We start from the raw sequence: 144179 nt of genomic DNA on the forward strand, positions 1-144179 counted from the left end.
CTACTTAAACCTAACTAACATAAGGACATCACACAACACCCAGTCATCACGAGGCACAGAAAATCCCTGACACCGCCGGGAATCGAACCCGGGAACCCCGGCGCGGGACAAGTTCTTTCCACCCTTCATATACACTCCTGGAAATTGAAATAAGAACACCGTGAATTCATTGTCCCAGGAAGGGGAAACTTTATTGACACATTCCTGGGGTCAGATACATCACATGATCACACTGACAGAACCACAGGCACATAGACACAGGCAACAGAGCATGCACAATGTCGGCACTAGTGCAGTGTATATCCACCTTTCGCAGCAATGCAGGCTGCTATTCTCCCATCGAGACGATCGTAGAGATGCTGGATGTAGTCCTGTGGAACGGCTTGCCATGCCATTTCCACCTGGCGCCTCAGTTGGACCAGCGTTCGTGCTGGACGTGCAGACCGCGTGAGACGACGCTTCATCCAGTCCCAAACATGCTCAATGGGGGACAGATCCGGAGATCTTGCTGGCCAGGGTAGTTGACTTACACCTTCTAGAGCACGTTGGGTGGCACGGGATACATGCGGACGTGCATTGTCCTGTTGGAACAGCAAGTTCCCTTGCCGGTCTAGGAATGGTAGAACGATGGGTTCGATGACGGTTTGAATGTACCGTGCACTATTCAGTGTCCCCTCGACGATCACCAGTGGTGTACGGCCAGTGTAGGAGATCGCTCCCCACACCATGATGCCGGGTGTTGGCCCTGTGTGCCTTGGTCGTATGCAGTCCTGATTGTGGCGCTCACCTGCACGGCGCCAAACACGCATACGACCATCATTGGCACCAAGGCAGAAGCGACTCTCATCGCTGAAGACGACACGTCTCCATTCGTCCCTCCATTCACGCCTGTCGCGACACCACTGGAGGCGGGCTGCACGATGTTGGGGCGTGAGCGGAAGACGGCCTAACGGTGTGCGGGACCGTAGCCCAGCTTCATGGAGACGGTTGCGAATGGTCCTCGCCGATACCCCAGGAGCAACAGTGTCCCTAATTTGCTGGGAAGTGGCGGTGCGGTCCCCTACGGCACTGCGTAGGATCCTACGGTCTTGGCGTGCATCCGTGCGTCGCTGCGGTCCGGTCCCAGGTCGACGGGCACGTGCACCTTCCGCCGACCACTGGTGACAACATCGATGTACTGTGGAGACCTCACGCCCCACGTGTTGAGCAATTCGGCGGTACGTCCACCCGGTCTCCCGCATGCCCACTATACGCCCTCGCTCAGAGTCCGTCAACTGCACATACGGTTCACGTCCACGCTGTCGCGGCATGCTACCAGTGTTAAAGACTGCGATGGAGCTCCGTATGCCACGGCAAACTGGCTGACACTGACGGCGGCGGTGCACAAATGCTGCGCAGCTAGCGCCATTCGACGGCCAACACCGCGGTTCCTGGTGTGTCCGCTGTGCCGTGCGTGTGATCATTGCTTGTACAGCCCTCTCGCAGTGTCCGGAGCAAGTATGGTGGGTCTGACACACCGGTGTCAATGTGTTCTTTTTTCCATTTCCAGGAGTGTATTATAAGTCGAGATGCGCAAGGTCTGATACCCATTGTGGGAGGTTGATGAAGCCCCAGCAGCAGTACCAAGGTCCAGATTGCATCGCCAGGCACAAGATTAGATTTAAAATCAAGCATGTAATAATATAATCACTATAATTAATGTTGTTATTAACAAATATATATTTGAATATAAACTTCTGGGTGGTTATAGTTTCAGCAGTGCAACACGCCATTGATCTGGTAGTAGCGAAACTGCTGGACGGAGACATCTACATACCGCTGGCCCCACCCCGTAGCAGTAGCCCGCAGATGGGATTCCTGATTAATTGGACCTGGTGTCAATCAACTATACCGCACAGCCATAGCCGCGGCGGCATCTACTGCAACAGCCGCTGTTGCAGCTATCTCAGCTCACAGAGCCATAGGCATGCACTCCACCACGTGTGCTACTGTTCGCCAGCACATGTAACGTTACTGCATGTGGATCTAGACGAGGAAATGAGGGCCTATACCGGAAAATGACTTTGCTGTGGTGAGTGAAGTAGGAAATGACCAACGCGTCAATACCAGAGTTCAATGTTTATCATAAGAATGGGAATATATGTGCAGTATGATGAGTATGATGCATCCCATAAATCTATTTGCATTCAGATCTTAGGACTTCAAGTCTCGATAATTGATATATAAAAGGCCAGACGTGAATGTAGTGCATACCTAAAAACTTTCAAGTTTTCTGAAATTAGACGACCTGTATTGTGCATTAACGATCGCAACAGAAGGACTGGGCCACTAGCAGCCATATGTGAGAGCGGTTTACTATTTTTTTTTTTTTTTTTTTTTTTTTAGCACTTTTTATTCCTTCTCCTAAGGGGAGAAGGCGGGCTGTTTTAGGGCTTGTCTGTTTGCCCTTTATCAGCCATAGGGTACATTTTTATTTTATTTATTTCCATTTTTCTTGTATATCTGATTACATGCTATTATCTTATATTGAGAATCCTTAATTTTACGTTTTTTTTTTTTTTTTTGGTGTATATAAAATGAGAGGATATAGATTGATTTTGTTATGTATTAACTGAACATGTTTAGCAATATGACTAACTTAATAAAACTAATTGTTTACTTAATTTAATTTAGTTTATAATTGGATTAGTTTATAACTGGAAGTGACACATTATTCTAATGGGGGATTTATTTTTAACAGCGTTTACATTGTTTTTCCCTGTGTGATACTTCTTTGTGATGGAGTATGTTGTTTTAGATGATATATTCTAGCTTAGTCTATTCTTAATACTAATGTTTACATGTTCTCCTTTCCTGTTTTGTAGTACTTGGAGCTGGTTGCTACAATGTTTTTTGCCTTATTCTAGTTTTACATATTCTCCTTTCCCTTTGTTGGTACTTGGAGTTGGTTTTTTTTTTTGTTAACAATAGTTCTTATCTTGTCTATGGTTTCCTTAATGTTATTGTGTTTTATTCTATGGGGTGTGTTGTGTGTTGAGTGTGAGGGGCTGTCGTGGTGCACTAGGTCATTGTCGCTGTGCTATTGTCTTTTGTCTAGGTGGAGTGGGGTGGTTTCGCCTTCTGTCAGTTGTGTCATTGTGGGTGCTAAGTCGGGGAACTCAGTTGTTGTATTTTGTGCTACTGTACGCGCCGGGTAAATGTATTTCTTTTTTGGGCGTCTTGCTGTGCGTGGCTTGGTCGTCAGAATGTCTTCCATGTCGGGTCGTTTGTGTAGGATGTGTGAGCCGTATCTTGCTCTGAGTTTTGTCAGTCTTGTTTGTAGAGGGGTTATTTCTGTCGCCTCGTATACTTCGTCGCTAGGGGTGCGGCATGGTAGCTTTGCTATGCTGCGTAGTAGTCGGCGTTCTGTCGAGTACAGTCTGTTTGCTACTGTCTTTGGTATTCCGCCTAGTGGTGCAGCGGCGTATTCGTATATTGGTCGTATGTATGTCTTGTATGTGTGTATAGCTGTCCTGGTGGAGCAGCCATACAGTCGTCCTTGTACTTGTCGGATTAACTGTTGTCGTTTCCTCGTTTTGTTGAGCAGGTATTGCAGGTGGGCTTGGTAGTTGAGGTGTTTGTCTAGGTAGACACCGAGGTATCTCGCCTTGTCAGTCAGTTGTAGGGGTTCGTTCCATAGTCGGAGTGTTATGTCTTCTTGTTTTTGCTGTCGTTTTTCTGTCAGGTTGCGGTGTTGGAATAGGACTAGTTGTGTTTTAGTCGGGTTGGGTCGGATTCTCCATTTAGTCATCCATGTCTCTAGTTTGGTCAGGTATTTTGCTGCTTTTTTTGTATTACGTCTGTCCTGAGTCCTGTGCACCAATATGCAGTGTCATCTGCATATAGGGCGATCTTTTCGTGTTGGTCTGTTGGGGTCGGTATGTCGTGTGTGTATAGCGCGTACAGTAGTGGGGATGATATTGCACCTTGTGGGACTCCCGCCTCTGGGGTGAATGGTTCAGAGGTGGCGTCTTGCACATGTACTCTGCTGTGTCGTCCGGTTATTTGAGTTTTTACTAGGCGTACAAATTTCGGTGGGATGCCGAGTTTGAGCAGTTTGAACAGGAGCCCATTGTGCCATAGACGGTCGAAGGCGCGCTCGATGTCGAGAAATATGGTTAGCGTACAGTGCGATCTGTTGAAGCCCTGGGTGATGTCGCATGTCAGTTTCAGAAGTGGGTCTGTGGTGGAGTGGTTGGGGCGGAAGCCGGCTTGGAGTAGGGGGAGTAGTTGTTTGTTGTCCACATATTTTCTTAGTCTGTCGGTCAGTATACGTTCATAAGTTTTTCCTATAACGTCCAGTAGTGAAATAGGTCGGTAGGAGAGGGGGTCCGTTCGTGGCTTGTCGGGTTTGGGGATCATTATGGTCTTACTTGTCTTCCATGCAGTCGGGATTGTTTCTGTCGTTAGGCAGTAGTTGAACATCAGTGAGAGGATTGGGATTAAGGCAGGGAGGGGGGCGTTCTGCAGGTGGATACGTTTGATGTTGTTTTGTCCTGGGGCTGAGTTTCGTCCGGTCCGTATTGCGTTGGTGATTTCAGCGTCTGTTATAGGTTTGGTCAGTTCGGAGGTGTCTTCTGTTTCTGCTGTAGGACTTGTTAGTAGGTCGGGGAGTTGGTTCTCTACGTGTCGGTAGAAGTCGTTGTCGAACTTGGCGTCTGTTGGGAAGGAGTGGATGGTTCGGAGGGCGTTCTGGAATGTGTCTGCTTGTGTTTTAGGGTCTGTGATTGGTTCGTCGTCTACTATTAGTGTCTGGTTGGGGGGTTTCTTTTGTCCAGTCAGCGTCTTGAATTTGTTCCAGAATTTTCTGCCTTCTTTGTAGTTGAGTTGGCGGCAGGTGTCGTCCCACTCTTTTTGTTTGTGCTGGGAGATTATGCGTTTCGCTTGCGCGTTTAGTCGGTTCCACTGTCGTCTTAGGTCTGGGTTATTCGTGCGTCTAATTTCGCGCTGTAGTTGCCTTTTCCGCCTTAGGATCGCTAGCGCCTCCGCCGGAATGGTGGGCCTCCAGTTCTCTATTGTCTTTTGTGGGATTGCCTCGTCTATTGCTGTTGCGAAGGTGGTTTCTAGTCGTTCGTTTAGGTGTTCCAGGTCGGCGTTGTCTGTCAGGGTAGTTGGCAGTGCTAGTTCGTCTTGTATAATGGTTTGGAATTTCCTCCAGTCGGCTTTTGCGTATAGGCGGATGTTGCGTTGTGTGGGGTGAGGCGGTGGTGGGTTTATAGCAGTTGTGGCGAATATGATGGGGAGATGGTCGCTGGTTATGGGGTCACCTAGGAAGGGATTAGATAGGTTATTGGTTAGGATCGGGCTATGGAGGATATGGTCTGGGGTGGAGGAGCCGCGATGTCCGATGAATGTTGGTTGGTCGAGTGCAAGTCTGGATATCGGGTCGGTTGTTAGTATGTCAAAGAGTGCTCGTCCATTGTCGTTCGTTGCTGTGCAGCCTAGCTGTGTGTGGCGTGCATTCAGGTCGGTCAGCAGGATGAATTTGTTGTAGGTCGTCATCAAGTACTGCAAGAAGTCTAGTGGGATGGGGTGTCCGGGTGGGTTGTACAAACATGCGACTGTCAGCTTACATCTTTGTTGTGTCCTGATTTGCACCACGACAGCTTCTGTATCCTGTAATTGTTGCGGGAGGGGCATCTCTTTAACTGGGATGTTGCTATCTGTGTATATTGCTACGCCCCCCCTGCCGTCGGGTCTGTTTTTGGAATGGCAGGTGTATCTGCTTAGTTTGCAGTGTTGTTATGGGCGTAGCCATGTTTCGGCCACGCCAAGGATGTGTATCTTATGTTGATGCATGCTGTGCATAAGTGCATGTTTCCTATTGCGCAGCCCTTGGACATTCACAAACATGATGTTTGCGCTGTCATTCTCTGTCAGTCCCGCCATCGCGCTTTTGTCGTTGTAGCTGGGGGGGGGGGGGGGGGAGTTGTTTACGTCGTATCTGTAATATCTGTAATTGTGACGTGGACCCTGTTGTTGCTTTGTGTCACTTCCAGATCTTTGTTTAGAAGTTGTCTGATGGTCTGTCGCAAGACAGTCTTAATCTCGTGTTTTCTGTCTTGGAAGACGTTGAGCAGGACGGTAGTGAGTGTGCGGATGAAGTCTTCCTTCATGACCGCCTCTTCTTTCAGTTCTGCTGTTGTTTGGGGGCGTGGGGCAGGTTCGTCAATCGTTTTTATGACGGCTTGTGCATAAGTGTTGACTGCTTCTTTCGGTCGGCTCTGGCATTTCAGTGATAGTGCCGAGTGGCTCTCTCCGCAGTTCGCGCATTTTGTGTTATGTGGAGGCGCGTTACACCTTGAGAGCGTGTGTTCGCCGCTGCACTGTGGGCATTTGGGCTTGGCCACGCAGCCGTGCGTTTTGTGGTCGAATGACAAACATCGACCGCATTGCGCTGGCTGGGGGGGCAGTAGGTTCGATGGTTCTACCGCTCGTACCTTGTAGTCAATCCTAACACCATCGTTTAACATTCTGTCGATGGTGTCAGGATCGTGAGTCAGTACTCGAAACTTCATCGTTGGCCCACCAGTTTCGCGGGAGGTAATTCTCCAGGTTTTGTGGACCTTCAATCCCTGCTCGATAAGCTGTTGTTTTACTTCTTCCTCATCCACCTCTTGCTCTACACCTTTGATTACTGCGCTAAGGGAGGGTTTGTTCAATTGCCTTCGTTGTAGTGGTTCCCTGGGTGGGAGCAGTTGCACTTTAACTGCTGGGGAGAGGTGGTTGCGGAAGAAGGTTTGCAGGGTTGGCGCAGCTTCCTCGGACGCGTATTTTATTATTGTGGAGAGGCCTCTCCTGACATTGATATTTACAATGTTTGCCTTCATATTTGTGCTAGCGAATTGTTTGAAGGTAGTTGCGATTGTGTTCTGTGTGGTTTCTCGTGGTAAGCTGAATATTTCATAGGTGGACACCCTAGGTCTTCGTGGCGGCGTGCTGCAGTAAGAGCTCGGTGAGGTACCTCTCGATGATGGGGACCGGCTCCTCTGTTCCCGCTGGGCACATGGTATGTCGTCTGGGGATGCTGGGCTGATGGTAGCGGGGTTGGGGGGGTCACCAGTCGGTCTTCCAGTCATCTCGGATCGGTTTGGATTTTGATGTTGCGCTGGCGTGCTGTCAGTTCGGTAGTCCAAGTACTTGGGCATGTGTGTGGCCGCACTTGGGGCGCTGAGTTCCCGCTTGGTTGGCACCTTGCTTTGACGCCTGAAGGTATCCACGGGAGTGGTCAGCCCTATCTACTCGTGCGCGGGTTACGGAGCAGTGCTGCCGGCCCTGGCACGGATTTGTCCCTATAGAGGGGGGGCAGAGATGCTCTGCCGTGCAGCACTATGTAGTGATTGGAACTGTGGCTTTATCGCCTTAGATTCGTTTCGCTGCCATGACGAAACGGTATCCGACACTTTTGCTTTTTTGATTTAAACGACAATTGCTTTTCTGGAGGTAAACGACGATTGCTTTTCTGGAGGTTACCGTTTTAGCGGCAACAGCTATCGTTGGTTCCCCGCCTATCTACGATGTTTGGACGCTTCGGCTCGTCCGCTTGCCGCTGCTGCCATTGTCCTGTGGTGGAGGGTAGCGGTAGCTGGTGGCCCCCTCAGCGCTCTGCTACGATGACCTGCACGCTCCGGCTGCCACGGCTCGAATGAGTTTGTAGACTATTTGAGGCAAATAGTCCTACAGTGAATCAAGAGGAGCAGCGTATAATTTCCTACATACCTGCTATACCAAGAATCGGTTAAGACTGTTGAGGGTGAACCCACAGAGGGAGTTCCCACGTAGGTAATGCCGCCTACTGGCCTGAATTCCACACAGGCCGATCTTATGGTCTACATACGGCTACTATTTTCAAAATTTTGTGCTTCCATATCGCAATGGAACTGTATGCAGAAATAATAAAGAAATAAGGATCTGCCGGCCTTGGTGGCCGAGAGGTTCTAGGCACGTCAGTCCGGAACCGCGCAACTGCTACGGTCGCAGGTTCGAATCCTGCCTCGGGCATGGATGTGTGTGATGTCCTTAGGTTAATTAGGTTTAAGTAGTTCTAAGTTCTAGGGGATAATGACCTCCGATGTTAAGTCCCATAGTGCTCAGAGCCATTTGAACATTTTGAAATAAGGGTCTGTTTCCTATAGCGTTGTTTCTTTAATGCACAGTACTCCACCTTCCTTGTCCTATTGAACTATATTACCAGTGTGTGTGTGATATCATAGTGCAAATGTGTAGAAAGGACGATGTTGGTATAACTAACGCCATAATGACCTGTTAGCGACGTCACTGCGATTTTACCGATTTCCGACCAAAGATACTGTATGCATGAGAAATACTACACGGCGAAATTTAAACAAACGATGCCAAGCCACCACTACATTGCTAGAATGTGCGATGTCATAGTTTAAGTCATAAGACGAGTTCACTGTTGGACGTCAGAGCCAAATTCAGATGCATTCAACCAAAAATACATTATTAATAACAATAGCACACTGTTAGAAGTACACACCTAGATAACGAGGAGCTTCCCTTTGCATTTACCAGGGGTCGAATAAGTTAGTTGAGATGCTGGCAGGGTGTGTAACTCCTCGAGCGACCGCGGCTGTCACCGAATCCCTGCCCATGAACGACAGAGCTCCAAGCGACTACCCTACACTAATCCAGACACTCTCGACAGAAATGGTACGGAAGTCTGAATTATTTAAACAATGTATCTGTGAAATCGTCTGTAGTATGCTGGCTGGTGCTAAAGGCACTGCTATGAAAATCATGCGTTAAGGGAGTGAACGTTCCCCACATCAAACGAATCATAACTCGCAGACACCTACACGTTCGCCAGCGGAAACCTGTTCGCGAATCTTCAGATAAAAATTGCTACCAGTCAGGCACCAGGTACTCTCCTCTCCTGCTCCTTCCTCTCTGGACCAATAAGAAATAAACTCCACCTCCTATTCCAGTCATTCAGTTTCTAATACTGGAGCCCATACCTGGGTGGCACCTGTCTTCTTCTGTTCACCATAGGGAGCTGATCATTATGAAATAACAGCAACAGCAGGTATCTGCCAGTGCTCCCAGGTGGAATGATGACACTTTTTTTGTGATATCAGTCTTCTGACTGGTTTGATGTGTCCCACCACGAATTTCTCTCCTGTGCCAATCCCTTCATCTCAGAGTAGCATTGCAACCTACTGTACGTCCACAAATATTTGCTGCTTGTATTTCAAGCTGTGTTTTGCCCTACAGTTTTACCCTCTACATTTTTCTCTAGTACCTCGGAAGCTATTATATGATGTCTTAGCAGATGCCCTATCATCCTGTCCCTTCTTCTTATCACTTTTTACGTACACTCCTGTACGTGCCGATTCTGTCGAGAACATCCTCATTCCCTACCATATCACGTGACATAATTTTCAACATTTTCTGTTGTACCACATCTCAAATTCTTCGATTCACTGCTGTTCCGGTTTCCTTGCAGTCTGTGTTTCACTACCATACATGTCTGTGCTATAGACGTACATTTTCAGGAATTTCTTCATTTATACCTCAAATTAAGGCCTATCTTTGATACTAGTGAACATCTGTTGGCCTGAAACGCCCTTTTTGCCAATGCTATTCTGTTTCTTACGTCCTCCTTGCTCCATTCCCCATTCGTTACTTTGCTGCCTAGCTTGCTGAATTCCTTAACTGCATCTACATCGTGATCACCAATTCTGATGTTGAATTTCTCGGTATTCTCATTTCTGCTCGTTTTTACATTCTGAATACACGTAATGGGAAATAAACTCTCCCATTGTTGTCTACATAGTTCCGTGTAGTCAGCGCGTACACAACTTTCCCACTAGGGCGTGCTCCGCTAAGCACAACAGCGCAGGCGCAGTGCTCGTCCGTCTCCGCACTACGAGATGGCGCTGCCACAGAGACAGACCAGCTTCTGCTTCCGCCGATCCGCATATTAATATGTAATGCAGCCAATGAGATTGCTGCTAACGTAGAACTTTTTCTCCTCGCGGATTACACTCGCGCAGTGATGCATAAACGCACGAGGTATTATAACGAGTGTACAGACCTCCGATAAGTCAGTCTGCATTTGTCTGCACCAGTCTGGACCAGTCTGCAGTAGTCTGTACCAGTCTGTACGAGTTCTACATTTGTCTGTACCAGTCTATAGTCAAGTTTCAGTCTGCGCCTAATAATATTACCATATTCCTGTACATAGCCATGAAGATAAATGTATAGGCACTTTTGTCAAGTATCAGAGGTATATGTGAGAATAAGATTAACGTACCAATACCAAAGGAACTTCAGATTGTCAATTGTAAATAGAGTCGAGAACCAAAGTTAAGTAATTTTTATGCTTGTTATTATTTTAATAAATGTGTGTGAAAATTAATCAAGTTCTGTTTAAAGTTGGTCACCGTCAATCTGCTACTCTAAGCATTCCAGTGGCATTTCTATCGTCTGACCTAACGGCAGATGATAAACACGCCACGATAAGACCACGAGACATATTTCTGACACTTGCCTACTTCGTTGGAGCCACGTGTCAAATAATCTGATGGTGTGCGTACTGAAGGTCTTACAGCACGCACACCAGACCCATTATTATTAGAGACTGTCTGACATTGCTAAGAGACTCTTAAGAAATTCTAGTAGTAGAGCTACCAGTCGTTGTGTGTCCTTCACACTGGGTTACGTTAAATTGGGTTTCCTTCAAACTTACGCAGCAGTGGCGCAGTACAACGAACCGCTATATCCCCCACATTACACGGGAAGTATACTGGGCAAGATACGCCAGGGTTCCTAGTCAGAATAAAAATATACATAACTTGTACCATACACGATCCTGCCATCTGATTTGCCACCTGAATTGGAATGCGCTCAGTAAATTAAATGTGAAATATTTCTCATTACAAAGCCAAAATCTCGCAGAGACATTAGAGAGCTGCAGAGATCGAGCTCCGTCAGTCGAGAAGCCAATTCTCCAAAGGTCTCAGTCACAATTAACTTTCCACCAACCTAATTCAAATTGCGATATCTGATAGCAGTAGAATCACCACTAATTCTTCTCGATTCTTGCTACGACGGCAAGACGTCAGATAGCTCAAGAGATGTTATCGGAAAGGCGCTGAGGGAATAAATGAAACATCTTGCACAGGAGAAGCAACTGCACAGCCTTCGAGTCCGGACATGGGCTGACAGTGTCAGTTTACGTCCTTCGTAAACTGATAAATGGAGGGAATCACCGACCTGTGTGTGTGTCGCTGGCAGTAATGGGCAAGCGTGTCCTTCCCCCGGATTCTATCATGACGTATAGAGAAAGAGGCGATGTGTAGGCGTTAAAGGAAAGTTATCAGAGAAGCACTGCCGACGTTGTTTGAAATAGTGGGAAGCTGGTGCAACATAAGGTTTGTAGTGTGTCACCTGTTAAAAACGCTCTGCAGCCAGCAAATGCAGACACAGAAAACGTTCTACAAGAATCTCTTATTATTCATCTCTGTAAATACTGAGAATAATTCCAATGACAACATACTGATATGTTTGTGGAAATTAACTGCCTAGCAGGAACTTATTACGTAGATTGCACTAAGAAATAAACGTTCAACGATAATGGGGCATTAAATTTGCGTTTTGTTATGTGTGCAGTGGTGAATTATGATCGACGTATCACAAGACAGATTCTCATACAGCATCCTGGAAAGAAGGAAAAACGATGCTTATAATTTTTAAAAAGATGTTGTCAACTCATATGCTTTGTAGGGTTGATGCCACATTTCATAGCAGTGAACGTATTATTGCTTATTGATGTGCTGTAACACACCCTTTACTAAGCAGAATACTGCTCTCAATACAATAACGTAATGCGGGAATTTTAACCGGTAGCTTCAATGATTCAAAATACAGTATTAAGTGAACTTAATTTGTACAACGTATATTTAGTGTAAGGTAAGAGAAATTAGGACTCGTGCTGGTAAACATTTCCTCCCTAGCTCACTTTTTGTGGGTGGAGCATATTGGTGATCCAATAAAATTTAGGGAGTGACATCGTACTAGCGTAATCCTCTTACTGAAAGTGCATTACAAGCATGTTTCCCAGTCTTGGTTCTACAGAAAGTAACATGGAATCCGAATCGATTCCAGGTATCTCGCAGAGGAATTTCGAATTCTACCATTTGATTGTCTACAAAATGGCACCCAGTATCACTGTTTTGCGTAATCGATTTCCACGTAAAGACTTTAGGCACACATGCATAGTTTTATAAACCATTATAGTTCCTGTCATTTTTAAGCAGAGTATCGAGGGACAGATCCTGTTACTACCGAATAATCAATTGATGGTACAGTCTTTCACAACGTGTATACATCCAATTAAAATTTAACATTTATGTATTCTAAATTTAGAAGAGACAATGGGGAAGACGTCATGATAACAACTCACATAAGCTAGTATTACATCACGGTAGACAAGATTGCAGAACGGTCTGAAGACTACATATACGAATGGTGTTTGACACAAATTGCCTCCTTTATGTATCAGGATGGTATAATTCGTTTTATATATCTGCCTGGCAAGACAGTCAGACCAGCTGGAGATGTACAGTTATCCTTTGCATTCTCAAATTTACTATTACTCAAATTTTACATAATCTTAACCGTAGCAAAAACCTCTGCGAAAGTATAATACCTGCACTGATTTGCTTATACCGAATGGAAATTCATCCGAGTTCGAATCTCGGTCCGCCACACAGTTTTAATCTGCCAGGAAGTTTCATATCAGTGCACACTCCGATGCAGAGTAAAAATCTCATTATGAAAAATTGTTTGTTGTGGATCCAACATGCACTATATGTAGCAACGTTGTTGGAGACAGATCCATCTGTGCAAGGCCTGGGATAATTGTTGAGGTGGGTCCTAATATGGGCACTATTTCTCAGATTATGTTCGATATGAATGCACCCGTCCACCTGGGACCCCATCCGAAAAATGGCTCCACCTGGATTAGATACATGATTGCGAAAGTTGCCACCCCTGCCCCCTTGCCCCATGCCAACTGCCCACCACCCCTTATCTTTTCAGTGACCTTGATCTTACACCCACTGTATGTCATAATCTCATTGTCATCCTGCTGACCAACACATGTTTCCATGTCGACCGCACGATATATTAAGGGGGATTTGAGTAGGAGTGGAATCATTGAGGGTGTGTCCTCGATTAATGGAAACACGTATCTGGGTCGATCTGTCTATATGAGGCGTCATCCAGGCGAACGACTGATCGAAACAAACCAAGTGCTATGAAAGTAGATCAGTGAGGACTATACTATGCTGTGGAGGATATTCATATTTGCTTCTAAGGGACCTGTGATAATTATCAAAAGCATCAAGACAGCTGTGGACTATACGAGCGTCATTGCCTACCATCCGCATCTCTTCGTGCGTAATGTCTACCCAGAGAGCGATTGTCACTGCAGTTAGACTGTCTGTAGGCGTGTAGGCCTTTGGTACTTCGTAACTCCAGAGAGCTACGAAGGACTTGTCGAATCCATGCCACGGAGAAATGCTACTGTATGGTCACAATGATTTGAGCCATCAATGGATTTACAGCAAAATCTTAGAAAGATATATACAGAACTATACAGAAGTATTGCTCATAGTATACAGTGTCCTCCAATTCGTTTATCAACAGGTTACTCTATCAAAGAAGTAAATGGAACCCAAAACAAGTGTATGTCTGAAAGTACTGAGTGAAGGGGACTCTAGCTATTGTTTAGACCATTAAATGATTCACTTCACCATATGTGCTATATTATTCTTCCTCCAATCAGGATGTGCAACATTTATGTTGACATCATTCGCCAAGAAAACGCTTTGAATTAGTTTGGTACAACGTACTAATTATGCCACTAGCATAGCAGTATGAGAGGGTGATCGAGCATACCCGATTCTGGAGATATTACCGTTAATCGGCCACCCGACACCACAACCATTGTTATTACCTCTTTAGTGACAGCTATACAAGAATTTGCCTCCGTCCAGCGCTAAGCTCTAAACTTTCCTTCCTTCCATTGCAACCATATACATACGCGATACGTTACGCTGCTTGAATATCAAGTAGAAGGAACTGCCGATAATTTTCTGGTAGTTTTTTGTTACTATTTTAAAGTGTTGATTATAATCGTTATAAGATTATATTGAATATATTTTTACAGAATGATCTCAGTGATGATGTGTTCATGTTCTGCGTCCATGGATTCTACATATACCCCTGTCACGTTAAAAGCAGAGAGGTTTTTACGGCCGAAACAGGAGAGGTCACTCTGCATGTATCTTGCCTGATGCTGGTATGTGTCACCCGGTTTACTGCGCCCTGCAAATCGTTAAAACGTTGAAAACGCACGTCAGTCAGATACTTCCATAAAAAAGAAGTGAAAAAATCGGACGTCTGGGTACAATGGAACTTGCAGAGCGTAATATTTTTTCTGGCTCTCATATTAGAAGAACAAAAGCAGATATGACAGACAGATGGATGTGAAATGGTCCGACAGGGAATAAAAACTGAAAATTCTTGCATTGTACGTCTTACCCTCCACTCTGTTATGAAAAGTTGACTTCTGAATATCTGAAGAACGATATGTCTTTAGAAAACTACATTTTCGCATCATGACAGTTACGAGAGCGGAAAATAATGTAAATCAACTATGAAAATGCATTTTCCTGTGAAATCCAGTCGTTAAAAGTAGTGACACACGACACTTATGAGATGAGTGGTTTAAATAAACTGATACACAAATAACGCGATACAGTCCATATCCGCCACTGTTTAATTATTTCCGCTATATCTGTCAACAGTCACTCCATCACCGGCCGGCCGGAATGACCGAGCTGTTCTAGGCGCTACAGTCTGGAACCACGCGACCGCTACGGTCGCAGGTTCGAATCCTGCCTTCGGCATGGATGTGTGTGGTGTCCTTAGGTAAGTTAGGTTTAAGTAATTCTAAGTTCTAGGGGACTGATGACCTCAGAAGTTAAATCCCATAGTGCTCAGAGCCATATGAACCATTCCATCACCATATCATCAGGAGTTTTATTTTATTTACATCTGTTGTTGCACTTGTGTTAGACGTAGATGAGGGAATAATATCATCTGTCGATTTCTACTGGCAATAAAACATTAATTACAGTATCGAAAGGTGTCTCACACGTTTGCACATGTATAGGGGAAACATGAGCAATAAATGACAGAAAAGTAAGAATTCCTGGATAGTGCCACAGCGCATGAAACACACGGTCTGTAATAGAAAGCGAATCACCCACAAGACATGATGAGATGTCAAAGTAACCCGGTACACGTACTTATCGTAGGTATGACTGTAAATAACTGGATATCTTTCTGGGTGGGACCCGCCTTGAGCAGATACAAGCTTATATGTTGTTTCACCCGGATATTCAGAAAACCATCGCGCTATGAAAGAGAGTGAGAGAAGGTACGATTCAGTTATCTGTCTATACCTCTCCCCCAAGGAACCACCCACATTAAACCGTTCGCAACACAGGTAATAAGCGCTAATAGGGACCCAGCAATCGATCAATGGGTGTGAGTAACCGTATTGTTATCTTAATTATGCACATGTGAGACTAGGTAAGAATTAAAATCAATGATCCGATAAATTCCTCAGTTTATTAGCCCAAAATCATTTCCATAAACACGTTATCAAGAAATTCAATAAAAGTTACTCCAGATGTATCGACAATAGTAATAAAGACGTAGACGATAAGATTGGTTGGCCAAACTCAGGTTGGGAAACATGTGATGGTTAATTTCAGCTGTCTAAGATATAAAATTTCAATTGACTCGGTAACAGTGATTGCACTATGCTTGAAACATAACTAAAGTTGTTGTGCTGTTGTGTCAGCTTCAGTGACCAGATAGAAATTAATCGTGAAATTATTGACCTCCAGTTTTCCCGAAAATCTCACCGTCGTTGGAGTAAGAATGCGGGAGCTGCCGATGGCTCGATAAATGTTCTTGTTTGCACGCCACTGATGTATCGTCCAGACGTCTGAGCGTCCTGACCGAAGAGCGTCCCAACTGCTTGGGGAATCGAAACGTCTGTAAAGAGTGTAAAAAGCGCAGTGACTCTGCTCCAAACAGAGGCTGAAATGTCCTCTCTGCAAGTAGAGGCTGAGGTCACCGTACTCAGACCAGAAACCGAAGTGTCGAAAAAGTGCAGAGTCAGTCAGTTGGGAGGACGTTCCCCAACATTTTTGTTTCGCCAATCAGAAAATTAAGGAGAGGCCACTATAGGAAAAATGACGTGGCCCTCTAAATCAAGTGTACTCATACCCATCTTCGAGAAACTTCTTGCGTGTCTCTCGGCTTCGCTTTCGACGCCGCCAACCAGCAACGCATCTATACTTAGCGGGAGATCGTCAGGTGAAACCCTGTGCGTTCACGCTGGTTTCCATGGCATCCAGTCCAGCCTCCAGAGGGCCTCGCAGTAACCATCCGGATGGAGCAGAAGATAGCAAAATGGGCTGCTCCAGACATGCACCTCTTACTGCATTCACCATAACTTCGACAGCAAATAGAAAAATTGTAACTTCCAGCCACGCGAGTATTTCTGTCCGTGAGGAGAGCCAGTTCCGTTTTCATCAGCCAGCGACTGATGTACCATCACCGTTTGGACATCGCCTCGGATAGGACGCTGCCTTTGCCACCTCGGCAGGTGCTCTCCCGCGACCTGTGATCCGAGCCTTCGTTTTCAGCACCATGGGCAAGTCATGATGTTCACGAGATAGAACTTTAAATGCGTACTTTCTTTGGAGATGGACTTTGCTTGGTCAAGAAAAAGTAATCTACGCTCCCAAGAACTATTTTCGCTTCGTTGTAGATCAATTGTTTGTGATTAACTTCTTCTCATTACTAAGAAGAATTTCTGGAGAACACTTGTTACCTTCTGTTCTTCTGCATCGGAAACTGCAGATTGTTTGTGTTTGAAGGTTACTTGTTCTAATAAACAAAGTTTAATTATATCTACTTGTGATCTTGTGGAAGTATTCGGTGTGAGAAATACTTCAGTTGGCGACGAGGTATTTCAAAGGCTTTCAGGTGACTCCCCAGGTAGTGCTGTTGTGTCGGCTTTCGTCATGTTAACTGCTAACGAACCGGTTAACATTACTCACCTGGTCATCGTTCTCCGGCAGTGTATGTAGCGCACCAAAGAACGGGTTCTGGAGAGACTCGCGGCGCTTCCGCGAAACGCCTCGACCAGACCCTCTCCTCAATCCTCATCTTCCGGTCGCCGCCAGCGCCGTTCCTTGAGTTCAGCTGCAACGTGGAACCTTGGTCCTGTTACATAGCGCGGATAGAGCAACATGTCGTCGTACTTGGACTAACAGGTGACACACAACAGCGCGCTGTCTCCTAGCAAATTCTGACCCTGGCATCTATTTGTTGATCGAGCTACTATATCCAGACTCTGTCAAGGGCTCTCTTTCCTATGCAGTGATGAAATCTATTATCGTGGACTATTTTGTATCTCAAGTCCCGTAGCAGCCGTGCGCTACAAGTTTTTTCTTTGTCACAGATTGCCCAGTGAGTCCTACGAGAAATGGATCACGCACCTGCAGGGACCGTAAAGTGACTGTCGGTTCCAGTGCGCAAACGCTCAGTGCAAACACTCCTGAGTCTCTGCAGTGGTGCGGGACATGGTGCTAGTAGATTACCCAGAAGAGGCTCTCCGCCTAGATCTTCTCAAGCCTGAAGATTCTTCGCTAGGCTCTTATCTCTCCATCATTCTGGCAGCTGAGCAGTCTCGGCACTCGTCTGCAACTCTGCAGGATGTGGCGTTGGTGTTCACCTTCTAACAACCCTACCACAACGAAGGTCAAAAATTAATTGTTATTGTAATGTTGCTCACGCTGCTAAATATTGCATTTTCGGGCAACAACAAAGCTATATAATGTGGCAGGTGTCATTAGAGCACAGTTAATAAAGTCATTTCTTGAAATAATGGATAAACTAGGCACTCATCTGTTCGTGTTTTCCACGCTGGTCTCGTTGTGAACCCATGGTTCAATTGTCGAAAATCTGGGTAAAGATGATTCCAAGCTCGGATGTAAAGAGGCCTAGGTGTTATTCTGCGATATTCAAAAGTTTTATAGATGTGTTTCGTAAACCATTCTTGAAGATTAAACTTTTGCAAGTTAGAACAATGGTGACGTAAAAAAATTAATCAGCACTCCGAATTTAAATTACACTTCTTTTTTATTACTTTTGTTGCAATAACACGTAACTCGTTCCAAAACATCACTTCAGAATATAAAACATACTTGAAAATATCTTCCTCACTGTTAAAGTTCACATTTCATAAACTGACTGCAATTTGCGTCTTTTTAACATGACGACCAAAGCTTGACAATCTAATAACCGCTTATGCGCCAAAAAATCAGAGTTACAAGTACGTCAATGATCATAGTGAGAAAAGAAAGAATACACATAAGAATAATATCATTGGAATATATACATATCGATGTATCGAAGTACCTCTACATTAATGAAATCAAATCTGATTGTTGTCGCAGAAATATGTTAACTATTTTACAGAAACACAGTAGAATATTGCTGGTATCGAGAGGTTGAGGTGAGGTGCCGTAATGGTTACGTAATTGAAGTACCATTTCTTTTTTTTTTTTTTTTTTTTTTGTCATCAGTCTACTGACTGGTTTGATGCGGCCCGCTACGAATTCCTTTCCTGTGCTAACCTCTTCATCTCAGAGTAGCACTTGCAACCTACGTCCTCAATTATTTGCTTGACGTATTCCAATCTCTGTCTTCCTCTAGGAGTTTTTGCCCTCTATAGCTCCCTCTAGTACCATGGAAGTCATTCCCTCATGTCTTAGCAGATGTTCTATCATCGTGTCCCTTCTCCTTATCAGTGTTTTCCACATATTCCTTTCCTCTCCGATTCTGCGTAAAACCTCCTCATTCCTTACCTTATCAGTCCACCTAATTTTCAACATTCGTCTATAGCACCACATCTCAAATGCTTCGATTCTCTTCTGTTCCGGTTTTCCCACAGTCCATGTTTCACTACCATACAATCCTGTACTCCAGACGTACATCCTCAGAAATTTCTTCCTCAAATTAAGGCCGGTATTTGATATTAGTAGACTTCTCTTGGCCATAAATGCCTTTTTGCCATAGCGAGTCTGCTTTTGATGTCCTCCTCGCTCCGTCCGTCATTGGTTATTTTACTGCCTAGGCAGCAGAATTCCTTAACTTCATTGACTTCGTGACCATCAATCCTGATGTTAAGTTTCTCGCTGTTCTCGTTTCTACTACTTCTCATTACCTTCGTCTTTCTCCGATTTACTCTCAAACCATACTGTGTACTCATTAGACTGTTCATTCCGTTCAGCAGATCATTTAATTCTTCTTCACTTTCACTCAGGATAGCAATGTCATCAGCGAATCGTTTCATTGATATCCTTTCACCTTGTATTTTAATTCCACTCATGAACCTTTCTTTTATTTCCATCATTGCTTCCTCGATGTACAGATTGAACAGTGGGGGCGAAAGGCTACAGCCTTGTCTTACACCCTGCTTAATACGAGCACTTCGTTCTTGATCGTCCACTCTTATTATTCCCTCTTGGTTGTTGTATATGACCCGTCTGCCCCTATAGCTTACCCCTACTTTTTTCAGTTTCTCGAACAGCTTGCACCATTTTATATTGTCGAACGCTTTTTCCAGGTCGACAAATCCTATGAAAGTGTCTTGATTTTTCTTTAGCCTTGCTTCCATTATTAGCCGTAACGTCAGAATTGCCTCTCTCGTACCTTTACTTTTCCTAAAGCCAAACTGATCTTCACCTAACGCATTCTCAATTTTCTTTTCCATTCTTCTGTATATTATTCTTGTAAGCAGCCTCGATGCATGAGCTGTTAAGCTGATTGTGCGATAATTCTCGCACTTGTCAGCTCTTGCCGTCTTCGGAATTGTGTGGATGATGCTTTTACGAAAGTCAGATGGTATATCGCCAGACTCATATATTCTACACACCAACGTGAATAGTCGTTTTGTTGCCACTTCCCCCAATGATTTAAGAAAATCCGATGGAATGTTATCTATCCCTTCTGCCTTATTTGACCGTAAGTCCTCCAAAGCTCTTTTAAATTCCGATTCTAATACTGGATCCCCTATCTCTTCTAAATCGACTCCTGTTTCTTCTTCTATCACATCAGACAAATCTTTACCCTCATAGAGGCTTTCAATGTACTCTGCATTTAACAGTGGAATTCCCGTTGCACTCTTAATGTTACCACCGTTGCTTTTAATGTCACCAAAGGTTGTTTTGACCTTCCTGTATGCTGAGTCTGACCTTCCGACAATCATACCTTTTTCGATGTCTTCACATTTTTCCTGCAGCCATTTCGTCTTAGCTTCCCCGCAATTCCTATTTATTTCATTTCTCAGCGACCTGTATTTCTGTATTCCTGATTTTCCCGGAACATGTTTGTACTTCCTCCTTTCATCAATCAACTGAAGTATTTATTCTGTTACCCATGGTTTCTTCGCAGCTACCTTCTTTGTACCTATGTTTTTCTTCCCAACTTCTGTGATGGCCCTTTTTAGAGATGTCCATTCCTCTTCAACTGTACTGCCTACTGCGCTATTCTTTATTGCTGTATCTATAGCGTTAGAGAACTTCAACCGTATCTCGTCATTCCTTAGTACTTCCGTATCCCACTTCTTTGCGTATTGATTCTTCCTGACTAATGTCTTCAACTTCAGCCAACTCTTCATCACTATTATATTGCGATCTGAGTCTATATCTGCTCCTGGGTACGCCTTACAATCCAGTATCTGATTTCGGAATCTCTGTCTGACCATGATGTAATCTAATTGAAATCTTCCCGTATCTCCCGGCCTTTTCCAAGTATACCGCCTCCTCTTGTGATTCTTGAACAGGGTATTCGCTATTACTAGATGAAACTTGTTACAGAACTCAATTAGTCTTTCTCCTCTATCATTCCTTGTCCCAAGCCCATATTCTCCTGTAACCTTTTCTTCTACTCCTTCCCCTACAACTGCATTCCAGTCGCCCATGACTATTAGATTTTCGTCCTCCTTTACATACTGCATTACCCTTTCAATATCCTCATACACTTTCATCTTCAGCTTGCGACGTCGGCATGTATACCTGAACTATCGTTGTCGGTGTTGGTCTGCTGTCGATTCTGATTAGAACAACCCGGTCACTGAACTGTTCACAGTAACACACCCTCTGCCCTACCTTCCTATTCACCTGTTATACCATCTTCTGCTGCTGTTGATATTACCCCATACTCATCTGACCAGAAATCCTTGTCTCCCTTCCACTTCACTTCACTGACCCCTACTATATCTAGATTGAGCCTTTACATTTCCCTTTTCAGATTTTCTAGTTTCCCTACCACGTTCAAGCTTCTGACATTCCACGCCCCGACTCGTAGAACGTTATCCTTTCGTAGATTATTCAATCTTTTTCTCATGGTAACCTCGCCCTTGGCAGTCCCCTCCCAGAGGGGAAGTACCATTAGAATCTCCCAAACCTCTCGAGGGGAACCCTCCTCCTCCTTCTCTATCCATCTGGGAAGGTCCAGCAGGGTAAGCGCCGCCCACACTAACTGCCCTCATGTGGTCAGTACCTCATTAGCCACCAACGGAAACAGTGTCAGTACGGCGTGCAATGCGCACCGCCTGCGTCAAATCGAGCCGTAAGGTGGAGGTGTGCCCTCCTCCCACACCCTGTCCGTCGGCTGGGCAGTCGCAGACGCTTCAGAATCCGACATTTCTGGTGCGGAGGTCGCACTGCCATACGTTTGCTTTGTCCAATACGTCTTTCTGTACTCGAACAGGTCAGTGTCACTCCTGGTGTTGATGGACAGCAACCCAGTCCGGCTACAAATTGGCACGGGTTCTTCTGCTGCTGTAACTGACTGACAGATTTATCAAGCAGTTGGGACTCAGTCTCTTCAAAAACTCGACGCCCACTCTGCAGCTTTAGTAACGATCTAATATCTACCTCAGGAGCCTTCTCTGCCCATGTCCAGTATGGTGGCACAGCCGCGCGATTGGCCGCGCGGTTAGAGGCGACAAGTCACGAATTGCATGGCCCCTCCAGCTAGAGGTTCGTGTCCTCCCTCAGGCATGGGCGTGTGTGTGTGTGTTCTTAGCATAACTTAGTTTAAGTTAGTTTAAGTAGTATGTAAGTCTAGGGTCCGATGACCTCAGCAATTTGGTCCCCTAGCCCCTAGGAATTCACACACATTAGAACCTTTTTTTTTTTTTTTTCGGTGCCACATCGATCAAAGGTTGTGTTGTGGTAGAAATAGTTCTGGGAGCTTCCACTCTACTTCGTCTTCAACTCTTCAGCGCCCTAGGATTGGAGATTCATTATTACGACTCCTCAGTGAGCCAGTTGGCAGCCTGCTCCTACGCTTCTGTCTTGTTTACCAAGTATCCTGCTATTTTGTTAGTGCACTCATCTGGGGTTTTGCGGCTGATATTACCCTCCTCCCTACTGCCATATCTAAGTTCCGTAAATCTCACGCGGTCCCGTTTGCCCTCAGGATGTAGAATAAAAAGAGTCGAAGCCTACTGCTGTGATGATTTGTAACATGTTTTGCTTAAGTCGGAAGATCGTCATTTTTTATTCTCTTTCCATTAAACAACCTTAAAAATGCTTTTTACTATCTGTGCAAATATAAATTCCAGGTTTTTGGAAAGTATTATTAAAAACACAAATTTATACATGAACATATATAATCATACAGTAAACTGCCGTTTTCTTGTTGTTCAGTAGAAATAAAATAAAAGAAAAAGCACTGATAACGCTGTACTTCAGGAAAATATATCTGGGTGAAAGAAAAAAGAGATCGTGTTTGCTCAAGGTTAATCTTACCCAAAAACAATTTTATTTGTTAGTAAACACGGACACAAGTGCTTCAACCTCTAGGTGAAGAATTAGAGTTGCTGTTCCTGTGACCGATAGAACGACCACGAGAATATATTTGCGTTGTTATGAGATCTGGTAACGTATGTAATGGGTATCAACAGTGTCAGATCTAGAGTGATGAACATAAACAGTAAGGATCAAGCGCTTACTCCTGCGGTGAAGCGTCATCCGTAACTGACACAGTTTGAAAAAGGCCTAGCTGTGAGCTTCTTTAATGTTGGATAGTCAAATTGTTCAGCATACAGTTTTGTGACGCATTCACTTGTGACAGTGGACGGCATAGAAGCGTGAGGGCAGGATCCGGTCGATATCCGGCCACCACAAGGGAAACGCTATGTATTGTGGATCCCCACATAAACTGTTCCACACGAGAACATGTAACGGAGTTCCTACTACATTCAGAGTCATCCCGCATCACTGGTTGAATACTAGCTTCAGCTGGAATAGGAAAATAGCGTCCCATGCGCATGGCGCTGTTAACACCGCAACTCAAACGGACTGGCTGGAAAGCATGGATAGCTGATGAACGACGTATGACTGAATCGTGATTCCGCACTTTCCTGCACTACCATCGTCTGCCAGCACAGTAGAAACCTGGGGAGAAGTACTTATCTTCCACGGTTTTGCAGAGGCATAGCTGTGCTACTCCTGGCTTCATACCCTGAAGCGTCAAAGAAAGTAGTATAGGCATGCGTATTCAAATACAGGCAGAATACGGTGCTGCGGTCGCCTATGTAAGACAACAAGTGTTTCGCGCAGACCTTAGATTGGTTACTGCTGCTACAATGGCAGGTTATCAAGCTTTAAGTGAGTTTGAACTTGGTGTTAATAGTCGGCGCACAAGCGATGGGACACAGGCTCTCCGAGGTAGCAGTGAACTGGGGATCTTGCTGTACGACCATTTCACGAGTGTATCATATCAGGAATGTGCTATAACATCAAGTCTCCGACATTTCTGCGGCCGGAAATAGATCATCAGAGATGGGACAATCGACGACTATAGAGAATCCTTCAACGTGACAGAAGTGCCACCCTTCCGCTAATTCTTGCAGATTTCAATGCTGGTCCATCAACAAGTGTCAGCGTGTGAACCATTCAACGAAACATCATTGATATGGGCTTTCGGAACTAAAGGCCCACTCGTGTACCCTTGATGACTGCATGACACAAAGCTTTACACCTCGCCTGGGCTCGTCAACACCGACATTTGACTGTTGATGACTGAAAACATGTTCCTGGTCGGACAAGTCTCGTTTCAAATTGTACAGAGGTAATGCACTTGTAAGGGTATGGCGACAACCTCATGAATCCGTGGAACGTGTCAGCAGGGGACTGTTTAAGCTGGTGGAGGCTCTATAATGGTGTGGGTTCAATTGGCTCTGAGCACTATGGGACTTAACTTCGGAGGTCATCAGTCCCCTAGAACTTATGGCTACTTCTACCTATCTAACCTAAGGACATCACACACCTCCATGCCCGAGGCAGGATTCGAAACTACGACCGTAGCGGTCGCGCGGTTCCAGACTGTAGCGCCTAGAACCGCTCGGCCACCCCGGCCGGCATAATTGTGTAGGGCGTGGGCAGGTGAAGTGATGTGGGACGCCTGATACGTTTACACTCGACAGGTGACGCGTACGTAAGCATTCTGTGTTATCACCTGCATCCATTCATGTCCCTTGTCCATTCCGACAGACTTAAGCAATTCTGAGCGGATCCAAACCGCTGTTTAGGCCTTAGAGTTCCCCAGTGTCAGATTGCCGATAACATATTCAAAGGTGAAGCCTGAGGATAGATTTCACATCACCTTTCTAGTGAACCCTTCACCCTTGACCAATTAAGTGCTTTGGTTTCTAGCGTTCAGGGACTTGACTACGCTGATAATCAGCGGCTTAAATCATCTTTTGTTTGTTTTGGAACTAATGACTGTTTTCGTTGACGGCAGGTGGGGCATTTTGTTTGAGAGTGTCCGTCCAATTGAGCGAAAGGGGAGATAGACAGCTGACAGTGTCGGAAGTTGGGAATGGAGTTTATACCTTCATTTACTTGGCATTGTCGTGTAACTGGGGGGGGGGGGGGGCGTAGTGGGTAAGGCCTTACCGTTTGTTTATGCTCAGTTGAATCATGAGTCAGACCCCCACTCGAATTTGCTACATCCTCTACGACACGCTGATTTATAACATCCTTGTAATTTAGTAACCTGGCCATGTAGTTGTGGAATAACTTCCATGTGTTCGGCACCAGACTTAAGATGGCCAAGATCACTTATCCGGTTTTCCCATTGCAGTAGTCGTGCCAGAAGGCGAGCGAGTTGTTAGGAGTGTGAGGAGCACGGTCAAGAAATCAAAGTTCTGTCCTAAGCTGGCCAACGCAGTGGTATAATGTGACAGCGTCAGCGACCTCACCAATAGTTTCCGCTCCGACGACGAGGGGTTATCCAACCCCCGCACCCACCCATGCAATGATCGGCAATGCTTACTTTGGCAACCTGAGAGCGATCTGCTCTTTCTTGAAGTTGAGCCCTGAGCAACGCCGCGCCTCCATAATGAACTGTGGTCAGAAAATCACAAATGTATAAGTAACCAAAATTTATCTTAACTATTATGTCACTACACAAACAATCAAGGCGAAAGACGCTTGAAAATTCCCTCATCTGTCCCCCCCCCCCTCCCCCCCACGCCCCCCAGCAGTAAAAGCTACGCTGTGATTAATCAGCTTCAATGATCAAACAAAACAATAACAGTTTTAGAAACTAGACCAAGAAAACGTGGAACAGCTAGACATGGTTCAGGGAAAACATCTTCACGCTTTAGTTTACACACTTAATGTAAACAAGCATAGATTTCAGGCTAGGTGTTGCTTCTTTGATACATAATCAAAACGTGTGCGGGCCCGGGTTAGAATCCTGCCGCTGCTTACATTTTGATTAGTAATCAGCATTGGCGGCCGAAGACTTCCGGCATAAAAAGGCACCCCCGATTCTGCCAACAGTCTCGTCAAAGAGGGTGGAGGAGCGGACAGAGGTTCAGGGCACTCTCTTGTTCTAGGGGTCAGAAACTGCCCCTAAAGGCTGAACAATCAGCAATGATCAACGGCATAAGGATGCAGAAGGCAATAGAAACCACTGCATTAGAGACACGTAACGTGTATCCACAGGACATGTGGCCTGTAATTGAAGAAGTGCCATGATGATCTCTCCACTGGCAAAAGATTCCGGAATAGTCCCCCATTCGGATCTCCGGAAGGGGACTGCCAAGGGGGGGGTTACCATAAGAAAAAGATCGTATAATCAACAAAATAATAACATTCTACGAGTCTGGGCGTGGAATGTCAGAAGCTTGAATGTGGTGGGGAAACCAGAAAATCTGAAAAGGGGACTGCAAAGGCTCAGTCTAGATATAGTAGGAGTCAGTTGAGTGAAGTGGCAAGAAGTCATAGAGAAAGTGTATGAGGAAATTGAAAGGCTAATACAGTATGTAAAGGAGATGAAAATCTAATAGTCGTGGGGGACTGGAATGCAGTTGTAGGAGAATTAGTACAAGGAAAGGTTGCAGGAGAATAGGGGCTTGGGACAAGTAATGAGAGAGAAGAAAGATTGAGTTCTGTAATGAACTTCAGCTAGTACTAGCGAATATCCTGTTCAGGAATAACAAGAGGAGAAGGTATACCTGGAAAAGACCGGGTGATACGGGAAGATTTCAGTTAGATTACATCATGGTCAGACAGAGATTTCGAAATCAGATACTCGATTGCAGGGAGTAACCAGGAGCAGATACAGACAGATCACACCATAGTAGGCTAAAGATTAAGACATTAGTCAAGAATAGTCAATTCCCAAGGAAGTCGGATAGGAAAGTACTAAGGAATGACGAGATACGTTTGAAGTTCTCTAAGGCTATAGACACAGCAATAAGGAATAGCTCAATAGGCAGTACAGTTGAAGAGGAATGGACATCACTAAAAGAAAGCGATAACAGAAGCTGGGAAGGAAAACATAGGTACAAAGAAGATAACTGCTATGAAACCATGCGTTATTTCTAAAATGATTGGGGGAAGTGGCAACAAAACGACTTTACACGTTGGTGTGTAAAATTTATCAGTCTAGCGACATACCATCTGACTTTCCGAAAAACATCATCCACATAATTCCGAAGACTGCAACAGCTGACAAGTGCGAGAATTATCGCACAATTAGCTTAAGAAGTCATGCATCCAAGTTGCTAGCAAGAATAATATACAGAAGAATGGGAGAGAAAAGTGAGGATGCGCTAGATGACGATCAGTTTGGCTTTAGGAAAGGTAAGGGCACGAGAGCAATTCTGACGTTGCGGTTAATAATGGAATCAAGACTAAAGAAAAATCGAGACACCGTCATAGGATTTGGCGACGTGGAAAAAGCGCTCGACAATGAAAGAGGTGCAAGATAATCGAAATTCTGAAAAAAGTAGGGGAATCCATAAGGAGAGATTGGTCATGTGCAATATGTACAAACAGCAAAGAGGGAATATTAAGAGTGGACGACCAAGGCCGAAGTGCTCGTAACCACGGCCGAAGTGCTCGTATTAAAACCTGTGTAAGACAAGGATGTAGCCCTTTGCCCCTTCTGTTCTATCTGTACGTCGAGGAAGCAATGATGGAAATAAAAGAATTGTCCAGGAGTGGAATTAAAATTCAAGGTGAAAGGATGTCAATCATACAATTCGCTGATGACAGTGCTATCCTGAGTGAAAGGGAAGAAGAATTACGTGATCTGCTGAACGGAATGAACAGTCTAATGAGTAGAAAGTATAGATTGAGAGTAAATCGAAGAAAGACGAAGGTGATAAGAATTAGTAGAAATGTGAACAGCGAGAAACTTATCAGGACTGCTGGTCACGGGGTAGTTGAAGTTAATGAATTCTGCTACCTAGGCAGTAAAATAAGCAATGACGGACGGAGCAAGGAGGACATCAAAAGCAAACTACCAAAGGCAAGAACGGCATTCCTGGCCAAAAGAAGTCTACTAATATCGAATATTAGCCTTAATACGAGGAAGAAATTTCTGACAATGTCCGTCTGGAGTAGAGCATTGTGTGGTAGTGAAACATGGACTGTCTGAAAACTGGAACAGAAGAGAATCGAAGCACTTGAAACGTGGTGCTACAGACGAATGTTGAAAATTAGGTGGACTGATAAGGTAAGGAATGAGGAGGTTCCGCGCCGAATAGGAGAGGAAAGGAACTAGTGGAAAACACTGATAAGAAGATGGGACAGGATGATAGGACATCTGTTAAGACATGAGTGAACAACTTCCATGGTGCTAGAGGGAGCTGTAAAGGGCAAAAACTGTAGAGGAAGACCGAGATTGGAATACATCTAGCAAATAACTGAGGACGTAGGTTGCTAGTGCTACTCTGAGATGAATAGGTTGGCACAGGAGAGGAATTCGTGGTGGGCCGCATCAAACCAGTCAGAAGACTGAAGACAAAAAAATGTATAAAGCACCCAAAACTTTTTAATAATAAAATATTTCCAGTGTTTTAATTAACGAAAATGGCGTAGCATAAAGTACTGGGGAACTCGAGCGCTTGAGAAATTTTCACAATTACCCAATTAAGAAACGTTAACCACCAAAATCTACATTTTCTCTCAGTTAAAAGGCAACGGGAATTTTTTAAGGCTATTAACCATTTGAGGAAAACAACTGTTTAAGAAACACCCCCGACATATACTTTAAAGGTAAATTTCCAGTTATATATGAGCGCTTTAAATACTAAAGACTAAGTGATTTCTCCATACTTAATAAGTTTATACAATTTCTTTCAGTTAAACAAACACAGGAAAGTTCTTAAGAGAAACACAACCATTTCAGAGACACACTCAAAATACACATTCATGGCAAGCTGCTAACTTTGTATAATTGTTTTAAAATATTAAAGCTCCGGAGATTCCACCAAACGTAATAAAATCTTAAATTCCTTTCAGTTAAATAAACCATACCAGTAGTCGAGAAGTAGTTCCAATACACACGCACGGAGAGGAAAATAAGTCCAATGCGAAATAGCACAGTGCCTCTGTGGAACCACAGTCACTATAAAAGCACCGAGCTACCAGGGTCTCAAAAGTCAGTGGGCAGAAACGACGGCAAGCAACCTGACACGGCCGTATCGAACCAAAACACAAGACAGACATCACAGAAATCCAGAAGAACTGAAGAAGTGACCAACAGATGTAAAGGCTAAACCAGACAGCCGGCCAACTTAACTATGGAGAAGACAACAACTTGCACAATTGAAGGGTTGGATTAGTTATACACACCCATTTCCCCGACGATGTCAGGAAATTTGTAGAACTGAACACTTAGTGAGCCTTCAGATTAATTAAATAAATGTGAGGCAGCTGTCGCCAAGGTCACACTATCCAGGCTTATTCTTTCAGGAACTGTCGTAAGCAGACAACTAAGCGGTCACTCAGAAATTTGTAACTATGATAAAAATTCAGTTCCAGGATCGCAGCACTGAAGCCACCAAATAACAGAAGTTGAAGAACGTCACTAATCAGTGGACAAACGACCAGGCCAGATGATGATCCTCTTCAACAGAACGCGACCCCTGTGGGGCTCTTCTTTCGCCCGTTCTGGCGGTCGCGTCCTACCTCACTCTGACACTTCCATCTGGCCAGAGCCAGTCCACACGAGTGCTTTGTATCGATGACTCCATCCGCGGTGCTGCCCCTCACACGACCACCGTCACTGAATTCGAGTTACTACTTTAAGGCGAGCACCTCTTCCAGAACATCGAAGAAGCGAACAAACAAAGCACGGACAGACTCCGAGAATTCGAAGTAAATGGAGCTGCATGGCTCAGTGAAATGGGGGAAAACTAGAAAAGAGGAAAAGCGAAGCATTTCAGATGTGGTTTTACAGGAGGGTGTTGAAAATTAAGTGGGCTGATAAGATAAGAAATAAGGGCGTTCGCCAGAAAATCGGTGAGTAAAGGAATATATGAAAAACACTGACAAGAAGAAGGGACATGATGGTAGGACATCTGATAAGATGTCACCGAATAACTTCCATGGTACTAGAGGGAGTTGTAGACGATAAAAACTGTAGAGGAAAACAAATATCTGCATACACCCAGCAAACAACTGAAAACGCAGGTTGCAAGTGCTACTCTGAGACAGAAAGATTGATAAATGAGTGGAATTCGTGGTTGGCCGCATCAACCAAGTCAGAAGACTGATGACAAAAAAAAAAAAAAAAAAAAAAGTCTGTGTTACGAAAATCTAAGAGGGACGTGACAATGAAAAACAAAATCGAGCAACCAACAAAAGGAAACATTACATGTCAGAGCGTGGAATGTCAGAAGTCTGAACGTGTTAGGAAAGTTAGAAAATCCGAAAAGAGAAACAATACGTCTTGATTTAGTGTTGGTCAGTGAAGTTAAGTGGAAAGAAGGTAAAACTATTGTTCAGATGAACACAAGGTAATATCGAGAGCTGCAGAAAGTAATATAAGGAGAGTCAGATTAATTATGAATGGAAGGTAGGGCAGAGAATGAGTTTCTGTGAGCATTTCAGTGATAGGGATGTTCTCATCAGACTCGACTGCAAACCAAACCCAACAACAATAGTTCAGATACACATGCCGACGTCGCAAGCAGAAGATGAAGAGAAAGAGGAAGAATATGAGGATACTGAATGGGTAATTCAGTATGTAAAGGAAGAAGATAATCTAATAGCCGTGGAGAATTGGAATGCGGTTGTAAGGAGAGGAGTAGAGGAAAGAGTCTGGCAGAATATGGGCTTGGTAGTAGGAATGAGATGGAAGAGAGACTTAACGAGTTCTGCAGTAAATTTCTACAAGTAATAGCGAATACATTGTTCAATAATCGCAAAAGGTATGCTTGGAAAAAAATCTGGGGGCATTGTAACGTTCCAGCTGCATTATATCATGGTCAGGCAAAGACTCGGAAATCAGATATTGAATTGTATTGTTACCCAATGATGGTGAGTAGACTAAACTTTTGCAAGAACTATATGGAAGAGGCAATGTAGCAGGAAGTGGGATACTGAGATAAATAACAGACGTCTCTAAAACGAATTACCACAGATGAAGGGACAAACACAAGGAAGGTAAAGGTAAAGAATCATTAACTAACAGTAATACTACTGAAATTGATCGGGGAAAGAAGGAAGTCCAAAATTCTTCAGAGAAAGACAGGAATACAGGAACATAAATAACTTAGGAATCCTATAAACAGAAAGATCACGGAAGTCAAGGCGAAATGGTAGCTGGAAAATTGTGAAGTAATCGTAAAAGAAATGACCTTCGGAAGGACTGTTCCAGCTGATAGAAAACCAAATCGTTAAATGAAAAGCAAGTGTGGCAGCATTAAGCCTGTACTGTGAATCACCTAGAGGAGAGAGTGAATGGATGGAAAGCGTAAATTGAGTACCTATACAAGGAATTGTCTGATGACATGGTACAAAAAGAAACTGAAGCTGATATGGAAGAGATAGGGGATCCAGTATTAGTAATAGAAGGTTCATTAGGGCTGTGGAGTGTACGTGTGTGTGTGTGTGTGTGTGTGTGTGTGTGTGTGTGTGTGTGTGTGTGTAGTTGGAGCTTATAGGCACTCAACGGCGATGTTACCAACGGCTTAGAGCTATGGAAGACTTGAAATCAGATAAGGGGTAGAATCAATGAGATAGGCGACGTACCAACAGACGTTCGGAAAGATGTCATCCGCTAAATTTTAAAAAGTAGAAGAACAGGTAGCTGCAAGAACTACCGCACAATCAGTTTAAAATCTCATGCATCCACGTTGCTGACAAGAATAATTTGTAGCAGAGTGGAAAAGAAAACGGAGGATCTGTTAGATGAAGGTCAATTTGACTTCAGGAACGGTAAAGGCACCAGGAGGCAGTTCTGGTAATGGTAGCAGGACTGAAAAAAATCAAGACAAATTCATAGGATATGTCGACCTGGGAAAAGCGTCCGATAATGTCAAATAGTGCAAGATGTTCGAAATTATGAGAAAAACAGGGGTAAGTTATATAGAAATACAGTTATTATACAATATAAATACGTAAAATAACCAACTGGGTACAGTAAGACTGAAAGAACAAGAACGGTGTTGTGACTTGGCAAGACAGCCAAGCCACTAGGAGGTGAAGCCGAAAGGCACGCGTTTAAGCTCACGCAGGCTGGCGTGAGGTCTGGAACAGTTAAATGATTTGAGTCTAGTAAATAAAGTACGTAGCTGTTGGAATACTTAACTTTAATCCATAATTGGTGAACATCTGTCTGACGGTACATGCATCACAAGATAAATAGCAAATGATAATGGCGCCTTGCTAGGTCGTAGCAAATGACGTAGCTGAAGGCTATGCTAACTAACGTCTCTGCAAATGAGAGCGTAATTTGGACCGCGACCGATTTAAAGGCTACCACCTAGCAAGTGTGGTGTCTGGCGGTGACACCACATTCCTCCCCCGCAAATCGGCGTACGGTTGTGTTATAAGGCTTCCGCCCGCCGTGGGGAGGACCCCATGTTGACGTATGCGACGAGGTGGGGAGCCTAACAACAGGCGAGGTTGTGCCACCCGCACCCTGCCATTCGGTCCGAGGGGAGCTAGGAAACGCCTGAAAACCTAGTCCAGGGTGCACACCAACATGCGGTGTATGCGCCCGTAAAGAGACAGGAGGGGCCGAAGGGTCGACCTCCATCGGGGCGGGGCACCCGACGGGCGAAGACGCCATGTGGTCCGGAACGAGTAAGATGTCCATGGCGGAGGACAACGGGTCACGGGAAGCGATCGGCGGCGCGTGACCTAGGGAGGCGTCCGGCGGCTGCAGCGAAGCGTCCACTACGGACGTCGCCGGCGGGAGAACAGGCGGCGGCGGCGGCGCGTCGCCATGGGGCAAAATGAAAGGCAGCGTCGGTAACACCTGGGGCTGAGGCGAGCCAGTACATGGGTCCCCAGGGCGCTGACCGGACGGCACCGTCGCTGAAAGCAGACGGGGAGCAGCAGAACCCGTGCGACGACAGAGGCGCAGCTGATTGAGATGCCGACGCACCTCACCAGAGGCCCCCAAAACCAGATACATAGCGCGGCCGAGGCAGCGAAGAATGCGCCCTGCGAACCAACGCCGTGAACCTCGATAGTTGCTATAATAGACAACGTCGCCTGGGGCAAAAGCAGGTGTCTGCCGCTGCACAGGAACCTGATGCGGCGGATGTAGCAAAGACAGCAAGGTGCGATGAGGGCGACCGTGAAGGAACTCAGCCGGCGAGCAACCATATCGGGGCTGAGAGCGATACGAGGACAAAAAGAGCAATAACGCGTCCTCACGAGAAAGCGACTCTTCTAACTTCAACATCTGTGACTTGAAAGTCCGGACCAATCGTTCAGCGGCACCGTTTGACTGAGGCGAAAACGGCGCGGATGTCAGATGCTGAATACCATTGGCCTTGCAGAATGACTGAAATTCTGCGGACATGAATTGTGGGCCATTGTCGGAAACAATAGTCTGTGGAAGACCTTCAATGCAAAAGATAGCGGATAACGCTTGGATGGTGGCAGATGTCGTGGAAGACATCCGGACAACAAAAGGAAAATTACTGAATGAATCGACAACAACCAACCATCGAGCATTCCAGAACGGACCAGCAAAATCGATGTGTAAGCGCTGCCAAGGGGAAGTGTCTTTCGGCCATGCAAAGAATTTCCGCGGTGGTACGGATTGTTGTTCGGCACACGCCATGCAAGAAGAGCACATATGCGTAATCGCAGCATCGATTCCGAACCAAGTACAGTGCTGACGAGCAAGGTGTTTCGTTCTCACTACACCCCAATGTCCCTGGTGGAGAAGCCGTAAGACAGAGGACTGTAACGAACGTGGGACCACGACCCTGGACTGATCATTATCAGAACGCAACAGCAAAACACCACGTCGTACAAAAAGTCTCTCTTTGTGAGCAAAAAATCGGCGAACCAACGGATCCTCGATCCGCGACTTTGACAAGGGCCACTGCGTAGCAACAAAACGCAGAACGGTAGCAAGGACAGGGTCAGCAGCTGTGGCTGTAGCTACACGACGAAAATCAATCGGAAACGATTCGACCACGTCATCGGATTCCGAATCAAGGAACATGCAAGCAAGTTCGGAGAAATCGAATGCTCTATCCTCAGCAACAGCCAAACGGGACAACGTATCGGCGTTTCCGTGCTTAGCAGTGGACCGATACAAGATATCGTAGCGGTACTGCGAGAGGAAATTAGACCAGCGAATGAATTTCTGCGCTGTACGTGGAGGTACAGGCTTGTTCGGATGAAAAAGCGATGTCAAAGGTTTGTGGTCTGTGATGATGGTAAAGTGACGACCATACAAGAAATCATGAAACTTACCAACACCAAATACGAGAGCCAAAGCTTCTTTCTCGATCTGTGAATAATGTCTTTGCGCAGACGAGAGCAATTTGGACGCAAAGGCAATAGGGCGGTCGTGCGAACTATCTTTGTGCGCAAGCACAGCACCGATCCCGAAATCCGATGCATCTACCATCAACAAAAGGGTTTTCTGGGGATCGAATGGCGTAAGGCAAGTATGGGAAAGCAACGTCGATTTCAACTGGCGAAAGGCGCGTTCGCATTCCGTCGTCCAGACGAACGGAACACCTTTACGGCGTAAGCGATGAGGCGGAGCTGAAATGGAAGAGGCGTAGCGCACATAGCGATGATAATAAACTATTTATCCCAGCACACTCTGTAGCTGCTTCAAATTCTGCGGCGAAGGCAAGTCTTGTATGGCACGGAGGTGCTCTGGACTCTGATGTATGTCTTGGGCATTGAGTACAAGGCCCAGGTAGGGTAAGTCCCGAGCAAAAAACACACATTTGTCCTTCCGCAAGCGAAGACCATTTTGTCGCAAGACCTGAAATAATGTTCTGAGATTGGCTAAATGTTCTTCTTCCGTCTTTCCGGAGATCACAATATCGTCCAGATAGTTTGCTGCAGTAGGGACCGACGCACAAACAGTTTGTAGATATTGCTGAAACAATGCAGGGGCGGATGCACAAACGAATGGCAGTCGTTTGAATCGGTACAAAGCAAGATGCGTGTTAACCACCAAAACGCGCTGGGATTCTTCGTCCACCGGTATTTGCAAGTACGCATCTGCTAGGTCCAACTTCGAAAAATATTTACCCGGGCACAATTTGTCATAAAGATCTTCCGGGCGGGGTAACGGAAAAGTCGCAGTCACTAGTTGGGGATTCACTGTTGCCTTGAAGTCCACGCAAAGTCTCAATTTTCCGTAAGGCGTTTGCAAAATTACTAAGGGTGATGCCCAGAGAGAAGCCTGCACACGTTCAATTACACCTTGTGATTCCAAATAGTGTAATGTTCTTGCGACCTCATCATGCAATGCGTGGGGAACATTGCGCGCTCTGAAAAATTTCGGTTGCGCGTTTACTTTCAGTTCCAAATGTGCCTTATAGTTCGTAGCGCAGGCAAGGCCCGGGGCAAAAATGTCTGCAAATTCTTCACATAGACGAGAAACACTGGCTGAAGGCACAGTCTGGTTCACTGATAGGACGTGATTGACTACAGACAAGTTAAACAACTGAAATAAATCTAAACCAAACAAGTTCACTGCAGAAGAAGAACGAAGGACGTAAAATGACAAGTTTTGTTTGTCTTTTGTATGTTGCAAGAAGGCTGCACTGACCTAACACAGGGATCTTGTGCCCTGAATAGGTAGTTAACTTAACATTTGCGGCACGCAACAGAGATGTGCCTAGCAGTTTGTAAGTGTCTTGATTGATCAGTGAAACTGCAGCCCCGGTATCGAGCTGGAATGGTATCACTTTGCCGTTAATGTCCAAGTCCACAAAAAGTTTATTGTCCTGCTGACGACAAGAGCGACTGTCGCGTGCAACGTGAACTGACACTGGGACATGATCACTTGCGACTTGACGTGATTTCCGGCGACGTCGACGCACACTATTTGTGGGACGAGCACAGTCACTGTTAGAGAGAGTGGCACTGGGCGGAGTGGAATGAACTACATGAATTTCCATGGGCGAAGGTTCACGAGCCTGAGTATTCTTGGTTCGATTCCGATTCCGGCGCGAAGCAAAGGGCCCGGAATGGTTTGAGCAGCTTTTTCTGGCAAACACTTTGAACAGGTCTTTTTTATTACAGAAAAAGCAAAGAGCTTGGCGTGACGGGCAATTCTCACGCGAATGTCTAGTAGCACACCGCGGGCATGATTTCAATGCATTTGCTTGCCGATGTGGGACACGTGGCAGAGAGACAGGCAGCATTGGCGTGGCCGGGCGCGAGGACTGTTTACTGTTCCATGCAGCTCGCCCGGCGGGCCGGTGAATGTGACACACGGCAGGTGAAGTTTCAAATGATGCCTGAGCAAAGTCAAGCGTGTCCTGCCGATCCAATGTGTCCATCACTTGTTGAAGGGAGGGATTGACTAGTTTCAAAATCTGTTCCCTTATACGAACATCAGAAACGTTCTGTGCAATTGCATCATGTACCATAGTATCTGAATAAGGGAGTCCACATTCACACTCAAAAGCACAATCCCTAGTAAGGCCTTGCAAAGTTGCAACCCACTCTCTATTAGTCTGACCTGCCGTACGTTTGGTACGAAAGAAGGTATACCTTTTTGCAACTACATTGACCGATTCTTTGAAATATGCATCTAATGCAGACAAAATTTCGTCGTAGGACAGAGTTGCTACGTCGCGTCGGGGAAATAATTTCACTATCACACGGTATGTCTACGGCGGAAAGGAGAAAATGCTGCCGCTCATTACCTTGAATTCTGTAGGCGGCGAGATGGAATCCAAATTGACGTGACCACTCCGTCCAGCTTTCCAGTGCCGCATCAAAAGGACGAAAAGGTGGTGCAACTGCGTGTTGTGGCTGCGTGAGCGGTGGAGCGGCGGCGGCCGCATCGGTTTGCAGTGCACGTTGACCCTGGACGAGCTGTCCAAGGGCATCCAGTAGGGCCTGCGTCTGCTGATTCTGTAAGCGATAAAATTCGGACAGTACATCTGGAGATGGTGGCGAAGCCATGACACAAATAAATGTCTGTATTGGGACAAACGCGAATGGGCTTGTCGCCAATCCTCGGCGCCAATTTGTTGTGACTTGGCAAGACAGCCAAGCCACTAGGAGGTGAAGCCGAAAGGCACGCGTTTAGGCTCACACAGGCTGGCGTGAGGTCTGGAACAGTTAAAGGATTTGAGTCTAGCAAATAAAGTACGTAGCTGTTGGAATACTTAACTTTAATCCATAATTGGTGAACATCGGTCTGACAGTACATGCATCACAAGATAAATAGCAAATGATAATGGCGCCTTGCTAGGTCGTAGCAAATGACGTAGCTGAAGGCTATGCTAACTATCGTCTCGGCAAATGAGAGCGTAATTTGTCAGTGAACTGTCGCTAGCAAAGTCGGCTGTACAACTGGGGCGAGTGCTAGGACGACTCTCTAGACCTGCCGTGTGGCGGCGCTCGGTCTGCAATCACTGACAATGGCGACACGCGGGTCCGACGTATACTAACGGACCGCGGCCGATTTAAAGGCTACCACTTAGCAAGTGTGGTGTCTGGCGGTGACACCACAAACGGAGTACTCGAATTAAAACGGTTGTAAGAAACGGATGTTGTCTTTTGCCCCTAATGTTCGGTTTTATACATCGAAGAAGCAATGATGAAAATAATAGAAGGCATCATGAGTGGGAATAAAATTCAAGGTGTAAGGATATCTGTGATAAGATTCGCTAGTGATTTTTCTATGCTCAGCAGAGGTGAAGAAAAATTACAGAATCTGTTGAATGAAATTAACGATATCATGAGTACAGAATGTAGACTGAAAGTGTACAGAAAAATTACGCAAGAAATGGTGAATAGCAGGAATACGAATAGCGAGAAACTTAATATGAAAAGTTGAGGAATTCTGCTACGTTGGAAGCAAAATAACCCACGACGAAGGACATAAGGAGCAGATTAATATGTGCAAAAAGGGCGTTCCTAGCCAAAGGAATTGAGGAAGAAATTTGTGCGGGTGTACTCTTGGAGCAGAGCATTGTGTGGTAGTGCATCGTAGTTTGTTGAAAAGCGGAACACAAGAAATGCGACGCTACGGAATAATGTTGAGATTCAGGTCTACTGATGAGATAAAGAGTGTGGAATCGGCGAAGAAATAAATAAATGGAAAACATTGAAAGGAGGAAACGACAGGGCGATAGGACATACGTCAAGATCTCAGCGGATAATTTCCATGGACTAGACGGAGCTGTAGAAGGTAAAATCTGAAGGAAGAAATAAAATACATCGAACAAATAATTAACGTAAGGTGCAAATCCTACTGTGAGATGAAGAGCTTAGCGCAGGAAATGAGCTAGTGGCGGGCGCATCAGTCCACTCAAAAAGACTCCCATCCCACACACCCCCTCCCAATAAAAAAGTCTGGACTCATGTTGTTTCGTTTTCAGGCTTCATTGAAAGCACTGTTTTGCTGACTAAGGTATTAGCTGCCATCTTAATGATTCTGGGAGTATATTACTTTCTACTTCATTAATTATTCAATTAATAACACAAGAATGGAAAAATATGTAGAACACGACCTCGAAGAAGATCAGTTTGGAGTGGGGAGACACAACTGACCCTACGACTTATCGTAGAACATAGGTTGAGGAAAGGCAACCCTACGTTTATAGATTTTGTAGACAGAGAAAGCTTTTGACCATGTTGACTGAATTACACTCCTCAGAATTCTGAATGTAGCAGGTGTAACGGGCAAAGGACTTTGAAGAACAGTTCAGTGGAATGGGTAGTGTTTTGAAAGGAAGATATATGACGAACAGAAGCAAAAAAAGTGAAATGGGATGTAGTCGAATTAAGTCAGGTGATACTGAAGAAATTACATTAGGATATGAGACAGAGAAAGTAATAGATGAGACTTGCTACTTGGGCAGTAAAATAACTAATTATGGGCAAAGTAGAGAGGATATAAAATGTGGGCTGGGAATCGCAAGAAACGTATTTCTGAAGAAGAGAAATCTGTTAACTGAGAATATAAATTTATGTTTTAGATTTATGATGGCGTGGGACTTTACAACAGTGAAATACTATTTAAACTTCATTCTACATGATCTATCAGCAGTTTATCTTTCTTGCTCAATGCTACTATCTTCAAATGGTTCAAATGGCTCTAAATACTATGGGACTTAACATCTGAGGTCATCAGTCCCCTAGACTTAAAACTACTTAAACCTAACTAACCTAAGGACATCACACACATCCTAGAACGAGGCAGGATTCGAACATGTGACCGTAGTAGCAGCGTTGTTTCGGACGGAAGCGGCTAGAACTGCTCGGCCACAGCGGCCGGCTGCTACTATCTTCGACCAGACAATTAACAAGCCGAAGCGTAACGGACAGGAAAATCTTTAAAGTGCACAAGCTAAAGTCTGCTGACTGACAAAGTTAAAACTATGGCATTAAATAACATACAAATTACTTACAAAGCGTAGCCAGTTTGTTACTACAACATTTGAAGTGAACAACTTCAGTGCACATAGACAATACAACTTCTGTTAAATACATAATCTCCAAAAGACACAGGTATGTGGAACGTACTCACAAGACAATAGCATATTTCAAACTGAAGAAAATTATAACGCAGCTGCAGTAAAAAAACGTTTTAACAGCAAAAATCACGGGGAAAATGCAATGAATGTTGGACAAAGATCGTAAGAAAGTGTCGTTGGCTGTAACATCGATTACGCATACTTATCAGAGCTGCTTGTGAGATCTTAGGAGTATTTTGGAGTACAACGATTTAAGAAAGATGTAAACAGGGAGTGGCTAAACAAGCAACGTACTTAACAAACTTTATGTAAAATTAAACTAAACTCCTCCCGAACAGTCCATGAAGGCCCTACGGGACTGACCGGTCGCTGATTCATCCTGAGTTCGTAGCATCACTGGATGCGGATATGGAGGGGCATGTGGTCAGCACACCGCTCTCCCGGCCGTATATCAGTTTCCGCGGCCGGAGCCGCTACTTCTCAATAATGTAGCTCCTCAGCTTGCCTCACAAGGGCTGAGGGCACACTGCTTGCCAACAGCGCTCGGCAGCCCGTCAGCGCTTAACTTCGGTGATCTGACGGGAATCGGTAACAAACGGTATCATCAAAATGTAATCATAAAAATGAAGTGACATGTGTGGTAAAGACAATTTAAAATTAAGAAAAAATATATAAGATAACGTCGAATTAACCTAGATTAGGGTTGTGTATCTTACGTATGTGAACTTGAGAGATCTAAGTTTTTTTAATTGCATCATTCAAATGAACATGTAACGGGATCTCAAACAGTTTCATCATCACAAAGCTGCCACTGTACATACAATGAAGGAATTTGCTGTCATATTGAACTTTTAATCCTGTAAATAAACCAGTGCTTATTAGAAAACATGCTAAATCAACAGTGTCGAAATAGGAAACCTATAAAGCGATGCCTATACAAAAATGCAAAAAAAATATGTAATGAAACATCATATATTAACCTGTCATGTCTCATAAATAATTTGGGCATTTATGTAAAGAAGAATTATATAGAAAATGAAATACAGATATGGGAGGGGGAGAGCGGAGGCTGTGATAGAAATATTTAATGGTTAGGAATATATGTTATGGAAACAAAGACAAGCTTATCAAGGAATATGAAATGTATTAAAACGTAAGTGAACGAAGTGTAGCGAGGAAGAAGTCACAGATACGTAACATATAGGATGCACTTACCAAATTAATGTAGTATAAGAACATTAATTGATCATTAACAACCAACAGTGATGGCAGTAAATCAACAAAGGAATATCACAAGAAATAAGATCAGGTTGCACACATATGGCAGCATTAAGCCAAAAAAATTTTTAACAGTTGAAGAAAGCATAACAAATACTGAGGATACAATCAACTTTGACTTACTTAGCTAGCTGATTAATACTAAGGTTGTGTACATGATAGTGTATTACAATAGGCTGTGCTTGTAATAACGTTGTTAACAGCCAGTATTAAATTCAAAATTGTATGAATGTGTGTAATCATTTTTGCAATGTGTATAGGACAAATGTAAGGATGCAGAGCCTTATCTCACTAGGGGTAAGATGGATACTGCCTACAGAAAAATTAAAGAGACCTTCGGAGAAAAGAGGACGACTTGCATTAATATCAATCGCACAGATGGAAAGCCAGTACTAAGCAAAGAAGGGAAAACAGAAAGGTGGAAGGAGTATATAGAGGGAAAAGGATGTAGATGAAGATGAAATGAGAGATACGATGCTGCGTGAAGAGTATGACAGAGCACTGAAAGACCTGAGTCGAAACAAGGCCCCGGGAGTAGACAACATCCCATTAGAACTAATGACAGCCTTGGGAGAGCCAGTCCTGACAAAACTCTACCACTTGGTGAGCAAGATGTATGAGACAGGCGAAATACCCTCAGACTTCAAGATGAATATAATAATTCCAATCCCAAAGAAAGCAGGTACTGACAGACGTGAAAATTACCGAACTATCAGTTTAATAAGTCACAGCTGCAAAATAATAACGCGAATTCTTTACAGACGAATGGAAAAACTGGTAGAAGCCGACCTCGATGAAGATCAGTTTGGGTTCCGTAGAAATATTGGAACATGTGATGCAATACTGAAACTACGACTCATCTAAGAAGCTAGATTAAGAAAAGGCAAACCTACATTTCTAGCATTTGTAGACATAGAGAAAGCTTTTGACAATGTTGACTGGAATACTCTCTTCCAAATTCTGAAGTTGGCAGGGGTAAAATTCAGGGAGCGAAAGGCTATTTACAATTTGTGCAGAAACCAGATGGCAGTTATAAGAGTTGAGGGACATGAAAGGGTAGCAGTGGTTGGGAAGAGAACGAGACAGGGTTGTAGCCTCTCCCTGATGTTATTCAATCTGTATATTGAGCAAGCAGTAAAGGAAACAAAAGAAAAACTCGGAGTAGGAATCATAATCCAGGGAGAAGAAATATAAACTTTGAGGTTCGCCGATGACATTGTAATTCTGTCAGAGACAGCAAAGGACTTGGAAGAGCAGTTGAACGGAATGGACAGTGTCTTGGAAGGAGTTGGTAAGGTGAACATCAACAAAAACAAAACGGGGATAATGGAATGCAGTCGAGTTAACTCGGCTGATGCTGAGGGAATTAGATTAGGGAATGAGACACTTAAAGTAGTAAAGGAGTTTTGCTATTTGGGGAGCAAAATAACTGGTGATGGTCGAAGTAGAGAGGATATAAAATGTAGACTGGCAATGGCAAAGAAAGCGTTTCTGAAGAAGAGAAATTTGTTAACATCTAGTATTGACTTAAGTGTCAGGAAGTCGTTGCTGAAATTATTGGAATGGTGTGTAGCCATGTATGGAAGTGAGACATGGACGATAAATAGTTTAGACAAGAAGAGAATGGAAGCTATCGAAATGTGGTGCTACAGAAGAATCCTGAAGATTAGATGGGTAGATCACATAACTAATGACGAGGTACTGAATAGAATTGAGGAGAAGAGGAGTTCGTGTCACAAGTTGCCTAGAAGAAGGGATCGGTTAGTAGGACATGTTCTGAGGCATCAAGGGATCACCAATTTGGTATTGGAGGGTAGCATGGAGGTAAAAATCGTAGAGGGAGACCAAGAGATGAATACACTAAGCAGATTCAGAAGGATGTAGGTTGCAGTAGGTACTGGGAGATGAAGAAGCTTGCACAGCATAGAGTAGCATGGAGACCTGCATCAAACCAGTCCTAGGACTGAAGACCACAACAACAACTTATGTACATAAAGAAAAAATTAATTTACTTATACTAACTTTCGAAAAGGAAAGAAACAGAGGTCACAATAGGTCACAATTATAAATTTGTCTCTTATAAAATGTGTTTTTTTACACCTGCTACATACTGTATAGTTAATAATAAGCAAGTCGGGAGTGACCAATGGATAAAGGTTGGGGGGGGGGGGGTGGTCTAGAATGGGTGCTGGGGACAAAGGCGAGATTGATAGGATTGGAAGGACAAAAGGGTACATATTCTGGAGGGGTTAAAAAAGGTTTACCAAAGGAATATATTGTAAGTCACGACATCGTAAATAGAGTCGTTCGACGCTAACGAGGGCTGAGCAGTTTTTTTTTTTTTTTTTATGGGTGTGCTGCTTGGATCTGGTACTTAATTTCCATATAGATTGTTGTCCAGAGATTTTATTTTAATGCTAACAGTTAAGTGTAACACTTTTTGAAAATTAACATTAACAAGAAAAAAATTCACTAACTAAGTCACAAGAAATATACAATATGAAGAAATATGTCGTATAAAACGTATCTTAAAAGAAAAGGTTATCTACTGTGGTTGAAAACAACATCATCATCAGTTATCTGCTATATTAGCAGGTCCTTTGCCTCTCCATTTTCTGCGATCCATTGCTTCCTTCTTAAGGCTGCTGTATGTTGTACCGTCCATCATGTCATCCAGTATCTGGAATCTCTTCCTTCCTCGCTTCCTTTTCCCTTCTACATAACCTTCTAAAGCTGTTTTTATCAGTCCGTCGTTCTTTCTTAATATATGCCCAATCCAATTTCTTTTTCTTCTCTTTATTACATCTAGTAACTGCCTTTTCTCTCCCACTCTTCTCAGTACCTCTTCATTTTTTACTCTGTCCATCCAACTTATTCCTTCCATCTTCCTTCCATCTTGGCACGGCAGCTCCAGTTGGATTTGTGTATAGTGCATTCTAGGGTTGTTGATAGAAATGAAGAACACCTTACGACTTCCGAATATTTCGAATTCAGGACAGAGAATTAGAAAGAACTTTAGATTAGATTCTATTTCAGCTCAGCATAGATCAAACACTTTTTCCACGGAACTTACACTGACTCTTATTTTCATGTTAACCATATGCGGAAAACCATAATACCCACGAGGAGACGGTGAAATGGGAATAGAATTCAATCAGTTACCCGGAGATGACTGATTGAAGGGAATCGTAGATGGACATAAACCAACGCGTCGACGGTTCACCTCAAGACACAGAAGATTAACAGTGTTGTGTTTCTTTTGTGAACAGTGTTTAAATTCATTTAAAAAAAATCCATATTGTAAATATTTTTTTTTTTATTTTCCATTGTAATTCAATTAATTTTCTTTGCAAATGAGAAATACGAGGATGGTAAATCTACCCCGAGGTTTTCCTTGGTTTTCCTTTGTGGGGCTTGGCTGAATGGCTAGATTATCCGTTTGAGACATCCCAAGGCGAGTGACAGAAGCTTTGAGTGATGATGAAAAAGGTTTCTGATCACATCTCATGCCATCCTCGACAAATGAATAAAAGCAAGCATGTAAGCTATGCATATATGCTGCATCAGGAATTCAGCACAGGCTTTGTCAGCAGTATATGCACCCAAATCAATAATTTACATTTAGATAGTCATTCACTAATACCAAAATATCATAAGAAATACAGTGGACATTAATACTCTAGTGGACATTAATACAGCGTCATAAATAATCACCGATATAGTGTTGTGTGAACGCTCGTGTTTGTTTTTGCCCAAAAACGTTCGTCCACAAGAGGGGCATATATGATGTATCATGCAGCGTAACTTGCTGTGACAGTGCGAGAGAGAGACAAAGATATTGTTTATTTCTCTGTGGCGGTCAGCGCTCACATAATTATTCTTAGGATATAGAGTTCTTTTGTTCTTGTTAAGAGTAATTTTTTTAGGGGAGGAGAGCCATGCTTGTGATGTAAAAAATCGACGCCATTGCGAGTTTTGATTCACATTGTAAAATATAAGTGCATATGGAAGGAAATCAGTTAATAGAACAATAAAATATTGTTCATTTCAAGAAGGTACGTCTTATTATACACCCAGCGATGTACTGCTATTGTGATTTACTAATAAACACCAGTTGAGAACAGTTCCGACGGGAGCGTTCAGTTCTAGTGAAATAGTTCGATGTTTTCTTCGGAAAAGAAGTCATTTCATGGATCGTTCAAATCCACAATAGTAACTGGACATTTCTCAGAACTGAAAGCAATCTGATTGCTATGCAACAGAGCCCCGAAGAATATTTCTCCGTATTTTGGTTACCACTTTCAGCTCAACACGGTATCTGCAGCATCTGGAGCAGATTTCTACAACAGCGGAAGCGTGTAATCGCCATCAGTTTCACACACCGCCCTGTGTACGCTGTATGTATTTACCCACAACAGTGAACATACAGTTATTCACACAAATAGAAAGACAATACTAGGTGGTGTGGGGAAACATTTCAGTATAATGGCCCTGTAGAGCTAAACAGTAATTAGCCTAGTAAGAAAAGGAGTCGTTATAAATGTCTACCGTTAGACAGGACACGATCCTGAGACAACACTCATAGTGAACCTGCAATATAAATATGTTAGTAATTTAGTAAGTAATGTTTCATTGTGTGTATATATGTCTAGTTTTATAGAGTAACTACATTATGGTCCTTTGTATGTTTCATGCTAACTGAACGTGTGGGAGTATCTTGTGAAGAGAACGAGTGCGCCGTCCCAGCAGCCGAGCAGAAACTTCAAAAAGGCCAGAACATTTGAATTACTAGCTTTCTTGAGCATTTATGCATTGTAGTGGCCCCTCATGTAGAAATTTTCTAAGTATAAGTAGAGTTGCTATATTACTTTTACTAGAATTCCAGTATTTCGGTAGATATAGTAAGACAACATTTTATGTGTTATCTATGCACTGTTTTTGTGTCACATTGTAAAGTGTACATTAACAGCATTAGGACATTAACGTTTTTGCGTGTGTAAAAGTTTAATAGTCACTTTTGTAGGACTTATTTAGAGGAGAAACTGTCAATTGCTCATTTACGTGGTGATAACGAGATCTATGTTCAAAGCCAATAAGCAAGCACGCATCACAATGCCACAAAATGAGTTAAATAGTGTGAATGCATCGTCAACTAGTGCCACAGAATTTAATACCGCCGTAGTTAGCGATATGTCGATTACGGCTGAGCAACCAGCAATAATTAATGCGCTCATGCCGTCGACACAAACGGTTGCCAGTTCCGACATTCATATATCGAAAGAAGTCCAGAGATATGCAACCAACAAACAACATGAATTTCATCTCTGACACAGACGCGTGCGAAAACGAAATGACTGTACCGAAAATTGTGTCGGTACAATCCTCATTAAGCCCAGTGCAATCGCCAATTGCTGAGAATACCGATTTGTTATCCCAGCTGATGTCAAGTTTGACTGTCATAACACAAGGGATTAAAGCATTGGAAACCACGCAATCTAATCTTGCAACGGCACAATCCACGTTTGCAAACGACATGAATCGTAGATTACAGGCATTGGAGAGTGCGCAATTTAATTTGGCTCAGGAGCAATCTAATAAACTAAAAGAAATAAATGATAAGATTACTGAAAAATTCCAGAGTTTGGAAACAAAGCAGAGTCACTTGATTACCAGTCAGGCACAACTCATAGTTACACAAGAACAACAGTATCAGGAATTAACAAACAAATACAAAGACATCTTACGTCGTCAAGATACACTAAATCATCAAGTGCAGGAAGTTATCCATGTACAGAACACTATTGCGCAAGACGTGAATACAATTAAGCACGATAACGAGCAAGCTGTCATTGAGCTTACTCGGAGGATAGACACTCTCAGTCTCGAAGGCGAGAAACACATAGAGAAACTTTTCAGTGAACATAAGATCGCATTTTCTAAGGACATTGAAGATTGGGCGAAAGAGCAAACCGAGACAGTGCGAAATTATGTTGACAAAACCTTGAAAGAAACGGTTTCTAACGTGCAAGTTAACAACGAAGCTGCACAAGAACAACTTAAAGCAGAAGTTAAAGAGGTTAAGGAGAATATAGGAGATGAATTTCCTGCTTGGAAAGCAAAGATAGAAAATACATTAAAAGCATGCCAGCAGGGTCTAGTTAATACTAGAGGGGCACATACTACTTGCAGTTTATCAAAAGCAGACATCATTCCTGATGAAACCAGTGAAACCGAATCCATGCAACAATATCCATGTACTGGTGCATATTTACGTAATCAACCAGAAACAAATTATCGAGATTATCATTCACCGCGTAGTAGCCACCAGAATACACCTGTGACTATGAATGAAGAAAAAATGCTTAAATATCGTCAATTCCAGATATTTATTCCCGAAAGGAAGTCGATCAATCCCGTGGTATTTATCAAGCAATTTAAAGGGATATTGCCGCGAATGTGGACTGAGCAACAAAAAATTATGTACGCTGCAGGATTCATACATGGAGATGGATCGATGTGGGTGTCAGAAGCATCCGATTGGTGTCAAGATTATGACCAATTTGAACGCGCTTTCTTGCACAAATACTGGAATAAAGGTGTACAAGAAAGACTACGTAAGGAAGTTTTTGACCCACAACCTTTTTCTTTCAAAAATGGATCTTTAAGAAAGTATTTCGAGAAGTATATAAATAAAAGTAAATACTGGAATGAACCAATCCCGACGCAGGATATCATTCGAATATTAAAGGGCAAACTTCCACTTGAAGTTAAGGAAAAACTTCTACATGTGCCTGAACAACATGTGGAAGATTTTCTAGCCACATTGGATTCAATAGACATTCTGTTCGAAGAATCTCGTATGCGCTATAACCAACCAAGTTACCAACCTAACAAATACAATAGTAACAACAAACAGTATGGAAACAAACCTTTTGCACACAATTCACCAAACCCACAGGTGAATTATTTCCAGAAAAACGTGAAATTTGGTAACGAAAATCCCGACAAGTGTAATCATGACCAACAATGTGAACAAACATATAAACGGAAATGGAGGAAGAATAATAAGAAGAGGAAAGGATACTATCAAGAAGGGAATTATCAGCAAAAACGCCGATATCAGCAACCAACCCAAGAATATCACAACCAACCACAAACTTCAGGTTGGATACCAAATGATAATGCAAATGAATGGAGAAATCAACCACCAATAATAACCGACGTAACGGAGCAGACATCTACTAATAATGGACAATCGTCAAACTAAACTCGACTGTCAGAAGCCCCGACGGTGCAGTCGAGGAAGTTTTCAGGGGCGAAAATTCGAGCGTCAAATTTTTCCGGTACAATGAAGGCAGATTATTAATAGAAGAACTTCAGCAGGATATGATGGCTTGTCAAGAGGAACATATCACTGTACCTGTTGCGAAAATTCAGGCGGCGATTGAAGGCATTACTGTGCAAGTTACTTTAGATACAGGAGCAGCAGTAAATGTCATTTCTGAGAAGTTATTTCAAAGAATACTTCAGAAAGCAGATCCACCGATTTTTCCTGTTCAATGTTGTAGAATTGTGGGTCCTACTGGTCATAAGTCTTCTCAGGTTAAAGTGCAGACTCAACTCCAGTTAGATATAGGAAATGTAGCTATAAATTGCACGTTCCTTGTAATAAAAAAATTGGTTGAGGACTGTATCCTGGGTATAGATGAATTTAGAGAGAGAAATTGGCATATCGATTTTTCTCTAGGCCGTGCCAGTTTTACAACAATGGATCAGAAACATCAAGTGAACCTTCTCAGGGAATATAGTACCCATGGAAAATATTGTCATGGACGAAAGCTGCAAATAAAGTGGATACATAGCAAACCTGTAAGATATTACAAAATTAATTACTTGCAACCAGTTTTAAACCCTGAAGATATGGTATATGAAAAGGTACAAGAACCTGAATATTTGCAACAACATCAAAGAAAGCAATTATATGATCTTCTACAGGAATATCATGAAGTCTTTCAAGAAAGACCTGGTGTAATCAAGGGATACACATGCCATTTAGATGTGATACCACACCAAGTTTTCTGCCGTATTTTTTATCCAGTACCATGGCACCAACGAAAGGCAGTTGATGCGGAAATCCACCAGATGCTTGAATGGGATCTGATCGAACCTTCGACGAGTCCATACTGTAGTCCGCTTCATGTTGTCTCGAAAAAGGGAGGAAAAGTTCGTCTCGTGCTAGACGCACGGCAGATAAATAAGATTATCATGCCCGTGCGAACTCACCCGGAAAACATCGATGAGCTAATTCAAAGGTTCGAGGGGATGAAATACTTAACAAATATTGATTTGAGAAGTTCATTTTGGCAGGTGGCTCTAGACGAACCATCAAAAAAGTACACCGCATTTGTACATGCAGGTAGAAGCTATCAATTTAAGGTTTTACCTTTCGGGCTAAACGTGAGCTCAGGAGTTTTTTATAAATGCTCTAGATCATGCATTGGGACCTGCACTTCGAAGCAATTTAACTTTATTTGTGGTCGACATGCTCATAGCTACGAGCACATGGGAGGAGCACGTTGATTTATTGAGAAGAGTGTCAGAACGTTTCAAGGAAGCAGGCATAACCGCAAATCTGCAAAAGTCCCATTTTGCTCGAGATAAAATCAAATTTTTGGGTCATCTTATAAATGAAAAAGGCATCTTACCGGACTCCGAGAAACTAAAGGCAATCAAAAACTTTGCAGTTCCAACAACAAAAAGACAGTTAAAGGGCTTCCTCGGAGTTGTCTCTTTTTTCAGGCGTTTCATTCACGACCACTCTATTAATGCAGAACCGTTGTACAGCTTGTTGCGCAAAAATACTCCGTGGGTGTGGACGCAACAATGTCAGAATGCATTTGAAGCAATATAACATGCCTTAGTCAATTCACAAATATTATATCATCCGGATATGAGCCAAGAATTCGGTTTAATGGCAGATGCTTCGGAAATTGGAATAGGTTCATGCCTCTTCCAAGTAAAGATGATAGATAGGAAATCAACTTTCTGTCCAATAGCTTTTGCTAGCCGACTCTTAACTGCTTGTGAAAGAACATATACGACTACCGAAAGGGAAGCATTGGCCGTAGTCTGGTCATTTAAGAAATTTTACTATTACTTATATGGAGCGAAGACAACAGTATACTGTGACCACAAAGCGTTAAGTTTTTTGCAAACATGTAAATTATTACATCCAAGATTAGCAAGATGGACGCTCTCACTCCAAGAGTTTCAATTCGAAATTAAATACCTAAGCGGACAGGATAATTTCATCGCTGATGCACTGTCTAGAATGCCAGATGGAGATTTGTCAACTATCAACATCACCGGCAATCCGTCCGAATTTAATGTTCTTATAATGACTGATAGAATATATAGGAAACATTTTCTTGACATGTGTAAGAACATGGAAAAACTACAGAATGAAGATCCTCGTTGGCATTCAATAAAGGAAACTTCAGCAAAGCCTGGAAACGATGATCTGAAGAGACTGTACAAAGTTGAGGATGATGTCTTATTTTTCAAAGGGCATCTTGATTCAGATAATTGGAAGGTGTGTATTCCCGAGAAGAATGAGAATGACTTAATTTTGCACACGCACATCTCTTGGGGACATTTTGGAGTATTAAAGTGTGCTCGGAAGATTCAAGCACATTGCTACTTCCCAAACATTCGCAGGAAAGTGCACAGACAGTTAAGGAAATGTAAAATTTGTCAGCTAGCCAAACCAGGAAATTTTTGTGTGAAAGATTTCCTACATCCTATTATACCCACTAAACCGCTGTCAATCATTTCGGTCGACGTCTGTGGTCCTCTACCATCGTCAAGGGGAGGATGCAAATATATTGTAGCTTTTCTTGATATATTCACTAAGTATGTCAAACTTTATCCATTAAAATCAGCTACTGCTGCATCCATAGCCAAGAAGCTGGTCAAAGATTATATAGTCAAAGTAGGCAAACCAGAGGCTATTCTTTCTGACAATGGGTCAATGTTCACTGGATTTCGTTGGAGGCAAACATTAGCCAGTTGTGGTATAAAACAAATTCTAACATCAGTGTACCACCCTTCAGCGAATCCCGTGGAACGAATTTTTCGTGAATTAAACCGGTTCATGAGAACATATTGCCACAACCAGCAACCCAAATGGATCGATTATCTTCACGATTTTCAGGAAATTGTAAACAATATGCCACATACTACGACAGAATACACCCCATACGAACTGATGTTTGGAAAACAGGAACAGAATGACTGGATTCGACCAATTCCTAAAGTAGCTATTAACAAAATAGACCTACAAAATAAACACGACAATCCTTACTCAATATAATGGACAAGGCAAGAAAAAGGAAAATATATTTTGACAATCGACTTGGAAAAATAAAAACATATAAAGTGAAAGACCAAGTTTTAGTAAAAACTCATCCTAAGGCTTCACTTATACAGAACACAAAATGGCAATTATTGTATCAAGGACCATTTGTGATTACCAAAATACCCCATCCAGGAACTTATGTTTTGAAGGATGTGAAGAATGGAAAGGTGAAAGGAATGTATCCTCATCACTTGTTAAAGCAATTTCATGATGACTGAAGATTCTGAAGATTGAAAATACTATTCTTATCAAATAATATTGATTAGAGAATTTTCATTAAACCTATGAATCATACTTAGGATAGTTTCTTTTTTTTTTTGCAATTTAGTAGTTAGTTTTCCTTTTCAGGCATACTGTACGAGAGATATGCAGACATTATGTATAGGTTTTCCACTGTAAGGATAAGTTTTCTTTTCAGTATGCAGAGAACTTAGCTATAGTATGAATGATTTCTTTTAAAAAAATTTTATTTAGTAGATAGTAATTTCAATCAGGTTTCACAATGCATAATGACCATGGGTTAGTGACTCAAATGAATCTGGTCTATGGCAAGATATTTTTTCTTATGTCAACTTAACAATCTCAATGTATGTTTGTATTTGCTTTTTTACTCGCTGAGCTGAAGTCATGCTGTTCGGAAGGGGTAACCCGTTCTCAGTTTTAAAAGGACGCCTATTACTTTGTTTCAATCTTTTGTGATGAACATTGTCTTTAGAATTGTACTATTGTTGTAACATACCTGTGTATGTAAATTATGTTATATCAATTGTTGCTCGCGAAGTTACCAACTGAGCGAATGCCTTTCAGTTATAAGCCCATCAACAAGTGTTAAAGTCCATCTGAAAGATGACGAGCATAAGTTGGCACGGCAGCTCCAGTTGGATTTGTGTATAGTGCATTCTAGGGTTGTTGATAGAAATGAAGAACACCTTACGACTTCCGAATATTTCGAATTCAGGACAGAGAATTAGAAAGAACTTTAGATTAGATTCTATTTCAGCTCAGCATAGATCAAACACTTTTTCCACGGAACTTACACTGACTCTTATTTTCATGTTAACCATATGCGGAAAACCATAATACCCACGAGGAGACGGTGAAATGGGAATAGAATTCAATCAGTTACCCGGAGATGACTGATTGAAGGGAATCGTAGATGGACATAAACCAACGCGTCGACGGTTCACCTCAAGACACAGAAGATTAACAGTGTTGTGTTTCTTTTGTGAACAGTGTTTAAATTCATTTAAAAAAAATCCATATTGTAAATATTTTTTTTTTATTTTCCATTGTAATTCAATTAATTTTCTTTGCAAATGAGAAATACGAGGATGGTAAATCTACCCCGAGGTTTTCCTTGGTTTTCCTTTGTGGGGCTTGGCTGAATGGCTAGATTATCCGTTTGAGACATCCCAAGGCGAGTGACAGAAGCTTTGAGTGATGATGAAAAAGGTTTCTGATCACATCTCATGCCATCCTCGACAAATGAATAAAAGCAAGCATGTAAGCTATGCATATATGCTGCATCAGGAATTCAGCACAGGCTTTGTCAGCAGTATATGCACCCAAATCAATAATTTACATTTAGATAGTCATTCACTAATACCAAAATATCATAAGAAATACAGTGGACATTAATACTCTAGTGGACATTAATACAGCGTCATAAATAATCACCGATATAGTGTTGTGTGAACGCTCGTGTTTGTTTTTGCCCAAAAACGTTCGTCCACAAGAGGGGCATATATGATGTATCATGCAGCGTAACTTGCTGTGACAGTGCGAGAGAGAGACAAAGATATTGTTTATTTCTCTGTGGCGGTCAGCGCTCACATAATTATTCTTAGGATATAGAGTTCTTTTGTTCTTGTTAAGAGTAATTTTTTTAGGGGAGGAGAGCCATGCTTGTGATGTAAAAAATCGACGCCATTGCGAGTTTTGATTCACATTGTAAAATATAAGTGCATATGGAAGGAAATCAGTTAATAGAACAATAAAATATTGTTCATTTCAAGAAGGTACGTCTTATTATACACCCAGCGATGTACTGCTATTGTGATTTACTAATAAACACCAGTTGAGAACAGTTCCGACGGGAGCGTTCAGTTCTAGTGAAATAGTTCGATGTTTTCTTCGGAAAAGAAGTCATTTCATGGATCGTTCAAATCCACAATAGTAACTGGACATTTCTCAGAACTGAAAGCAATCTGATTGCTATGCAACAGAGCCCCGAAGAATATTTCTCCGTATTTTGGTTACCACTTTCAGCTCAACACGGTATCTGCAGCATCTGGAGCAGATTTCTACAACAGCGGAAGCGTGTAATCGCCATCAGTTTCACACACCGCCCTGTGTACGCTGTATGTATTTACCCACAACAGTGAACATACAGTTACTCACACAAATAGAAAGACAATACTAGGTGGTGTGGGGAAACATTTCAGTATAATGGCCCTGTAGAGCTAAACAGTAATTAGCCTAGTAAGAAAAGGAGTCGTTATACTATCCTGCTTCCAAGATACTTAAAATTTTGCACCTGTCCTAGTTTTTCTCCATTCAGCACAATTTTTAGTTCCTTATTTCCTCCTATTGCCAATACTTTTGTTTTATTTGTGTTAATTTTCATTCCATATTTTTTTCCGTTAGTTGCAATGGTGTCCACCAAATCCTGTAATTCTTTTTCCCCTGTGGCTAGAAGGACCATGTCATCAGCAGCAAATCTCAAGCACCCTACTCTTCTTCCTCCAATTTCTACTCCTTTGTCATCTAATGAGCATTGGTCAATCATATTTTCCATGTACAGGTTGAAAAGAGTAGGTGATAAACAGCATCCTTGTCTTACTACTTTCCCTAGTCTGATCCAGTTTGTACTTTCTCCTCTCACTTTAACTGAAACTTTTTGATTAAGGTACAATGAGTTTATAAGTCTTCTGGTTTTCCAGTCCACTCTCTTTTCCCTCATAATAGTCGCCAGCTTGTCCCAAACCACATTGTCAAATGCCTTTTCTAAATCGATGAAGCACATATATAGGTCTCTTCCTTTTTCAATAAACCTTTCTCCTAAGATTCGTAGGAGCCCTATTGCATCTGTGGTGCCCGTATTCTGTCTAAAGCCAAACTGCTCCTCGCCGAGATTCTCCTCTACTACTTTTTCAAGTCTTTTATTAATTATTCTTAACATCACTTTGGCTGCATGTGAAATGAGGCTGATTGTCCTGTGCTCGCTGCATTTCTTGGTTCCTTGTTTTTTCGGCAATGGAATCATTACTGTTGTCAAAAAGTCCTCAGGCCATTCACCACTGTCATATATTTTATTACATAACCTCAATATTTCTCTTATTCCATTGTGGTTCAAGCATTTTAGTATTTCTCCCGGTATTGTATCTGTACCTACTGCTTTGTCAATTTTCATTGGAGCAATAGCAGACTTTACTTCTTCCATTATGATGGTCGGTCCTTTCTCTTCATCACTTACACTGTTGTGTGATTCAAGTTCCAGAGTTTCTGGTTTGCTATTTGTGTCATATAGCTCTTTTATATATTCTTCCCATCTCTGGAGGACATCGTCACGATCTTTATACACTACCTCTTCGTCTTTACTCAAAATTTCCATAGTAGCACTTCCTGCTCTGTTTTGTTCCCATGTCATAGTCTTTACTCTGTTGTATAGTAAGTCGTATCTTCCTTTCCTGTCCAGTTCTTCAATTTCATCACATTCCTCTTTTAGTCATTTTTTCCTAGCCTGCTCTGTTTCTCTTCGCAGTTCGTTATTTAACCTTCGGTATATCTTTCTTGCATCTTCAGTGTTCTTGTTTTTCAATTTTCTTCTCTCCTCCATCTTGGAAATCATTTCTTGTGTGACCCATGGTTTTTTTGACCTTTTCCCTTTTACATATCCTATATTTTGCTGTCCTGCTTTAATGAATCCCTCTTTCAGCATATTCCAGTACTCGTTGGCATTATCAGGTGCTTCTTTGTCTCGTAATGTGTTTAGAAAGTCCCGAGACAGCATTTCTGTAATTTGTTCTTTGTTGGACCTTATCTTCTCTAGATCCCATTTCTTCACCATTCTCGCCTTTTTCAGTTTTTTCTTTCTTATTTCTATTTCTGCCATAAGTAAGTTGTGGTCACTATTAATATCTGCACCTGGTAATGTGTGCACCTTCTTGATTCCATTGCTGTATCTTTCTTCTACCAGTATAAAATCGATTTGGTTTCTATATTTATCCCCTGGTGAATTCCAAGTGTAGAGCCTCCTCTTATGGTTCTTGAACCATGTGTTTGCCACTATCAGCTGCCTTTCCCTGCAGAAGTCAATTAACCATTCACCTCTGTCATTTCTCTTTCCAAGACCATGACTGTCTACTATGTTTCCCTCTTTCCCTTCTCCCACAATGGCGTTCCAGTCTCCCATTACTATTTTGCAGCATTTTTTATTTTCGTCCATTATTCTCTCTATTACATTGTGCGTTTCCTCTACAATTTGGTCATCATGTTCTGAAGTTGGCATATACACCTGGACAATCAGTAAATCTTTTTGTGCTCCTTTCAGCCTTACACCAATAACCCGGTCATTTGCATAGTCTACATATTCCACACATTTAGCCAATTCCTTTGTCATAATCATTCCTACTCCATTAATTCCTTTTACTTCTCCTCCTGAGTAGTAGAATACATATTCATCTGACTGCAACTCTCCATGTCCATTCCATCTTACTTCAGCAACTCCTACGAGGTCCATATGATTCTTTTCCATCTCTCTTTTAAGGTTTTCTAGTTTTCCTGCTTGTAGCAGAGTTCTGACATTCCAGGTACCAATTCTCGTTTTGATTTTTTGCCTCCTTTCAAGTTGTCCCCCCCGGAGATCCGAATGGGGGACTATTTTACCTCCGGACACTGATTTAACATGAGAGGAAGCCATTTTTTGTGCATAAAATGGAGACTGCATTATGCAGGGAAGATAATCTGCGGTGGTATTCCGTTGCCTTCCGCAGTTCTGGAGGCCGCCCCTAACATGGGATACAGACGCCTTTTGCAGCCGCCCGCTCCGGGTCAGACGCTGCATGAGAAGTATAGGTTGGAAAATGAAAGACCCCTAGCCCTCGAAACCTAATAGCGTCAGGGTCGGAAAAGACCAAGAGCTGGCCGAGGGTGGCCAGATAGGAAAGATAAGAGTGAGGAGCCTGGCATAAGTAAGTGGAAGCAATGCCAGGACTCAGCTCGGGGCCCCGTGGTCGCCAGCCACGTATCACTAGGTGTGACTCCCTGAGGCGTTGAAAACAACACCTGGACATAATTCTGAATGAGAAAAGAAATTGGAGTGTACTTTACTAAAACTTTTGCAAACATTTTATTTTAGGAGTAACAACCTTCTGACAATACGCTATCCCTGTCCATTCTGCTCCCTCCCCCTCTTCTCTATAAACACCCCAGCCTATTTATACAAAAATCCCTGGTTTAACCTATAGACTATTCTAGTTAGCACGCAGTATGTAGCATTTTTATAAATACGTTATTGGTAAACACTGCTTTATGCAAGTACTCCTAGTTTCCCTTTTTTATCCAGATTTGTTTTTTCATGGAATATTATCTCTTAATGCATATTTCTTGCAACTTGGTTTTACTACTGTTTGTACAATTTTTTTTATTAATGATGGGATTGAAAAATTGTTAGAATTAAATGCTAGCATTGTAACAGATACTGTGTACCACCAGCTGTCTGCAACAAACCCGTCAGCCCTTGTTGTGCGTTAAACGATTTCGCTCATGATGTAAAGGCTTTTGGTACGTCCCTTCAGCACACCTTCTTCAATCCCTCCCCAATTTGTAATGCTTTTGACCTTCCTATCCTACCAACCTCTTCTTGTTCCTCATCACCTATCCTAGCCAGCCCCCACCTCTTCCATCCATTATTCTCCCAAGATTTACTTCTGACTTTAGGCCAATTTACTTTGTGAAGGCATAATTTTTATAAGCCTATTGTACTGATAATAAGCCAACCCACACTTTTCCCTTCTTTGTCTACCATCCTAAAGACACTCCAATCCACTTTTAATAACTCATGCTTAACATATTGGGCTGACAATCTTCTTGATTTTACATAGGTATGGCAGTCAATTTCAGATGTATTATTCGAATAATTAGTTGCACATTACGTTGCAGGTATGTAATATACAGCTTATAAGACACCATTCTATATATGCGACATCTCTTTCTTTGCTTTTCAAAAATTGATTTATGTGAATTAATTTTTTCTTTATGTATATATTTCTTGCAAACGTGATTACACACTTTTATAGAATTTTAAATTTAGTACTGGGTGTTGACAAATATTATGACAAGCATAGCCTATTACAGTACACTATCATGTACCACCTTCCTCTTTCTCTTGTTAGCTGCGTAAGTATGTCCAACGTTAAAGCTGATTGTATCCTTATTCTCTGTTATGGTTTCTACAACCATTAATATCTTTTTGGCTTAATGCTGCCACACGTGTGCAACCTGTTCTTATTTATTACGTTTCTCCTTTGTTGATCCAGTGCCCTCGCCGTAGGTTGTTAATGACCAATTAATGATCTTATGTGATGACAATCTAATAGATGCCTCCTGTATTTTACGGACACATTATTTCTTCCTCCCCTTCACTTCCCTCCCTTATGTTTTAACACATACCATACCCCTTGGAAACGTTATCTTTTTCACACAACAAATATTCCTAACCATTAAATATTTCAATCACAGGCCCCACCCTTCCCTCTCCTGTAACTGCATTTCATGCTGTACCTAATTTTTCCTTTTGTAAGTGTCCAGTTTATACCGTAACCTTCACATAGAATCTCTAGGCACCACATATTCAAGTTTTGTTTATGAGATATGACATGTTTTGTTGTGATGTTTTATTACACATTTTTTGATATTTGACATATAAGGCATTCCATTATAAGTTTAATATGTCTGTCAATACTACTGTTTTACTTACAGCATTTAAACATCGTTTTGATAGAAAATTCCTTCTTTGTAAGTACAGTTGTAGTTTTGTTACGGTGACACTGTTTGAGACACCGTTACGTGCTCATTTGAAAGGTGTTAAAAAAATTAGTTCCCTCGGATTAACTTAAACTTAAAGGACGATAATTCCAAGTATCCTTATTTATTTTTTATTGATTTGACTTTGAGTATTTTGTAAAGGGTTCTTCACCAGACATGCCACTTCACTGAATGCGATTGTAGGATTATACTTTAGTGATAGTTTTGTTAAGTAGATTGTTTGTTTAGCCGCTTTACTGTTTACGTCGTTGTTAAGTCGATGAAATCCAAAATAGTCACAAGAGCTCACAAGCACCTTTGGTGTGTACGCATTATTAGTTAATAGACAGGCAGTAGATGGTGTGGCGCGGAAGTATGCTCTAAGGATTGTGTTAGACAACTGTCGAGGTCGAACTCTGTGTTTTTAAAGTTCGTTGAAACTGTATTTAGTGATTAAGATTTTGCAAAGTGCTTTCAAACGGTGCCGTGGTTTATTACAAGTAACTGTCAATGAATTACTGCAAGCTTTAGTCGCTGGCTCATTAACTCACGGCAGTGATCGTTCGTAAACTGTTGACACTGGACTAGTGATTAGTTTCTTAAAGCAAATTAACAACTGAGTATTATTGTGGCATCATTTTGTAGACGCTGTGTGTTTTAATTTAAAGCTTTGTTTTAAATAAATGTAAGGCTTCTTATTGTGCTCTAGACATTCTTTATATGAAGATAGTACTGTTCTCGAAAGAACAGATACCATTGACGACCGTGCAGATTCTCTAGAATCAATGATAATTAATTGAAACCCTCAGCTGCCGACAGGTGTTGTTGATATATCTCGATGGGGACAGCTGTAAATGTGTGCCCCAACCGGGACTCGAAACCAGGATCTCCTGCTTACACGGCAGACGCCCTATCCATCCGAGCCATCGAGGGCACAGATGAATAGCGCGACTGCAGGGACTTAGACCTTGCACGCTCCCCGTGAGAGCCACATTCCCAACAGTCCACAATCTACATACGTCATGTAACTAATAGATATTTGCCTATCCACTCATTACTCGCGCACACTGAGATGACGATTCCCGTAAGAGTTCGGACAACCTGTGCGCATTCGCACAGACGAAGGTCAATGGCCGGGCAGCCATTTAACTGTATATGAAGATAGTGACTGTTCTCGAAAGAACAGATACCATTGATGACCGTGAAGCTTCTCGGTTGGCGCACACATTTTCAGCTGTCCCCATCGAGGTATATCAACAACACCTGTCGGCAGCTGAGGGTTTCAATTAATTATCAGACATTCTTCAATTAACAGCTGCTAGAATTACGTTCATTATATGTTCATTTCGATTCCGAGATCTGGGCAGGTTTTAATCCACGATAGCAGGTGACCTGTGCCTGCATAATGTGACTAACCGGGCGGGGAGGGGGGGGGGGGGGGCGCCGTGTTGAACCCGTCTCTTGTGCCGCCGTGGTTAAAGAACGCTGTGCTCGGCAAAATGGCACAATCCGAAACGGGCACTGTGGACACAGATGGCAGGGGTGAATGACGGCAACGGAGATGTGCATGGGCAACTAGACGAGTAATTATTGAACAAATGACAGCCCAGGTGAACCAAGCAGCTACCGCTAGTGTCTCCCCTCGACCCTTCAGCGAACGTTGGAAGCAGGCGCTTGGTTCATTCTTCCATGCTAACTGCTGTGCATCAGCGACGAAGGCTGGAATTTGTATGCGAATCCGCAAACAGATATATACAGAGTGGCCATAGGTGGCATTTTGAGATGAATCGTCTTCTGCTGTCCGACATATGACCACTGGCTGACGACCCTACAACAATTGTCGGACGGCCGGGGGTGGCCGAGCGGTTCTAGGCGCTACAGTCTGGAACCGCGCGACCGCTACGGTCGCAGGTTCGAATCCTGCTTCGGGCATGGATGTGTGTGATGTCCTTAGGTTAGTTAGGTTTAAGTAGTTCCAAGTTCTAGGGGACTGATGACCTCAGAAGTTAAGTCTCATAGTGCTCAGAGCCATTTGAACCATTTGAACAATTGTTGGAAGGATCCAGGCCGGAGAAGAGAGCATTATTGCCAGGGGAATGTTTTCGTGGCATTCCCTGGGTGATCTCGTCATTCTGGAAGGCACAGTTAATCAGCACAGGACAGTGAAACGTGTCGTATAGATCGCCACCAAACTCTCCGGGTTAAAATCCCATCGTGAATCTGTGGGACCACCTTACTCGGACTGTTCGCACCAGGAATCCTCAGCTGAGAAACCCAGCGGAGATAGTCATGGAACTTAAGTTGGCAAGGCTCCATACACCTGTCGCTACATACCAGGACCTCACAGACACACTTACTGCACGTTTCGCGCCACAAAAGCTCGCTATTCAGGCTTTAGACAGGTGCTCCCATTAATGTGACTGGACGAGTCTCCCTCTCTCTCTCTCTCTCTCTCTCTCTCTCTCTGTATGTGTGTGTGTGTGTGTGTGTGTGTGTGTGTGTGTGTGTGTCTGTGTTTGTGTGTGTGTGTGTCTGTGTTTGTGTGTGTGTTTGTGACATAAAGACCTACGAAAGAAACGGACATACACTGTAGAGAATATTAAACAGGGGTGCAATCATATGAGAAAAAAGGACGGATAGGTGCAGGAATAGAGAGGAAAGGTGAAAAGTAATTGGAGGAATAGAGACAGATATAGAGTGAGAGAGAGAGTGGTTGGAGAGAGACGTGAGAGGAAGAGCGACCCGCAGGCGCACGCCCTGGCACCGCTGCTGTGAGGCACCCACCACGCTCGCCGTGTTTGCTCTCGCCAAGACACACACAAACGCGCCCGCCCAACTCGGCCGCAAGTTGCAGGCTGAGTCGTAGTGTCTGCCTCTGTTCCTACGTCCGCCGTGGGCTGAGCAACGCTTTGCTCTCTTCTCGCATGCCGCTGCGAGATGTTCTTAGTACCTGTCTGAATCTGTAATCAACATCACCGCGCGTAACCGCCTAGCAGCTGAACGAAACGTATACTTACTTCCCTTCCGCTCCTCATTTTGAGGAGGGTCAGCTTAGTATGAGCATTCCACTCCTCATCTACTTACGACTTCCTTCAATAAAGTGCTCGGCTGAAAACCTTAGTAAGGGACAAGTTGGTTGTTTTACGAAACTGCAGAGTGAATTTTCAGTAAAATCTCATAAATAAGATATTTCGAGCATATCCATTGCCATTTTTTCATTCAGATAAAACGTCGTTTTAATATACTTACAGAGTAACGACATTCAAACGAATATCAAAACACATTTATTCTTAAAAATACCTCGAGGTATACTTAACATTGTTTACTTGCCAACTGAGTGCAATGCAATTGGGTTAGCATTAACTTACCACAGTTTATTTTCCGGCCTAGCTAACGAAACATTATTGTAAAACTTCTCAAAAATACAATTTCAATAAAAGTTCCGAATTCTTTCAGTTTTGCATTACCATCTTTTGAAATAATGAAGTACATAAAATCTGCAAAAAGTAATTTGTCATACTAAGGAGGTCCCTTATCATTTCTGGCATCACACTGTCAACGTAAACAATGGTAAAGGACACGTCATTGCTTACTTGCTCAAAGAAAAATTCGCGTTTACCTAGTGAGCAACCAATTTCGCTTGACATTTGCGTTCACGACCATGTTCAGGATCTTTATCTGGGTCGTAGTAATCCTCATAATCCTCACATTTGTCCACATCAACCCTGAAAAATGTTTTCCTGGCACGAAAACTGCACACGTTGCTACTACCAGAAGCCATGCTTTTGGCACTTACCACAGCTGACATGCGTTGACTAACTCACTTTTATCGACAGTTCGGAATTAGGGATAGAGCGCTAGTTCTTATTTTTCCGTGGGAGTATCAACTTATACGAGTAAAACTTCTCTTCTGGAGTATTTCTACGCGATATGAGACCCTTAAAGCGTAGGATTGACGAGGGACATCGCAAAAGTTACGAACAGAAGGGAAAGAAAAGAAAAGAAAAACAGCTCGTTTTGTACTATCACGAAAAAGGGCGAATGGTGTCACTGATATGAAAAGAGATGGATGTCGCTCATCAAGAAAAGCCGTTTTTCCTCGTCACCATTTTCAAAGCATTTCGTTGCCCAACCTACTCCAGAGATATGCCCATACTTATAAAATAACGGAAATCAGAGCCTGAACAGAAAGATTTAGTTGCACATTTGTCCACCCGCTATTCGAGGGTGGAATGGGTGAGAAACAGTTGTTTGTGAACCGCCTTCCAAACGCTTAAGTGTGAATTGAAGAGTTATCTTCTACAAGTATATCTTCAAAAGTAGTTTAAGTTATTTAACTTTATGTTGAATTTCCAATGTGAACATACACATACGTGGACCATGTGGCGTAATCTGCGCTACGTCAGCGTATTACATTGTTCCCCTATTCTTTCACAAGTGCAAATTTTGGAAAATCGGATCGGTAATCCTCTGAGTTCCTTCGAAAGAACGTATAATAGTCACTGACCTTCCGGAAGTGAACTGTGTTGTGTTTGAGGATTCAATGAAATTTATTTTTGACATGTATTTCTTGAGATACTCCGTCATTCACTGAGTTTAACCCTAGGCTTTTTCGTGTTTACTTTTATAAATCAGGAAAATAGTAGCTGTTGGAGATCAATACTCTCGAAAGATGGACGATTTACGAAAAAAATAAAGCAAACCGTAGAAATAGCCACTGTTGATATCAGTAACCTAATGAAGATGCAGTTTGCATTGTATCTGAAAGTTACAATCTGCGAGTAATGCATTTGTAACAACTCTACCAAAGTTTTATTTATTATTGTACACGTCACGTTCCGCAGGATCAAATTGAGGAGCAAATCTCCGAGGTCATGGAACATGTCAGTACATGAAATTACAACATAAAAGTAATAACAGAGAAATATAAAATGGTTATGAAGCCGACAAAGTCAATAAATTTAAATAAACACAATCAACAATACGCCAAGAATCAGTTCAATTTTTCAAGGAACTCCTCGACAGAATAGAAGGAGTGACCCGTGAGGAAACTCTTCAATTTAGATTTGAAAGCCCATGGATTACTCCTACGATTTTTGAAGTCGAGTGGTAGCTTATTGAAAATGGATGCACCAGTATATCGCACAAGAATTACGGAAGTCCGATCCAAGTGCAGCTTTGATTTCTGCCGAGTATTAACAGAGTGAAAGCTGCTTGTTCTTGAGAGTAAGCTAGTATTGTTAACAATAAATGACAGTTAGGAATATATATACTGAGAGGCCAAAGTCAAAATACCCAGACTCGCGAACAGGGGTCGACAAGAGGCTCGTGAACTTACACCACTAACTGCCCGAACCACCCGTTTCTGAGCCAAAAATATACTTTTAGAATGGGAAGAGTTACCCCAGAATATAATGCTACACTACATAAGCGAATGAAAATAACCAGACTAATTTCCGTGTCGAATGATTACTCACTTCAGATACCGTTCGAATAGTAAAAATGGCAACATTAAGTCTTTGAACAAGATCCTAAACGTGGCCTTTCCACGACAATTTACAATCCATCTGAACACCTAGAAATTTGAACTGTTCAGTTTCACTAATCATATGCCCATTCTGTGAATTTAAAACGTCAGGTTTTGTTGAATTGTCTGTGAGAAACTGTAAAAACTGAGTCTTACTGTGATTTAGCATTAGTTTATTTTCTAGAAGTCATGAACTTAGGTCATTAACTGCACTATTTGAAACTGAGGAAATGTTTCCCACAACATCTTTATGATTTATATAAATAAGGAACAGGAGTGGCCCCAACACTGATCTCTGGGGCAGCCCCCACTTGACCGTACTCCACTCAGACCCCACATCACAGCCATTCTGAACACTGTAAATAATGACCTTTTGCTGTCTGTTGCTAAGGTAAGAAGTGAATCAATTGTGAGCTACTCCTCGTATTCCGTAATGGTCCAACTTCTAGAGCAATATTTTGTGACCAACACAATGAAACGCCTTAGTTAAATCAAAAAATATGCCTAGCGTTCGAAACCGTTTGTTTAACCCATCCAGCACCTCACAGAGAAAAGTTAATATAGCATTTTCAGTTGTTAAACGACTTCTAAACCCGAACTGTACGTTTGATAGCAAATCGTGTGATATAAAATGATCAGTTAGCCTGACATACACAGCCTTTACAATAACTTTTGCAAACACTGATGGAATACAAATAGGTCTAAAATTATCTACATTATCCCTTTCTCCATTTTACACAGCGTCTTTACTACTGAGTACTTTAAACTTTCAGGAAACTGACCATTCATAACGGACAAAATTACAAATCTGGCTACATAGAGATCTGATATGTGCAGCACAGTACTTTAATATTCTGCTAGGCACTCCATCATAACCGTGAGTGTCCTTAGTCTTCAGTGATTTAATCATTGACTCAATCTCCCCCTTGCCTGTATCACACAGGAGTATTTCAGACATCAACCTCGGAAAGACATTTGCCAAGAAAGTTATATGATTCCTTTTAGAAACTAAATTTTTATTTAATTCACCAGTAATGCTCAGAAAACGATTGTTAAATACTGTACATATATCTGATTTATCAGTAACAGATTATTTTTTTTACTGCGAACTACTTTACATCATCGACCTTGTGCTGCTGACCAGATACTTCTTTCACGACTGACCATATGGTGAATTAGCTATTCCATTAACATACCACATACTCTTTTCCTTCCTAATAACATTTTTAAGTACCTTACAATACTGTTTGTAATGGGCCACTGCAACTTGATTGTGACTACTTCGAACATTTTGTTATGATTGCCGCTTTGTTCTACATGGTATCGTTGTCCCTCTCGTCAGCCACCCGGGCTGCCCTTTACTGCTAGTACCCCTTTTAGAATGGTCTAATGGAAAGCAACTCTCAAAGAGCATGAGAAATGTTTTAAGGAAAGTATTATATTATCATCTGTGTTATCAGCACTATAAACATCCTGCCACTCTTGTTCCTTGACAAGCTTTAAAAAACTCTCTATTGCTGTTGGATTAACTTTCCTACATAGTTTGTAATTGTATGTGACAGTTGTTTGAGTACAAAAGCCTTTTAGTGTAAAAATTTGTGCATCCTGGTCTGAAAGGCCATTCACACCTTTACTAACAGAATGCCCATGTAATAATGAAGACTGAATAAAAATATTGTCTATGTCTGTGCTATTGTTCCCTTGCACCCTAGTTGGATAAAAAAACATAGTCTGCATCAGATTATATGAATTTAGGAGATCTACCATCATCCTCTTTCTTGCACCATCATATACAAAATTTATATCGAAGTCATCATATATAACTAATTTCTGGTACTTCCTACAAAGTGAATGAAGAACCCTCTCTAGCTTGAGCAAAAGTGCTCTGAAGTCAGAGTTAGGGGATCTATAAACAAGAACAATTAGGAGTTCAATTTCACTAAATTCAACTACCCCTGCACAACATTCAAATATCTGTTCAATGCAGTGCCGTGATACGTCTATGCGCTCAAATTGAATACTGTTTTTTATGTACATAGCCATTTCCCAATACCTCAAGGACTCCTTGAGAAACAGCCAGCTATCCTGTATCCTGGTAAAGGAAGCCTCTGAATTGTCAAATTGTTTTGGTGGTGCTCCGACATACCAATAATTTCAGAGTCAACATCTATAAGCAATTCACTAACTTTATCTCTAATACCTCGTATATTTTGATGAAATATGCTAACTCCTTCTCTACTTGGAAACATGACGTCCTCTGAAGGTGAGCCCTTAGCTAGAGGGATTTCCTTTAAGCGGGTGTACCTATCAGCTGACTTCAGTCTAAAAAATGTGCAGCTGTAACACCAACTACTACAGGAATTCTACTGTTAAATGAAAAAAATTTCAACATAAAACCGCTGGCATACTCTAGCTTTCGTCTCACGAAAGACATGGGGCGCCAACTTAAACGGCTATACGTGATTAAAATAGAAGACAAATTTAATGTTTATAATGTAAAGAATTGTTTGGAACATTTCGATCCATTTATTAAAAACGGGACTTCCAATTTCGATTATTCGATCTGTCTTCTAGTACTTTCAGCTGAGAAATTAACTGGGATTGATTCCAGCAACAAAGAACGTAACATTGTAATAAAGAGAGAGTACAACTCTAACTATAAAACACCGTGAATAATTGGGTCAGAAGACAGGATACATATTTCAAACGAAACTAAAAATACAAAATCGATTAATGTACATTTTCATTCTGGAACTGAAGAAAGAATAGATTACTGAGAAGGAGAGAAATTCTTTAGCGCATGAAACTATTTTTACTATGGAGAAAGCCGATACGGACGCTATCTTTCAAAACAATCAAGACATAGACACGGCCTCTAGCCGCATCAATTACAACGAATTCAGCGCCTTCGAGAAGGAGACGGAGGTAGACGACTAGAATGAATTACCGAGTAATCCCATTAATACACACATCAGAAAAAGTTTAGCATCACGTCGGTTCCGAGAGAGTACAGATAAACATAAACATCATTTCCGCCCTTTTTATTGCCAATGAAAACCACACCTTGCATGTTGTACCACCATACAGCGAGAACTTCAGTGGTTGTAGTCCAGATTGCTATACACACCGGTAACTTTAACACCCAGTAGCACATCATCTTGCATTGACGTATGCCTGTATTCGTCGTGGCATACTATCCACAAGTTCAAGGCACTGTCGGTCGAGATTGTCCCACTCCTCTACGCCCTCAAAGTGGTTGACGAGTCACGTCATCCATAAACAGCCCTTTTCAATCTATCCCAGGCATGTTAGATAGGGTTCATGTCTGGATAACCCGCTGGCCAATCTAGTGGAGCGATGTCGTTATCAGAAGGAAGTCATTCACAAGATGTGCACGGTAACAATGCGAACTAGATCGAACCGCGGTGTGGACCGTCTACGCATGGTTGAACTAAAGAGAACTGGCGCCGTGTTCTTCCTTCCCGGTGGAATGACTGGAACTGATCGGCTGTAGGACCCCCTCCGTCTAATAGGCGCCGCTCATGCATGGTTGTTTACATTTATGGGAGGGTTTAGTGACATCTCTGAACAGTCAAAGGGACTGTGTCTGTGACAATATCTACAGTTAAGGTCTATCTTGAGGAGCTCTGGGAACAGGGGTGATGCAAGACTTTTTTGATGTGTGTATTTTGAAGCAACTTTCACAATGGCTCTGAGCACTATGCGACTTAACTTCTGAGGTCATCAGAACTTAGTACTAATTAAACCTAACTAACCTAAGGACATCACTTACACCCATGCCCGAGGAAGGATTCGAACCTGCGACCGTAGCGGTCGCTCGGTTGCAGACTGCAGCGCCTAGAACCGCACGGCCACTCCGGCCGGCAAGCAACTTTCACTCGTGACTGGATCAGCAACTCTCAAAATTCATATACGTGGGCCGATAAACCCTGTATTTCTTTGTGGGGGCACATATTCAAGAATTCTTCTATGTATATGTGAGGTGTGGTATATTAAGACAGCCAGTTGATAGGGCCTTTTGCATTACCTCGTTATTTTACTGGGCTCCATTGCCTAGACTTCCTTTCAAACGCAATTTCAGCGTGGTTGGAAGAGGTTCCTTTGGTTATAAGGATGATTATGTTGTTCCAGCTAGACCGGACCACAGAACATTTGTCATCATACTTACATTCTCTTGAGGCCTGATCGCCAGGTCACATTTTCGGGTCACCAATTAAAAGGCGAAGTAAATACAAGAGAATAACTGATCGTTTGCACTATGAATAGTGCTACCCACGTAAAAGAACACCAAATTGATCTCAGAAGAGGTTCCGAAAGTTTGTTGCAATCGGAGGTGTAATTTATAGAAAGTTACACTGAACTTAATCATTTTCCCTTACTTAACATTTTCTGTGACTATTGTTTCGGCTGAATTCGGTAACCAATAAAGAGAGGATGTATATTATATGAATTTTTTTCTCTTTTTCTCTCATTAATCTATATTATCATCTCCTAAAATACTTATTATTTATTCTTTAACATCCAATACAACAAAACCCCTGTGTTTCCCTAAGGCAGTAATCCCAATTTGTGCGATCTGATATCAAGGTTTTCACGATGACATACGTTGTCGTCGTTACCATTTTTGCTTAACGTTCTTCTTTTGATTACAAACAGTAATTCAATAAAAATATACTGGAAGCTGACAATGTGATGTTCTGCATGGACTAAGATTAAGATACGTGAAAACAGTTGTTCCTGTCAGCGCTACAAAAGCCGAGGCGGCTGCTGTATTGTTTATCTGGAGACCAATAAGAGCTCTCCTAACGGAGTAGCCTATCAAATTCGTTGGTTCAACACTTTTCATATGTGACTAAAACAATGTGAAAGTTACGTCTATAATAACGTGTTGTATAGATATGGTCCAGGTAAGTAGGTCACATACGGTAACACTCGCGTTTAGAGCATTTGAACAGGAAACAGGTTATTTTCAGTTTCATAATAATTCCACCAGTGTTGAGATACTCGTATTTCCTCTGCATGGATACGTGTTCCGGCTTCAGATTTCAGATTGGTTTTTGGAGGCATGACAAACGCCTTCTCTTCCAGTAGGATGAGAGTCGAGGAGAAAGTTTGTCTAGTCTTACAATAGGATGATAGTCGAGGACAGAGCTTGGTGCTATCTACCCTTAGTTCGTGACCTCTACGATTCATTCTGTTCTCAGCTATTTTGTCCTCAAAGGAAACTATTAATTATTAACTTCTTCATTCCTTTTCCTATCAGTTAGTGAACTACTCCATATTGCTCTTGGAATCTCATTTAAGATATAATCGATTTTACTGACCACGTCTCACGTCTTTACAGCAGAGTCCTTAAAGCCATAGTTTGATAGAACAAAATCAGAGTCCCCTCTCGTACTTCACCTGCCAGTGCTCATCGACTGTTTCTACACATACTGAATCTATGAAGTTTCTTTTTCACTCCATCGTCGTCATTAAAAGATATTTCACAAACTGGGTAAGTAAAACTGGGAACTTGTTGTACAGGTTGATTATCTGTTAGCATGTTAGCTCTAATGTTAGGATATTTAGCTTGCCATCCTACAACTTTTGTTTTCCTGGATGTCTGCTGGTTACAGTTTATGTTAATAACATTTAACGTATTCAGTGATGTATGTCTTCATCTTTGTGAAGAATGAATTGATCATCTCCGAGTACGATCGTATTTATAAAAGTGTTACACACTTTTATTCCGGGGTGAACATTCTTTTCTACAATATATGACCGCTTCATCTGCGTACATGCTGAAGAGTGTTGGAGAGGAGTTACAATGTTGCCACTCACCTTTACTGAAATTTGTTGTTAGTTGATATCCCACATCGAATACAGTATTTGCCCCGTTATTGGTGTTTATATTGCATACGTGAATCAGTTGTTTGGCGTATCGATTGTTTTGCGTTTAACGTCACAACTGTTTCCGGTTTACTTAATGAAGAACTTTTCCATAGTCAGCAAAGGTGAAGTAGGCTTTTAGGTTAAACTGCCTTTTCTTTAACATATATCTGAGGTCAGTTACATTATCTGCACACGAGCTACCTTTTATAAAACCACACTTTTGAGAAACACAACCGTCCTTAGTATTAACTAGGACCAATTGTCTATTTGCAGAACCATTTCGTCAAAACAGAACTCTCAAAAGTATTTCCGAACGTATGAATATCATTCTTTGTAAAGTGTGTGAGTTTTAGAAAAACTTGACAAAAGGTTCAACTGAATTCACATAAATAGGTCATTAAATTTAATGACTGTACTTGATTCATTTACTGAGATACATCGTGGACGGCAACACGGGCAGGAATAATTGCTATACAGTGTGTGTTATCTGTACGTAACACACCGATAACGTACGATCCTTTAAGAGACAGTTAAAATTAGGAAATGTTTGTAGCAGTGGGCGACCCTGGGAATCGGTAGAAGAAAATAGACAAAATATAAAATAAAGTGTGAATTTAATGAAAATCAATTGGAAGCTGTTACTTCGCGAGTAAATACCAACGTTCGATTGACGAACGTGAGTGTTACACTTTGAGTAGATAAGTCACGAGTTAGAAACGAATAGTTTAAGTTGATCATTACGTCTGCAATGGCGTGCGCGGTCACATGTTGATGCAGAGCCAGGTGCACAGTAGGACGCAGGCGGTGCACCTGCCCTGCGGCTGACCATCGCGTCCACTCTATTAGCCAACAGCACCGCGCACCAGATGAACCACGGGGAAGGACCACAAAGTGTTTGCCACTTTATATGTATGGAATTTTAGATGCTATATAACGCAGCGGCGAGTTTGGACATAGAGGTCCTGGAAAAAGCCCCCGCCACCCTCGCTGCCGGAACTGCGGAAGCACTCTGCTCCCCTTGGATGACGGTGCCTGTCCGTCCTCCAAACGGACGGGCAGGTTTATGGAATAAAAATCGGACATGTCTTTGATGTACATCGTGCTGTGTCGTTTGTTGCCCTAGATTCTAGGCAGCGCAGAAAAAAAACAAAGAAACAAAATTTACTCCTTTTCCAAAACTTAATCCTTGAAGAACACTACTACTCAAAATTTTCTTTCATGACAAAGGTCGCCCAACGTATGGCTAAGTGCAGCGTAACCATAACTGGTTCCCCTGAAGTCGCCTGTTACCTGAAATGAGACATCGACAGGAACAGTGAGAGTTATCAACATAGCCTGCGCTATTCAAGAGGACTGAACGAGAAACAGTATTGCGAAAATCATCAAAGTTGCTGAATAGCGAAGTATGCAAGGACAAAAGGCTGAATGGGGAGGAAAGGTACATAATTTGAGGTACATGACTCCGAAGGAAAAACTTCAAGCGAATATATGCACTTTTCTTAAACGTATCCGACATGCAGCTGTTTCAGAATCACGGGCGTCAGTCGCATGCCCTTCTTCACCAGCACGCGCGTGAGAATACGACGTAGCAACGTTGGGCTGCGTAATGAACGTAAACGTGTGACGCGGTGTTATTGATGACCGACTCATCGGTCCAGATGTTTTAGAAAACCACCTTAATGGAGTACAGTATCTTTATTTTCTTAAAAAACTCTTCTTTTGGCAATACTACGCCCTAATCACTTTCAGTATGAAGGAATTTCTGTAAATTCCGCACTGCCATTGCCAGAGTACCTCTTTTGTTAGGTATACGTGCTGTGTTGTGGGGCGATTGGTATGGTTAGAAAACCACTCTTCGTACGGCGCGATAGCAATGTAGGCACGTTTATTTTCCAAGATGACCGGTTTCAACAGTCTTATCTCATAGAACATGGCAGTTTTATAGCAAGTTCCATAAGGTCGGATAACGGCAGTATAATACTGTTGAAATCCGGTCATCTTGGAACAATAGAAGTGTCTACAGTCGGTCGCGGCGTACGAAGAGTGTCCATTTTCAGACCGTATGTCACTGAAACGTATCCTGGCCGCTGGATAGGTCGCCGAGTGATTATTTGTTGGACACCGAGGTCACTCGATGTTACTCCGTTAGGTCACTATGCGGCTGGCTCAAGAGCTAAGCCTACAAGCAGAGAGTGGACACAACGGAGGAACTTCTATTTCGTATTTTACGGGCGCATGTTGAAGCAAAGGGTCGTACGAATGAGCTCAGATGAGCAACACAGCAGCTGTCTACAAGAGCTGATAAATGTATTGCAGTTGACGGTGGACTTTTTGAACATCATTTGTGAGGAGATGTCCGCAAGTAAACAAATCACTGGAAGACATTGTTTCACTTACTATCACTTACGCTTGTCCTGTTCCCCATTGTTTTCATTAGTTTCCTCGGAAACTCTTAAGAACAGAACACATGTTGAATGACGTTTTTTGTTCAAAATCACTATTACTCTCACCCCTCAAAGCATGTCCCTATCATCCTAACTCACGCTGTGTAACGCCCAGTACCGTCACACTATACACATCGACGTAGCAGCCGTGGTGGACGGTATGGAAACCGGCTGTGCCGTTTCAAAGAGATGACCTCGTTATCCGCGTAACTTCATTAGGAAACGCAGTCAGAGTCCATATTTTGACCAGGAAACAACTTTATGTGAACCCGTCACTTCCCGGAAAGAAGACCGCTGCTTTAAGGGAGGATGTAACAGTTCTTAACTTTCTGTCTTCGACAAAAATCCTGTTTTTATTCACTCCTGTCGGAAGCAACATAACAGGAAACGTGACCAAAATACCGCAAACAAATGGCAACATAAGTAGCAGTATAGTCTAACAACGCTATCACAACAAAGGTCAAAAATAAATTATGATTTGTAGTGTTGCTCACGCTGCTAAATATTGCATTTTCGGGCAACAACAAAGTAATATTACAGCAGGTGTCATTAGAGCACAGTTAACAAAGTCATTTCATGAAATAATGGGTAAACTAGGCACTCATCTTTTCGTGTTTCCCACGCTGGTCTCATTGTGAACTCAAGGCTCAATCGTCGAAAATCTAGGTAGTGATGATTCCAAGCTCGAATGCAAAGAGGCCTAGGTGTTATTCTGCGATATTCAAAAGTTTTTAGATGTGTTTCATAAACCATTCTTGAAGATTAGTCAGTGTCATCGTAACTGCCGTCCGCTTCACATCTGCTGTGCAGCGAGCTACGTTAATTTAAGTATTAACTGTATTTTTCTTACTTGTCACTTCTTCTTCCGTGTGTTTCTGCTTTTAGGAATCTTTAATTGTCGAGTGCTAGTAATAGTCTTCCACAGATTTCGTGTTTGTTTTGAATACAGTCAGAGAGTCCCTTTAGTCAGCTGTAGTGCCAGTAGTGCTAGCGTTTGTTTTGAATACAGTCCAGGGACAGGTAGTGCTTATTTTCACTGTTTTCAACAAGAACTGTCTAGTAACCACATTTTAGTCAGCTATCAGCTGCCTTTAGTGAATCAGCAGTCTAGTTAAAAGTTGATTAACTCTCTACAGTAACTGATTTCTTAGGGTGGATAGGATGTGTGACTGTTGTGTACGGACGCAGGAGGAGCTGGCCACTGTTCGCGAACAGCTGAAAGTGTTGATGGCCGCGGTCAGCCGTCTTCACGCTGCTGCCTCGGAGTGTAGCGCCAGTGGGCAGGCAGTCTGGTGCGTCGCATGGTACAACCCAGGTGTTACATGCTTCACCCACTGTCCCTGTTGTCGAGACATCTTCGTGGGTACCGGGCGCGGTTGGGCCACCCTCTCCCCAAGGGGAGTGGCGGGTTCAGCGGCTTTCGTGGCGCACGAGGCGGAGGGTCAATGTGGACGCTGGCCGTGTGGCATCGCCCGCTCTGCCTGTGAGTGGACATGTGGCTGCTCCTTCAGCAAGGTCCGAGCAGGCACACGGTGGAAGGGGTTTATTAGTTATTGGGAGCTCCAACGTTAGGCGGATGATGGAGCCCCTTAGGGAAATAGCGGAAAGGTCGGGGAAGAAGGCCAGTGTTCACTCTGTCTGCTTGCCGGGGGGTCTCATCCGAGATGTGGAGGAGGCCCTGCCGACGGCGATAGAGAGCACTGGGTGCACCCGACTGCAAATTGTTGCTCATGGCGGCACCAAGGACTCCTGCCGTCTGGGTTCAGAGGTCATCCTCTGTTCGTACAGGCGGTTGGCGGAATTGGTGAAGGCGTAAAGCCTCGATCGCGGGCTGGAATCTAAGCTAACTATTTGTAGTATCGTTCCCAGAACCGATCGCGGTCCTCTGGTTTGGAGCCGAGTAGAAGACTTAAACCAGAGGCTCAGACGATTCTGCGGAGATCTGGGGTGCAAATTTCTCGACCTCCGCTAAAGAGTGGAGAAATGAAGGGTCCCCATGAATAGGTCAGGCATGCACTACACGCCGGAGGCGGCTACGAGGGTAGCGGAGTACGTGTGGAGTGCACATGTGGGTTTTTTAGGTTAGAGAATTCCCTCCCTAGGCCCGACAAGACGCCTCCTGAGACGCGGCGAGGTAGGAGTAGGCAAAATGCAACAGGGAATAACAATATTAATGTGCTAATAGTAAACTGCAGGAGCGTCTATAGAAAAGTCCCAGAACTGCTCTCGTTAATAAACGGTCACAATGCCCATATAGTACTAGGGACAGAAAGTTGGTTGAAATCAGACGTAAACAGTAATGAAATCCTAAACTCAGATTGGAATGTATACCGCAGAGACAGGCTGGACAGTGAAGGGGGAGGCGTGTTTATAGCGATAAGAACTGCAATAGTATCGAAGGAAATTGACGGAGATCTGAAATGTGAAATAATTTGGGTGAAGGTCACGGTTAAAGCAGGCTCAGACATGGTAATTGGATGTCTCTATAGACCACCTGGCTCAGCAGCTGTTGTGGCTGAGCACCAGAAGGATAACTTGGAATATATTTCGAGTAGATCTCCCCACCATGTTATAGTTCTGGGTGGAGATTTTAATTTGTCGGATATAGACTGGGAGACTCAAACGTTCTTAACGGGTGCCAGGGACAAAGAATCCAGTGAAATTTTTTAAAGTGCTTTATCTGAAAACTACCTTGGGCAGTTAAACAGAGAACCGACTCGTGGCGATAACATATTACACCTCCTGGTGACAAACAGACCCGAACTATTTGAAGCAGTTAACGCAGAACAGGGAATCAGCGATCATAAAGCGGTTACTGCATCGATGATTTCAGCCGTAAATAGAGATATTAAGAAAGGTAGAAAGATTTTTCTGTTTAGGAAAAATGACAAAAAGCAGATTACAGAGTACCTGATGACTCAACACAAAAGTTTTGTCTCAAGTACAGATAGTGTTGAGGATCAGTGGACAAAGTTCAAAACCGTCGTACAATATGCGGTAGATGAGTATGTGCCAAGCAAGATCGTAGGAGATGGAAAAGAGCCACCGTGGTACAACAACCGAGTTAGGAAACTGCTGCAGAAGCAAAGGGAACTTCACAGCAAACATAAACATAGCCAAAGCCTTGCAGACAAACAAAAATTACGCGAAGCGAAATGTCGTGTCAGAAGGGCTATGCGAGAGGCGTTTAATGAATTCGAAAGTAAAGTTCTATGTATTGACTTGGCAGAAAATCCTAAGAAATTTTGGTCTTATGTCAAAGTGGTAGGTGGATCAAAACAAAATGTCCAGACACTCTGTGACCAAAATAGTACTGAAACAGAGGATGACAGACTAAAGGCCGAAATACTAAATGTATTTTTCCAAAGCTGTTTCACAGAGGAAGACTGCACTGTAGTTCCTTCTCTAGATTGTCGCACAGATGACAAAATGGTAGATATCGAAATAGACGACAGAGGGCTAGAGAAACAATTACAATCTCTCAAAAGAGGAAAGGCCGCTGGACCTGATGGGATACCAGTTCGATTTTACACAGAGTACGCGAAGGAACTTGCCCCCCTTCTTGCAGCGGTGTACCGTAAGTCTCTAGAAGAGCGTAGCGTTCCAAAGGATCGAGAAAGGGCACAGGTCATCCCCGTTTTCAAGAAGGACGTCGCACATATGTGCAGAACTCTAGACCTATATCTCTAACGTCGACCAGTTGCAGAATTATGTTCGGTATAATGACTTTTCTGGAGACTAGAAATCTACTCTGTAGGAATCAGCATGGGTTTCGAAAAAGACGATTGTGTGAAATCCAGCTCGCGCTATTCGTCCACGAGACTCAGAGGGCCATAGACACAGGTTCCCATGTAGATGCCGTGTTTCTTGACTTCCGCAAGGCGTTCGATACAGTTCCCCACAGTCGTTTAATGAACAAAGTAAGAGCATATGGACTATCAGACCAATTGTGTGATTGGATTGAAGAGTTTCCAGATAACAGAACGCAACATGTCATTCTCAATGGAGAGAAGTCTTCCGAAGTAAGAGTGATTTCAGGTGTGCCGCAGGGGAGTTTCGTGGGACCGTTGCTATTCACAATATACGTAAATGACCTTGTGGATGACATCGGAAGTTCACTGAGGCTGTTTGCGGACGATGCTGCGGTATATCGAATGGTTGTAACAATGGAAAATTACACTGAAATGCAGGAGGATCTGCAGCGAATTGACATATGGTGCAGGGAATGGGAATTGAATCTCAATGCAGGCAAATGTAACGTGCTGCGAATACGTAGAAAGATAGATCCCTTATCATTTAGCTACAAAATAGCAGGTTAGCAACTGGAAGCAGTTAATTCCATAAATTATATGGGAGTACGCATTAGGAGTGATTTAGAATGGAATGATCATATAAAGTTGATCGTCGGTAAAGCAGATGCCAGACTAAGATTTATTGGAAGAATCCTAAGGAAATGCAATCCGAAAACAAAGGAAGTAGGTTACAGTACGCTTGTTCGCCCACTGCTTAAATACTGCTCAGCAGTGTGGGATCCGTACCAGATAGGGTTGATAGAAGAGATAGAGAAGATCCAACGGAGAGCAGCGCGCGTCGTTACAGGATCAGTTAGTAATCGCGAAAGCGTTACGGAGATGATAGATAAACTCCAGTGGAAGACTCTGCAGGAGAGACGCTCAGTAGCTCGGTACGGGCTTTTGTTGAAGTTTCGAGAACAAACCTTCACCGAAGAGTGAAGCAGTATATTGCTCCCTCCTACGTATATATCGCGAAAAGATCATGAGGATAAAATCAGAGAGATTAGAGCCCACACAGAAGCATACCGACAATCCTTCTTTCCACGAACAATACGAGAATGGAATAGAAGGGAGAACCGATAGAGGTACTCAATGTACCCTCCGCCACACACCGTCAGGTGGCTTGCGGAGTACAGATGTAGATGTAGATTAAACTTTTGCAAGTTAGCACAATGGTGATGTAAAAAAGTAATCAGCACTCCGAATTTAAGGTACACTTCTTTTTTATTACTTTTGTTGCAATGTCACGTAACTCACAAAATATCACTTCAGAATATAAAACATACTTGAAAATATCTCACTGTTGAAGTTCACATTTTATAAACTGACTACAATTTGCGTCTTTTCAACATGACGACCAAGACTTGACTCTCTAATAATCGCTTACGCGCCCAAAAATCAGAATTACAAGTACGTCAAAGATCATAGTGACAAAAGAAAGAATTCACAAAAGAATAATATCATTGCAATATAAACATATCGATGTATCAAAGTACCTCTACATTATTGAAATCAAATCTGAATATTGTCACAGAAATATGTTAATTATTCTACAGAAACACAGTAGAATATTGCTGGGATCGAGAGGTTGAGGTGAGGTGCCTTAATGATTACGTAATTCAAGTAACATTACAATAGTCTATTTTATTCCTGCAGACTTCATTCAGCAGACTGCTTGAACACAATTAGTCACTGAAATTTAGATTGCGCAAGCTCTCCATCTCTGCATAACTACAGCAACACAAACCCACTTCACGCTGCTTAATGTATTCAAGGTTTTGCTACTTTTCAATTTTTACTTCCCATAAATTACTTCCGTATCAAACTAACTTGTCCTTGATGCTACAGAATGTATCTCATAAACCTATCACTTCTTTCAGTCGAGATTTAGCACGCACTGAGGTGGCAAAAGTCATGGGATGCCTCCTAATATCTTGTCGGACATCCTTTTGCCCGGCGCAGTGCAGCGAGTCGACGTGGCGTGGACTCAACAAGTCGCTGAAAGTCACCTGCAGAAGTACTGATCCATACTGCAGCAATATGGCGAAAGTGTTGCCGGTGCAGGATTCTGTGGACGAACCTACCTCTCAATTATGTCTTATAAATGCTCGATGGAATTCTTGTCGGGCGATATGTGTGGCCAAATCATTCGTTCTATTTGTCCAGATTGTTCTTCCAACAAATAGCGGACAACTGTGGCCTGGTGATATGGCACATTGTCATCCATATAAACGTCATCGTGGTCTCCAAGTAGCTGAACATATACATTTCTTGTCAATGATCGCTTCATTTGAAACAGAGTACCCAGTCCATTCCACGTAAACACTACCCACACTATTATGGAGTCACCACCAGCTTGCACAGTGCCTTGTTGACAACTTGGGTGTATGACTTCGTGGGGTCAGCGCAATACTCGATCCGTACCATAAGCTCTCACCAACTGTAATCGGGACTCATCTGACCAGGCTACAGTTTTCCTGTCGTCTCAGTCGTCTAGGTTCCAACCGATAAGGTGACGAGCCCAGGACAGGGGCTGTAGGCGATGCCGCGCTGTTACAAAAAGCACTAGGGTCCGTCGTGTGCTGCCATACCCATTAACGCCAAATTACGCCTCGCTGTTCTAACAGATAAAGTCGCCGTACGTCCCACATTGACTTCTGCGTTTATTTCAGGCAGTATCACTTGTCTGTTAGCACCGACAACACTACGCAAATTGCCACTGCTCTAGGTCGTTAAGTGAAGGCCATCGCCGACTAAGTCGTGCCGGCCCGGTGTGGCCGAGCGGTTCTAGGCGCTTCAGTTGGAACCGCGGGACCGTTACGGTCGCAGCTCCGAATCCTGCCTCGAGCATGGAAGTGTGTGATGTCCTGAGGTTAGTTGGGTTTAAGTAGTCCTAAGTTCTAGGGGACTGCTGACCTCAAATGTTAAGTCCCATAGTGCTCAGGGTCTTTTGAACCATTTGACTAAGTTGTCCGTGGTGATAGGCACACTGGACACTGGACACTGGACACTGTGGATATAGGAATACTGAATTCCATAACGATTTCCAATACAGGATGTCCCATGCGTCTAGCTTCAACTTCCTTTCTGCGTACAAAGTGTGTTAACTTCAAGCGTGAGGCCGTAATCACGTCGGAAACTATTTCACATAAATCGCTTGAGTATGAACGTCAGTTCCGACTATGCATTGCACTTTTACATCTTGCGTTCTCGATACTACCGCCATTAGTATAAGTCCATATCGTAATCCTATGACACCTCAGTGTACAATCTCTTCTCCTCGACTAGTTCAAATGGCTCTGAGCACTATGGGACTTAACTTCTGAGGTCATCAGTCCCCTAGAACTTACAACTAATTAAACCTAACTAACCTATGGACATCATACACATCCATGCCCGAGGCAGGTTTCGAACCTGCGACCGTAGCGGTCGCGTGGTTCCAGACTGTAGCGCCTAGAATCACTCAGCCATCCCCGACTAGTATCAGTATCAGGTCATTGCTTACCATTTTACCAGTTTAACCTCCTTGTAAACACCATATTTCACAAACTTCTTTTCCCTTTTTGTCTGAAACGTTTATCGCTGAAATTTCACTTCCATAAAATGCTTCATTTCAGACAAATGCTTTCGGAAAATACTTTCTAACGCTTTAATTTCCGCTCATTGTTAAAATTTTTCTTGTTGCTACGACCAGTCGCTCGGGTGTGCAGCCAGGCATTATAGTCACCAACGCTCCAGTCAACTTCTTCTGCCCACAACAAGTGACGATCGCCGAGTTCTGCAACAAACTCATCGTAACCCCTTCACATCAGCGTCTGTCACCAAGATAACCGACCCCCGGCAACATTCTTCGTCATCCCACACACGATAGGTAGGGGTGTAGCGGAAGGGCTAGGGAATTGCCGTCTTATGCGTAGACTGCCGTTAACACTAAAATATGAAGAGCTGAATTTGGAGAGGTGCCGTCACTGGGAAGCAGGGACGGCTGCTGAGTGGCGTTGTACGGTATTTTCTTCAGAGATTAGTCGCCATCGGGCATTACACGGGATTACCATCGTTCGTTAGCATGGAAGTGACTTGGAGAGGGGTCCCATTCTTCTTATGTTCTCTAGAGCGCAGAACTGTCGTGCGTGGTCTAGGCCTGCCAGGACCATTGCTCAGCGTGTTCTGTCAAAGGATTAGATGCCCTCTGAAATAAAAAGAAATTGAGTGAATGGAGCAATGATGAACTTGACGGGTGTCAAGTGACGTCCGCCCCGAACAAATGCCACGAACAATAACATACAAAATGAGCTTAAAAAAGAGGGGTAGCGTCTTTGACTAGTGATGAAAACGTCCTAGGTCTCGGGCTCGACCACAAACACCGCTTAAATTTTTAATAAAATACGTCAGCAATGGCGCTCGGAGACTTTTGACATAATACGTCACCCTCGATCTCCCAATGACATTGTCAAAGAGAGCGCAGGATCGGATTCAGCTACAGGGTACACTCTTGCCTTTGGGGCGAGTAATTGCCCTCACAGTATATATTTTCTCTAATGTCGTTTGTTGTTACCAATATTAGCTTATTCTCAAGAGTTCAGTTAATACTAGGCAGAAATCAAATCAGCATGTGGAATGCAATTCCTTGACTTTTGTGCAGAAAGGAGTGCAGTATTCTGTTGCATCCATTTTCAATAAGCTACCAAAAGAACTCAAAAAAGCATAGCAGTATCCCAAACACTTTTAAGTCTAAACTGAAGAGTTTCCTCATGGCTCACTCCTGTTCTGTCGAGGAGCTCCTGGAAGAGCTAAAAAGTTAAGCAAATTCTACTGTTCCATTGTTGGTTTTCTTTATTTAAACTTACGACTTGTCGCCTGAATATGTTTCTTGTATTTCATTTTATCTGTTTCTACAATCGTGTTATAATTTCATGTATTGACTCGTTCCATGACCATGGAGACTTCTCCTTAATGTGGCCCCACGGAACAATAAATAAATAAATAAATAAATAAATAAAGCAGAAGAATCCGAGATGATCAACGGCATGAGGAAAGGCAAAAAAGACCACGACGTTATAGACCCATAATATGCAACCACGGGACATTTGGCCTGTAATCGGTAGTGTGTCATGATGCTCTCTCCATTGGCAATAGATTCCGGAATAGTGCCCCATTCGGATCTCCTGGAGGAGACTGACAAAGAAGACATCACCCAGTAAAAAGATTGAGTAACTAACGAAAGGGTAACAGTCTACGAGTAGAGCTGTGGAATATCAGGAATCTGAATATGGTAGGAAGGCTAGAAAATTGGCAAAGGGAAATACTAAGACTGAATCTAGATATAGTGGAAGTCAGCGAAGTGAAATGGAAAGAAGACAAGGATTTCTGGTCAGATGAGTATAGGGTAATATCAACTGCAGTGCAAAATGCTATGACGGCAGTAGGATTCACTATAAATAGAAAAGTCTGGCGGTGAGTTACTACGAATAGTTCAGTGACGGCGTTATTGTCATCAGAATTGACAATAAACCAACATTTAAGTAGTTCTAAGTTCTAGGGGACTTATGACGTAAGATGCTGAGTCCCATAGTGCTCAGAGCCATTTTTTTTGAATAAACCAATACCAACCAAAGTAGTTGAGGTATACATGCCAACGACACAAGCAGAAGATGAAGAGACAGAGAAAGTATCTGAGGATATTGAACGGGTAATTCAGTACGTAAGCAACTCATGCACTCAAGTTACTGGCAAGAATATTGTACACAAGACTAGAAAACAAAAGTGAAGATCTGTCAATGGCTATATGTCTGACTTTGGGAAAGGTAAACGCACCAGAGAGGCTGTTCTGACGTTACGGTTGGAAGAATTAAGAAAAATTAAGATACGTTTACAGGGTTTGTCGATTATTATAAATAGCGTTCGATAAGGTAAAAATTTGTAATATATTGGAAATTCTGACAAAAATAAGGGTAAGACGGATAATATATAATATGTACACGAACCAAGAGGGAACAATAAGCGTGGAAAAGCAACAACGACGCGCTCGAATTAAAAACGGTGTAAGACAGGGATTTAGTCTTTCGACCCTAATGTTCGATCTGTTCATCGAAGAAGTAGTGGCAGAAATAAAAGGAGGATTCAAATGTGAAATGAAAATTCAGGGCTAAAGGATACCAGTGATAAGATTCGCTAACGACATTGCCATCCTCAGTTAAAGTGGAGAAAAAACAGGGATCTGCTGAATGGAATGAACCGTTTAATGAATGTAGAATACGGATTGAGAGGAAATCGAAAGAAGACGAGAGTAGTGAGTAGTACTGAATGCGAGACTTAGTTCCCTTACACGACACTCCTAATTGCGGATATTACTCGTAATCCCAGCCAGGCCTTGTTGTAAATTACCCCTCTTACACACTTGACCTATTTTCCTTGATTCAGTTACTATAATTTCTCTTGGTTTGTTAAAAAGTTTTACTTGGTATAATCACAATTTCCATCTATGGAAACGAGGACACTCTGTAGATGTACTAGTTTAAAACCTTTGATCCCACGAAATTTCACTACACCACATACGTATCTCTGTATCTGATGATTGCAACAGTCGAAAATTGGTTTGTGGAATAAATATTGTACAATATTACATCGGTGTTGTGTATGTTTTCATTCACAATGTAAAAAAATGTTTTAACAAGAATCAGTGGAACAGTCAATTAATGCTATCTTCTGAGGCTTGCTAATAGAGCAGGTCTTATATGCGCGAACTATTCCATATGAAACTTTCGTGGATCTTCTTTCTCGTGTGTCTTAAAGACCTCCAAGTGACACGTCCCCACTAAACCCTCTTACCCCCCCCCCCCTCCCTCCACCCCCTCCCGCGAACCGCTCTGCACTGGTGGTAGTAAGGGAATAACATGAGTACGACTTTCATTAGTGCCATGATCATGGTCCCTCTTCTTACCGTTCTTTTTTTTTTTCTGAGTCAACGGTCTTCTGACTGGTTTGATGCGCCCCGTCACAAATTCCTCTCCTGTGCCAATCTCTTCATCTCAGAGTAGCCCTCGCAATCTGTGTCTTCAATTATTTGCAGGGTGTATTCCAGTCTCTGTCTTCCTCTACAGTTTTGCCGTCTACAGCTCCCTTAAATACCTTGTAAATCATTTCCTGAAGTCTTAGCAGATGTCCTATCATCCTGATCCTTCTTTTGTCAGTGTTTTCCACATGGTTTTCCTCTCCGATTCTGGCCAGACCCTCCCCATTCCTTACATTATCAGTCCACGTAATTTTCAACATTCGTCTGTATCACTACATCTCAAATGCTTCGACTCTCTTCTGTTCCAGTTTTCCCACGGTCTAAGTTTCACTACAAGTGGCTAGCGTTGCTGCCTCTGGATCACGGTGTCTCTGGTTCTATTCCTGACCCTGTTGGGGATTTTCTCTGCCTGTGGACTGGGTGTTTGTGTTCACCTTCATCATTTATTCTTCTTCATCATCATCATTATTCGTGACAGTGGCTAGATTGGATTGTGTAAAAATTGGGACTATCTACGGTCTCTGAAGACCGCGCAGTTGAGTGCCTCACAAACCAAACATCATCCTCCTGAAACTAAGGCCTATGATTAATACGAGTAGACTTCTCTTGCCCAGGAATGCCCTTTTCACCAGTGCTATTCTGCTTTTGATGTCCTCCTTAACCCGTCCGTTATTGGTTACTTTGCTGTCTAGATAGTAGAATTTCTTAACTTCATCTATTTCGTGACCATCAGTTCTAATGTTAAGTCTCCCGCTGTTCTCACTTCTGTAACATCTCATTACTTTCATATTTCTTCGATTTACTGTCAATCCATATTCAGTATTCAATAGACTCTTGATAGTATTGTCATAAACGAATCGTATCACTGATATCCTTTCATCATGAATTTTAATTCCATTCCTTAGCCTTCCTTTAATTTACATCATTGCTTCTTATATGTACGGATGGAAAAGTAGGGACTACATCTCTGTCTTAGATCCTTTTCAATCCGAGCACTTCGTTCTTGCTCGTCCATTCTTATTATTCCCTCTTGGCTCTTGTACATATTGCATATTATCCGTCACTCTATATAGCTTACCCCTGTTTTTCTCAGAATTCCGAACATGTTGCACCATTTTACATTGTCGAACGCTTATTGCAGATTGAAAAATCCTATGGACATGATTTCTCTTTATTCTTGCTTCCCTTATCAACCGCAACATCAGAAATGCCTCTTTGGTGCCTTTACCTTTCCTAAAGCCAAACTGATCGTCATCTGACACGTCCTCAGTTTTCTTTCCCATTCTTCTGTATATTATTCTTGCCAAATACTTGGACCCATGAGCGGCATGCTACCACTAAATTTACAATACTCCACTCCCTTCCTTATCGTGTGCGACCTTCCTTTTTTCTGATTTGCAGTTTAAATATTCTCAAGGAGTCATCTTCGTCCTGATACAATACAGTTCACATTCTGCACTTTACTATCCTGTCCCGTGCCATTAACTGGAATTTCCTCTAGATCTTCTGTCCTCAGTAATACTATCAGTCGGCTTAACATGCCAATTCGACCATCTACACTGCCTGGTGAATGCGAGACCACTCCAGAATTACTTCAGTGACAGAACTACCAGTATCTAATAGCCAACTTACTGGTCCGTTTTTAATTTCACTTCAGGCAAAATTTATTCTATACCGCTGATGTGCGAACTTGGCTCGATATCTACCGTGCTTCGTTGCATGCACAGGACGTCATCAGCTGAGATGGCGTGCGCGAAAGTAAAGTTTCCGAATTTTTATTGCAAGAACTCGCAGGAGCGCTGCAACATCTACAATAGTCCAATGCCTTGGATTCGCGGTCATCGATCATCCTCCATAGCGTCCCTACTTGGCGCGAAGCGGGATTTTCAAAGCTTAAAGAACACATCCTAGAACTTACTTTCATGGTGATGAAATGGTGCAAGTAGAGATGATACTGTGACTCTATCAACCTATTCAAACATACTACAGTGACTACATCAACAAAAAGGTCTCTCTGAGACACTTCGCTTCTGACTCCAATGCAAAAGATTGATTGTGACTATCTCATCCGGTTTTCGTCGACCGATATGCGTTTCAGTACCCGCCTAAGTGGCTTGGCGATCACCGGCCTCGAACGTATCTTGCAATTTCAGCGGCCAGTCGGTCAGATGGCTTAGCCCAAGGGACTTGAGATGGCTATTCTAAGTGTCGGCGTGTGTTTAGCGGTGCCGCAGTGAGATCACCTGTCTCCAACTTGGAGGATTTGGATTGGAGTTGCCACAAGTCTGTCAGATGTGATAGTCAGTTTCTGCAGACTACTATCTTCAGACGGTTAATCTGTTCCAATTAAAGTGTAGATTCGTGTATCCAGTACCATTTGATGATTTACTTGATACGACTGAGGTCTAGCGGTGCGAAGCAAGTTGAGGTGGGCGCAGAGTGTATACAGTTTCGTGTGCAGCGATTTGATGCCATTTACAATCTTCAGCAAGTTTGCCACTAATGATTGGCACAGCTTTTGGAACTAATCTAAGCGTATTCGAGGAGTCACTCAGCTGCTTTGATAAAAACGGGCATCACATGTGTTCGATTTACTGGCATGTTAATAGCATCATTAAAGGTGAGTGCATTAACTGAGCCAGATTCTACTAGATATAACTGTTTTAAACTTTATTTTAAAATAATTTTGTTGTTTTCCTTTTTAAAAAGTATCATTAATCATAATGTCACGATTTCTCTTTCAAGTGGTTAGAACGCATTACAAATTAACATAAAGAGTGTGCTGCACAATCAATAATTGTTACGCAAGCTGTTGCGCTCGCTATTGTGCCAATGAAGTAAAGAAAAAGTCAATAAAACAGTTCTGTGTTCTATCAGTTAGTTTTATTAGATTTATTGTAAATGCTTTAACATTTCTGCTAGAGAGTCAGAATGATTGTAGTAGTATCGATAGTTCCGATGCCACAGAGTAGGTTGGCACTACGAGAGCGGAAGATCCACCCCGACCACAGCGCCCTCTAGCCGACGCTGTGCAGCTCAACGAGCGCCGCTCTGCTTTCTGCCCAGTTCATGAAGAGCAGACGGCCTGGAAACATCGCTTCAGCTTTATTGGCTATTGAGACTGTCTTATCTGGACCATGGCTTCGCACCCACGTGCTCACCTGTACAAAGTTATGTATTCAAGTGCATAATTCGTGTTGAGCTATAGTAAAACCACTTTACTTGCGGTACCGAAAGCTTTACCTCGCCTGCTCCTACTCGTTTCCTACATTCGGCCTATGTTACACATTTCAGAAGCAGACTCACGCGCCGCCTTGCAGGCGGCATACCAAACTTTTAATAATTTTAAGCACTTGTTTTAAGGGCTTTTAGTTAGTCACATGCTGATAATTAGAGAAGATACATTAAAAAGATACCACTTTCCTTCTTGGGTAAATACTCTGTTTTCAACTGTTTGATTTACTGTCACTATTGTTTTGCTCCATGTTCGATTACTTTAATAAGGTAATTTTGTGAATATTTGAGTGTAATCTATACCCTATTTTAGTCGTATGATCAAACAGGATCTAATCGTCTGAACAGTTATATCCATGAGCAGATGTGAAGACAGAACTGGCTTCCAAACTGCTATGATTAAAGTCTTTTATAACTGCTAAACTGAATTCTACCGAGAAATTAGTCTTTCCAGTCATGCCTATTGACTTCATATTTTCAAGACAGTTTGGTCAAGTTGGTTCAACTTGCGTAAATTATTAAAGTTTAACGACCTTTGCTACTAATCGTGAAGTTTTCGAGATCAAAAATACAATTAAAATCTGTGAAATTAGTTTTAATTTAGTTTGTGTGGCCTGACACCTTCTCCTCGCTAGCAGTTTCAGATGGTAGCTTTAGGGCATGGTTGCACGAGTAAGCGGTAGGTTGTCATACCAAGAAGGACGTAAAATTGGTTGCATCGTTAATTATACTTCTACTAAAAACTGATAACCTTTCAGTGCACTTGTTTTCTTTTTAAGATTAGAGTTTCAGGCTCGGCTGTGTAGGATGGCTACATGACCGATTTTGGGTACAAGACATCTCAACAAGCAGCATTTAATATCTGAACTTAAAGTTCATGAGGAGTCATTAGAAGGCTTCGGAATGCTATTGACTGTGCACCTCGGATCACCGCGGAGGAAGTTGGTGAAGTAAATGATGTGCTCTCGGTGTGTACCGCGCTGGTTTCTGGAAAACATTGTGCAGCGTCCCACATCAGAAAACATTACATCACTTGAGTGCGTAGAGGGTATGGATGAGGAAGCAAGGTTGTCGGATTATGGTAGCCAGCTTGATACCACTGAATAATAGATCGACTGAGGTCTTAAACGCCAAATTGGATATTATCTACTCTACTGGGTAATGGTCAGCATTAAGACACGGATGTATACCATAAAAAGTTTTTGGTTGCTTGCTAGAGTAGTGATTCATGTTAGTGTTTCTCAGGTTGCTCACATTGTTATATTAGAAATGATTTATCCATTGCCTGAAGAGCAGATGTCTCGAATTGTAAGTAAAGTTATTTAGGAAGCTGAATCACTGTAGTTTTCAATCAATAAAATGATTAAAGAGATGCTTTATGAGTATTTGAGAAATGAGCTTACTAACGAAGAATATTTTAGTGTTCAGTAGCGGACAGATACTTCCGCCAACTATGTTGAGAGTATTATAATAGGTAAACCTGTTAGTTTCAGTGCTCTAATATTTCTTGTTCATGTATCTATACCACGCTACCGGTGTACCAAGTTGGCAACAGAATAGCAAGTTTCTATTCAAAGCTGATAGCGGTCGCATGGGATCTGGCGGACAATGGTGTGTACCTGCTGGGAGACACCTCCAGTGGCTCTGTACTTTAAGCGCCATCTGCCGCTGCAATTTAGGATGGTCAGTAGCAACTGCCCATCCCACCTGCGCAAGGAGCAACTCCACTATGTGTTGTTACGCAAACGACGCTTATTTTACACCATACGTCATGCTTGGAACAGCGAGTCTATTCTTGTTGACTCTATGCTTGTTGCATCATTTGTATTGAATTTTCAAGTGTTTGAAGAAATACAAGTACAGTAAATCTTCTCTTTGTTGTGTTAACTTATTCGCTAGTCATTTCTGCTCCTGCTCAGATCTCCTACGTCAACAGTTGCTGCCCCACTCTGTAGCCCACCTCTTCTTACCACTGTGTACGAAGGGCCAAATTACTGGGAGGAATTTGTTTCAGCAATAAGAAGAGGTGTAGTTTAAACAGCGCCCCCATAAGTTGATCATCTTTCTTCTCATGGTGATCTGAGAAACGAATTACTATTATTAAGGTAATTGTTTCGTTGCATTGGGTCAGACCATTTTGCTTGAAAACATGCAGGACTTAAGAAGGTGAATAATACCAGTTGATGCCACGAAGAGCCAGCTCTCTTCGATGCTACACGCGATGTAACACCGAGGTATAATAATATTAGTGGCATGATACGAAGTTCATTGATGCATGAGTACACGTTAATTACCCAAGATCCAGTTTGCACACTGTGGGATTTGGGTAGTAACTTATGTTTGAAGAATTTGGAGTGATTTTGTCATTAAACCCATTTCGCTATAATTGCTGTTCTGTAAATGGCAGGTTGTTCCTGTTCTTCGTAAATTTAGTGCTCACATTAAAATTCGTTATTTTCCATGGATCATTCAGTTTTGGGTGGTAAACGGTCTGTCTTTGGATGTCAATTTGGGCTGTGATTTTCTTGATAAATTATCTACTGGATTTTTTTAAAGAGGACATTTTGGTTGATATCAGGTCAAACATGAGATATTAATTTTGTAATCATTCTAGCTTTAGGGCTAATTATGTTAAGCTAGTGAAACGGATACTGATATTTCTCATGTAAAAAGGAAAGAAGGTAAATGCTTATTGCAGTTATTGGAGGATATTCTAACCGAGCGTTTAGAGGTTACTAATCGTCTTCAATATCAGATTCAATTAATTGGTAAAACTTCTGATTGCCATCAACCTCCTAGATTTTCATCTTCTACGATGGAGGAGGTGCGAAAGAATATCGACAAGCATTTGCTAAAAGTGGTCAACAAACCGTCAACGACTCCATATTATCACTCATGTTTCATGTTCCTAATCCGATGGTCGAAAGTTACAGATCCAGCTGAGGCTATGAGTGGCTGACTGTGGGGCATTAAACCACCAGGTAATTCCACAGTCAGGGTTCCTTCCAAATCTGCACGAAAGCTTTTTATGTGGCTTTCTGAGACACATTTTTTGACCTTGTAGACATAAACCCAGTGTTCCACCAGATCCCTCATGAAGATTCTAAATAGCTCTACCTTAACTGAATTTAACAGAGTTCCATTCAGTTTGTCCACTGGTGCAACTGTTCTCTCCAGATTATATGTTGGATAAATTTAAGTTCCTCTTTGTTTATAGATATTTTGACGATGCAGTTGTCTATAGTCAGACATAGGAGCATCTTGAGCATTTGCGTCTTGTTTTTGATAGGTTTAGGGACCTTGGGCTTGTGGTCAAGCCCAGTAAGTGGAATTCAGCCCATCCGGAGATATCATTTTTGGGAAATTTAGTTTCTGCAAGTGGGATGAACGTGTATACCGAGCTTGCTAGAGCCATTAGAGATTTACCTCCGCCTAACAGTCGCGAAGAGTTTGCACGATTCGTCAGCTGATTAATTTCTTCCAAAAGTTCATTCCTGGATTCATGTAGTTAACGGCGCCCTTGACTGTGCTTCGTCATAAAGGCGTCCTCTTTCAAGGGACGAACAGCGGTCAAGCTGCATCTGATATCTAAAATTCCCCTTAGTACAAGGATTTCAGACGGGCGCCTGTAACCTGGGTGTGGGAGCTGCTTCACTGGCGGAAGTATGATGGTGAGAACCGTCCTGTGGCATATGCAGCCAGGGCCTTATCAAATTCAACAGTTAATTGTTCTCTCTACGTGTTAGAGGCTCTGGCAGTGACCCAACATCTGGAGAAAGTTTCAGTTCTGTTTAGAGCATTGATCTTTGCTACTTGAAGCCGATAACGAGGCATTTTGTTGGGTTCTACCTAGGCTTTGTAAGACTGCTGATGTATCAAGGAGGGTGGTCGTGGTTTCAGCATTCCCTTTCACAGTTAGACATATTCGGGGTATGGCTAATAAATAATCAGTTGGTTTGTGTCACCAGCAAAATGGTTGATGATAATGAGGAGGAGGACGAACTACTGCAAGATCAAGGTGAGTGTAATTTGGTGATTAGTAAGATCTCTCAATTATTTCAGTATTTGACGAAAATTAGTGCCGTTCGCGAACAATTTACTCAGGACAGATAATTACCATTGCTTCTGGTAAGTTCGTACGCATCTCATGCCTACCCACGTAGGAGACATGCGTTACCCGTTCAAGAATTTGATCCTACACTGAGTTCAGACTGATGATAAAAAATCAAGGCTACCGTTAGATTACCGTTTACTCTCTCTCTCTGCATAATATGGGTTTGAGTAAAATCATGTTTTATTAGAATGCCTTGTTCTTAGCCCATACAAGAACCCTGTGATGACTGTAGAGGAAAATGTAATTATACCTACAGCTGGCCAGGCAGTTAAGTTCCTAACCGTGGGAGTTGGTTTACGGTGTCGCCTGGATCACGGCAGACACTGCACAAAGCCGCGCGGGATCTGCCGAGCGGTCTAGGGCACTGCAGTCAGGGACTGTGCGGCTGGTCCCGGCGGATGTTAGAGTCCTCTCTCGGGCATGGGTTTGTGTGCTTGTCTTTAGGATAATTTAGGTTAAGTAGTGTGTAAGCTTAGGGACTGATGACCTTAGCAGTTAAGTCCCATAAGATTTCACACACATTTGAACATTAATTTTAACACTGCACAAAGATATTCCACAGGACATCAAACATCGAAATTCCAGCTTCTTTAAGAGAGAATATCTTGCTCCCTGCGAGACTTCCATCAGCGCCATGGCCAAGCAACTGATTGAGAACGGGGATTCAGTTAATAAGGAAGAACTCAATTTTGCACCAACTTCCAAATCCGCACGTATCACTGACATCATCAGCACAATGAAACAGCAGAAGTACGACTTCTACCTGAAGCAGCTCGAGAGGTATGTCGGCAAACCTGTCATACTCATGAAACAAACCTGTGAAGCAAACTTCTTTTGCAAGGACAGAGCGGTCATGTGGAAACTAAAAGAAGATCCGGATATTGAGGTCTTACCTGCCGACAAAGGCAATGTAACTGCGATACTGTCTTACAAGGATTGCACTGAGAAGATGCAGAGCCTGTTAGAAGGCAGTGAGTATCGAAATATTGTCACTGATCTTACGAAGAGAACGGAGGGAACTAGTTCCATGGAGACTTTGTGGACTGCCAAAGATTTACAAAGATGGGCTGCCTTTACACGGAATAATTGATGCCTCGGCGTGCTCACTCACTAAACACCTTAATGATATATTTAGTCCTCGTGTCGGAAAATGTCTACGTCATATTCGCAACTTTGTGGATTTTTTTGGCCGCCTAACAACTTTAGCCATAGCAGTTCTGACATCCTTTTGAGCTTCGATGTTGTCTCTCTTTTGACCTGAGTGCCTTACAAGAATCTTTGGACTTAGTAGCCATAAATTTAACATAGAGAAAACCAGATTTTTAAGCATATCTTGACGTCGACATACTTTATTTTTATTGGTGGCCAGTACGAGGATGTGGAAGGAGTAGCCATGGAGAGTGCACTATCACTAGCTGTCGCCAATACGTATATGGAACATTTCGAGGGGGAAGCCTTGGAATCAGCCTATTGGGAATCTACTTGCTTCTTACAGTATGTCGACACGTTTGTCATATGGCGATATAGAAGAGATAAGCTGAATGATTTCCTCATACATCTTTATTCTGTACACCAGAACGTCAGTTTTACCATAAGGTCGAAGAGATTTTTCCTTTCTGAATTTCGTGACAAAAAGAAAAATGGACGACATTTTGGAACACAGCGTGAACCGCGACAAGACGCGCTCCGACTGATAGTTACATGCAGCCAGCTACCACACAGGAGCGGCATATTCAGATCATTGATACATAGGGCTCGCTCCCTATGCGACAATGAGATCCTCAACCAAGTGCTTAAACATCTGAGGACAGTTTTCCGGAAAAACGGTACAAGAGTCTCAAATTCTGTGAGCTCTACGTTCTACACCGATTGCAAAGCCCGGGAGGATGCGGCTACGGCACATATATTATCTTGTAGCTCTTTATTCGGGGAGATAGGAAAAAAATCTTCATAAAATCCAATTGAATACTGCCCACCATCTAAACATGGGCGGTGCTTATCAGTGTCAAGGGCGACCTCGGACTCCGAAAGTTCAGTAGCTATCAGATCCCCACTAATAGGGCATCACCTGCATAGCACAATACCTCTTTGGCTGTATTGGCGGGCGCAGGGGTCTATGCGGGCCTTACGCCCACCATCCAGGCATAGACACAGCTTAACGGTGACGGGGGCAGCCTCGTACTGAGGACGGTCGATGGTTACCCGAAACCCACTAATGAGGTATCACTTGCACGATATAACATCCCTTAGCCCGTGTTAACAAGCAGAGGAGACCCAAGGAACATAGAATAAAAAAGGTATGCCAGATTGGCTTAGTGCGCTCTCATTGGTCAGCGACTTGTTACGTCACCCGGCAGCCAGACGGCAGCAGTCTCTGTTTGCAGAATATGAGAGATTGCAAAATAATTGTTTTCACGTCTCTTCTGATATAACGTAAAGTTTCGCGCTCACACGGTTGAACACACTTCCTGTTAACATTATATACAAGGTTTCCGAAAGAAATGCGTTAAATATTAGTAGCCATGATGATATATCGCCACGCAAAACTAGTGGCCGATGTTCTCATCCGCATTCATGCTCGTGTTTTAGGCATCTGACTACGGCAAATGTTTTTCAATTGGGTACTGCCTATTTTACACAAGTATTTGTAAATAAAAAGATAGTAATCTTCGAACTTACCTTACAAAGCTGATGCAGAAGTTACGTCGAAGATGCTGAAGGCGACACTGACCAGAGCCGATTCATCCCTGCCGAATTCCGTTTCATTGCATCAATTTTGACGCTTTTGTTTAAATGTCTAATCCGTATAAAAGTTCTTGTTCTGACATATAATTGAACTATTTTATTATTAAGTTCGGGAAATTTCCCACTTATATAATCTGCTAAGGTTGCCATTACTCTACTACAATGAGAAATATTTGATCCATGAAAAGCAGCAAATATAATTTCTAACTCACGTATTTTAGCAAACCAGTCAGTAGAGGGAAAAATGAGGCCCCCGTTTGAATTAATAGTAATCCAGTCTTGCTTCAGACTTAATTCTGTATCAACAACACACTGCCCTGGCAGGCCGGGGTGGCCGAGCGGTTCTGGGCGCTATAGCCTGGAACCGCGCGACCGCTACCGTCGCGGGTTCGAATCCTGCCTCGGGCATGGATGTGTGTGATGTCCTTAGGTTAGTTAGGTTTAAGTAGTTCTAAGTTCTAGGGGACTGATGACCACAGATGGTAAGCCCCATAGTGCTCAGAGCCATTTGAACCAGTTTTGAACACTCGGCAGGTCAAGAATTACAAACAAACTAACGTGTATCACGAACTCCCATGCACGCCTTCGATACAAACACTGAGCGACACCGTTGTAAACAAACTGCAGTAGCTGGCAGGTGACGTCACAGCTCGAGATTCGTCATGGCGGAGAAGGAAGTGGGAGGACACATTTGCACTCCCCTAGTAGAATTTTGCGCAGAGCATAACTTAATCATAGCTAACACTTGGTTCAAGAATCATGAAAGAAGGCTGGACACATGGAAGAACCCTGGAGATACTAAAAGGTATCAGATAGATTATATATTGATAAGACAGAAATTTAGGAACCAGGTTTTAAATTGTAAGACATTCCCAGGGGCAGATGTGGACTCTGACCACAATCTATTGGTTATGAACTGTAGATTAAAACTGAAGAAACTACAAAAATGTAGGAATATAAGGAGATGGGACCTGGATAAACTGAAAGAACCATAGGTCGTACAGAGTTTCAGGGAGAGCATAAGGGAACAATTGACAGGAATGGGGGAAAGAAATACAGCAGAAGAAGAATGGGTAGCTTTGAGGAATGAAATAGTGAAGGCAGCAGAGGATCAAGTAGGTAAAAAGACATGGGCTAGTAGAAATCCTTGGGTAACAGAAGAGATACTGAATTTAATTGATGAAAGGAGAAAAACCAAAATGCAGTAAATGAAGCAGGCAAAAAGGAATACAAACGTCTCAAAAATGAGATCGACAGGAAGTGCAAAAATGCTAAGCAGGGATGGCTAGAGGACAAATATAAGGATGTAGAGGCTTATCTCACGAGGGGTAAGATAGATACTGCCTACAGGAAAATTAAAGAGACCTTTGGAGAAAAGAGAACCACTTTGAAGAATATCAAGAGCTCAGATGGAAACCCAGTTCTAAGCAAAGAAGGGAAAGCAGAAAGGTGGAATGAGTATATAGAGGGTCTATACAAGGGCGATGTACTTGATGACAATATTATGGAAATGGAAGAGGATGTAGATGAAGATGAAATGGGAGATATGATACTGCGTCAAGAGTTGACAGAGCACTGAAAGACCTGAGTCGATACAAGGCCCCCGGAGTAGACAACATTCCATTAGAACTACTGACAGCCTTCAGAGAGCCAGTCCTGAGAAAACTCTACCATCTGGTGAGCAAGATGTATGAGACAGGCGAAATACCCTCAGACTTCAAGAAGGATATAATGATTCCAATCCCACAGAAAGCAAGTGTTGACAGATGCGAAAATTACCGAACTATCAGTGCAAAATACTAACGCGAATTCTTTACAGACGTATGAAAAAACTGATAGAAGCCAACCTCGGGGAAGATCAGTTTGGATTCCGTAGAAATGTTGGAACACGTGAGGCAATACTAACCCTACGACTTATCTTAGAGGAAAGATTCAGGAAAGGCAAATCTACGTTTCTAGCATTTGTAGACTTAGAAAAAGCTTTTGACAATGTTGATCGCAATACTCTCTTGCACATTCTGAAGGTGGTAGGGGTAAAACTCAGGGAGTGAAAGGCTATTTACAGTTTGTACAGAAATCAGATGGCAGTGATAAGAGTCGAGGGGTATGAAAGGGAAGCAGTGGTTGGGAAGGAAGTGAGACAGGGTTGTAACCTATCCCCGAAATTATTCAATATGTATATTGAGCAAGCAATAAAGGAAACAAAAGAAAAGTTTGGAGTAGGTATTAAAATCCATCGAGAAGAAATAAAAACTTTAAGGTTCGCCGATGACATAGTAATTCTGTCAGAGACAGCAAAGGACTTGGAAGAGCAGTTGAACGGAATGGACAGTGTCTTGAAAGGAGGGTATAAGATGAACATCAACAAAAGCAAAACGAGGATAATGGAATGTAGTCGAATTAAGTTGGGTGATGCTGAGGGAATTAGATTAGGAAATGAGACACTTAAAGTAGTAAAGGAGTTTTGCCACTTGGGGAGCAAAATAACTGATGATGGTCGAAGTAGAGAAGATATAAAATGTAGGCTGGCAATGGGAAGGAAAGCGTTTTTGAAGAAGAAAAATATGTTAACATCGAGTATAGATTTAAATGTCAGGAAGTCGATTCTGAAAGTGTTTATATGGAGTGTAGCCATGTATGGGAGTGAAACATGGACGATAAATAGTTTAGACAAGAAGAGAAGCCGGCCGCGGTGGTCTTGCGGTTCTAGGCGCGCAGTCCGGAACCGCGTGACTGCTACGGTCGCAGGTTCGAATCCTGCCTCGGGCATGGATGTGTGTGATGTCCTTAGGTTAGTTAGGTTTAAGTAGTTCTAAGTTCTAGGGGACTGATGACCACATCTGTTATGTCCCATAGTGCTCAGAGCCATTTGAACCAACATGAAGAGAATAGAAGCTTTCGAAATGTGGTGCTACAGAGTAAAGCTGAAGATTAGATGGGTAGATCAAGTAACTAATCAGGAGGTTTTGAATAGAATTGGGGTGAAGAGGAGCTTGTGGCACAACTTGACTAGAAGAAGGGATCGGTTGGTATAACATGTTCTGAGGCACCGAGTGTTCACCAACTTAGTATTGGAGGGCAGCGTGGAGGGTAAAAATCGTAGAGGGAGACCAAGAGATGAATACACTAAGCAGATTCAGAAGGATGTAGGCTGCAATAGGTACTGGGAGTTGAGGAAGCTTGCACAGGATAGAGCAGCATGGAGAGCTACATTGAGCCAGTCTCAGGACTGCAGACCACAACAACAACAACGAGGAGACCGAGCGGTTTAACGCTTACATTATCTTCGATTTTTTTTTTTTTTTTTTTTTTTTTAAACGGACTTGTAGTCAGGGGGGGTTTGTTACAATACAGCATCACCGGTCTATTGCGGTCTAACTGTGTTGGTGAGGCAGTAAATTTCCACAGGGCAGTGACTCCGTCACTGCAATTCACTCCAGTCTATTGCGGTCTAACTGTGTTGGTGAGGCAGTAAATTTCCACAGGGCAGTGACTCTCGTCACTGCAATTCACTTCGGAGGTGTGTCGGTGGGACTTGTAGTCCCGTACCACCCTCTGACGGTGATAGTACTACATGAGTCAGGCAGAAGAATTTTGCCTAACACGGGCACGTGAAGGTCTGGCGGTGGAACTTGTAGTCCCGTACGCCAGGGCAGGGCTGATGAATGACTATCTTCGATGGTTTAAAGTGAATACATATTGCGAGAGGGCGCGTTTCGCCTGCGCGAGCGTAATGTTTATTTCTTGGCACCTCGTTGCTCCACGGCGAGCGAAGGAAAGTTTGAAAATCAAAACGTGACTAGAGTTTGTTACGAGACGGGATAACGAGAAGACGTGTAGGAAGTGTGTGCAATGAAACATTGTTAAATGCCATATTGGATAATTTGTGTTTTTTGAGATTCACAAGCGATATGTAATGTTAATGTGGTTCAGATGATTCAAATGGCTCTAAGCTCTATGGTACCTAGAACCACTCGACCACAACGGCCGGTGTTAATGGTGAGTTTCGTAAAGTTCATAATACAGTCTGTACCATTTCAAAGGTAACTGCGCCTATTTTTATTTTGATCAAAGCGTTCTGTGACGAACTATTATGTACTACAAGCTTGTATAGGCCTTCGAACATTTGGTGGTCGATGCTTGCTGTAGAACCTGCTTCAATAACACGGTCAAAAGAATAAAGTGTTCTCTGCTGCAAGAACTCATTTCACTCAGAGACAATCACCGAATGGCAAATGCGAACGTCAGTGTTCCAGTTGGAGAAGATCCTCTTACGTTTCAAGAATTTTCCAGGCCACCGTCGGAGTCGGCAGCTGCTTCTCCAACACGAGATTAACTTGTCTACGTGTACGAAATTACGTATGGTATGGGAGTAGCCGACGCCGATCAAGATAGTTTCCTTCACAGACATGCAGAGACACTACACACGCAAGTTAAATAACAACGAGTTTATATTATCATCTTAAAACGTTAAATTCTTCTTTTGTGCGTAAACATTATAATAGGCAAAACGATGCCTACTATCATAGGTCATTGCTGAGAACACTACGGGCACACCAGACTGCAGCAGCATAATAAGTCTGCGGTTGCAGAACATTTGCTATTGGAATTACGTGGAATTGATTACGAGCATTCTATCACAAGCTTCTAACGTCTGGAACTATGTCATTAAATAATCTATCAGGATTAGAGTAAGGGAGCCGCCGATCCACCGTAACAGTGGTTCCATCCTTAGTAAGGCTGGGGAACCCGTGTTCAGATTCATTAAGACGAGGAAGGAGGTATCCCACAACGAACTTATTTCGTGGGCAGGTGAAGCAACAGCGTAAATGGCGCCAGCACGTGTCTCCGGGCACGAACCTCGAACGGAGCGCTCGGCAGCGTGAAGATGGTGGGGAGAAGTCGAAGAGGGAGGCAGGAAGATGCTGGAGGCGTCCGTGGCTGTGCACAACCCGTGCACAGAACACCAGTTCGGAGGGAGGGGGAGACAAAATATTAGCCCGGTGTCAGCTGCTAGGTAATGAGTTTGTCAGCGTACCTGGCGACGTTACCGTTTGCCATAATACAGGGTGATTCAAAAAAAATACCACAACTTCAAAAAATGTGTATTTAATGAAAGAAACATAATATAACCTTCTGTTATACATCATTACAAAGAGTATTTAAAAAGGTTTTTTTTTTCACTCAAAAACAAGTTCAGAGATGTTCAATATGGCCCCCTCCAGACACACGAGCAATATCAACCCGATACTCCAACTCGTTCCACACTCTCTGTAGCATATCAGGCGTAACAGTTTGGATAGCTGCTGTTATTCCTCGTTTCAAATCATCAATGGTGGCTGGGAGAAGTGGCCGAAACACCATATCCTTAACATACCCCCATAAGAAAAAATCGCAGGGGGTAAGATCAGGGCTTCTTGGAGGCCAGTGATGACGTGCTCTGTCACGGGCTGCCAGGCGGCCGATCCATCGCCTCGGGTAGTTGACGTTCAGGTAGTTACGGACAGATAAGTGCCAATGTGGTGGCGCTCCATCCTGCTGAAATATGAATTGTTGTGCTTCTTGTTCAAGCTGAGGGAACAGCCAATTCTCTAACATCTCCAGATACTGTAGTCCAGTTACAGTAGCACCTTCGAAGACAAAGGGACCAAAAACTTTATTGGTGAAATGGCGAACAAATGTACAACTAAATGAAACTTTATAGCTCCCTTAATTCGCCGACAGATAGTGCTTAGCTCTGCCTTTTGTCGTTGCAGAGTTTTAAATTCCTAAAGTTGTGGTATTCTTTTTGAATCACCCTGTATTGTGCCCGTTGGACATTGACATTCGACTGCTGACCTCTGAACTATCTCGTTGTGAATTACGCCAGAGAAGTTCAAGAATCACATGGGTTTATTCGTTCTACACTACTGAATATAGTATTTTCTCTTAAAATTTAAAGGGGATCCATTTTCAGAAAAATACTTGATAAGTATTTGAAAAGCATCATTGCAATTTATTATGTTGCTGTTATGTTATGGTATTTAACAGAACACTAGTATCGACTGAAGCCTCGCTTTATACGGTATGATTTACAGGAGTGGATTCATAATTGAATTCTGTGGGACTGCCTTTGGGATTTCTACTCATTCAACACATCTTTTCACCGTCCAAAGTTACACTACTGGCCATTAAAATTGCTACACCACGAAGATGACGTGCTAGAGACGCGAAAATTGACCATCAGGAAGAAGATGCTGTGATATGCAAATGATTAGCTTTTCAGAGTATTCACACAACGCTGGCGCCGGTGGCGACACCTACAACGTGCTGACGTGAGGAATGTTTCCAAGCGATTTCTCATACGCAAACAGCACTTGACCGGCGTTGCCTGGTGAAACGTTGTTGTGATGCCTCGCGTAAGGAGGAGAAATGCGTACCATCACGTTTCCGAATTTGATAAAGGTCGGATTGTAGCCTATCCCAATGCGGTTTATCGTATCGCCACATTGCTGCTCGCGTTGGTCGAGATCTAATGAGTGTTAGCAGAATATGGAATCGGTGGGTTCAGGAGGGTAATACGGAACGCCGTGCTGGATCCCAACGGCCTCGTATCACCAGCAGTCGAGACGACAGGCATCTTATACGCATGGCTGTAACGGATCGTGCAGCCACGTCACGATCCCTGAGTCAACGGATGAGGACGTTTGCAAGGCTACAACCATCTGCACGAACAGTTCGACGACGTTTGTAGCAGCATGGAATATCAGCTCGGAGACCATGGCTGCGGTTACCCTTGACGCTGCATCACAGACAGGAGCGCCTGCGATGGTGTACTCAACGACGAACCTGGGTGCACGAATGGCAAACCGTCATTATTCCGGATGAATCCAGGTTCTGTTTACAGCATCATGATCGTCGCATTCGTGTTTGGCGACATCGCGGTGAACGCACATTGGAAGCGTGTATTCGTCATCGCCATACTAGCGTATCACCCAGCGCGATGGTATGTGGTGCCATTGGTTACACGTCTCGGTCACCTCTTGTTCGCATTGACGGCACTTTGAACAGTGGACGTTACATTTAAGATGTATTACGACCCGTGGCTCTACCCTTCATTCGATCCCTGCGAAACCCTACATTTCAGCAGGATAATGCACGACCGCATGTTGCACGTCCTGTACGGGCCTTTCTGGACACAGAAAATGTTCGACTGCTGCCCTGGCCAGCACATTCTCCAGATCTCTCACCAACTGAAAACGTCTGGTCAATGGTGGCCGAGCAAGTGGCTCGCAACAATACGCCGGTCACTACTCTTGATGAAGCTGCATGGGCAGCTGTACCTGTAGATGTCATCCAAGCTCTGTGTGACTCAATGCCCAGGCTTATCAAGGCCGTTATCATGGCCAGAGGTGGTTGTTCTGGGTACTGATTTCTCAGGATCTATGCACCCAAATTGCGTGAAAATGTAATAACATGACAGTTCTAGTATAATATATTTGTGCAATGAATACCCGTTTATCATTTCCATTTCTTCTTGGTGTAGCAATTTTAATGGCCAGAAGTGTATTTGAATTATTCAGGCCAACATTTTCCGTTGTGCTTCCTAAGTGTGATACCAAACAAGTAGTTGGTAGAGCCTTCATCTAAGGGAGTAACAATGTTGTCCACGATCAAACTCTTTCAAAAGGTCAAAAAGATAGCCTCTGTAGCAGTGTCTGCTGTTCACTGATAGTGCTGTTTGGTAGTCGATGGCGATTCGAAACATTCCCCAGAAAAAGTGAGGCGAAGAACTGGCGCAGTCCACACCGCGCAGGGAGCCCCCTGGAAGGTGGAGAGCGACAATTACGATGGGACGCGAGTGGCGCTCGGCGCTCCCACGGTGATTCAGCGGCCGCGTGCCCAGCAAGTGGAGCGGCTGTAAAAAGGGCCCTGGGGGCGCCTGGCTGCGGAGGGAGCAGGCAACGTGATAGCCGGCGTCATTAGCCGGGGCCGGCAAGAGAGCCAGGGAGCCAAGGGGAGGCGATGCGTCGCGGGAGATGGAGTTACACGAGGGCAGAGCACGACCTATAAACACCGCCCCCGCACCCGTCGCTAATGACTCTTGCTCTCATTGAGCGTCGCACGAGGAGTCGAAGTTTCCTGCATCAGATGATGCGTCGTCACTTCAAGTGACCTCTCTGCATGAGCAGCATGGAACATGATGAGTCTTAGGTGATGTAATTTTACGCAAGGATCGTTTTTTACTGATACCTCTCAAGACCTGTTTGTGTCGGGCCTGGTGGTATAATGGTAAAGTGCGTACCTGGAATTGGAGATGTCGCGCGATCGAATCCCGATCGGACCACGGAAACTATCAACCTGCCTCTAACCCGAACATTGCGAGAAGTAACGGTGAACGGCACGTGGATCTAATTCCATCTTAAACTGCATGTGCCATTCCCATGATTGAATAACAGCAGTAGATAAGGGGTCCCCAAATAGCCAAAATGGCGTCCAATCGAAGGACTTGCACAAGGCCAACGAGCCACATGAAATTATTATTGACACCCGTTTGCTGAAGCAGTACGGCGACTGAGGCAGACTGTGAACTCGTGAAACCGCATTTTAAGCTGTGTGACTCGTAAATTAGCGCCCACTCCGTTACTCCATGTGCTGACTATGCCTATAGCGTTAGATTTGTCTCCCACTACAGGTGTGATTCGACCTTTTCTACATATTCGCAGTCGATTGGATCAAGCGCAGTAATAAATTAAGGGGGGTAGGACGTAAAACGGGCCGACTTGGAGCAGGAGAGGCACCACAGGACATTTTAATTTCCACTTTCTATACTTTTACAAATAAATTCATAAAACTTTGAAAGCATGATCAGGAAGTATTCAGGATTCAAATTCATAGCAGTGGAAGCTCAAAAACGCAACAAAATACATTTTTTTACATGTGAAATTTCATCATTTTTTCACTTACTACTGGCTGCATTTGTTGCTATAGGTACACTTTTCCTCCTAAGTAATAGAGATTCTTCGACGAATATTGCGCAGCATACAAACTATAGTTACATGTGTATGAAACTCCAGAGTTTACTTAATTCATGAAAAAATGAATGAACTGTTACATTTTAAACTTCTTGTTTAGAAAAAAACTCAAATTTTGTAGTTAATTATCTCAATTTTACCACAGTTTTTAATAGATTTGTATGCTGTGCAAAATTCATCGAAGAATCTCTCTTACTTAGGAAGAAAAGTGTACCCACAGAAACAAATGCAGCCAGTAATAAGTGAAAAAAATTATGAAATTTCACATGTAAAAAAAAGTATTTTGCTACGTTTTTGAACTTCCACTGCTATGAGTGTGAGTCCTCAATCCTTCTTGGTCATGCTGACAAAGTTTTATGAATTTATTTGTAAAAGTATAGACAGTAGAAATTAAAATGTCCTGTGGTGCCTCTCCTGCTCCAAGACAGCCCGTTTGACATCCTACCTCCCTTAAGAGCAGATGGCGATAGCACAATCCTACTTAAATAAGAAGGGACTACAGATTCAAATGCACTGGCGGAAAGAAATCGTAACAGTAAAAAATAATGAATGTAGAATAACGAAATTTCCGGAATACGTTCAGCGTGAGGTATGTCACTGCAAATGTGAAATGCTGGTACATTAATAAACGGGGCAACCACCAGAATTTTGACGGAAAGCATGCAAACGTGTATGTACTGTGTTATGTAAGTGCTGGGTAACAGTTTGCGGGATGTAATTTCATGCCTGTTGCGCTTGATCGGTCAATTCAGCGACGGTTAATGATGGTTGTGGATGATGCTGGAGTTCTCGTCAGATGATGTCCCAAATGTGCTCTACTGAAGACAGATCTGGTTATCGAGCAGGCCTAGGCAATATATCGACTCTCTGTAGAGCATGTTTGGTTACAACAGAGGTATGTGGGCGAGTGTTATCCTGTTGGAAAACATCCCCCGGAATGCTGTTCTTGAATGGCAGCACAACAGGTGCACAGGGTGCGTGGGTTAGCCCAGAGTGCTCCGGTTGTCATACGAAATCTCACCACAAACCTTAACTGCAGGCGTAGGTCTGAGATGTCTAGCACCCAGACGGGTTGCTTGCAGCTCCCAAATGGGCTCCATCTACCCAAAGCACAGCTATCAGTGTCACTGAGGCAGAAATAGCTTTCATCATAGAACAAAACAAACCTCCACCCTATCCTCCAACGAGCTCTCGCTTGACACCACTGGAGTCGTAAATGGCGGTGGTTCCCGTTCAGCGGAATGCACACTTCAAGGCGAGTGGATCGGAGCTGTCCTTTAAGCAAACGATGTGTAACAGTTCGATGTGTCACTGCGGTGCTAACTGATGCTCAAACTTATGCTGCAGATGCAGTACGATGCGACAGAGCCATCCAGCGAACAGGATGGCATGTTCTCGGTGCTGCCACGTGGCAGTCCGAAACCCACCTCTCCCAGCAATCATGTACAATGGCTACATTCCTGCCAAGTCTTTGTGTAGTCTAGCACAAGGAACATCGATCTTCTTGTAGCCCTATTAGAGGACCTCGTTCGAACTCAGTGACGTATTGATAATGGCGTCTTTGTTGGCTTGAGGGCATTATTGACCTACGCCAGTTCTCCACCTCCAGTCTCAAACGTAACTAACGCTTGCGACCGTTACAGCGTGTATTTTAAGCAAACCTGATTTGCATCCACATATCTACGAAGTGGTGCTACTAGCTCTCCTCTTATGTGGCTGGCGTAAATTCGTTTAGACGGCATCTTTCAGACGGAGAAACGCGCCTACCAACTTTCGTTTATGTCTCACATCTTCTTCGAGGTGCTGCATGCTGCGACTTTTTTGTGAGTAATGATAAGACATGTAGAAGATGAGTACGTGAAACCCATAACTGAGGGCGATGTACCGACAAATGGTGTCAAATGGCAACAGAACGTAACAGTTCACCTTAGCGTAGGCATGGAAAGTATTGTAATACTGCCAATTTGTCGCAACTATCGAGAAACAAGTTCATTCGCTCTTCCTTCGACTGAATATCCCATTTCGATCATCTCGTGCCCATGGCGTCCATTTAAACTGTCTCGACATGACTCCCACATTGTGGGACCGTGTGATCAGGAGGCTGGTTGTGCCACCCACGGACATTGTCTTGATAGCAGAAGAACTCGGGCCCCAGCGAGGCGGAGCTCTTGCTGTGGAGGTTATTTAAAACCTTGGGTCTCGAAGACAGAGGCCAACTATGTAAGTGGCCAACTATGTAAAGGAGTCAGGTCTTAGTAGGTAACCTGTGTTCATGTGCACAGTTTTGGACAAGCCGTTTAGTTGTGTAAGATTGCCAGACACTGAATCCCTACAACGGCCCGAACCGCTTGTCCGCCGCCTCTCCTCTGTATTCATGAGCGAAGGACAATCCAAAATTAGCGCAAAGGGCTCCTTTACAAAGGAGAACGCCATCTTAGCGAAAATTACCAAGATTTTGAATTAATTGCAGTTACGACAGTTAAAAGTACCTTTACACCGAGGCTTAAGACTCGTACTTGCTATCTTTCATTCGCCCTTCCAACACACACACAAAATCAGGGCTGGGTTAAAGTCCGAATAATTTCACATAGGCATCAAAGGCTTCTTAATCTACAGTTAACTTAATTTTGCTGCAGCGATAATATGAGATTTATTTCCGTTGGAGAATGTAGACTCGCATGACCGTGTCGAATCGGTTGGGTAATTCTCTTCCAGCGTGTGTAATCGGCAGAAAAATTTGATGTTAACGACCCAAGTATGCATGTCGGTTGGGTGATGGGCTCATGCCAAAGTCCACCAATCCGTTTTAATTTTACTACTTTTAAGCTCTTCCTGTGTTTTGAACGAATATCGTCAATGTTTTTATAATCCCTACTTAGGAAAAGACTAAATGTAGAAATAGACTTTTACTTACTTTCACTATTGGGAAAAAAATAGGTTAAGTTTTGTCTTATGCAATATTGTGTTGTGTTACATGGATTCAGATACTCACATTAGCTATCAGAGTGTTTTAGTTCTTTTATAGATGTAATTGTATGATAAATGAAAAGCACAATTTGCTTTTGTTCTACAACATACACTACTGGCCATTAAAATTGCTACACCACGAAGATGACGTGCTACAGATGTAAAATTTAACCGACAGGAAGAAGATGCTGTGGTATGCAGATGATACAGCTTTTCAGAGCATTCACACAAGGTTGGCGCCGGTGGAGACACCTACAACGTGCTGACATGACGAAAGTTTCCTACCGATTTCTCATACACTAACAGCAGTTGACCGGCGTTGCCCGGTGAAACGTTGTTGTGATGCCTCGTCTAAAGAGGAGAAATACGTACCATCACGTTTCCGACTTTGAGAAAGGTCGGATTGTAGCCTATCGTGATTGCGGTTTATCGTATGGCGACATTGCTGCTCGCGTTCGTCGAGATCCAATGACTGTTAGCAGAATATGGAATCGGTGGGTTCAGGAGGGTAATACAGAACGCCGTGCTGGATCCCAACGGCCTCGTATCACTAGCGGTCGAGATGACAGCCATCTTATCCGCATAGCTGTAACAGATGGTGCAGCCACGTCTCGATCCCTGAGTCAACAGATGGGGACGTTTGCAAGACAACAACCTTCTGCACGAACAGTTCGACGACGTTTGCAGCAGCATAGACTATCAGCTCGGAGACCATGGCTGTGTTTGACGCTGCATCACAGACAGAAGCACCTGCGATGGTGTACTCAACGACGAACCTGGGTGCACGAATGGCAAAACGTCATTTTTTGCAGATGAGTCCAGGTTCTGTTTACAGCATCATGATGGTCGCATCCGTGTTTGGCGACATCGCGATGAACGTACATAGGAAGCGTGTATTCGTCATCGCCATACTGGCGTATAACCCGGCGTGATGGTATGGGGTGCCATTGGTTACACGTCTCAGTCACATCTTGTTCGCATTGAAGGCACTTTGAACAGTTGACGTTACATTTCAGATGTGCTACGACCCCTGGCTCTACCCTTCGTTAGATGCCCTCGAATCCCTACATTTCAGCAGGATAATGCGCGACCGCATGTTGCAGGTCCTGTACGGGCCTTTTTGGATACATAAAATATTCAACTGCTGCCATGGTCATCACATTCTCCAGACCTCTCACCAATTGAAAACGTCTGGTCAATGGTGGCCGAGCAACTGGCTAGTCACAATATGCCAGTCACTACTGTTGATGAACTGTGATATGGTGTTGAAGCTGCATGGGCAGCTGTACCTGTACACGCCATCGAAGCTCTGTTTGACTCAATGCTCAAGCGTATCAAGGCCGTTATTACGGCCATAGGTGGTTGTTCTGTGTTCAGTTTTCCAGGATCTATGCACCCAAATTGCGTTAAAAGTGTAATCACATGTCAGTTCTAGTATAATACATTTGTCCAACGTATACCCGTTTATCATCTGCATTTCTTCTTGGTGTAGCAATTTTAATGGCCAGTTGTGTACTTTAGAGCAAAAGTAAACTAGTGCCTTTCATTTATTATAATGTTGTTCTACACGGAACTGACGGAAGATTGAGTTAACATGATAATTGTATGAAACTACCGTATACCTGATAGCAGAATATTTTGGACCTTATGCTCGAACCTAATAATGAAAAGTGCGTTGTAGAAGCACCACCTAACGGTCAGAAGCTTCTTTATTTAAGCCACACTGCGTCTGTAAACACCACATGTCTACTGGACGGTAGTACATTTGAATTGGAACAGGTAGAGTGTATCGATAGTCATCGCGCGATCTAATGGTCCATCCCTCTACAACAGTCGAAAAGAAACTCAACTAATCAAACCAACTTTGACCAGGTGCCGTTTCGAGGGAGTTACTATATGAGCACATACCAAAGACAGGGTTAGAGGTGAAGAACCTTCTGTGTATCAACCGTTCAAAATATTCGACGTCGACAGGCCCTTAGACCCACGTGATGAACGACGGCTAACATCGGAAGCTCCCATTGCCGATGCGTTCACAACACACTACACACACCTCAATCAGGATGTAGTGGCCATTGCGGAGGCTATTGCCGAGGATCCCCAGGGGACCCATCGTACACTAGACGCTGCGGCAGCAGCCCCACGTCATCGCGGAAGCGATCACCGACAATGTCCTTCTAGCTGTGGTCACTGAATCAGTCTCCTGGCCCAGACGGGCTATATCTCAAGTTTTGAAGAGACTTCCAATGTCTGATCATATTACACTGTAAAGAGATGTACTGGGGACCTTAGTCTCCCGAGGTGCTCCCGCCGCCAGTGTTCACATAAATATTGCTTATATCAGTCCCCAATTCCGCGAGCGGAACACGGCTTGATAGTTACCGACCGATCACGTTACTAAATACTGATTTCAAGATTTTCATGTACCTTCTAGCTATGCGATTCAAGCGTGTGTAACGACAGCTGTACCCAACGAATAAACATTCTTAAGTAACCGTGAAAGGTCCATGCTGTCCTAAGTCATTATCGAAGTGTGACTGCCATGGCAACACACTCCCAGGTGCCTGGAGTTTAAATCTCCACCGACTAAGAGCTCCACTGCGTCAATCACGCACTCCTGTGCAGTGATAAAGCGGATGGCGATTCCCACAACGTACACATAGGTGAATAAACGAGACTGTGACTGTTAAAAACTGACGTTTACAGCCTTATTTCTTTACCTTTGATCTCGCTCATATTTGATTTTATTGTGAGTTTATAAGTGAAAATTGTTTAATAATATTTATTTCAAATAAAAAAATTATGTGCTGTTCTTGCGCCTCACAAGAAAGTGTCGGTTTAGCACTCGCTTGCAAAAGACACAGGTCTCAAGTCCTAGTCTCGGTAATATATACAGTTTTAGTCTGTCAGAAAGTTTTATATCAGCGCCCATTCCGCTGCAGAGTGAAAATTTCATTTTGCCAACATCTCAATTTATTATAGGGAAATGTCTGTATTTAAATCACTGCTCGTGTATAGGGGATGATGACATATACAAGTAGAATCCTGCCTCGGCCATGGATGTGTGTGACGTCCTTAGGTTAGTTAGGTTTAATTAGTTCTACGTTCTAGGGGACTCATGACCAAAGAAGTTAAGTCCCATAGTGCTCAGAGCCATTTGAACAAATACAAGTATATGATTACGTAGGCTTTCTCGGCGTAATAAGTCTTGAAAGTCATTCCGGGTTTGCTGCGGGATCCTAAAATCAACTTGATATTTCGGCGATCCAACTGGTCGCCATCTTCAGGAAATTGCTGCTTCTGCTGATGAGTCCCGCTGAGAACTGACGACAGGTTGCAATTCGACGTCATATATAGGTCACTGTTCAGTACACGGCGCATGCGCCGCCCATCACGGTTTCTGCCTTCCAATACAGGGAGGTGGCGCCGCCCTTAGTGAAACACTGCTGGCAGCGATATATCGCACTCAGTGCCGCACCGAAGAACGTTCAGTTTTGATGCGAGATAATATAGGAGTCCACGTCTTGCTAAGAGGAAACCCATTGTCTCTGTTGATTAAATTATCATCCAACCTAATTTCATACTGTATCCCTCATTTAGCCAGTGTTCTGCTACTGCCGATTTTCCCGGCTGTTGCAGCCGCGTATGACGGCGATGTTCCACACACCTGTCATGCACTGTGCGAATCGAACGGCCAATGTAAGCTTTCCCAGATTGACACGGAATTTTTTACACTCCGGGTTTCCTAAGCCCCAAAACATCTTTCACAGAACCGAGCAGAGCCCTATAATCTTAGATGGTGGACGGAACACACTCTGAATTTTAAAATTACTTAAAATTCGTCCAATCTTTAACGATAAGCGCCCAGCATAAGCAAGAAAGGCCACAGATTTATGTTTCTTTTCATACACCTCCGCAGATGGTCCAAACTCGATAGCCCGACGAATCTGCTTCCCGGTGTATCCATTTTCCCTAAAAACAGCCATCAAATGCTCAAGTTCTTGGGTTAAGCTGTCGGCGGCGGAAATGGCATATGCTCTCCGTACCTAAATCCGAAGAACGCCACTGCGTTGGTGTGGTGGATGACAACTCTTAGGATGCAGATACCAATCTGTGTGTGTCGGCTTTCGGTGAACACTGTGTCCCCAAGTACCATCTGGTTTTTTATAAACTGTAACGTCTAAAAATGGAAGCATACCATTATTTTCAACCCCCATAGTAAATTTGATACGGGGATGAAGACAGTTGAAGTGGTCCAACAATCTGTTAAGAGCAGCACGTCCTTGCGGCCAGCCGAAGAATGTATCATCAACGTATGGAAGTAATGCTCTTAACAGTTTTTTGGACCACTTCAACTGTCTTCATCCCCGTATCAAATTTACTATGGACGTTGAAAATAATGGGATGCTTCCATATTTGGACGTTACGCTTTATAAAAAACCAAATGGTACTAGGGCGCAGTGGCGTTCTTAGGACTTTGGTACGGAGAGCATATGCCATTTCCGCCGCAGACAGCTTAACCCAAGAACTTCAGCATTTGATGGCTGTTTTTAAGGGTAATGGATGCACCGAGAAGCAGATTCGTCGGGCTATCGAGTTTGGAACATCTCCGGAGGTGTATGAAAAGGAACATAAATCTGTGGCCTTTCTTCCTTATGCTGGAGGCTTATCGTTTAAGATTGGACGAATTTTAAGTAATTTTAAATTTCAGAGTGTGTTCCGTCCACCATCTAAGATTATAGGGCTCTGCTCGGCTCTGTGAAAGATGATTTAGAGCTTAGATTGTGTTAAAAATTCCGTGTCAATGTGGGAAAGCTTACAATGGCCGTTCGATTCGCACAGTGCATGACAGGTGTGTGGAACATCGCCGTCATACGCGACTACAACAGCCGGAAAAATCGACAGTAGCAGAACACTGCCTAAATGAGGGATACAGTATGAAATTTGATGAATCTGTGGTTCTTGCCAACATTTCCGGTTTTTGGAACAGTGTCTATAAAGAGGCGATTGAAATTAGGTTGGCTGATAATTTAATCAACAGAGACAATGGGTTTCCTTTTAGCAAGACGTGGAATCCTGTATTATCTCGCGTCAAAACTGAACGTTCTTCGGTGCGGCCTTGATTGCGATATATCGTAGCCAGCAGTGTTTCACTAAGGGCGCCGCCATCTCCATGTCTAGGAAGACAGAAACCGTGATGGGCGGCGCATGCGTCGTGTACTGAACGGTGGCCTATATAGGACGTCGATTTGCAACCTGGCGTCAGTTCTCAGCGGGACTCATCAGCAGAAGCAGCATTTTCCTGATGATGGCAACCAGTTGGATCGCCGAAATATCAAGTTGATTTTAGGATCCGGCAGCAAACCCGAAGGGACTTTCAAATACGAATATAGTTATCGAAATTCAAAGGGTGTCATTTATATGGACAGTTTAACAAATCAAAGTCTGAAAATCGAACAAACTTTATTGATACGGATCAGAATGCAATTGATTGGAGTGGAGCACTATGATTCAGAAAGTAATACATCACAATAGAACAGGTTGGAACATACAGATCAATATAAACGAAGCAGGACGGGTTGAAATATACGGACAATTTAACAAAACGGAACAGGTTACTATTTAGGAAAATAGAACAGGTCACCTTTTGTAAAACGAAATGAGTTGAAACATATCGAACATTTAAAAACGTGGATCGGGTCACAAATTAAAAACAAAATGCTTAAGAACATATACACTATTTTACATATGGATTGGGCCAGCTTTAAAAAAAGGAGAACGGAACAAGTCAGAACACTCAAGGCATTTAGAATGTAATAAAAAAGAACTAAGTGTGTCATCGTTTAAAATAGGGAAAAGGTTGGAACACACTGCCTGTTATAAATGGAATGGTCCAATAATTAAAAAACCATAAAAATGGCCGAAATTGTATAAAAACCTGAAGGTGGCACTCTTTATAAATTTATTAGAGTTGATGCACCGGAATAGCTGCTTATAATAACAAACCTTTTTTTATTATCGCCATTGACAAGCACCTGCGAATACAATTTGCTGAGAATGTGTAAAAATGTGAATGTTATCTATGTTAAAGTGGCTATATTGTACTCACGTCAAGACTGATGTGATGTACATATTACCTCGTTAGTGAACTGTGTCATAACTCCCTGTCTGTTTAGCTCTGTGGTAAAGTGCATGCCTCCGATGCAAGCGGACCCGGGTTGGATTCCCGGCCGGATTGGAGATTTTCTCCGCTCGTGGGCTGGGTGTTATGCTGTCCTCATCATCATTTCATCCTCATCACCGACGCGCAAGTCGCACAATGTGGCGTCGACTGAAATAAGACTTGCACTTGGCGGCCGAACTTCTCCAGATGCGGCCCACCGGCCAATGATGCCATACAATCATTTCCATTTGTCTTATAACTGTCACTGTTTTACTTACATGGTGAATGATGTAATATATTGAAAATAAAATATTCATTATCTACTTCCGATTTATCCATTTTCGTGTTCTAAAAATTCAACGAAGTTTTTGAGATAGTACTTGCATTTACATTCTGCATGGTCGTTCAGTATTCCTTGTTGGTATTTTATCGTACGTATATTGCTTTCCAGTTCCTCAAAAATGTTCGCTGTGAAACCTCTTGGTATTCTGTGCAGAAAGTGGAATATACCTGATATCGTATCAGCAGCGAGGTTTTGATTTTCGAAGTGAAGAATAAAGCTCGACTGATTATTTTCGCTCTCACTAATATGTTCCTTATATTGTTGTTGTTGTGGTCTTCAGTCCTGAGACTGGTTTGATGCAGCTCTCCATGCTACTCTATCCTGTGCAAGCTTTTTCATCTCCCAGTACCTACTGCAATTTATTTTGTATTTGTATTTGCCTGGGTTATCATGTTTAGATGTTCTACTGGTGGTGGAGTTTTTTTATTAGTTCTAAAGACTAGTTGAATATTCGCGCCTTTAAAATGTGCATTAATTTTGTTGAAGATCCTGCCAAGGTAGACTGTTAGTACCTATTTTAATTTCGGCGTGGGTGATGTTCAAAATGGTTCAAATGGCTCTGAGCACTATGGGACTCAACTGCTGAGGTCAGTAGTCCCCTAGAACTTAGAACTAGTTAAACCTAACTAACCTAAGGACATGAAAAACATCCATGCCCGAGGCAGGATTCGAACCTGCGACCGTAGCGGTCTTGCGGTTCCAGACTGCAGCGCCTTTAACCGCAAGGCCACTTCGGCCGGCTGGGTGATGTTTCCGAGTTAGATATACACTCTGGGATCGAAAGTATCCGGATACCTGCGGAACATGACTTACAAGTTCGTGGCGCCCTCCATCCGTAATGCTGGAATTCAATATGGTATTGTCCCACCCTTAGCCCTGATGACAGCCTACACTCTCGCAGGCATACGTTCAGTCAGGTGCTGGAAGGTGTCTTGGGGAATGCCAGCCCATTCTTCACGGTGTGCTGCACTGAGGAAAGGTATCGATGTCTGTCGGTGAGGCCTGACAAGAGGTCGGCATTACAAAGCATCGCAAAGGTATCCTATAGGATTCAGGTCAGGACTCTGTGCAGGCCTGTCCTTTACAGGGATGTTATTGTCGTGGAACCACTCTGCCACAGGCGTTGCTATATGAACACATACTCGATCGTGTTGAAAGATGTAATCGCCATCCCTGAAATGATCTTCAACAGTGGGAAGCAAGAATGTGCTTGAAAGATCAGTGTAGGCCTGTGCTGTGATAGTGCCACGCAAAACAACAAGGAGTGCAAGCAACCCCCCCCCCCCCACCCCACCCTTCCCATGAAAAACACGACCACACCATAACACCACTGCCTCTGAATGTTACTGCTGGCACTACACACGCTGGCACATTACGTACACTGGGCATTCGCCATACTCACTCCCTGCCATCGGATAGCTACATTGTGTAACATGAATCGTCACTCCACACAACGTTTTTCCACTGTTCTATCGTCCAATGTTTACGCCGCTCCTTACACCAAGCGAGGCGTCGTGTAGCATTTACCGGTGTGACGTGTGGCTTACGAGCAGCCGCTCGACCATGAAATCCAAGTTGTCTCACCTCCTGCCTAACTGTCATAGTACTTGCAGTGGATCCTGATGCAATCTGGAATTCCTGTGTGATGGTCTGGATAGATGTCTGCCTATTACACACTGGGACCCTCTTTAACTGTTGGTGGTCTTTGTCAGTCAACAGACGAGGTCGGCCTGTACGCTTTTGTGCTGTACGTGTCCCTCCACGTTTCCACTTCACTATCACATCGGAAACAGTGGACCTAGGGCTGTTTAGGAGTATGGAAATCTGGCGTACAGACGTACGACACAAGTGGCACCCAATCACCTGACCCCGTTTGAAGTTCGTGAGTTCAGTGGAGCGCCCCATTCTGCTCTCTCACTATGTCTAATGACTAATGAGGTCTCTGATGTGGAATACCTGGCAGTAGGTGGCAGCACAACGCACATAATATGAGAAACGTATATTTTTGGGGTTGTCCTGATACTTTTGAGTGTATAGCGTATATTGCTAAGTGCTGTGCTCGGCTTTGGTGTTTTACGCTTTTAGTATAATTTTGTGATTATGTTGGGGTCAAAGCCGTTTGTATACGCAATGTAATGAAATGCGTTCTTTTTGGATTGCTAATTTTTCTAAAGACAGGTTATTTAAAATATTAATCACTGAAATGATAAACTAGTTTATGAGACATTGGATGACAGTAATTGGGCTTTATAATGCTCTCAGACGTGGTAATGTTTTTATAGATACCAAGGTTGGTCATTTTTTCCAATTGCGAGGTATAGATATATAATGGTACTTTCTTTCTCAAATTAATTTTAGGGTGTAGTTGGTTGAGCTTTTGGTGAATATTTTCAATATCTGCGTAGCTGCCATCTACAAACATTAGAGCATCATATACATATATAAAATGTTATACAACTTGGTTAACTTGGTTAAAGCTAGGTCAATCTGAGTTAAAATATTTATCTTTCACAGAATTCAGGAAAATATCAGAGCGTGCTACCCTATTACCCATGGCTATTCCATCTGCTTCGGTATTAATTGCGTTGTTAAATTCAAATTAATTTTGTGATAGTGCTATTTCCATAAGATTTACACTACTGGTCATTAAAATTGCTACACCAAGAATAAATGCAGCTGATAGACGGGTATTCATTGGACAAATATATTATACTAGAACTGACATGTGATTACATTTTCACGCAATTTGGGTGCACAGATCCTGAGAAATCGGTTCACAGAACAACCACTTCTGGCCGTAATAACGGACTTCATACGCCTGGTCATTCAGCCAAACAGAGCTTGGATGGCGTGTACAGGTACAGCTGCCCATTCAGCTTCAACACGATACCACAGTTCATCAAGAGTAGTGACTGGCCTATTGTGACGAGCCAGTTGCTCGGCCACCATTGACCAGACGTTTTCAATTGGTGAGAGATCTGGAGAATGTGCTGGCCAGGGCAGCAGTCGAACATTTTCTGTATCCAGAAAGGCCCGTACAGGACTTGCAACATGCGGTCGTGCATTATCCTGCTGAAATGTAGGGTTTCGCAGGGATCGAACGAAGGGTAGAGCCACTGGTCGTAACACATATGAAATGTAACGTCCACTGTTCAAAGTGCCTTCAATGCGAACAAGAGGTGACCGTGACGTGTAACCAATGGCGCCCCTCACCATCACGCCGGGTGATACGCAAATATGGCAATGACGAATACACGCTTCCAATGTGCGTTCACCGCAATGTCGCCAACCACGGATGCGACCATCATGATGGTGTAAACAGAATCTGGATTCATCCTAAAAAAAGACTTTCCGTCATTCGTGCACCCATGTTCGTCGTTGAGTACACCATCGCAGGCGCTCCTGACTGTTAGGGGTTACCGGAGCCATGGTATCCAAGCTGATAGTCCATGCTGCTGCAAACGTCGTCGAACTGTTCGTGCTGATGGTTGTAGTCTTGGAAACGTCCCCATCTGTTGACTCAGGGATCAAGACGTTGTTGCACGATCCCTTACAGCCATGCGGATAAGATGTCTGTGATCTCGACTGCTAGCGATACGAGGCCGTTGGGATCCAGCACGGCGTTCCGTATTACCCTCCTGAACCCACCGATTCCATATTCTGTTAACAGTCATTAGATCTCGATCAACGTGAGTAGCAATGTCGCGATACGATAAACCGAAGGCACGATAGTCTACAATCCGACCTTTATCAAAATCGGAAACGTGATGGAACGCATTTCTCCTCCTAACACGAGGCATCACAACAACGTTTCACCAGGCAACGCTGGTCAACTGCTGTACGTGTATGGGAAATCGGTTGGAAACTTTCGTCATGTCAGCACCGTCGCCAACCTTGTGTGAATGCTCTGAAAAGCTAATCTTTTGCATATCACAGCATCTCCTTCCCGTAGGTAAAATTTCTCGTCTGTAGCACGTCATCTTCATGGTGTATCAATTTTAATGGCCAGTAGTGTATAATTTCTAGTGTTCCGGTCATGGATATTTTCCTGTATTGTAACAGGTTATATTTTATTAGCCGGATTATTTCCGGTACTGGTACACTGCTATAGAGATTAGTGACATGAAAGGAAATAAATCTACCGTTAGGTAATATTTGACGCCTTTTATATCTCTTGCCTGGTTACACCAATTTTTCATTGTTTACTCTTCGATGAAAGTATTAAGGTGTGTGTTTATGTTTTCACTTATCAAGTATGATTGGTTATTAATGCAATAATTATGGGCCGAATCGGAACAGTCGGATTGTGTGTCTATGGTTTGGCTCGTAATTTTGGTGTAGCTGTATTCATTACTGTACATTTCCTTTTTTGATGTTCGGTGAGAACGGTATGGCTATTTTTAATGATTTTCTTTATTTTATCTTCAAATATGATGGTAGAGTTTGGTAACACTTCTGTGATATTGTTAGATTAAAAGAATGATATGACCTTACCTACATAGTCATTTTTTAAAGTATGGCCACGCTATTTTCTTTATCAACTTTTAATGCTATAGCATCATTTACATTATAGCAGTCTATGGTTTATAATATTGAGAATTATATGTTTGGTTTTTTAACTGGTATTTGTATGCATTATGTTCACATAGTCCCTTGCCTACATCATTTGCTACGTTAACCGTAATTTAATTCTAATATCTGTATGAGATATTCACTACATGTACTGCTACTTTAGCAGTGGCTGTCATGTCATTTACAGAAGTTTTCTGTAGTGCTGGAGCTATGTTGTATTTCAGACCTCTTGTGAGGAGATTTGTTTCATTGTCAGTAAATTCTCTATTTCTGAAACTTTCTAAACGTGGGTAAATTTGACAATCAGATTCATATTCTTGTGCAGGGTGGGTGGCGTATGTAATGCTGAATGTGTAAAAGTTTTGTGAATCTCTTATTATGGGTATGGCGGGTACATCTACATGTGTTCCATATATATGTATGTACAAAATGTGGACTATAATCAAAAGTCAAAGGTGTTACACTATTACTTATCTTTGGATGCCCGCCGCACGGGATTAGCGGAGCGGTCTAAGGCGCTGCAGTCACGGACTGTGCGCCTGGTTCCAGCGGAGGTTCGAGTCCTCCCTCGGGCATGGGTGTGTGTGTTTGTCCTTAGGATAATTTAGGTTAAGTGGTGTGTAAGCTTAGGGACCGGTGGCCTTCGCAGTTAAGTCCCATAAGATTGCACACACCTTTGAACATTTTGTTTGGATTGCCTACATAGTGTCCTTGATTCACAATATTTTTAGGTAATTTGTCCCGTATTTCTTTTCTTATCCACAACCTTGCTGCGTCGTTCTTGATTTGAGGAACAAGATATGGTCTTGCAGTTACTTTTCAGTAGGCACATTAGGAATGACATTATATAGAAGACAACGTTTTTTATACCTCATGCCTTCAGTTATCTTCACCAGTTTGACTTTCAAGCGGATAAAACGCAGAGTGTTCCCCTTTATTTTAAAAGACGACACCGTCATCTGTTTTCCTTCTTAAGCGCCAACTGCATAATATATGCCTGAAAAAGGACGTGATTATTAGAATAGATGCAACCAAACTAGCTGCCTATAATAACAAATCTTTATTTACTGCAGATTGTTTCGGCATTTATCGCCATTGTCAAGTACCGCTGAATACAAATTGGTGAGAACGTTTATAAATATGAGTATCATCTGTATTACTCAGGTCAAGACTGACGTGACGTCCATCTTACGTCGTTAGCGAACTGGCTCATAAGACTCACTATTTTAATAAGATGGTAAATCACGTAATATGTTGAAAATAAAACGTTGATTACCGTGCGTCAGTAATTTGACGGTTCCACTCATACGACAACATATGCTTCCATGTATTTGGCAGATGAACAACATTATTATGAACTGTAATTTTTACGATTGTATTTGGTTGTTGCATAGCTACTTCCGATTTATCCATTTTCATGTTCTAAGGGTTCAATAAAGATTTTGACGTAATACTTGTGTCTTCATTCTGTAAGATCGTTCAGTATCTCTTGCTGGTATTTTATCGTCTGTATATATTTCCAGTTCAAGAACGTTCACTGCAAAAACTTTTGGTATTGTAGCAAAATCTCGAGTGTATTTTCGGTCATATCAGCAGCGACGTTTTGATTTTTCAAGTGTAGAAGGAAGCTTGGCTGATTTCTTTCGCTCTCTCTAATGTGTTCCTTACTTTTATCGTCACAATTTCTTCTTTTTTGGGCAATGTAAAAGCTATTACAGCTGTCACTTGTAATTTTATGTACGCGTGTGTTGTCATATTTCGAAGTTCTAGTAGTGGTGCAACATAATTTTATTGAAAAGTTGTTTATGGTTCCAGAGGCTAGTGGAATATTTGGGGCTTTTAAAATGTGCATTAATTTAGTTTTAAATTCTATCAATGTATACGGCTGCTATGTATCTTATTTTTTGTGTGAGTCATGTTTCTCTAGTTGGGAATACCTCTCTGTATATCGTGGTCCGCTTTGGTGTTTTACATTTGTAATATAATGTATTGATTATGTTAGGGTTGAAGCCGTTTGTATAGGCTATATAATGAAATGTGTTAAGTTCTTTTTGGATTACTAATTTTTCTAATGGCAGGTCACTTAATCTATTAATCACTGAATGGATAAGAAACTAGTTTATGAGACACTGGATGACAGGAATTGGCGTTTATATTGTTGCCAGAAGTGGTAATCTTTATATAGACATCAAACGTGTGGTGATTATTATTTTTTCCAGTTGTGAGGTATAGATATTAAATGGTATTTTCTTCCTCAGTTATAGTGAAATTAATTGTAGGGTGTAGCTGGTTGAGTTTATGGTGAATACTTTCGATATCTGCGCAACTGCCATCTACCAACATGAGAGTATCATCTACATACTTAAAATGTTGTACAACAGATAAGGGGAATCTGAGTTAAAGAATTTCCTTTCCACAGAATTGAGGAAAATGTCAGCTAATGTGTCTGCTTCATTATTACCTGTGGCACTCCATCTTCTTGTGTACAAATTTTGACGTTCAAAATTGGAATGCATCACAACGGAAGATACCAAAGTTCTGAGGAAAGTTGATTAATTTTCATTTTTTGTAAATTTTACTCTCATACAAATGTGCTGCATAATGTTTCACCTATGTAAATGCTATACTGCCTCATTTTTAAATACCATATCACACATATGCACATAAGAAAATTAAACATGTATTATAGTTCTGCATGTGCCTCATCACAATAATCACTATCAGCAAATTTAGTGTCTAATTTATACGGGAAAGTAAATGTTCTCACTCTTTGCAATGTTCACATCATTATAATATGTCATTGTAATACGACATTATAATACTTCAGAGAGGGAATTGAGGGCTGCAATGTCTACTTTAACAGGGCAACAACATTATAAAGTATTAAAGAAGTAATGAAAGACTACAGTCTCGCCCCCTCCTCCCTATTTTCCACTTGGTGACAACAGAAATGATAAAGTTTTTAACAGCAAGATTTTTTAATTGGAATTCGGCAGTTTTTAGTCGTTGATCGTAGTGTATACAATTTTAGGCAGCCTTAGTTCCAATTGGTAAATACTGGAGTCTTTTTTAGACACTATTGTTGAACAGAACCTTTATTAGGGCCAATAATTTGCAATAAAAAGCAAATAACGCTAATCATTATCAGCGATTATATTTTTCTAGTGTACTGCATGATAGATTTTCTTCTATCCCCGAAACCATAACCTTGCTAAGGTGTAAAATTTCTGAAAGGCTTGTACAAACTTCAAGTGACGACAGTTCGTTCTATAGAGTATTAGTTATATGTCTCAGATTGAAATGACAATACCCTTTATTGATTTTTTCCACGTAGATGCTGTAGTAACGATGGACAAGCTTCATAGAACAATTTAAGTGTGGAAATATTGGATCTGAAGGTCCTTTCTGGCTTATGCAAGTGCAGCTGTAAAAGTTATCTACATAGCTTATTATTTTTATCCACATATGGTTTATAACTATGTAGGCATAAATAAAAATAGCGTAAGTTACTTGATTTCAGGGGTCACAATCTCTTCTTAGTCAACAATTTGATGGATGTGTTTGTGTGGGTATGGAGGATGGGAGAGCGAATTTAATATTGTGAAACCACATGTAAATATTATAATTCTGGTATTCATTTCATAATTGTTGCCTTATTTTAGACAATGATCAATAAATATTTAAATTCTTAACAAGTACCATACAACATTTTAGATACAGACGTATTTAATTTGAGGTTGCATTGCGTCTTAAATCAAGGGCAGTTTGGAAAGGTGGAATTAATTACATTATTCCACTATTTGGCAGTAATTTAGAGTTATTAATGTCTGCCTGTTTCCCTGCAAACATAGTATTATATTCAGCATACATTTTCCGCAGTTATATGCCTGGGCAGGTTTGTTTTACTACAAGGTCCTTTAGGGCTTAAGCTGAAATGTCTAGTTTATGTTCAGCCTGTCATTAGTAACTATTTATGCATGAAAATAGCACTGGGATGCTTCTTTCAGAATATACAAAGGTGTTAGCCACCATTTGATGTGAAACAACATCGTGACACTTGCCAAACATTATAAAATAATCGGATGTGGAGAATAAATAACCAGAGGTTTCGTTATGCACTACACCATGTACAGTACTCAGATCGAAGTATGAATATTCGCTAATGCAGCTTAACCAAGAAATACATGGTATAAAGATTTTGTCTATGTGTGTGTATGTTTGTGTGTGTGTGTGTGTGTGTGTGTGTGTGTGTGTGTGTGTGTGCGCATGGATTTGTCATGCAGATATAATAAATGTTGCAATACGCAAGGTACATCCTTCAAGTAATTTTTTACATAAATACGTTTGTAAATGGTGCAAAAATTCAGACTGTATGCATCTTTTGAGCGCAACCTAGATTCAAGCTCTGCAGTTGTGTTGTGATTTAAATGTAACGCCCACTAAAATGCTTCGTTATTGTCGGCTGTTTCGTTTTAATGATACTCTGACGTTGGGTGGAAAGTGGAGGGATATATGGAGGGGGGGAGACAGGGAGGTTAGGGAGAGGCCTCATCTTCGTCACATGCTAGATAAAGATGATATGGCTTGTTATGTAATAGATAAGGGGTGCATAGTTTATCATTTGATAGATAAGGGAGGTAGCGCTGCCTCCGTCTTGGATGTTTTAGTTGCCCATCACATCCAGAGACTGTACCGTCGCGACTGTTGTACCTACTAGCTGTGGGACTATGTATTAGGTCCTCATAGAAATACTACTGAAGATGCGGCCCACCTTCCACTCAACAGTCATAGCAACAACCTGACGCCATCACAGTCTCTTGTTAATCTGAACCGTTCCATATGCCATGGTATAATAAGCGTTCCCTCTAGGCCACATTAGTTCTCTCTTTAATTCTGTACTCCATTCACCAAATGCGAGACCGTCCGTACACATATCAGGGCCGGTGGCAAATGCGCTGCTGTCGAGGGGTGAAAGAGACATTGGCCCGTCCTTTAGTGTGGCCTCGACCGTTGCGAGAATATGTCGTTAGTGCATGATGTTAGAATCTGATTGGAAACTTCATCAACTTTGAAAACCTCTTTTTGATTGTTAGCCTAAAGACCGTGTATTCAACTACATACATAGAAATTACAACTGCGAACAAGTTAAACTGGAAAGAACACATAGAAAATGCCGTGGGGAAAGCGAACCAAAGATTGCGTTCTATTGACAGAACACGTATAAGATGCAACAGATCTACTAAATGGACTGCCCATGCTATGCTTGTCGGTCCTCTTTTGCAGTACTGCTGCGCGGTGTGGGATCCTTACCAAATGGAATTAACGGAGTACATCGAGAAAGTTGAAAGAAGAGCATCTACATCTACATCTACATCCATACTCCGCAAGCCACCTGACGGTGTGTGGCGGAGGGTACCTTGAGTACCTCTATCGGTTCTCCCTTCTATTCCAGTCTCGTATTGTTCGTGGAAAGAAGGATTGTCGGTATTCCTCTGTGTGGGCTCTAATCTCTCAGATTTTATCCTCATGGTCTCTTCGCGAGATATACGTAGGAGGGAGCAATATACTGCTTCACTCTTCGGTGAAGGTATGCTCTCGAAACTTTGACAAAAGCCCGTACCGAGCTACTGAGCGTCTCTCCTGCAGAGTCTTCCACTGGAGTTTATCTATCATCTCCGTAACGCTTTCGCGATTACTAAATGATCCTGTAACGAAGCACGCTGCTCACCGTTGGATCTTCTCCATGTCTTCTATCAACCCTACATGGTACGGATCCCACACTGCTGAGCAGTATTCAAGCAGTGGGCGAACAAGCGTACTGTAACCTACTTCCTTTGTTTTCGGATTGCATTTCCTTAGGATTCTTCCAATGAATCTCAGTCTGGCATCTGCTTTACCGACGATCAACATTATATGATCATTCCATTTTAAATCACTCCTAATGCGTACTCCCAGATAATTACGGTATTAACTGCTTCCAGTTGCTGACCTGCTATTTTGTAGCTAAATGATAAAGGATCTATCTTTCTGTGTATTCGCAGCACATTACACTTGTCTACATTGAGATTCAATTGCCATTCCCTGCACCATGCGTCAATTCGCTGCAGATCCTCCTGCATTTCAGTACAATTTTCCATTGTTACAACCTCTCGATACACCACAGCATCATCCGCAAAAAGCCTCAGTGAACTTCCGATGTCATCCACAAGGTCATTTATGTATATTGTGAATAGCAACGGTCCTATGACACTCCCCTGTGGCACACCTGAAATCACTCTTACTTCGGAAGACTTCTCTCCATTGAGAATGACATGCTGCGTCCTGTTATCTAGGAACTCCTCAATCCAATCACACAATTTGTCTGATAGTACATATGCTCTTACTTTGTTCATTAAACGACTGTGGGGAACTGTATCGAACGCCTTGCGGAAGTCAAGAAACACGGCATCTACCTGTGAACCCGTGTCTATGGCCCTCTGAGTCTCGTGGACGAATAGCGCGAGCTGGGTTTCACATGACCGTCTTTTTCGAAACCCAAGCTGATTCCTACAGAGTAGATTTCTTGTCTCCAGAAAAGTCATTATACTCGAACACAATACGTGTTCCAAAATACTACAACTGATCGACGTTAGAGATATAGGTCTATAGTTCTGCACATCTGATCGACGTCCCTTCTTGAAAACGGGGATGACCTGTGCCCTTTTCCAATCCTTTGGGACGCTACGCTCTTCTAGAGACCTACGGTACACCGCTGCAAGAAGGGGGGCAAGTTCCTTCGCGTACTCTGTGTAAAATTTAACTGGTATCCCATCAGGTCCAGAGGCCTTTCCTCTTTTGAGCGATTTTAATTGTTACTCTATCCCTCTGTCGTCTATTTCGATATCTACCATTTTGTCATCTGTGCGACAATCTAGAGAAGGAACTACAGTGCAATCTTCCTTTGGAAAAAGACATTTAGTATTTCGTCCTTTAGTCTGTCATCCTCTGTTTCAGTACCATTTTGGTCACAGAGTGTCTGGACATTTTGTTTTGACCCACCTACCGCTTTGACATAAGACCAAAATTTCTTAGGATTTTCTGCCAAGTCAGTACATAGAAATTTACTTTCGAATTCATTGAACGTCTCTCGCATAGCCCTCCTTTTTGTTTGTCTGCATGGCTTTGGCTATGTTTATGTTTGCTGTGAAGTTCCCTTTGCTTCCGCAGCAGTTTTCTAACTCGGTTGTTGTACCACGGTGGCTCTTTTCCATCTCTTACGATCTTGCTTGGCACATACTCATCTAACGCATTATGTACGACGGTTTTGAACTTTGTCCACTGATCCTCAATACTATCTGTACTTGAGACAAAACTTTTGTGTTGAGCCAACAGGTACTCTGAAATCTGCTTTTTGTCACTTTTTCTAAACAGAAAAATCTTCCTACCCTTTTTAATATTCCTACTTACGGCTGAAATCAGCAGGGTTTCGTATTATCGAGAAATAGGGGGACAGAGTGTCACTGACATGATGCAGGATTTAGCATGGGCATCATTAAGGAAAAACGTTTTTCGTTGCGGTGGAACTTCTAATGAAATTTCAATCACCAAATTTCTCCTCCGAACGAGAAAATATTTTGTTGACGTCGATCAACATAGGGAGAAACGATCATAATAATAAAATAAGGAAATCTAAGCTCGCACGGAAAGATATAGTTGTTAGTTTCTTTCCCCGCGCTCTTCGAGATTGTAATAATAGAGAATTATTGCGAAGGTGGTTCGATGAACACTCTGCCAGGCCCTTACGTGTGACTTTGAGAGTATACATGTAGATGTAGGTGTAGAACTGTGGTATTCAAATCCAAGGCGGAAAGATATCAGTGATAAGATACGCTGATAACATTGTCATCCTGAGTGAAAGTGAAGATGAATTACAGGATCTCTTGAATGGAATGAAGCGTCTAACGACTACAGAATATAAACTGTGAGTCAATCGAAGGAAGACGAAAGTAATGAGAATCGACAGAAAAGAGAACATCGAGAAACTTAACGTCAGGATTGGTGATCACGAAATACATGAACTTGGCTGCAAAATAACGAATGACGGACGGAGCAAGGAGGACATAACACGATGACTATCAAAGGCAAAAAAGAGCATTCCCGGCCAAGAGAAATCTAATAGTATCAAACATATACCCTAATTTGAGATATAAATTTCTCAGAACTTAACGTTTGGAGCACAGCTTTATATGGCAGTGAAACATGGACTACGGAAAAAACGAAAAAAAGAAAATCGAAACATTTGAGATGTGATGCTACAGAAAACCTTTGAAAATTAGGTGGACTGATAAGGTAGGGAATCAGGATGTTCTGTGGAGAATCGGAATGTGAAAGAATATATGGAAAACAGACCAGAAGAAGCAACAGAATAGTAGGACATCTGTTAAGACATTACGGAATAATGTAGAGCATAAAAACTGTATATGAAGACAGACTGGAATACATTCAGCAAAGAATCGTGTTGGAAGCGCTACTTTGAGATGCAGAGGTCGGCGCAGAAGAGGAATGCGTGGCGGGCCTCATCAAACCAGCCACAAGACTGATGGCTCAAAAACTTTTCTAATCAAGTCTGATGCCACACTCTCCAATAATCTAACTTCTAAAAGTCTTTTCAAATAAGAATAACTGCTCCACTCCGCATACATTTGATACTGTATAACCTATTTTGTGATGACGCCCGGATGTTCCGATATACTTCAATTTGTGATCAGTTTTTCAGGTGACTAATATGGTGCAAAGTGTATAGTAAATAATAGCGAAGGCTGACACGGTTTAAGTTATACGACAAAAGAAGCGAAAACATTTCTGTAAATACAGATCCACAAACGAACCACTTGTAAAGTAATTACGAAGGTTTGTTTAAGAGCCACCACTGACTGGTGTATAACATAATTATGGTCCTAGTTAGTACGCCTGTGTAATTGGCCAAATCTTCACACTTTGTGATAACGGGTATATATGTGTGTTGCGTCACTAGCTCATTTTGCTGCTGTGTCAAGTTGAGATTTGTGGCGCCTCTGTAGTCCAAAATGGAGTAACTGAGCAGGGTTTGTACCTTGGCCTCCAACATCTCCTGACTGTCTTCTGGAGCTTTCTGCGTGGAGTCGGCTGTTGATAGGTTCGTAGACCTGGAGCAATAATGTTTTACACCATGTTATCGGGGTGTCAGAGATTTCGCAACTGACTGCATACAGAAGGGCAGTATTGCATAGCAATATGACGATGCCACATGGAAAACCTCTTTCAACAGATAGGGGTGTACAGTAGATTGCAACACATAATGTGCGGAATTAGTAAAAGATTCCTTTTCAACGTGATCTGTGGGTCAAAATTGAGCCTAATTACGTGGGTATCAGGAAATCTGCCCTATAGTTTTCACGAAATTATGATAAGTAAGAATTATCATTCCCTGCTCTTTACGACTATTAATATAGACATATAAGACAATGAAATATAAAAGTCCTTAGCTTGTTTTCCTGAAAACGAAACTATGCAACAAAGTTAACACCCACTACGGTATCACTCATCAATATCAGCCAACTGGCGTTGTACATGTGGTAAAGGTATTGAAGGTTTCCTTTAGAAGCTGACAGCGGCCGCACGGGATCTGACAGACTCAGTGGTGCGTGCCCATTAAGACACGCCTCCAGTAGCTCCGTTCAAGAGCCCCCTCTGATGTCGCGATATGGGAAGGCGGGCGGCAGCCGCTCGTCCTACTTACGCTCGGAGCCACTTTGCCACGTGACGCTCCAACATGACGCTCCAACACCATAGCTTGTGCTTAGTACAGCGAGACTCTTCCTTACTGACACTGTGATAATTTGTGATGACTCTTCGTACACTTGGAGAAATACTTGTTAAGCAAATCTTCTGTTTGTTGTGTTAACTTGTTCACCAATCATTTCTACTGCTGTCCAGCTTTCCTACGATGGCAATTACCGCACCAGTCTGTAGCTCATCTCTCCTTACCATTCTGTACGAAGTTGTACGCAACACGCACTATACACGCAAGAAGCGAAAATAAAGTCACTAACAGATAGACGACGGTTCCCTTGACTTATGATGGTGAAGGCATCACAGTGGAATGTCTGACGTCGCACTTGAAGACGGCGGCAAAACTTTTAAACAATTAAAGTCAGCTTGATAAGATTTGTCGATTTAAGAAAAGTGTTCTACGATATAAAGTGGTACCATGATTTTGAAATATTTAGAGAAATAGGTTTTGTTTTAGAGATAGACGAGTAATATTTAATATTCACAGAAATCAAGGGGGAGTGAGAGTGGAAGACCAAAGAAAAATTCTCAGATTCAAAACCACGTCATCGAGGAAAGCAATTTTTTTTGTCCCCTGTTGTTTCCTAAACTTCAGGAATACATTTAAGAAGATTTAAGAGATTTCAAATTAAAAAATTCAGATACGTTTCTTTTCAGCACCTCTTGCACTTGCGAGGGAAGGGATTAGCAAACACAGAAGCAACATATAACGTGAAGGACAGAACAACGAAGACCTGAAAAACAGACTAACCCTGGTAAGGGGAGTGTTATCAGTTAACAGAAGTGTACACGTATCGCCCATAAGCTCATGATGAAAAAGAAGTGAATGTAATGGAAGGTAGATGGATTAAATCAGACTACTCTGAGAGTATTAGTGGATGAGTTTTGCTACTGGATTCACGAGGGCTGAAGTAGAGAGAGGCTAAAATGTAAACTGGAAGTACAGTATTTTCGAAAGGAGAGAACTTGTTAAAGTCGAAAAAAATTAAGTATGTAGAAGCCTTTTCTGCAATACTCGTCTGTAGCGTACAATACAACGGAAGTGTAACCTGGATGATCAGAAGTCCAAAAGAGAATACACTTTGAAATCCGCTTTTACATAAAAACGCTGAAGATAACGTTATTAGTTAGAATAACTGATGATGAGATTCTATAACTAATTAAGGAGAAAGGAAAGTTAAGGCGTTACCTAACAAGAAGAAGGCATATGAAATTTCCAGGCAGCTTAAAACTGTGTGCTGGACCAAGAATCGAACTCGGGACCTTTGACTTTCGCGAGCCAGCGCTCTACCGACTTTAATTTTTGTTGTCAGCTTGACTTGTCACGTTCATGAAGATTCGGACGACCGTAATCAAAATCGTAACGTAGTATTAACTGAAACTCAGAAAACAAATAATTATTAGGAAAGAAAACAGTGAACAAAATTCTGAGTAACCAAGAAGCTAACTCACAATCTATTGTCTACTTTCTTAAATTTTATTATATACTATGTTTATTTTTTATTTTCTACTTTTATATGTTTTATTTTGTATGTGTATAAGGAAGAGAAGTTAATAAGACAAGGCTTCATGTGACTGTACACCAGAAACAAGGAGAAATGAAAACCGCAGGAGAACTTCATCAACATCGTGTCTACTGAAAAGGAGAAAAAGCATATTTGCAAAAAGCGTTTTGTAACGTGGGAACCGCAGCCAGTTCCAATATGCAGGCTCCAGATACTGGTGAAACACACGGGGATCAGGGTTGTTCCATCTTTAAACAACGTAGTGAACGTAGCGACCCAGGAACAAGACGATTCTATTCGTCTTTGTCTAATTAAAGAAAGGATATATCTGGACGGAAAAGAAGTTCATCGGAAAAAGCTGGATACAGGCCCTCGGGAGAGAAAAGCGAACTGTCGACGAATCCAGAATCAACGACCCCGTCCATAAAGAGACCATCCTCTGAAGTAAGGTATCAGTATGATAACATACTCACATTGATCAGTAGGGCGAAGACCCATGCGAAAAAGACTGTCTCCGGTCGGCATCAAACTGTGAATGATCCTATACCACGTCGAAGCAATCTCCAACGGTAATATACGGAAACTAAGATCAGACCAGACTGTTTCCCAGGATGTTGAGAGGTAAGCTATTTGAACAGGGGAAAGACAAGGTGGTTGACTCCAACGAAATAGTAAGTCTCCATTAGTGAGGTGCGTCTTTAAAACAATATCAGAACTTAAGAAAATGGCAATTATTAAATGTTTGCTGATATATCACAAGTTAGGGTCAATCCGCCCAACATCAACGGGAGAATTCAGACTGACTGGATGCAGACAGGAAAATAAAAGAGATTTAACGGAATAAGGCGTCTGTGTACATGTTAAGACATTGCGTCTTATAAACAAGATGGAAGCCTTCATCTTAGCCTCGCGGTCTTGGACGTCTTGTCACGGTTCGCCCGGCTCCTACCGTTGGGGGTACGAGTCCTTCCTTGGGTATGGGTGTGTGTGTGTTGTCATTAGCGTAAGTTACACTACTGGCCATTAAATTGCTACACCAAGAAGAAATGCAGAAGATAAACAGGTATTCATTGGACAAATATTTTATACTAGAACTGACACGTGATTACATTTTCAAGCAATTTGGGTGCATAGATCCAGAGAAATCAGTACCCAAAACAACCACCTAAGGCCGTAATAACGGCCTTGATACGCCTGGGCATTGAGTCAAACAGAGCTTGGATGGCATGTACAGTTACAGCAGCCCATGCAGCTTTTACTCAATACCACAGTTCATCAAGAGTAGTGACTGGCGTATTGTGACGAGCCAGTTGCTCGGCCACCATTGACCATACGTTTTCAGTTGGTGAGAGATCTGTAAATGTGTTGGCCAGGGCAGCAGTTGAACATTTTCTGTATCCAGAAAGACCCGTACAGGACCTGCATCATGCGGTCGTGCATTATCCTGCTGAAATGTAGGGTTTCGCAGGGATCGAATGAAGGGTAGAGCCACGGGTCGTAACACATCTGAAAAGTAACGTCCACTGTTCAAAGTGCCGTTAATGCGAACAAGAAGTGACCGAGACGTGTAACCAATGGCACCCCATACCATCACGCTGGGCGGTATGCCAATATGGCGATGACGAATACACGCTTCCAATGTGCGTTCACCGCGATGTCGCGAAACACGAATGCGACCATCGTAATGCTGTAAAAAGAACCTGGATTCATCCGAAAAAATGACGTTTTGCCATTCGTGCACCCAGGTTCGTCGTTGAGTACACCATCACAGGCGCTCCTGTCTGTGATGCAGCGTCAAGGGTAAGCGCAACAAACGTCGTCGAACTGTTCGTGCAGATGATTATTGTCTTGCAAACGTCCTCATCTGTTGACTCAGGGATCGAGACGTGGCTGCACGATCCGTTACAGCCATGCGGATAAGATGAGTGTCATCTCGACTGCTAGTGATACGAGGGCATTGGGATCCAGCACGGCGTTCCGTATTACCCTCCTGAACCCACCGATTCCATATTCTGCTAACAGTCATTGGATCTCGACCAACGCGAGCAGCAATGTCGCGTTACGATAAACCGCAATCGCAGATAGGTTACAATCTGACCTTTATCAAAGTCGGAAACATGATGGTAGGCATTTCTCCTCCTTACACGAGGCATCACGACAACGTTTCACCAGGCAACGCCGGCCAACTGCTGCTTGTGTATGAGAAATCGATTGGAAACTTTCCTCATGTCAGCAGGTTGTAGGTGTCGCCACCGGCGCCAACCTTGTGTGAATGCTCTGAAAAGCTAATCACTTGCATATCACAGCATCTTCTTCCTGTCGGTTAAATTTCAGGTCTGTAGCGCGTCATCTTCATGGTGTAGCAATTTTAATGGCCAGTTGTGTAGTTTAAGTTAGATTAAGTAGTGCGTCAAAGTTAGCGTAAGGAGGGCTATGCGTGAAGCGTTCAGTGAATTCTAAAGTAAAATTCTATGTACCGACTTGAGAGAAAATCCTAGGAAGTTCTGGTCTTACGTTAAATCAGTAAGTGGCTCGAAACAGCATATCCAGACACTCCGGGATGATGATGGCATTGAAAGAGAGGATGACACGCGTAAAGCTGAAATACTAAACACCTTTTTCCAAAGCTGTTTCACAGAGGAAGACCGCACTGCAGTTCCTTCTCTAAATCCTCGCACAAACGAAAAAATGGCTGACATCGAAATAAGTAAATAATTACTATTAAAAACAGTCTTGATCACGATTTATTTAACAAGGTGACCGGTTTCGACCACTTCTGTGGTCATCTTCAGACCATTGAGTAGGAACTCCTTTCTCCAACAGAAAGGGGTTCCTACTCAATGGTCTGAAGATGACCACAGTAGTGGTCGAAACCGGTCACCTTGTTAAATAAATCGTGATCAAGACTGTTTTTAATAGTAATTATTTACAAGACATTGATCACTGCTGTTCCCGTAATGCATTCAAAAGTAATCGAAATAAGTGTCCAAGGAATAGAAAAGCAACTGGAATCACTCAATAGAGGAAAGTCCACTGGACCTGACCGGATACCAATTTGATTCTACACGGAGTACGCGAAAGAACTTGCCCCCCTTCTAACAGCCGTGTACCGCAAGTCTCTAGAGGAACGGAGGGTTCCAAATGATTGGAAAAGAGCACAGGTAGTCCCAGTCTTCAAGAAGGGTCGTCGAGCAGATGCGCAAAACTATAGACCTATATCTCTGACGTCGATCTGTTGTAGAATTTTAGAACATGTTTTTTGCTCGAGTATCATGTCGTTTTTGGAAACCCAGAATCTACTACATAGGAATCAACATGGATTCCGGAAACAGCGATCGTGTGGGACCCAACTCGCTTTATTTGTTCATGAGACCCAGAAAATATTAGATACAGGCTGCCAGGTAGATGCTATTTTTCTTGACTTCCGGAAGGCGTTCGATACAGTTCCGCACTGTCGCCTGATAAACAAAGTAAGAGCCTACGGAATATCAGACCAGCTGTGTGGCTGGATTGAAGAGTTTTTAGCAAACAGAACACAGCATGTTGTTATCAATGGAGAGACGTCTACAGACGTTGGGGTGGCCTCTGGCGTGCCACAGGGGAGTGTTATGGGACCATTGCTTCTCACAATGTGTATAAATGACCTAGTAGATAGTGTCGGAAGTTCCATGCGGCTTTTCGCTGATAATGCTGTAGTATACAAAGAAGTTGCAGCATTAGAAAATTGCAGCGAAATGCAGGAAGATCTGCAGCGGATAGGCACTTGGTGCAGGGAGTGGCAACTGTCCCTTAACATAGACAAATGTAATGTATTGCGAATACATAGAAAGAAGGATCCTTTATTGTATGATTATATGATAGCGGAACAAACACTGGTAGCAGTTACTTCTGTAAAATATCTGGGAGTATGCGTGCGGAACGATTTGAAGTGGAATGATCATATAAAATTAATTGTTGGTAAGGCGGGTACCAGGTTGAGATTCATTGGGAGAGTGCTTAGAAAATGTAGTCCATCAACAAAGGAGGTGGCTTACAAAACACTCGTTCGACCTATACTTGAGTATTGCTCATCAGTGTGGGATCCGTACCAGATCGGTCTGACGGAGGAGATAGAGAAGATCCAAAGAAGAGCGGCGCGTTTCGTCACAGGGTTATTTGGTAACCGTGATAGCGTTACGGAGATGTTTAATAAACTCAAGTGGCAGACTCTGCAAGAGAGGCGCTCTGCATCGCGGTGTAGCTTGCTTGCCAGGTTTCGAGAGGGTGCGTTTCTGGATGAGATATCGAATATATTGCTTCCCCCTACTTATACCTCCCGAGGAGATCACGAATGTAAAATTAGAGAGATTAGAGCACGCACGGAGGCTTTCAGACAGTCGTTCTTCCCGCGAACCATACGCGACTGGAACATAAAAGGGAGGTAATGACAGTGGCACGTAAAGTGCCCTCCGCCACACACCGTTGGGTGGCTTGCGGAGTATAAATGTAGATGTAGATGTTGATCTAATGCCAGAGTTTGCGGGAGAGGGGCGGGTGGGGGCGGGGGGCTTGGCCACCACTTCATACTGCACATGGAAGATGTGTCTTCGCCAAAAGATTCGACCAGATAGTTGTTTAAGTCTACGGGCCATGATCTCGGGAAACGTGAAAATGTGTTCATTATAATACACTTTACTGAGAATATAGCTGTCTAGGATCCGCAATTGATGAAGGGACTAAGGGAATGGTGCCTGTGTTTAAAAACCGCTCCCTGAACACGAGTCGTAGCCTTTCACCAATTAAGTCTCGTAGGTTGTTGGGGGCACATCTGCCCCCACAAGGATATTTGATGGTCCTCAATTTTTAACATTTTCGGATTTAATAAATTGCATTGATTGACTCTGTTTGCCACTTAGTGAAGTATATTCTGACACAAAAAACATTATTTAGCGCCTTTAGTTTGGCATTCACCGAAATAGTAATTCTCAAGATGTTCAAATCATTTTAGACCATGTGTATTTCAGCCTACATTGTTACAGCAAATTGTGTGAGTATTCAATTTTCCTACACTGGAACATGGATGGGTGCAGTAAGGTGATTATAGTGAATGAAGTCAAATGTACAATCCTGGAAATTGAAATAAGAACACCGTGAATTCATTGTCCCAGGAAGGGGAAACTTTATTGACACATTCCTGGGGTCAGATACATCACATGATCACACTGACAGAACCACAGGCACATAGACACAGGCAACAGAGCATGCACAATGTCGGCACTAGTACAGTGTATATCCACCTTTCGCAGCAATGCAGGCTGCTATTCTCCCATGGAGACGATCGTAGAGATGCTGGATGTAGTCCTGTGGAACGGCTTCCCATGCCATTTCCACCTGGCGCCTCAGTTGGACCAGCGCTCGTGCTGGACGTGCAGACCGCGTGAGACGACGCTTCATCCAGTCCCAAACATGCTCAATGGGGGACAGATCCGGAGATCTTGCTGGCCAGGGTAGTTGACTTACACCTTCTAGAGCACGTTGGGTGGCACGGGATACATGCGGACGTGCATTGTCCTGTTGGAACAGCAAGTTCCCTTGCCGGTCTAGGAATGGTAGAACGATGGGTTCGATGACGGTTTGGATGTACCGTGCACTATTCAGCGTCCCCTCGACGATCACCAGTGGTGTACGGCCAGTGTAGGAGATCGCTCCCCACACCATGATGCCAGGTGTTGGCCCTGTGTGCCTCGGTCGTATGCAGTCCTGATTGTGGCGCTCACCTGCACGGCGCCAAACACGCATACGACCATCATTGGCACCAAGGCAGAAGCGACTCTCATCGCTGAAGACGACACGTCTCCATTCGTCCCTCCATTCACGCCTGTCGCGACACCACTGGAGGCGGGCTGCACGATGTCGGGGCGTGAGCGGAAGACGGCCTAACGGTGTGCGGGACCGTAGCCCAGCTTCATGGAGACGGTTGCGAATGGTCCTCGCCGATACCCCAGGAGCAACAGTGTCCCTAATTTGCTGGGAAGTGGCGGTGCGGTCCCCTACGGCACTGCGTAGGATCCTACGGTCTTGGCGTGCATCCGTGCGTCGCTGCGGTCCGGTCCCAGGTCGACGGGCACGTGCACCTTCCGCCGACCACTGGCGACAACATCGATGTACTGTGGAGACCTCACGCCCCACGTGTTGAGCAATTCGGCGGTACGTCCACCCGGCCTCCCGCATGCCCACTATACGCCCTCGCTCAAAGTCCGTCAACTGCACATACGGTTCACGTCCACGCTGTCGCGGCATGCTACCAGTGTTAAAGACTGCGATGGAGCTCCGTATGCCACGGCAAACTGGCTGACACTGACGGCGGCGGTGTACAAATGCTACGCAGCTAGCGCCATTCGACGGCCAACACCGCGGTTCCTGGTGTGTCCGCTGTGCCGTGCGTGTGATCATTGCTTGTACAGCCCTCTCGCAGTGTCCGGAGCAAGTATGGTGGGTCTGACACACCGGTGTCAATGTGTTCTTTTTTCCATTTCCAGGAGTGTATATTAAAACTTTGTGGGATGAGCACAAAAGTCACCCTGTTTTCAAGGCAACAAAGTCGCAAGAAATATTCAAAAATCTATCAATGGTTTTTCGATTTGATGACCGTAGATAAGTGTGCACGAGAAAGTTTGCACCTGTAGGGGAATTATGGGAGAAATGGATAGATATATTACATAATTATACAGTCTCAATATGTTTGTTATAGTAGATGAATTAATTGTTGCATTCAGGAGGAACTGCCCTTTCCGTCAGTGTATGCGCAGTAAACCAGCGAAGTATGGAATCAAGTTTTGGATACTTTGACAATGAAACAAGTTATGTGTGGAATATTCAACCATATACTTGAAAACGACCATGTAGTCCCCTAGGTCTAAGGGGTTTAACTGACTTGTCTTATGACTTGAAAGGGGATAACATTACCTGCGATAACTTTTTCACCTCCTACGATCTAGGACAAATGCTGATAAGAGAAATATCACAATGATTGGGGCTGTGCTAAAAAACAAATCTTACGTCCCACCATAACTACTGCAGGCCAAGGGGATTTATAATTACACATTAACCTTTGCTTTCGCAAACGACACTAGGATTACATCATACATCACAAAGAAGAAAGTATTACTGTCCAAAGCACTCTGCACTACGATGAAAAAGTCAGTGACAGCATCAAGAGAAAACCTTAAATTATTTTAGACCACAACGCTACGAAAGGTGCTGTGGACACAATAGACAAGGTGATAGTAAATCACTCAGTAAAGAGGAAGACAGATTGATGCCATATTGTTGTGTTCTCAAATATCATGGACATATCTGCATATAGCTCTTTTGTGCTGTAAAAGGCAACTTAGCCCCAAAGGAAAATATACGCACTAGAGCAAAGAAGACTATTCCTTGGACAGTAGCTAACTGATGGAGCTATGAAGAGATGAGGACATCTTTCAAGAGGAAATGCTCCAAGAAAAGCTGTAGAGAGAAGAACATCGTTCGAATCTGCAACCTTCACAGCAGAAGAAAGTTATCCTAGTAGTAAGAAGAGAGGAAGATGTTGGCTGTGTGGAAAAAATAATAACAAAGGTTCAGTGAAATATGTTAAGCGTAAAAAATCATCTTACTTACACAGGCTGTTAGGAGACGTTAGCCATAGTTTAGTGAAAACAACACGCATAACTATAATCTACATCTACATCTACATGATTACTCTGCAATTTACATTTAAGTGCTTGGTAGAGGATTCATCGAACCACAATCATCTCCCTACCATTCCACTCCCGAACAGCGCGCGGGTGAAACGAACACCTAAGCCTTTCTGTTCGAGCTCTGATTTCTCTTATTTTATTTTGATGATCATTCCTACCTATGTAGGTTGGGCTCAACAAAATATTTTGGCATTCGAAAGAGAAAGTTGGTGACGGAAATTTCTTAAATAGATCTCGCCGCGACGAAAAACGTCTTTGCTTTAATGACTTCCATCCCAACTCGCGTATCATATCTGCCACACTCTCTCCCCTATTACGTGATAATACAAAACGAGCCGCCCTTTTTTGCACCCTTTCGATGTCCTCCGTCAATCCCACCTGGTAAGGATCCCTTACCGCGCAGCAATATTCTAACAGAGGACGAACGAGTGTAGTGTAAGCTGTCTCTTTAGTGGACTTGTTGCATCTTCTAAGTGTCCTGCCAATGAAATGCAACCTTTGGCTCGCCTTCCCCACAATATTGTCTATGTGGTCTTTCCAACTGAAGTTGTTAGTAATTTTTATACCCAGGTACTTAGTTGAATTGACAGCCTTGAGTATTATACTATTTATCGAGTAATCGAATTCCAACGGATTACTTTTGGAACTCATGTGGATCACCTCACACTTCTCGTTATTTAGCGTCAACTGCCACCTGCCACACCATACAGCAATCTTTTCTAAATCGCTTTGCAACTGATACTGGTCTTCGGATGACCTTACTAGACGGTAAATTACAGCATCATCTGCGAACAACCTAAGAGAATTGCTCAGATTGTCACCCAGGTCATTTATATAGATCAGGAACAGCAGAGATCCCAGGACGCTTCCCTGGGTAACACCGGATATCACTTCAGTTTTACTCGATGATTTGCCGTCTATTACTACGAACTGCGACCTTCGTGACAGGAAATCACGAATCCAGTCGCACAACTGAGACGATACCCCATAGGCCCACAGCTTGATTAGAAGTCGCTTGTGAGGAACGGTGTCAAATGCTTTCCGGAAATCTAGAAATACGGAATCAACTTGAGATCCTCTGTCGATAGTGGCCATTACTTCGTGCGAATAAAGAGCTAGCTGCGTTGCACAAGAACGATGTTTTCTGAAACCATGCTGATTGCGTATCAATAGATGGTTCACATAGAGGTGATTCATAATGTCTGAATACAGCATATGCTCCAAAACCCTACTGCAAAACGACATCAATGATATAGGTCTGTAGTTCGATGGATTACTCCTACTACCCTTCTTAAACACTGGTGCGACCTGCGCAATTTTCCAATCTGCCGGTTCAGATCTATCGGTGAGCGAGCGGTTGTATATGATTGCTAAGTAGGGAGCTGTTGTATCAGCGTAATCTGAAAGGAACCCAATCGGTATACAATCTGGACCTGAAGACTTGCCCGTATTAAGCGATTTGAGTTGCTTCGCAACCCCTAAGGTATCTACTTCTAAGAAACTCATGCTAGCAGCTGTTCGTGTTTCAAATTCTGAAATATTCTATTCGTCTCCCCTGGTGAAGGAATTTCGGAAAACTGCGTTCAATAACTCCACTTTAGCGGCACAGTCGTCGGTAACAGTACCATCGGCACTGCGCAACGAAGCGTCTTGCCGCTTGTGTGCTTTACATACGACCAGAATTTCTTCGGATTTTCTACCAAATTTCGAGACAATGTTTCGTTGTGGAACCTATTAAAGGCATCTCGCATTGAAGTCCGTGCCAAATTTCGCGCGTCTGTAAATTTTAGCCAATCTTCAATTATTGTGGTGTTGTAGTACTCCAATACTAAACTGTAGCTTTGTTTATGATTTAAGTACACAAATGTGTTAAAGCATACCCATAGTAAATAAAAAAGTTAATTTTTTGACCCCAACGTCTTACGTCTATGTGCAGAATAAACACTGTAGCACGATTAAGTGCCGTCAGTTTGGTCGGGTTGCGATCTACTATGCCTAAAGTCTTGTGGTGATCGACCATCGTCACCCAAGGAATTACCAGTTGGTTAAGGCCCTGCTAGGACGGGAACGTGCACTTGCGATCATTAGTGTGGGGCACCAGCAAGGTGACAGAAGGAATCCAAGGTGGCGTTGAGCCCGGAAATGTTGTCGACATTTTGAACTGAAACCATGACGACATCGGCGTAGGCACAGACCGAGATACATCCTCCCAATGTAGTCCAGCCACGTAGATGCATGGCAGTATGCCGCAACAAGAGTTCTAAGAACAAATCAAAGAGTTACACGGATGGTAGATCACATTGAACTGAAATCCGGGAGGTAAGCCGAACGTTCACGAGGTCTGAGGCGTGGAGACCAGTGAATAGACTGGCTAGGACCAACCGAGCCACCCAAGCACGATTAACGACCTGTCGTCACAGCTTTACTGCCACCAGTGGCCACGGAATATCTCTGCAATATCCTTTTTCCAGCAGTGCTGGCTCAGAAAGTTTGGTAGGAGAACTGCTGCGGAGTTTGGTAGGTAGCCGCGAGATACTGGCGGAAGTAAATCTGCGTAAATTATGTCCTGCTTGTGTAGCTCAGTTGGTAGAGCACTTGCCCCCGGAAATCAAAGGTCGAGAACTCAAGTAATTGTGTGGCACACAATTTTTATCTGCCAGGAAGTTTCATATCAGTACACACTCCATGCAGAGTGAAAATTTCGTTCTGGAAGAAGGTATATGTTGGTGGCAGACATTCAGAGGATTAGAGAACCGACATTTTGGTATTAGAAGAAAATCTAGACGGTAAAAATTGTAGAGGGAGACAGATGTTCGAAAACAACAAACAGGGGCAGATGGTAATAGGGTGCAATAATCAAATGGTTCAAATGGCTCTGAGCACTATGGGACTTAACTCCTGAGGTCATCACTCCCCTAAAACTTAGAACTACTTAAACCTAACTAACCTAAGGACATCACTCACATCCATGCCCGAGGCAGTATTCGAACCTGCGACCGTAGTGGTCGCGCGGTTCCAGACTCTAGCGCCTAGAACTGCTCGGGCACCTCGGACGGCTGCAATAATGATGCAGTTATGCTAAGGCTAGCACACGGTAGACTATCACGGAGAGCTGCGTCAGATTAGTCTTTGAAGAGATACGTACAACAACAATACCAATGTTTGCAGTACATAAGTGCATCTTGGACCGCGGAAAAATAGGGGAAAATGAAAATCGAAGCGATTTAGGTATCGAGTTATATTAACATTCTATAAATTACTTTTACTGATAACAAATGAAGAGATCCTCTATAGAATCCTCGAAGAATGGATGTGCGAAAAACACAAAGCAGAGTAGGGGTATTAGGACATGTATGTTAAGACATCAATGACTAACTAGATTAGTGCCAGACGGAGCAGCGGAGAGGAAAATTTTAGGTCATGTTAGCTGTCATAATACATACAATAGTAACTCAGGAAGTAGGAAGTTTGATGTATCTGATACACAGAAAATAAAAAGGTAGGTACAAGAGTGGAAGTCAGTGGTGGCGGGGGGGGGGGGGGGGGGGGGGTTCGGGTAGGGGGCACGGTATGTCCGGCACGGTATATCAAACCAGTCACAAGATAGAGTGATGATAATAAAAGGTTAAACCTTCTAGTACATTAGGCCAGACCATTTTTGTTCTGCTCGATCGTAGTTTCGACCTGTTTGCTGGGACATTGTTCAGAACCTTCACGTGCTCACGATTAACTGACAGCTAAGTTCACCGTGTCGAGCCAACTGTAAACGCCATAAGTTCCTGAAGAATATTCCAGTAGAGGGGTCAAAAGTCGACCGAGTAAAAGAATTCACCATAGTGCCAAGGCCACGAACGCCTACAGTCATAGACCATTAAAATAATTCACGAGTGCCAACAGATGGGATACTAACATACTAATAAGGAGAGTGACATCTTTACAGTACTATTTAGGTGCTCAGCCTTTACAATGTTATACCGCCTAGAGAATCAAGGGAACCAAACTGCCTGTTTGTTTGTTTTCCACTACACGGACATTGCGTTTGATGCAGCAAGTTGTTTAATCTGCGAGACGGGACAGGAGGTACTACGAGCGCAGCAGCAGTGGTGGCGATACGGCTGGCGGGTATACGCGACAGGGCATTGTGGGCCGGCACAGCGTGAACCCGCCGGCGACATCAAAGCACCCGCCACGAGGCGCTGCCCGCGCGCAGAGGACCTTGCAACCCCCGTGGCCGGGAGCTGGCTGTCACCCAGGCGTGTAGCTTACGTCAGCTTACAGGCTGGGGGCGTCTACTTGGTCCAGTCCTGGCAACGCACCACGAAGACCTTTTCAGTCACTTTGCCGTTGCTGACCAACCTGCAACAAAGTACTGTGATTCAAATTCGTGGCATCCGACAGTGTTACTGCGAAAATGCGGAGTTGTATAGCAGTTCAGAATGCATATTAGACTGTTGATCCTCCTAAAAATGGCTGGAAAAGACAGTTCATAAATTGAAGGAAGGCAACGGCACACGAACACCAGGGCAATGTCTGGTAAAGCGTTGTGCTCTGAACCAACATTTTTGTTGATCGCTTTACTTTTGTATCTCATACAGAAACAAGTGCGATATCTAAAAACTCACAAATGGCGCTGATGACTGTGATGTGTCGAAGGATGTCAAAGCCTGCTCGTACACTACTGGCCATTAAAATTGCTACACCACGAAGATGATGTGCTACAGACGCGAAATTTAACCGACGGGAAGAAGATGCTGTGATTTGCAAATTGATTAGCTTTTCAGAGCATTCACACAAGGTTGGCGCCGGTGGTGACACCTACAACGTGTTGATATGAGGAAAGTTTCCAACCGATTTCTCATGCACAAACAGCAGTTAAGCTGCGTTGCCTGGTGCAACGTTGTTGTGATGCCTCGTGTAAGGAGGAGAAATGCGTGCCATCACGTTTCTGACTTTGATAAAGGTCTGATTGTAGCCTATCGCGATTGCGGTTTATCGTATCGCGACATTGCTCCTCGCGTTCGTCGAGATCAAATGGCTTTTAGCAGAGTATCGAATCAGTGGGTTCAGGAGGGTAATACGGAACGCCGTGCTGGATCCCAACGGCCTCGTATCACTAGCAATCGAGATGGCAGGCATCCGCATGGCTGTAACGGATCGTGCAGCCACGTCTTGATCCTTGAGTCAATAGATGAGGACGTTTGCAAGACAACAACCATCTGCACGACGTTTGCAGCAGCATGGACTATTAGCTCGGAAACCATGGCTGCGATTACCCTTGACGCTGCATCACAGACAGGAGCAACTGCGATGGTGTACTCAACGACGAACCTGGGTGCACGAATGGCAAAACGTCATTTTATCGGATGAATCATTGTTCTGTTTACATCATCATGATGGTCGCATCCATGTTTGGCGACATCGCGGTGAACGCACATTGGAAGCGTGTATTCGTCATCGCCATACTGGAGTATCACCCGGCGTAATGGTATGGAGTGCCACTGGTTACACGTCTCGGTCACCTCTTGTTCGCATTGACGGCACTTTGAACATTGGACGTTACATTCCAGATGTGTTACGACCCGTGGCTCTACCCTTCATTCGATCCCTGCGAAACCCTACATTTCAGCAGGTTAATGCACGACCGCATGTTGCAAGTCCTGTACGGGCCTTTCTGGATACAGAAAATGTTTGACTGCTGCCGTGGCCAGCACATTCTTCAGACCTCTCACCACTTGAAAACGACTGGTCAATGGTGGCCGATCAACTGGCTCGTCACCATACGCCAGTCACTACTCTTGATGAACTGTGGTGTCGTGTTGAAGCTGCATGGGCAGCTATTCCTGTACACGCCATCCAAGCTCTGTTTGACTCAATGCCCAGGCGTATCAAGGCCGTTACTACGGCCATAGGTGGTTGTTTTGGGTACTGATTTCTCTGGATCTATGCACCCAAATTGCTTGAAAATGTAATCGTATGTCAGTTGTAGTGTAATATATTTGTCCAATGAATATCTTTTTATCATCTGCATTTCTTCTTGGTGTAATAATTTTAATGGCCAGCAGTGTAGTTTCAGATAAGGCTTGGCAACATACAGGGTGATTCAGCTGTCCCTACCGATGAGTTTTATGCAGCCTGCAACGTTTCAAATACCATGCGCAATCTTTTCACATCATCTGGCTTGTTACTTGATAAGTAATAGTTCTACAGGAAAACTGAACATGGCCTTTTTGTAGGAAATTTGAATTAGTAAAGTTTTGTGCCTGGATACAATTTCGCAAGAGTCAGTAGTTTTCGAATTATTCAAGAAAAACCTACAAACGTGACCTTCAAACGCGTTTATCTTGAGTAACTCCAAAACCGTGATCTCAATTGACAATGTATCCCAATACAAAATTTGACTACATTCAGTTTCCTAGAAAAAAGATCCTGTTGATTTATTGTGTAGGACTAACAGTTTGTATATAACAAACAAAAAGCTATGAAAATCTCACGCACGGTTGTTGAAGGTGACGTCGGATGTGCAAAACTAGTCAGTAGGGAGAGATGAATCACCTTACATATTTTCTAGAAGTAGGCGAGATTTTCGCGACTGAATAAGTTTCCAACGTGATAAGTGGCAAGCTATAATGTTGTGGGAGCCTATGTGGCAAAACAGGGTAGCGACTTAGCCAGCACATCCAGATTGGGGTGTTACTGGCGGGGGGAGTCTATGTAATTGAAATAGCACTGCCGTCGCTGCAATTACTGGATGTTTCGTGTTACCCGTCAATAAATATATTTAAAACTGACGTATTGTTCTCATGCATCAGTGTGGTATTGGACCTATGGTATCAAATAACAAAATCGTGTCAGATACCAAGCCGTGTAGTTTTGAATAGAATTGTCGAGGCTTCGACTACTGTCTCGCCATACTCATCCGAAGTAGAAGAATTGCTGGCAGGAGTGATACTGTGTTGTGCCTGAGCCATCCAGAGGAGGCCTAGTTTGTCAGTTATCTTCAGTCTGAATATAGCTTTAAAGCAGCTCTCTAGTTTAGTCTGTCCTATAGAAGGTTTTTCATCTCTATGTAGGTACTTCAACCTACTGTCATTTGTACCTGCTTACTGCAAGTAAGATTTGGTCTAGAGATGGGTAGTTCGCGAACGAACAGGTGCTAAGGAACGGTTCACCAAGATGAACGAAAGGACCGAGGAACGAATTCCAAGGAACGATCGGTTCATAGTTCACTAGTTCACTTCGGCAGTTCTCGTTCCAACCTCGGTCGCGTGCTCGTCTCAGTCTCGGTCTCCCTCGGCCGCACTCGTCATACGCATGACCACCTGCCTCAGTTCCACTGCCGACTGCTTCTAGTTAGTTCAATATCCAGTTGTTCGTTTCGTTCACTGCGCTCGCCTATTTTACATGTGTTCCAAACTGTTCTTGCACTTTGTTCAGGCTATTCAGCGTCCACGACCGGTAATCAAAAAGCGTATAGTTACGTGAATTACATAAAAATTACGTTGTATGTAATAGGTACATCTTTTCGGGTAACAAAAGGGCATATCAGCTCACTTCATTATATCGATGAACAGCAGAAGACATACTTATAACAAGGCAAGTTTTTTTTTTTTTGTTATTCGTGTATTTTTTGGTTTCATCGACTTGATTTAGCAGCTAACTTTCAATAATTTGCTTAATTTTTAGTGTAAGATAATTCGTATAAAACGATTTTCGTATATCTTTCATATACAAAACATTACATTTAGCAATGCTCTAATTATTTTTAAGTTTGGTTGTTTCCAGTTTTCATTACCTGCCAGTTAGGGTTCCTTGAGAAAAAAAAAAGGTTGGGTTGTGGGTCATTTTGGCTCAGTAGGAAAAGCGGTGCCTCCCCATTTGAAAAGACATAGATTGCCAAAAATCGTAATTACTTATTATCTCAAAACCATCTGTTCAGAAGGAGCTTTCAAATCAAAAATTTTACTACTGCGATCTTAATTATTATTATTATTGCTGCATTAACTTTAATAATGCAACATAAAAACTTAATTTTTACTAAGCGTGTGGCGCAAGTATGAGAAAACCACATTTTATATTATGCTTCCATAAAATCTCTACTTCGCCTACGAACTCAGACAACGTGAGATATATATATATATGGTGTAAATGATTATTATTTACAACGTAGCATAGCTATGTAGTGAAAGTCGAAACGAAGAATCTTTTACAAGACGCTTGTGGTCTACTAAGTTGGGAAACAGCAACCAACAGGTTTACAAGACTACATGAGTTATAGCCCATGCGTGTAGCGTGAGATTTTCATGTTCTCTTCTCCAGCTCTCTACACATCGACATCGATTGATTCGCAATTGTTGCTTGCATTAGATTGTTAGTTCTTCATTGCCTAATTATTACATGTTTGTCTGTTTGTTGTATCTGCTCGTAACGGGCAACACACCATCCGTAATTGGCGAGCAGTCTGTATTCGGGCCCGGTTTTCCGTGCGCCAACCTATATTATTTCCCTGCGATCAGCCACACAAGGCTACGGTTGGCTAAACGAGAGGTTCTGCAGAATCACAGAAATTACTTCTAAAAGCGTGTAAGAATTCTGTAATAAATAAAAACTCTATACTCCAGGGGGGAGGCAAGTGCCCCTCTTGGTGCCCTCCATCCTTCAGTCACCTACACTACTAGTTATCAGTTTTTCATAAGAACCATATACCAAGCATAAATGAACGGTGAACGAGTAAAAACTGAACGGTTCCCAAAAAAGAACGATCAGCAGTGAACTAGTTCCCAAGGATGAATGCGTTTGCCCATCTCTAATTTGATCCCGCTCTAAGGCCTTAATATCCTTCCTCCCTCCATCTTACACTTCTTCAGTACCATACTGACGATGCCACGATGACTCAGGATTATCGCATCAACTGATCCCTTCTTTTAGTAACGTTGCACCACAAATTTCTGTTTTGCTGCCGGCCGGGGTGCT

The sequence above is a fragment of the Schistocerca piceifrons genome, chromosome 3 (genome assembly GCF_021461385.2).
Source record: "Schistocerca piceifrons isolate TAMUIC-IGC-003096 chromosome 3, iqSchPice1.1, whole genome shotgun sequence".
Taxonomy (NCBI): Eukaryota; Metazoa; Arthropoda; class Insecta; order Orthoptera; family Acrididae; genus Schistocerca; species Schistocerca piceifrons.